This window comes from Amborella trichopoda, chromosome 12 (assembly GCF_054954075.1).
Source record: "Amborella trichopoda isolate Santa Cruz 75 chromosome 12, AtrichopodaSantaCruz75HAP2 v2.0, whole genome shotgun sequence".
Lineage (NCBI taxonomy): Eukaryota > Viridiplantae > Streptophyta > Magnoliopsida > Amborellales > Amborellaceae > Amborella > Amborella trichopoda.
In genome coordinates this window covers 747,081-891,259 of record NC_142347.1, presented here as the reverse complement: position 1 = coordinate 891,259, position 144,179 = coordinate 747,081, and the positions used below count along the sequence as shown (strand labels likewise).

Here is a 144,179-nt window from a genome sequence, read left to right as displayed (position 1 = left end):
ATTTGAGTAGTAATGGTAGAGGAAGGTATCGTATTTTGTCTATAATTTACATCTTACAATAAGTAAAATTCGGTTTTTGAAAAATTGAAAATTAAAAAAATTATGTTATTTAAAAATAGAAAATGAGCAGTTTCATCTTTTTTTTTAAAAAAAGTATTATGAAGGTGAAAAAATGGACATCTGAGTAATAACAAAAAGTTTCAAATATTTTTATAATAATATGAAATATAACAGATATTTACGTAATTTTTCCTATAGAAAACAAGCCTTCAAAATAAACACTCAAAGAAGAAAAAAATAAATAAAAGCCTCCAAAATATTGAAAGAAGATACTTTTAAGTGCGGAGGTATTATGGTTTCGGTATGGCTCTTATCTTATTAGTAATTACCATAGGGAACCATCGAATCACCATAGAAACAATGTTCCAAAAGTCAAAATCCTTTGAATGACAAATTTCCAAAAAGTAATCGAATACAATATGACAAAAATGTTCTATTCACCACGGAAACAAATCTTCCAAAAAGTAAAAATCCTTTAATGTTAAATGTTTTAAAAGTAATTGCATTCAATAAATACAAAATGTTCCTAATCACCAAAAAGAAAAAAACTTTTAATGTGAAATGTTCCAAAAGTAATTGAATTCAATAAAATCAAATGTTTCTAATTACCATGGAAACAAACATTCCAACAACAACAAACAATCAACTAATGACAAAAAATTCAAAAGCTTTCACATTCAATAATGACAAATGTTAATTAAATTCCTTAAAGAGAAATGTCAATGGGCTGAATAAATGCGTTGGCCTAAGATGGCTAACGCATAAGATAGCTGAATAAATGAGCAGCTTTGTAGGATGATTTTTATTGTGCAAATTCTTTTATTTCAAAAAGTAAGTATGTGATGATCTGGTTGCTATAAAATTTTAAATTTATTTTTAAAAATGTGGGTAGACATTTTATTTAATGTTTCAAGAAAAAGATGTGGGTAGATTTCTTATGGAAGAAGCTTACATAAGTATGAGGCTCTAAACAATCAAAAATAGGACACACCACAAAAATTTCACTAGAAGGGGTTGTTTTGATGCTCAAATATTCTCAAATTGATCATCTAGATCTCAAGATGCATGGACATGAGAAAAAAAATAGATTTCAAATTTTGGAAATAATGCATCTTGTAATGTATTTTTGGACTGTCAATTTTCATGATTTTCAAGTTTTCATAGATCTGCTCAATCTGCACTATTTCTGAAGCTTTAAATATTATAATTAGAGATGAAAATATATTTTTATGGCTATCACAAAGATTTTCAGTATTCAAACCACATTTCTCGCAATTTCGAGCAAATGACTCCCCATTTGGTAATCGACCCTTCAAAAAAGTATTTGTAAGTATTTTGCTCAAAAAAAATTTAAAAAAATTAAAAAGCAATTTGAGAATGGCATTCTCAAACTGAGGGGCAACATGAAAAAGAAACTAAAAAGACCATGGGGACCATTGCTTCACGTAATTTTAGTTAAATTAGACCTATTTTATAGTATAAATATTTTTTATCCATACATAAATTTCCCAAGTCTAAAGTTGCGGATAAGTTTAAGATGTCCTTGGATGGATGGTTTTCAACCACCCAAATGATGACCGTAGTAGCGGTCCAGACCAAGGCAAATAATCAAGAAGTTGGGGTGGGAATCACCCAATCAGAGTTCTAATAGCATAGTATAAGCGATACGAGGATGGGGACCTTGAACCGTTCTTTGCACTATCCTAAACCTTATGGTGTAATTCTACTATAAAATAAAATTGAAAAAAAAATAAAAAGCAGTCCGTGAATGATATTTTCAGACCGACCGTATAAGTTTTAACTAAATTAGACTATTTTATATAGAGTGTGGTTTATATAGAGCCTAGGCTCTAAACAATCAAATTAGAGCCTACCTTCAAATAGTGTTGAGAAATGTGATTTCGATATTGGAAATCTTTATAATATATTTTTATATTTATTTATAAAATTTAAAGCTTCAAAAATAGTGTAGATCGATAGATCTATAAAAACATGAAAATCTTAAAGATTGGCAGCCTAAAAATGAGTTACAAAATATATTATTTTCAAAACTTGAAATCTATTTTTTTCCCATGTCCATGCATCTTGATGTCAAGATGATCGATTTGAAGATATTTGAGCATCAAAACAACCTCTTCTAATGAAATTTTTGAGGTAAGCTCAATTTTGATTGTTTAGCGTTTCGGCTCTATATAAATTTTTTCCTTCTATATAAGATTATTTATAAAAAGACTATTTATCTTTTTTATATGAAGGTCGCGGTATTCCATTGAAGCCCACCCATAGAGAGAAGTTGAATAATGATGTACCCTTTGGCTAAATAGGACAGAACGTAGGAAACATGCAAAATGATGCAAAGGCAACGACAAATTGCATTATTCCCAGGAGTAGAAGCTATTTATTTGTAGGAGCAGTGGTCGCCACGTATATTAGGGCTAACAATTGGGGTGGGAAATAGGTCGATGGACCACCCTGTGGTAATTGATTGTCATATATCCTTTTGTCAGCTTTTTATTATGGAAAATTGTTTCATGCGGGCTGGACCGCATTACTACATATGTGGTTCATAAAAGGTAAAGTATCTATCTTAAAAATGGATGCAAGTAGGTGTTCCATCTAAAAACAATGGAAACTATTTTTAGTTTTTAAAACTTATTTATTTTTTGATATTCATGATCACCATGTTAGAGATTACATGTCTTTAAAAATTAAGTCTTAACATCCATCTCAAACATAGATTTATTAGAAAGCCCACATTTCTGCATACGCAGACTCAGCCGCATAGAAACCGGGTCCTTTTATTATTGTTTGTATTTCAAAATAACTTGAGCAAGTATCTATACTCTTTCGGCTTTTTAGGGAGTATAGTTTATTATTAGGGCTACCAACAGGCTTGGCCCGAAGCCCATGAAGGTTAAAAAATGTTGGACCGTCTCAAAAATTGTCTATAAAACACCCGGCACTGCCTGGCCTAGGAATGTAATACGGAAAGCCCAACCTGGCCAGACTATATTGGGTTGGGCTTGGCCTAGGCTGGCCCATTAAGAAGCATCTTTTCTTTTCTTGTTTTTAATTTTTCTCTCTCTCTCTATCTCTTCAAACTTAGTTTATATAGAGCCGAGGCTCTAAATAATCAAATTAGAGCCCACCACAAAATTTTCATTAGAAGATGGTGTTTTGATGCCCAAATATCCTCAAATTGATCATCTCGGCCTCAAGATGCATGGACATGAGAAAATAAATGGATTTCAAGTTGTAGAAATGATGCAACTTGTAATGCATTTTTGGACTGTCAATTTTCAAGTTTTCATAGATCTACTCAATCTAAACTATTTTTAAAGCTGTAAATGTTATAATTAGATATGAAAATATATTTTACAGCTATCACAAAAATTTCCAATATTGAAACCACATTTCTCAATACTATTTGAAGTTGTATTTTACTTTGATTGTTTAGAGTCTCGGCCTTATACAAACCGCAACCATTATTTATTTCTTTATTTACAAAATGATTTTATTTTTTTACATTCACAAAACATGATCCAAGTCCCTCACAATTGGCGTGCAACCTTTTTATAAAGGGTTCTCTTTCCAATCCTCCTAAAAATATATACTCCCCCTTTTATAGTATACTACAACTCTATCCCCGCCTATATCCCTTACCAAAATATAGATCTCCTAATGTTAAAAAGATAAACTCCTCCTATATGTAAATCTCAAAAGATCTTTTTCCTAAAAGGGAATGTCTGTTCCTCTATTTCCTATTACCATTCCGCAACCCTAATAAAAGATAGAATTTCCTATGATAAACAAAAGATAAATTCCTAGAACGTGTTTATCATTTATTCAGCAAGTGTTGACTTGGCTGATTGGTGTGTTGTGGCAATAAGTGATAATGGATCATGCATGGTTGTTAGTATAATTTAAAACAATGGATTGGTGGGGCGGATAATCTACCTTTGTTCTCGATTCGGATCGGTTGCATTGGTGATCCAAATCGTTTGGATCGGTGATCCAAAAAAAAAAGTAAAATTAAAATTAAAATAGAGGTTTGTGGGATAGGGATTTAGAAAGAGAATATCTGAGTGACCGAGAAAGGAGAGAGACTGTGAGACCGAAAAAACAGATAATGAGACTGTGACATCGAGAAAACAGAGACAGACCAAGAAACAGAGTGAGACCGAGAGAAAACAGAAAATGAGAGAGAACCTCAAGGTTATTGCAGAGTTTTAACGCTGAGACGGGAGGTTGAGGTCGTAGCCAATGTAGCTATCATCATCGAATGGGCGAGATGAAGCCCTAGGATCCTCCCCATCAGGGCTGAAAATGTCGAATCCTAACATGTTTCAAGAGAGAGAGACACGATAACATAGTGGAGAAAGGCTCTAAACGAGAGATAGAGAAAGGGTAAATCAGAGGAACTTCAAGAGAGAGATAATGAATTAGAGTGAAAGGAAGAGAGAATGGTGAATCATGAATCAGGTTGATTTTAGAGAGAGAAAGAGAAATGATTAAATGAGTTGCGTTATAGAAAGAAAGAGATAGATCAAAGTGCAAGGGAAGCTATGGATCAAGGAGCTGGTCTTGAAATGGGAGAGATGTGGTGGAAAGGGATTGTCACACCTCAAGTTTACTAACATTCCTGAAGTACAACATACTATTATTATACTATCTATATATAGAACAAATTTAAAATTTCTACTAGTATATTTGCACCAAAACAGATTTTTAACATGAAGGGCTATATAAATATATATCTTTTGATAGAACAAAAATTACAATGGTGCATTTGATCAAAAGTTACAAGGGGAATGTCAATCATGCCTACAAATTCTTCAAAGATGGTCCTATTGCATTCGAACTATGAGACTGCAATTACCCTGAAAAATATTTACCATAGTTTGGTGAGTTTGGCTACTTAGTAAGTGATCATCATGGTCCTAAAAATAATTATGGTTGGAAGATATAAACATTTTCAAAAAGGGATATCTGTTAAAAACAATACGAGTAAAAGCATTTATGGATAATATTTTCTCTTTAAAATTTCACAATTGAAATGCATATAAACATTTTAACAGAGATGCATAATTCAAAGGATTTCACAAAATACCCTACTGGCGTCCCAAGTAGGTCACCTATATACCCCACTAGTATCTTGATGGGTCCAAACAATCTCTGTAAGTCCAAACATACCTCAACGACATACTGGATGAGTCCAAATAGCCCCTACCGGCTGCAGGTCCAAACATACCTCACTGGCGTCTCGGATGAGTCCAAATAGTCTCTATCGACATAACCGGATAGGTCCTAACAATCCCTGCAGGTCCGATCATACCTCATTGGCATCCCGGATGAGTCCAAATAGTCCCTACCTGCATAACCGAATAGATCCTAACGATCCCTGCAGGTCCACTTATACTCAAATTATCTCTAAACTCTTTAAACATCAGAAATCAACAATATCATATATGCAAAGTATCATTGAAATCATTAATATGAATTCACTTAAAGCAATTTAATAACAATCACTTCCATTGAAATATCTCTAAGTAGCCATTTAAACGTTTTGTACAATAATTTCTAAAAGGTAGTTGTTTTGAAGGACATTCTTGAAATCTAACATGATAACAGTCTAGTATCAATAGACGAACTTTTATGAAAATCCAAAATTAAATACGAAATTATCAGAATTTTTGGAACTGCCAATTTGTAAATAATCATTTCATAGGCAATAGTACAATCAAGTGCAAAAATGTCAGTTTTTCAAATAATGAGGCAGACATTTGCATATGAATTTTACAATGTCTAAATATTCAAAAACAGTAGAAGGAAATCACATAATTTTACTAAAAGCGGAAATATCACATTTATTTCTAATAATTTACAGTATTTAAAATTTCTAATAATGGATAAAAATATCACTATTTTATTGAAAATTGACTATTTTTCAGAAGAATACGATTATTTACTTATGTGTCACTTTGAGATGAGGAATTGTGGAGACCATTTTCATTTTTAGAGTCTTTGCTCCATTTCTTAAACCATAAGTAAGAGTTTGCGGCCCCTTGGCAATACAGGGACTAGACACAGTGCATAACCAGGAAGAAGACGAGATGATAGATTTGCTATTAATGGAACCGTAAGAAATGATACCTTCACTCTTAAAGCTACTCTGACTATCCAATAAAAAATCTTCTTGAAATCTTGAAAAGAAGAGCAAAATTGTTCTCATGGCTGAAACCCAATGGCAGCCACGAGTAGTGTATTCAAAGGCTAGCTTCATTATTATCTGTGATCCAACTATTTGCAGGGTTTTCACTCCAAACCAGGAAGGCCATGAAGCATAATGCTATGAAAGAAAAAAGGCAGGGCAGGGCAGGGATTGTGAGAGGTCTAGAGAGAGACAAAGCGTGAGGTGCCGCAGTGCAAGCAAGAGTGTGATGAGAGGTATAAGAGAGATTTTCTAAAGTTAAAATACCTTTTTATGAGAGGGAGAGAGAGTATAGCATGAGAGAAAGAGCTTTTAAAATGTTAACAACTTTTATAAAAGGTGTCTTAACTACATGAACGTGGTTTGTTGGGTTGCCACGAAAAGTGGTAAACATCTCTTTTAAAGTAAAAGATACTGCAAAGGAAGTGTAGACCATAAGGTCTACACTATAAAAGTAGACTAGTACCAATTTAAACAAAAATAATACTAATTGGTTAGAAATATTTTGTTAAAGCACAACACTACCGGAGCTTGTAATCTAAGTTCGCCAGTAAGCATTTTGTTTTATTTTATTTTATTTATTTATTTATTTTTATTTTTGTTTATTTCTATCGACACTATTAATATTATGTTTTAATTCCACAAATTTTAGGGTCGTTACAGGGATGATACCCACAGGGAGAGAGAAAGCTAGAGGCAGACTGAAAAAAGAGATTTGTAGAGAGAGAAAGAGACTTCAGGCTTTTTAAGAGAGAAAGAGAAAGATGCAGACAAAATTTTCGGAACGAATATGAGCCAACAACAGAGCAAACAGTCTTGAAATTTCCCCACCTCAAATCTGAGGTTGGCAAGCTCAGATCTGAGCAGAGGAATCTATGGCTCTGATATCATGTGAGAAACTCAAAATACTGCAGGAACTCTCTGTATATTAAATTCATAAAGAAAATACAAGACCCCATATAAATATACGGCTAGTAACACTGAATAGATACCAACAGTTATTGATAATTACTAATTAATACTATCATAATCAAGAGATGCTAGACACCTAATATTATCAGGAGATATAAACCCAAGAGATATATACCCATACACCCATACAAATATGTATCTGTATGGACACTGATATATATCAGTAATGATGTATATCAATACACTAACACCGCCAAGGCCCAGCCTATTTTCAAAAAAAAATTCTTTTTGATAAGGCTTAGATGATGATGATGATTTAAATTTATTCTTTTCAAGTTTCATTTGAAGAATTTGACGTACTTGGCCAAGGAATGTAGATCATATAACTAAATATGCTAGGGTCTGGTTGGACGGATCACATCTGGCAACTCTCGCCACCATCCTAATTCATTTGAACCCGAAAAGGTTGAGAGTTAAGCCCTCCCTACTCTTTTCTTTTGGGTGAATCAGTGGGGAGAGGGCCACTATCCTTTGTAGAAATTGGGCCTCGGACAGAGTGTTGCAAATCGTCAAGAGCTAATTAATTATGCCCAGGCTCTTTTCCTAAGCCTTCCCTGCTGAATAAAAGTATTGTGCTTTCATAAATGCACTTACAATAAAATTTATTGCTATTGATGATGCCCTTAAATTTTTAAAAATATTTATCTTCGTTAATTGAATATACAATTCATCAGGGGCCGAATTTTAGAAGCCTGGGAGCACGCCCTAAATAAGGTGGATTATACATTCAGATTGTGAGGAATGCCCCATAGACCTTGAATCTTTCCTGCATTTGTTGTGTATAATTTAAAAACTTGTAGAATCGGATTAAGATCCGCCAGTCCTGCTTGCGGTCACCACCTAATCAGAGTCTTATCACGAAAGCCAAGATATCATATGTTTGGACAAGGTTTCTATGAGTTTGCTGACTCATCTATTCATGTGAGTCCTCCATCCGAAATCCATCTTAGATATGGATTTTGGATTAAAAAATGTTAGGGTTTGATTATCTGTAAGATGATAATCATTAATATAAAAATTAAAAATAATAGTTTTCTTATGTGTTCTTTTAAACTGTTTATTTATAGATTTTGGTGGGACCGACAACTTCTTACGCCCATCTTTAAGATGGATGCTAGTTGTGTCACGAGATGCACATGTAGAAGCACGTTCCCTCACAGGCACTAATCTTTTCCTATATGTTTTGGACCTGGTTTCTATGTTGCCAAGCCCACATATGTAGAAATGCATGCCTCTCAATAAATTTATTTTTGAGATGGATTTTAAGACTTAATTTTTAATGTAATCTCTAACATAGAGATCATGAATATGAAAAAAAAAAAAAAAGTTTTGAAAACTAAATTTAACATTTCTAGTAAGAAAACATTTGGACCGTTGGTTTCTATTGGTTTTAGATAGAACACTTACTTGCAATTGGGTTTATATGGTCTTTAAATGCCTTATGAGAGCTTGTATAAGCCTAAACTTTGTGGGAGTGTGGTCATCTTGTAGATCATACTAGGCAAATGTTATTTGCTGATACTCAGACTGGGCTCAACGTGCTAGGCTAGCTGAGTTTGGAAAAACCCAAGGTAACTGAGCGTAAGAATCTACCGAGAAGAGTTTAGTAGGTTAGCCCTTGATGAGGCCGGAGTATGCCCAGATGAGAGCCAATGGACTGTGTGGCCCTTACATGTGATGAATAGCCTTTAGAGACGGAGCTAAAACCTCATCGTTATATCATCACATGGCATGTACATAGATAGTTGTTTTAATATTTGCCAATGAGGGTAAAATGTGTACATGTTCGAGATATTACCTCTATGCACTATGGAGTCATAGTTGCATCAAGATCTGAAAGACCGTAATTTTTTGTCTCTAAGGGAGAACCTGAAATTTATATACTGGGATTGCGTCTCGTAGTTTATTGGCTGACTTTGATGATCCAATCATGCGCCCCTGCAGTCGACTGTGGGTCATGGGAACTGTTGGGTCAGTTTGAGAAAGCTAGGTAGATCGTGATTCGCAGTTGAAGGTGGAGTGTTCCCATGTATTGATAATTCCTATATCCAACGAATCTAATTCCCATCAAAATTAATTAGTTTTAATTAATTTTATGATATATGATTTTTAGAATATTTATTTGATTTTTTGTAAATCTTATAATATTTTATTTTTGTCATTTGGATTTATAAATTAAGAGAAAATAATTTTTCAATGTTTTAAATAAAATATGAGATATAAAAATTATAAATACGAAATAAAATAGTTTTAAAAAATATATGGGACCTCTATAAAATATGGGCCCAAAATTTAAAAAGATTAGGTGGGGCCTCACGTGGCCACCAAAAGGGTGGCACACCCCACCCAGTCACGTATTCTTCTTGGCAAGAATGTTTATCCCGTGTTTGTTGGCTTATCTTTTGGGAGATAGCCAACTTACATGATAAAGTTGAATATTTGAAATATTTAGTAAATTTTTTAATATTGGTTGATCTATTAGATAATAAGATATATATTTTCTTTATTTAAACATTTGATGAGAATAAATCTAAGAAAGGGAGGATAAGACTCCAGCTCATCTATTTGAATGTTGATGGTAGATTAAATAGATGGATGGCTAAAATCTCTCACCCACAAGTCTCCTTAGATCGACGGTCAAGATTTAACCCTACGAATTGAAGCAAACCCCCAAGAAATAGAAAATCTATAAAAAGATGTCACCCCTTCATAAAATTACGTACGTGTTCTCTCGTCTCTCTTTAAGAATTCTCTCTCTCTCCTTACGTATTCTCTTGTCTCTCGTTAAAAATTATCTCTCTCCTTACCTAAATTTAGTTATCTCTCTGGAATACCACCTAAATTTAGTTCTCTCTTTGGATTACCACCAAAGGGGAGGCATGCCTCGTCTCTCTTTAAAAATTCTCTCTCTCTCCTTGCCTAAATTCAGTTCTCTTTCTGGATTACCACCAAAGGGGAGGCACGCCCCAAGTTTTATCATCCATCTCTCCCAAGTTTTTTTGGAGGGGGCATGCTTAAGCTAAGGTTAGCTTGTGATGGTTTGATTTTTGGGTAGCAAAAAGGATGATCCCTTTGCTCGTAAATCTCTCCATCTTTCTTTGATCTATTTCTCATCTCTCAAAAGATCAAGCCAAAGGGGCTTAAGCAAGAATAGGACATTGAGGCCTTAGGTAGTTGGTTTTAGATCGAGATCCATATGTCATTCAGAGGGTTTTACTATATGTAGGAGAATCAAGAGACCGATCATAGATCCAAACACCATCAAAGACTAAGATATTGAGACCTTGGGTAGTTGGGTTTATATCGAGATCCATATGCCACTGAGAGGGTTTTACCATATATACGAGAATTAAGAGACCGATCATAAATCCCAAGCACCATCAGAAGGAGGAGACTCGGTGTAGGGTGTATTGAGCCCAGTTGAGGTAATCTCCAGCATTCTTTTTTTGTTTCTTGCCATATTTAATTATATTATTTTTATATTCTCAAGCAATAGGATTGTGGATATTTTCTTTGTTGAAATAAAATTGGTTTAATGGCATCAAGGTTTTAAGATTAGTTTTATTTTTTTTGAAGCAAAAGTTATTGTAATAAGACTGTTCCAAAAAAAAAGAAAAGGGGTGAAAAGAAAAAAAATATATTCTCCGACAAGATCACATTAGTGTTTCTTTTACATGCATCCATCTTAAGATGGATGCTTTACACTTTCTGGACTGTATATGTAGAAATACGGTCCAGCCTGCATGAAACAATTTTCCATGTCTTCCCCTATTATTGTATAGACTTCATTCAGTACATTTCAGGCCCAAGAAAGACTCCAAACTATTTCTGAGTTCCAAGTCGGGTCAGCGGTTTTAAACCATGTGAGTTGAATGAAACTCAGTAAGCTAGCTTGTCATGACAATCGACTTGTTAATGAACCCCAGGCCCATCTAGAGATGGAACAGGGCCCGAGGGCTAGGGATATACATGCTCCAACACCAGTATACCCAACATTCACTGCCTCATGCAAAACAGAAAACTTCGAAGAAGTCCTAAAGTTTTATGTTTTTGGGATCGACCGATCCGCTAGGATATGCTGCTGGGACCTCCTCAGCCTAGTGGCCAACCACAAAAACAGAAAACTTACTTTCATAGTGCACTCGTGCTTCGAAATACTAATATCTTAAGATTAAGGAGTGACCATTCATTTAAAAAGTCATATTTTTGTGTTAAGGAAATTCAAATCTAATTTCCTTTTTTCTTTTCAAATTGTTGAGATTTAGGCATGAAGGATCTGGAAATCCAATTTCTTTTCTCTTTTTCAAGTACTCACTGAACGATTGTTAATTGGATCCCAAAAGTTAAGGAACAGCTTTACATACGTCGGCAGAGACAATTAGATTTGCATCCCCCAAGTCATCAAGCATCAATTTTTAAGATGGATGTAGAGTGGTGGTCACTCAAAAAAAGCTAAAAATCAATAGTCTAAAATTTTTTCTCAAATTATTATTTCTAGTTTTTGAAATTTTTCTTTTTTTACATATTAATTATCTCCATGGTAGAGATTATATATAAAAGAATTAAGACAAAATTATTCTACAAAATGTATACTATGAGAACATTTATCTTTGTTACAAAGAGATGACAATTGCTACAAGCCATTAAATATAAAATTGGATGGCTTGGAGTGTGTCGCAAAATTCAAGCTTTTTAAAAAAAAATTGAGTACAGACACAACTACCCGATTTGAAATCTGATATATAACGTGATTGTAACCCATCTTACAAGTACAAGAAAGATACGTATACCCCTTCTCTAAAAACCCATCATAAATAATCCCCAGGTCCTATGAAAAAACCTATGGAACCCTCAAGTTAGAAAAAAAAAAAAAATTAATCCCCTCCTTACATTTTGTATTGTCCAAATTATAGCATTTGCCTCTTCTTTTTCTTTTTTTTTTTAATAACCTCAGCATCATGTAAATGGAGTTTGCAATGTCTCTTTTAACTGGTGAGGCTTGCGAGAGGAGAGAGAAGTATTTAGGAAAGTTTCCTAGAGAGAGGGAGGAATAGATTAACGGGTGAGGAAGAGAGAGAAAGAGAGGGAGAGCTTTTCTATGGTTTAAATAATGAGGTGCTCAAAAATAAAAAAATAAAGGTAAATATTGTAATTTAGAAATGGAAAAGGTTAGACCAGAAAGGGTTAAACGTTTTATAGAAGCAAGGGGTGATTTGGGACATTATTTTAGACGTGGTGTACGTGTCTTTTTTCCTAAAAGTAAATGTCCTCTTTGTATACTTTTTATTTAAATTAGAGAATGTACTTTGAAGTAGGTCTTTTGACTAATTCGTGTGCTCCGTTAGAAGCATGCTATGCAGTTGTGGAGTGAAATTTCGATAGCTACTTGGATGAGGTGATAGAATCTCATTTTGGCATCATGAATAGCTTGGGGACTGCCTCATAAAGTGATTGGGTTAAGGTCACAATTTAGTATCCTATGCTTTCCCAAGGTGGGTCTACGATTTGGAAAATTGCTAAAGGTCTGATCATTTGGGACGTAAGGAAGGAACGAAATAGGCGGACTTTTGAAGGTGTAGGTTTACCAGTAGACAAGCTTATTCACCTTATCAAGTTATCAATCTGATCTTCTTTATCGGTGGCTAAGGATGGGTGGGGTATCTCTAAAATTGATGTCATGGTTAATCTGCAAAATCTTTTTTCTTTGGGTTTTAAACCAAGCAGACCCAAATGTTTGTAGTATGTCCCACCTTTTTTAAGCTTTAAGTTAAATTTTGATGCCAGCTCTATGGGAAACCCGGGACCTGCAGGTATTGGAAGAGTAATTAGAGATTGCTAAGGAAATGTTGTGTTTTCTTATGTAGGTCTTATTGGTGTTGCTACCGCTAATTGTGCGGAACTCACCCCTTTGTTAAGGGGTGTCCAAACTTTCATTGGAAAGAATTTAGGTCGTAATTTTTTAATTGAAGGGGACTCCCTAAATGTTATTCGGTGGTGTAAAAGGGAGCAGATGGTTCCATGGGAATTGTGTTCGCTTTGGTTGCAAAGTTTGGATGTGGTGGATTGTCTTGCTATCTCTTTCACCCACGTCTACTGCGAAGCTAATGATATCATTGATGCATTGGCAAAAAGGGTGTTTCTCTCTCTTCTTTTACTGTTTCTAATGATGTAATCTCCCTTTAAGATTTAATAAAGTTGTTGGACTTTGGTCAAAAAAAAAAAAATGGATTGGGGACATACCTTTAAATGTGCGCTTTTTAGAATTGTTTGATAGATGTTCAAATCATTTGATAAAAGTTACTGAAGGTGGGGATTGTAGGGGTAATAGTTGTGTATGGAATTTACAATGCCCTTATAATAGAATGCCGGATGTTGTTATTTCTTAAATTATTGAATCATTGTAAGAACTTGAGATAATATCCATGTTTTCCAAATGCAGAAGATGAGGTAGTATGGGAGGTCGAAAGTGATGGAATCTTTTTAGTGAGATCTACGTATCGATCGCTATTACAAGATTGTTTAAGATCCCAATGGTAAATGAAGTGTGAAATGGCCAATAGCACATAAAGTGCAGGCTTTTGTATGGATTGATATTATGGGGAAGACATTAGTAGTGGATAATTTGAAAAAAGAGGGAGGTGGTCAATATATGTATCGTGTGCAAAGGGGATGAAGAGCTACGTGATCATTTATTCCTTCATTGTCCTTTTGCCACACAAATTTGGGAATGGGCTTTTTTTAAAGATTTTTTTAAAGATGAGTTGCTCTTTGATGTTGCCAAGAAGTCATATGGATATTTTTGAACATTCGAACACGCTAGAACTGCCTGAGGTTGGGAAAGTAATTTGGAAGATATTTTTATGAGCCACTAAGTGCCAGATATGGAGAGAAAGAAATACAAGAACCTATGTAAGAGACATTGCAAGCATTAAGACTAGAATTCAGCATAGTTTGATGAGGACTTGGTTTTCTATGACTGAGGAAGGATGGGGGTACTGCCGAGACTGATGTTGCTTTGAATATGGAAAATCTGGTGAAACAACGTATAGTAAAAGCTAGATCAATTTGTAGCTTAAACCCCCCTTCTTGAAGATTATTATAGATTGAATTTTGACGAAAATTCAATTGGAAATCCAGGTCCAGCAGGTTTTGAGGAGTTGGAGTGGACAGATTATGTTATGCGTTTTGGGACCATTCGGTGTAATAACAACGAATCAAGCGGAGATTTGTGCCCAGGTCTTTGGTTCTTCAAGGAGAAACAACTTGGAGGGCATTGTTTTGTGGAAAGTGATTCTATTAACGTTCTTAGATGGGTAATAAGCAGCAGAGAATTCTCACCTGTAATTCTATATATCCATTAGCTCCAACGAAAATTTGGGTTGCTGAGGATGTATCTAACATCCTGTAATTCTACTGTGATGTCTTGACATTAATAAAAGCTCTAATTATATATATATATATATATATATATATATATATATATATATATATATATATATATATATATATATATATATATATATATATATATGGAAAAATTTATATAAAGTTGCAACCTTATAATGTAGAGCTACAGATGCATCTCAAAAATCCATCGAAAAAGGTAGTTTTAATATTGAAAAACCCTTTGATTGATCATCTCGATATCGAGATGTATGACCATGAAAAATAAAACGATTTTAAGTCTCATAAATAGTGCATATTACAACGTATTATCTACACCGTTCATTTTCAAGATTTTCATATGTTTATAGATCTACTTGATTTTAACAATTTTAGAAATTTAAAATTTTATAATTAGATATAAAAATTGATTTTGAGATAATCCTAAGTACATTTTACATCAAAATTATATACCATGATGAAATTTGAAGGCGCACCTTACCTCTACAGCTACGGATGCATCCATATGCCATTGCACCCATATATATATATATATATATATATATATATATATATATATATATATATATATATAGGAAAATGGTGGCATAGGCCTACTAGCCTGCAACTATATATGTGCCAAATGGCCAAAATTCAATATTGGCCGATTTTACAAACATGACCTCATTTCTTATTTTAATTTTAATTTTTTTCTACAAATCCAAATCACGTAAAATTGTAGATGTCTATTTTTCTCATCAAAGTGCTAATAAAATATTAAAAAAATAATTCGTAAAATATAAATTGATCAAAATACTCTTGAAAAGATTCAAGGGCATTTTGTTCAATTTATTTTTCAATAAAAAAAAATTTGATTCATTTATTTTTAAAGAACACGCGTCCAAAATTTCAAGTGATTTGGATATATAAAAAAAAAATTAAAATTCAAATACGAAATGCAATTGTGATCATTGGATTGGATCAGCCCAGATTGAATCTGAGACATTGGACTCATATAAAGTTATAGACTAGTGAGCTACACGAGTATATATATATATATATATATATATATATATATATATATATATATATATATATATATATATATATATATATATATGTATATATATATATATATATATATATATATAAGTAATGACACTATGAGACCCTACCACACCCATGTGAGTAAGATCCCAAATGATCACTATTAAATTTTGACATAGATCTCTAAAATAGTTATGACATAGGTGTGGGACTTAGGTAAATGGGTTTATTGATAACTTTTCTAGAGATCTGTGTCAAAATTTAATGGTGATTATTTAGGATCCTACTCACATGGGTGTGGGAGGGTCTCATAGTATCATTACTAGATATATATATATATAAAGGGAAAAGATCGGTACGCCCATGTTACAGCTACAGTAAATGCCAATGGCCCAGATTCAATCTAGGTTATTCTATGGTTGATCTGACGATAACGAATGTTCGGTAGTATTTGAATTTTAATTTTTTTTCTACTAATCTAAATCACTTGAAATTTTAGATGTGCGTTCTTAAATAATAGGCGAATCTATAAAAAATATCAATAAATAAATAAATTGAGCAAAATACCCCCGAAAAGTTTCGGGGGTATTTTGATCAAATTTTTTCGAATTATTTGTTTATATTTTTATTAAGTGCGCTTTGATAAGAAGAATACACAACTAAAATTTCAAGTGATTTGGATTTGTAAAAAAAAAATGAAAATTCAAACATTAAATGAGGTCGTGACCGTCAAATCGGTCACAGAATGGCCCAGATTCAATCTAAGTCATTTGCGTATATTGTAGCAGTCACGTATGGGCATATCTATATATATATATATATATATATATATATATATATATATATATATATATATATATATATATATATATATATATATATATATATATATATATGGCAGTGATTTCATGCAACGGTCGTATTATATTATGATGCAACAACCTTTTAAAGCCATATTAAGGCTATTTGTTTGATCCAAATTTTGAAATATATACTCTTTTCATTCTAATGAATAATCGTAAATAAGAAAATTTTGAAAATGCAACTTAAAAAGTATTTTTTTAGTCCAATTAATATAGGCCATCCATTTTGGTGAGATGCTTAGATCTAGGCCTTAGAAGGATTGTTTCTTTTCTAGTTTTTTTAGATGGCTTTATTATCATTAGATAAACAATGTTAAAAAAAAAACAAATGATTTTGGTTTTGTAAAGGCTAAGATCTTAAAATTCACTACCCATATATATATATATATATATATATATATATATATAATTGTATACTGTGAAACCATTTACCTTTAATATAAGGAAGTCACAATCTGAAGTGAAATTGGATACCTTGGGTGTGTTACAAAATTCGAGAAAATCTCTTTTGAAGTTTGAGCTTGCTCAATGGAATAAATACAATCATCCAATTTCACATTCAATAGTCAAGAATAATTGTAACCAAAAGGTGAATGGTATATACACATCTTGATTGCCGGGTTCTAGAGATCACATATCTTCAAAAGGTGAATGGCATATATCAGTGTTTAAAAAAACGCCGAGTCGAACCGGACTCGCCCGGTTCGACTCGGGAATCACCATGGACGGATCGAATAGGCGAAAAAACGAGAATCGTTCAGTTCTAGAGAGAACCGGACGATTCTGCACAGTGACTCACCGATTCACTCTACGGAATCGGCGAGTCCCATACGGTTTTTTTTTTTTTTTTGGAATCCATGATAGATTTTTTTGTAATACTTGATCGATTTTTTTGTAATCCATGATTGAATTGTTTTTTTTTTTTTTTTTGTAATTCATGATCGAATTTTTTGTTTTTTTTTTTTTTTGTAACCCATGATAGAATTTTTTGTAATCCATGATCGAATTTTTTGTAATCCAAGATCGAAATTTTTGTTTTTTTTCTTGTAATCCATGATCGAATTTTTTGTTTTTTGTTTTTTTTTGTAACCCATGATAGAATTTTTTGTAATCCATGATCGAATGTTTTGTAATCCATGATCGAAATGTTTTTTTTTTTTTTGTAATCCATGATCGAAATGTTTTTTTTTTTTTTTGTAATCCATGATCGAATTTTTTGTTTTTTGTTTTTTTTGTAACCCATGATAGAGTTTTTTGTAATCCATGATTGAATTTTTTGTAATCCATGATCGAATTGTTTTTTTTATTTTTTTGTAATCCACGATCGAATTTTTTGTTTTTTTTTGTTTGTTTTTTTTTGTAATCCATGATCGAATCTTATGTAATCCATGATCGAATTTTTTGTAATCCATGATTGAATATTTTGAAAATTTGCAATTTTTTTTTTTTAATCCTTGATTGAATTTTTTTTTGTAATCCATGATAGAATTTTTTGAAAATTTGTGATTTTTTTTTTTTAATCCATGATCGAATTTTTTTTTGTAATCCATGATAGAATTTTTTGAAAATTTGTGATTTTTTTTTTTTAATCCATGATCGATTTTTTTGAAAATTTGTTATTTTTTTTTCTTAATCCATATTATTCGAAGAGAAAATGAGAGAGATGATGATTCTGAGGCCACCCTATCCCAGCCATATTATTCACGTATCGAGTCCCAACAGCAACAGTGTAGGGATGAGCACGACAGTGCAGGTGAGCATGTAGGATGGACAAGCTTCGGGGATTTTAGATTGGGAACACAACAAAACACTAACACTCAGGGATTTGGGAATAGTCAGACGCCTGCTAATATCGATGATTCGTTTTTAGATCGAATCAATGAATTGTTAAACGAATTCAATCAATGGCACCAACGTGACCAAGAAGAACAATAATGTCGTCTATCATTTTATTTTTAGATCATATGTTACTAATTTTATGCTTTATTGTAGTCCATGTATGTTGATATACTTATTCCATGATAATTCTATGTTTATCCTTTTATGTGATGTAAATTAAATGCTGAATGGCAGTTCATGCAGGGAAAGAACATATCAATATTCGCATATTCATTCAAAAACATGAAAATTCTTAATGGAGTACACTCATTTCTTATTGAATTCCTAAAAAACAATATTTATAATGAATTTTAATAATTTTTTCGAATTTTATTGAAGCTTTATTCTGACCGATTCACCCGATTCCCGATCCGGATGGCCGATTCGTCGATCCGAATCGGTTTTTTGGGAGCCCGATCCGGGTCACCGATCCGTTTTTTAAACCATTGGTATATATACATCTTAGATCCCAAATTTTGTTGATGTGATCTCTAGAACCCGGCAATCAACCTCAAAAAAGAGAAGTTAAATAAACAAATAAAATAACCATCACTATGTGCCTAAAAAAAATCATCCCAAGATAAGATTACAGCCAAACCATTCAATTTTTAGAGGGAATGATCAAGATGTTCAAAACTCAAAATTAAATTCTTTATCTTAAATAATCATCCAGATATAATTAGATGAATACCAAAATTTCAACAACAAAAAAAAAACTCTCCCAAGTGTTTTGCCCTAGGGAGCATAATATACTCTGTGTTTTTTTATTTACTAGCACGATGGACAACCAGCCTTCCTTGACAAGATAATGGCACCCTTGAAGATATCTCGCAACCACCATTTTCATAATGCTGAGAGATTAAGGCAGCATTTATATAAGCAACTGCCATATTCCATGAAACTTTGGCTGATTTTGTGGCTAAGTGTTGAAGAGAATCGTTATTCCATGGAACTTTGGCTGATTTTGTGCCAAGTGTTCAAGAGAATAGTCAGTCCTTGTGAACTGAATATAAGACCTCACCTGATCATCCAATTTTTCTTCTGAAATAAGCAGCCTTTTCTTAAAATTCTTTGAATTAGACTCTGTCATACCTGATCCATATCTACAAATTACTTTTCCAGTCATGAAATCAACAAGGAAAATAGTGGTTTTCCTTGACCCAAGAGTAACCCCACCATCTTCAGATATATGAGGAGTTATGTTGACAAACTGTGCTGGAGAAAAAGGGAGTTTCTGCAACAAAACAATATATCAATAACATGGTTTATAAATATCAAGCACACAAATATAATTATGCACATATAGATGTATTCAGTATGCACAAACACCATGAAAATAGAACCCCAAATGTTTACATAATACAATAATTCAATTTCCTTGTCGAAGATGGTCTACAAACATCACATACACATACAATTATGCAAATATGCACATATTGATGTATTTATGTGTGCACACGCACCATGAAAATACAACCATGTGTTCCATTTCCTTGATCTGGTTGTGCAGATATACAAATACATCATAAGCGCAAAGTTTGCAAAGTTTGCAGGAGTACACTTTCGCCAAGCCGCTTTCTGTGCACGTATAGAGTCGAATCATATCCAGCATATAGGAATTCCCCATTATCCAGATATCGAGGATCTTAATATGAAGACGAAAGAAGAGAACCAAATGAGAAGGACCATTGAATTTGTCCAGATATCTCATCCACTAACGATATCGTTCCGTCCATGGATGCAACAAGTATTGAGCCATCACTGATCCCAATGAAAAAGAAAAAAAAGCATTCAGATCTACAAAATTTTCAAACCCCACATTAGCTTCTTCGTCCAACGAATGCTAATTCATGAATGAAGAACTAGGGGCCTTTAGATATCAAGTAAGATAAAAGCATAAAGTATTCTTGCATCTTGTTAATGGCAGGTATATTGTTGAATAGCACTAGAACAGAAAACAGAAGAGTAAGAGTGGAACTTGACGCACATTATGCAACTTGAAATAAATCGGTTGAGAAATTTGAAGAGAGAAAGAAACACAGAGAACCAACCAAAGTAGCATACCCAAGTCCATTCCCCTCCCCTACAAACTCGCATGCGATAAATGAATCAGCCACGCTAAAACCAGTAGGGCTGAGAATTTTCCAGATAGGGTTTGGATCCACTCAGATCCAGATCCAGATCCAATTGGATCCAGAATGTTTGGATTTGGATTCCATATCTGAAAACTATCCATAGGATCAAAATCCGGATCCGGATCAGTTCCACAATTCAATCCAATCCAGAATGGGGATTAGGCCTTTAATAGTTATATATATATATATATATATATATATATATATATATATATATATATAACTAATAGTTATATATATATATATTTATATATATATATATATTATTTAACTAAGGAATAAATTTATATAAGGTTGCAATCTTAAAATGTAGAATCACATATGCACCTCCAAAATCCATCGGAATAGGTTGCTGTAATATTGAAAAAACCTCTAATTGATCATCTCGACATAGGGATGTATGAATATGAAAAATAATAATAATTTGAGTCCCAAAAATAATGCATCTTGCAATACATTATCTAGACCGTCTATTTTCAAGATTTTCATAAGTTCATAGATCTACTTGATTTTAAACATTTTTGGAGTTTAAAAATTTATAATTAGATATGAAAAGAGATTTTGAGATAATCCTAAAAATGTTTTTCACCAAAATTACGTGTTATGATAAAATTTGGAGGTGCCGTTGAATTGTTTAAGGTTGTAACCTTATAGAAACCGTACCCTTTAACTAATGGGGTCAAATCTGGATTAGATCCACCTGTAACTGGATTTGATCTGAATAGTAATTCGGATCTAAATTTTAGATCCAGATCCGAATTTCATATCCAAATCTCGAATTCATACCTAGATCCAAATAGGATCCGAAATTCAAGTTTTGGATCCAAACCAGGTAAATTGTCGGCCCTAAAGACTAGTATTTCTATGTGTGTGCATATATGTATCCGCATGAATACATATATGTACTTTCAAAAAAATGTGAAACACAAATAGGTAAGAACCAACACATATCCCTAAGTATTCATGTGCCCAAATAAGCATCTATATGTCTACTATCTTCATCTTCATTATCCGAACCTTATCTCAACTATTTGGGATCATCCGTATCTCAACTAATTGGGGGTTGGCTATTTGTACGTTAGTTATCCTGAAGCTAAATCAAAGTGAAAAGCATAGGTCGCACTCACTAGTTTCATCTCAGTGCCATTCTACACTAAGACTCGCACTCCTAATTCATATTTTTACAGTCTTTTACAATTCATGTTCTTTGATGATGATGGTGTTAGCAGTGCAACATCTAACATAAAGCTTCACTTATTAACTAGCACAATCCAATGAGCTATGTGTTTTGTGAAACTCATGCTCTTAAATGCGGATTTTATCTCTGCATGCAAAACAAAGTCATCAGATGAATTAGCATTGTCCAATGAACTATGGTTTGTTATATTTCTCTTTCTCTCATCACAATGAGACATAACTTGCAGCTCCAAGTATTCTCTACCACAATTTAATCGACAGTACATAGTTCACAAACTTGGCCGGCCCGACTCGGAATTCGGCACTGGCCAATCTGATTTTGGCAATCTAACCAGATATTTAAAAACAAATCCCAAAAAATAAGGGCTTTATTTGTAATGTGTTTTTGAATTTTTTTTATCATTTTGGTAAAGATTGGAAAGTGTTTTGGCAATGAATACTTATTTTACATTTTCTCATCTTTTTTAAAAAAATTAAAAATAGGGAACAAATCGGTTTTTAAAAATCCATTTTTTCCACTACTTTTTAACTTGCATGTGCTTTGTTTAAACATGTTTTAAATATACTTTTATATTTTTTTGGATTTATTTTGTTTTTTTTTTTTTAACACTTTTTGACCTGCTGAGACCTGCCCTGTTAAGCCAGTTGAACCAACCAATTTGTTGGATTACATTATCATATATTGGATTTCACGATGTATCACAAAGTCCAAAATAAAATTTCTCGAATATTGTATTGCATTATTTGGATTTCACATCCAATGGCTAAAAGTAATTGTGACATCTTTGTACAAAAAAAATAGAGGGTGGTTTTGCATAAGGTTGCAGCCTTAAACTATCTGATTAAGACGCACCACTAAACTTTATCATAAACTCAATTCTGATGTCAAATATTTTAGGATGGCTTGAGAATCTATTTTCATCCCAAATAATAAAATTATAAACTCTAAACATGATTCAAATCAAGTACATCTATAAACACATGAAAATCTTGGAAATGGACATTCCATATAATATGTTGCAAGATGTACTGTTTTTTAGACTCATAGATCTTTTTTCTTTTCATATACATCTCGATGCTGAGATGATCAATTAGAGAGTTTTCCAACATCAAAATAACCTTTTATGATGGATTTTTAAAGTGCACTTTAATTCAACATTCTAAAGTTGTAACCTTATATAAAAAAAATTAAAAAAATAATAATCTCATAGTAGACAATCCCAATAAACATACACCTTTAATCTCATGATATAAGTGAGAAAGAGTTTTTACTCATATTGGGATTTTTATGAGTCATATGTGGACCCCACTTAAATTTATCTTAAAAATAGATTTTTAATCCAAAATTTTTGAGGAATCGTGATCATCATGAACATGAAAAAAAATAAAGTTGTTACTATTTAAAATGTGACTTTTTTAAAGAAAAACTCCTACACCCGTCTAGATTCATTTTAGCCCCATAGTTTTTTATAATGCCTATATTAGATTTTGGATCCAAAATTTTGGGATTTGTTAATCTCAACTATTTGATTATAAATTTTGGGATAAAGAGTAGAGAATTTTTATCTGCTTTTGATCAGGTGAGGTTTAAAGAGAGAAAGGCGAAATTGTTGCTTTGTGGTCTGGGAACATTTAATTTCTCCCAAGAGAGAGATAATGTGGGGAGGTTTGCTATAAAATGAAGGTCTGAAAACATTTAATTTCTCCTAAGAAAGAGATAATGTGGGGAGGTTTGCTATCAAATGTATCTAGTTTTTAATTTAGCTAGTTGAATTAGAACATTTTTAGTTCCATATTGTGAAGTATTGTTTTAAGAAGCAAAAGTAGTTTCATTTTGGTTGTAAATGGACGGCAAGAAAGGGAAATTATTTGGAAAAATTATGTATTTTTTAGTATTACATGATGATTCAATTTTTTTTTTTTTTTCACTTTTCTATTTTACTCTTATCTTTTGGTTTCTACTTAGGAAAATTGTTCCATGCATCAGGGACGCATTTCTACATTTGCACCTCCCGAGGTATGATGCAAATGGGTGGTCCATTTAAAAGTAGTTGAAATTGCCGGTCTAAAAGTTTTCTTTATAGAATTACTATTTGAAATTTTATTTATTTTTTCATATTCATGATCTCCATGTTAGAGACAACATGTCTTAAAAAATTGGGTCAAAAAATCTATCTCAAAAATATAATTTTAAGAAGGGATTCATTTTTACATGAACTCATAGAAACCATATCTTTATTTTAATTGTTTTTATATAGGTGATGGTCTGTTTGAGTAAGATGGTCCTTGGGGACCATCATTATTTTCAAAAGTTTTTGCCTTTGCCTTTGCCTTTACTTTTGCTGTTGCCTGCTTTTGCCTCCTGCTGCTTGCAGCTGGCCACATCCTTTAGTGGACGTGGTTTTCGTATGTTAAAAGCAGACGCTTAACGCGACACTTCAAGTATGAGGTAGAGCGTAATAAATATTATAATAATACATTCTAAGAATTTAAATAGGGGAGGTGAGCACTCTTACCCTAGAAAATTTTGAGATCTCTCTCTCTAGCCGAATTTTATCGAAGTTCTCTTTCAAATATTTGTGGGTAAGTGACATCGTCTTCCTGAAAAATAGTCTATTTCTAATAAATAGTGATATTTTGGTCTAGGATCTTTATTTTATCAGTTTTATGTATAAGTGACCTCATTGTCTAGAAAAATAATTCAATCTTTTTAAAAATAAAATGAAATAATTATTTCTGCTTATTATCATGAATTTTAAGCGCGATAAATTTTATGCGCACGTGACCTCATTATCTTGAAAAATAATCTTTTTGATAAAAATTGTGATATTTTATCTATGTTAGAAATTTTGAATGCTGTAAATTAGAAAAATAAATTTATTTATTTTTCTTGTTTATTGTTAGAAATAAATGTGATATTTCTGCTTTTAGTAAAATTGTGATATTTCTTTCTACTATTTTGAATATTTAGACATTGTAAAATTCATGTGCAAATGACTGCCTTATTATTTAAAAAAATTGACATTTTTGCAATTGATTATAGTATTGTTGTGAAATGTTTATTTGTGGATTGATATCCCATAAATTATGATAATTCCGTATTCTTGAATTTTTATAAGAGTTTTTCTATACATATTAAATTGGCAATTATGCTAGAATGCCTTTACAAACTGCTACCTTTCTAAATTTGAGCCCAAAATATTTGATTGGTTATTTTTGAAATGTTATATAGAGTGATTGTTATTAATGGTTTAAGTGAAATTCATATTAATGATTTTAGTGATATGTTGAGTACATGATATTGCTGCTTTCGAATGTTTAAAGAGATTTAGAAATAATTTAAGTATGCAAGTGGACTCATCCGGTTCGCCGGTGAGGTATAAGTGGACCTATCTGGGACGCCGGTAGGGATTAAGTGGACTCATCCGGTACGCCGGTGAGGTATAAGTGGACCTACAGGGATTAAGTGGACCTATCTGGGACGCCAATAGGGATTAAGTGGACTCATCAGGACGCTGATGGGGTATATAGGTGACCTACTTGGGACGCCAGTAGGGTATTTTGTGAAATCCTTTGAATTATGTACTGCCGTTAAAAGTGTTATAAGCATTTCAATTACTCGGATTATACTTAATTATGCAATTATTGAAAGTGAAACTGTTGATGCATTTTTATTAATAGATCTCATTTTGGAAAATATTGATATTTTTCAATCATGATTATTTTTAGGATTATGATGATCACTTACTGAGTAGCCAAACTCATCAAACTATGGTAAACATTTTTTCAGGATAACTACGGATTCATTTTGAGTGCTAGTCAAGATCAACCTTGGAAGATACTGTTGTTGTGTTAGCTTTCTTTATTTACTATGTAAGACCTCGCCACTGTAAATTTGTCCTATCAATAGATGTATATATGTTTTGTCTATCACATCTCAGGAATAACAGTACTGTAAATTCTTGGGGTGTGACAATTATGGTATCAGAGCAATAGGTTTAAGATCCTTAGGAAATTTAAAAAGATTGTACTTAAAATCACATTTATTGTGTGTACAGACCGGGATAAAGTCAAGATCCAGAATAGCTGAAGCCAATATGGAAGGAATTCACAAAGCCTTGGAAAATATGGTTGCTCTAATGCAACATCAGATGGAAAACAACAATCCACCCAGGCAGTCAGTTACAGGAAATGGTGGGAGTAATATCGAACAATTTAAGAAATTAAACCCACCTTCTTTTAAGGGTGCTGTAAATCCACTGGAAGCCGAGGGATAGATTATGCAATTGGAAAAAATATTCGAGGTTATGGAATGTCCCGATGATAGGAAGGTGGCCTTGGCAGTTTTTATGTTAGAAGGTGAGGCACAACACTGGTGGCGAATGGCAAAAGGAATATTGGTCAAAGAAAATAAAACCTTGACTTGGGAAGTATTTCTATAGGCATTTAATGAAAAATATTTCCCAGATTTTATTCGAGACCAAAAAGAAATGGAATTTCTAGAATTAATCCAAGGAAATAGAACAGTAGCACAGTACGAGGCTAAATTTACTGAATTGGCCAGGTTTGCACCACATATGATTAACAATGAGGCAAGAAAGGTGAAGAAATTTGAAAGGGGTCCCAAGCCAGCTATTAGAAGCAGAATATCGGTCTTGAAATTAAGAACTTATGCTGAAATAGTGGACCGTGCCCAAATTGTCGAAAAAGATTTTGAAGATTACCAAAAGACCAAAAATCAGAACAGTCATGTTAGACCTACATCATCTAATCGATAACAGTTTGAAAGGCCAAACAAGAAGCCAAGGCCCTCGCCATTTCAAAACCCAATAGAACCATGTAGAAAATGTGGGAAAAATCATGGATCAAGCCGTTGTTATTGGAATACCGGAGCCTGTTTTAAGTGTGGAAAATTGGGACACCAGATTAAACAATGTCCTAGCTTACAGACACAACAGCTTCCAAAGCAGGGAGAGATAGCTCCAAAGCCTCAGATGAAGGGAAGAGTATTTGCGATTACCGAGCAAGACGCTCAGGCCTCAAAATCAGTGATCCAAGGTACTCTTACTATCTTCCAAAAAGTAGCTCATGTTTTGATTGATCCTGGATCTACTCATTCATTTGTGTCACAACACTTTGCATGCCACTTAAAGGTAGAACCAGAACAATTAGAATACATTCTAGAGGTAGCCACACCAATGGGAGATTCAATTAACACCAATATAATGTACAAATCATGTGTAATAACGATAGAAGAAAATGAACTGTTGGTTGATTTAATACTCCTGGAAATTCAAGATTTTGATGTAATCTTAGGCATGGATTGACTCTCTGCATACCATGCAAGTATTGATTGTTATAAGAAAATTGTTACCTTTAGTATTCCGAATCAACCAGTATTTTACTTCAATGGTGTCAAAGAAGACTCCCCATCATATTTAATCTCTTATATTCGAGCTAATCGCCTCCTTCGAAAAGAGTGTCAAGGCTTTCTTGCCTATATCAAAGAAGATAGGAAGGAAGAAATAAATTTGGATACCACTCCGGTTATCCGAGAATTTCCCGACGTTTTTCCTGAAGAATTGCTAGGATTACCGCCTGACAGGGAAATTGAATTCTCCATTGAATTATTGCCAGGTGTAGCACCAATTTCTAAGGCACCTTACAGAATGGCTCATGCAGAACTTAAAGAACTGAAACAACAATTGGAAGAATTATTAAATAAAGGTTTTATCAGGCCCAGTGTGTCACCTTGGGGTGCTCCAGTACTGTTTGTCAAAAAGAGAGATGGAACTATGAAATTGTGTATTGATTATAGACAGTTGAACCAAGTGACAGTGAAAAATAAGTATCCATTACCTAGAATTGATGATTTATTTGATCAATTACAAGGATCACAAGTGTTTTCAAAAATTGATCTTAGATCTGGATACCATCAGCTTAAGATTAAAAGTGAAGATGTACTCAAGACAGCTTTCAAAACAAGGTATGGCCATTATGAATTTTTAGTCATGCCTTTTGGATTAACCAATGCACCAGCTGCATTTATGGATTTGATGAATCGGATCTTTAAGCCCTTTTTGGATAAATTTATTGTGGTATTCATCGATGATATTTTAATTTATTCCAAGAATCAGAAGGAACATGAGCAGCATGTAAGAATGGTATTGCAAATACTAAGAGAGAAGAAATTGTATGCCAAACTTAGTAAATGTGAATTTTGGCTTGAACAAGTGACATTTTTATGACATGTCATATCAAAAGAAGGTCTATCAGTTGATCCTTCAAAGGTTGAAGCCATTGTTAATTAGAAATAACCAAGTAATGTGACTGAAGTTCGAAGCTTTTTGGGATTGGCAGGATATTACAGAAAATTTGTAGAAGGATTTTCTCGAATCGCAATCCCATTGACTCGATTGATACAGAAAAATGTCAAATTTGAGTGGACAAGTGAATGTGAGGAGAATTTTCAAGAACTAAAAGTTCGATTAACTTCAGCACCTATTTTAACTATTCTTGAGGGGAGTGGGGGATTTGTGATTTATAGTGATGCTTCACATAAAGGTTTGGGCTGTGTATTAATGCATTATGGGAAAGTAGTGGCACGGTTGAAAGAATATGAAAAAAAATATCCAATTCATGATTTGGAGCTAGCTGCAATAGTATTCGCTTTGAAAATATGGAGGCATTATCTATATGGTGAGCAATTCGTAATATACACGGATCATAAGAGTTTGAAATACCTTTTCTCTCAGAAGGATTTAAATATGCGGCAGATAAGATGGATGGATTTCTTAAAAGATTATGATTGTACAATCCATTATCATTCAGGAAAAGCTAACGTTGTGGCCGACGCTCTAAGTAGAAAATCTACAAGAGTCTTAGCTCATCTAATGATCCAAGAAATACGATTGTTAGAGGAAATAGTGGATTGGCATCCAACTCCGTCCATTAATGGTGTGGTAAGTATGATTGCCAACATTAAGGCGGAACCCCAATTAATCCAACAGATTCGATTGGCACAAAAGAAAGACCATCAGCTTATAACAATTATAGAAGAGGTGAAGCAAGGAAAGAAAGATGAATTCTCTATATGTAGTGAGGATTTGCTAAGATTCAAAGGTCGGGTTTGTGTCCTGAATGATGAGAGTGCAAAGAAAGCTATCTTAGAATAAGCACATCATTCTCGTTATACAATACATCCCGGAAGTATTAAAATGTATCAGGACCTGAAGAAAACCTTTTGGTGGAATAATATGAAAAAAGAGGTAGCACTATTTGTGTCTAAATGCCTAACATGCCAGCAAGTAAAAGCTGAACATCAAAGGCCTGCTGGGTTGTTGCAGCCTTTACCCGTGCCAGAATGGAAGTGGGAGCACATCTCTATGGATTTTGTCTCTGGCTTGCCTAGAACAAATTCAAGACATGATAGCATTTGGGTCATTGTGGACATGTTGACCAAAGCTGCCCACTTTCTACCGATTCGCACGACGTACACTTTGGATCGACTGGCTCAGTTGTACATTAAGGAAATAGTGCGATTGCATGGAGTTCTTGTCAGTATTGTATCGGACAGGGATACTCGGTTTACTTCTAAATTTTGGGCTAGACTACGGTCAGCCATGGGGACGAGACTCACCTTTAGTACTACCTTTCACCCCCAAACTGATGGACAATCGGAGAGGACTATCCAAACCTTGGAAGATATGCTGAGGGCCTGTGTTATTGACCTTACAGGAAGCTGGGATGACCATTTACCCCTGATTGAGTTTGCTTATAATAATAGCTTCCAAGCCAGTATTCAGATGGCACCATATGAAGCCCTGTATGGAAGAAAATGCAGGTCACCCATATGTTGGGACGAGGTTGGTGAAAGAAAGCTTTTGGGGCCAGAAATTGTCCAGATAACCACAGATAAAATAGCATTAATTCGTGAAAGGCTCAGGACAGCTCAGTGTCGGCAAAAGAGTTATGCCGATAACCGAAGAAGAGATCTTGAATTTGAGGAAGGTGATCGAGTTTTCCTAAAATCTCACCAATAAAAGGCATTATGAGATTCGGCAAGGAAGGAAAGTTGAGCCCACGTTACATCGGACCATTGAAATCCTGGAAAGAATCGGAGGTGTCGCTTATAGACTTGCCTTACCACCTGAATTGGCAAATGTCCATAATGTCTTTCATGTATCTTCACTACGAAAATATCAGCCCGACCCGTCCCATATCTTAAAATATGAGCCTTTACCGATCAGCAAGGACATATCCTTCATTGAGCAGCCAATTTTGATACTGGATAGAAGGGTGCAAGTGTTGCGTAACAAGGAGATTCCTTTAGTCCGTGTATTATGGCAGTACCATTCAAGAGAAGAGTTGACTTGGGAACGAGAAGACAAAATCAGAGAAAAATACCCCTATCTTTTTCAGTAATCAAGTACACAAATTTAGAGGACTAAATTTCTTTAAGGGGGGAAGAATGTAACAATCATAAAATATCAAAAAAAAAAAAAAAACAGGAGAAAAGATGCTTTTAAATAGGTGATGGTCTGTTTGAGTATGATGGTCCTTGGGGACCATCACTATTTTCAAAAGTTTTTGCCTTTGCCTTTGCCTTTACTTTTGCTTTTGCCTGCTTTTGCCTCCTGCTGCTTGCAGCTGGCCACGTCCTTTAGTGGACGCGGTTTTCGTATGTTAAAAGCAGACGCTTAACGCGACACCTCAGGTATGAGGTAGAGCGTAATAAATATTATAATAATACGTTCTAAGAATTTAAATAGGCGAGGTGAGCACTCCTACCCTAGAAAATTTTGAGATATCTCTCTCTAGCCGAATTTTATCGAAGTTCCCTCTCAAATATTTGTGGGTAAGTGACATCGTCTTCCTGAAAAATAGTTTATTTCTAATAAATAGTGATATTTTCGTCTAGGATCTTTATTTTATCAGTTTTATGTGTAAGTGACCTCATTATCTCGAAAAATAATTCATTCTTTTTAAAAATAAAATGAAATAATTATTTCTGCTTATTATCATGAATTTTAGGCGCGTTATGCGCACGTGACCTCATTATCTTGAAAAATAATCTTTTTGATAAAAATTGTGATATTTTATCTATGTTAGAAATTTTGAATGCTGTAAATTAGAAAAATAAATTTATTTATTTTTCTTGTTTATTGTTAGAAATAAATGTGATATTTCTGCTTTTAGTAAAATTGTGATATTTCTTTCTACTGTTTTGAATATTTAGACATTGTAAAATTCATGTGCAAATGGCTGCCTTATTATTTAAAAAAATTGACGTTTTTGCAATTGATTAAAGTATTGTTGTGAAATGTTTATTTGTGGATTGATATCCCATAAATTGTGATAATTCCGTATTCTTGAATTTTTATAAGAGTTTTTCTATACATATTAAATTGGCAATTATGCTAGAATGCCTTTACAAACTGCTACCTTTCTAAATTTGAGCCCAAAATATTTGATTGGTTATTTTTGAAATGTTATATAGAGTGATTGTTATTAATGGTTTAAGTAAAATTCATATTAATGATTTTAGTGATATGTTGAGTACATGATATTGCTGCTTTCGAATGTTTAAAGAGATTTAGAAATAATTTAAGTATGCAAGTGGACTCATCCGGTTCGCCAGTGAGGTATAAGTGGACCTATCTGGGACGCCGGTAGAGATTAAGTGGGCTCATCCGGTACGTCTGTGAGGTATAAGTAGACCTGCAGGGATTAAGTGGACCTATTTGGGACGCTGATAGGGATTCAGTTGACCCATCAGGACGCTGATGGGGTATATAGGTGACCTACTTGGGACGCCAGTAGGGTATTTTGTGAAATCCTTTGAATTATGTACTGCCGTTAAAAGTGTTATAAGCATTTCAATTACTTGGATTATACTTAATTATGCAATTATTGAAAGTGAAACTGTTGATGCATTTCTATTAATAGATCTCATTTTGGAAAATATTGATATCTTTCAATCATGATTATTTTTAGGATTATGATGATCACTTACTGAGTAGCCAAACTCATCAAACTATGGTAAACATTTTTTCAGGATAACTACGGATTCATTTTGAGTGCTAGTCAAGATCAACCTTGGACGATACTGTTGTTGTGCTAGCTTTCTTTATTTACTATGTAAGACCTCGCCACTGTAAATTTGTCCTATCAATAGATGTATATATGTTTTGTCTGTCACATCTCAGGAATAACAGTACTGTAAATTCTTGGGGTGTGACATACCCAGACTCGAATATTGTTCGGGTCCAAAATTTGGACTGGATCCAACCCATCGGATCCAATATTTAGACCCATACCTGAACCCAGTTCAGATCTACCCATCCGGTCCCGAGTCCATTGCCACCCCTATTCACTGCCTCTTACAAAACCCTGTCTAGGAGTATTTTTAGGACCTCAAATTTTTAGGATGCAAGAAGAAGAACACTGACCTTCGTAGTTTCACCTTGAAAAGAATAACATCTTATGGTTAAGGAGAGACCATTCAGTTTTTAAAAGTCAGATTTCAGTTTTTAAAAAGTCAAATTTATATGTTAAAGACTTCCAAATCTAAGTTCCTTCTTTTTCTTTCTACAGCGTAATCTAAGTTCCTTTAAGGCGTGTTTGATATCAGGATGTTAGAAGAGGAAGAAGGAACTTTACCTATAACTCATGTTTTGCGTTTGATAAAAAGTGGAAGATAATTTGAGAACTCGTCTTTATTGTTGAAGTTCCCACTTTTTAAGCTCGAGTAAAGTTCTATGGTAAACCACGGAAATTGAAAAGGGAAGTTTTTATTTTGTTCATGATATATATATATATATAGGGAAATGACCTTGTGAGACCCTCCTACACCCATATGTGTAGGATCTCAAAGGATCACCATTAAATTTGACACAAATCTCTAAAAAGTCAAGTCCCACATCCATATGATAACTTTTTTAGAGATCTGTGCCAAATTTAATGGTGATACTTTGATGTCCTACACACATGGGTGGAGGGTCTCATAGGATCATTACTCATATATATATATATATATATATATATATATATATATATATATATATATATATATATATATATATATATATATATATATATATATATATATTATACATAATAAATATATTATATTATATCATATTATATTAATATTATATATAATATATTATATTATAATATATTATACATAATAAAAATATTATATTATATCATATTATATTAATATTATATATAATATTATATTATAATAATATATATAATATAATAATATTATATACGAAAAAGCTTGGGGGAGCCCACTAGCTCACATAATAGTATAAGCACAATGACCTAGATTGAATATTGGCGGATTTGATGGTCGAGAGTGTTTGAATTTTAATGTTTTTTCTACAAATCCAAATCACTTGAAATTTTAGATGAATGTTCTTCTCATCAAACTGCACCTAATAAAAATTTTAAAAAATAATCTGTAAATTATAAATAACCACAATACCCTCAAAAATTTACAGGGGTATTTTGGTTATTTGTTTTCATGTAAAAAAAAATTAAAATATTTTTCGAACATTCACCTATTTTTTATCAACACACGTTTAAAATTTCAAGTGATTTGGATTTATAGAAAAAAAAAAGTAAAATTTAAATACTATCGGGCATATGTGATCATTAGATCGGCCAAGATTCAATTTGAACCATTGGGCTCATTTTTTCCTGTGAGCTAATGGGCTCAACCTAGCATCTTCTTATTATATATTATTATTATATATAATATATTATTATATGTAATATAAGATACTTTTATATATATATATATATATTAAAAATAAATATAAAATGCAGTATATCATATATTATAGTATGTTATAAATATTATATATTTCTATTTAAATTATTATCTATGTAAATATAAATATAAGATATTTACCATATATCTCAGGAGTTGTCAAACACATAAACTATGAACTTCTTAACTTCCCATGGAGGTTATCAAACACAGAAAATATTAACTTCTTAAGTAACTTCTAATTTACAGCTCTTCAGTAACTTCCAATTTTCAGTTCATGTTTTTGCTTCCTGTTATCATACACGCCCTTATTCTTTTCAAAATATTGAGATTCGTTCTTTATTAAAGACCTAAAAATCCAATTTATTTTCTCTTTTTAAAATACTGGCAATTCTAAATTGGATCCCAAAATTTAAAATAGAGAACGTGCTTTGTAGGGATTGCAACCGGACCCGGACCCGACCCAAAAATTAAAATGTTTATATCTTTAACTATATTTAAATATATTTTATACATGAAAAAAGTTTATATAGAGCCAAAGTTCTAAACAAACAAATTAGAGCTCGCCTCAAAAATTTGACTAGAAGAGGTTGTTTTGATGCCTAAATATCTTCAAATTGATCATCTCGATATCAATATACATGAAAATGAGAAAAAGTGGATTTCAAGTTTTGAAAATAGTACATCTTGTAATGTATTTTTGGACCGTCAATTTTCAATATATTCAAGTTTTCATTGATCTGTTCAATCTATACCATTTTTTGAAACTTTAAATTTTATAATTAAAGATGAAAATATATTTTAAGACTATCACAGAGATTTATAGTATTGAAACCACATTTCTTGATACTATTTGAAGGTGTGTTTTCCTTTGAATGCCTATAGCCTCGGCTCTATACAAACCGCACCTTTTATATATTAGGACCCGATAAATATTATTGAACCCTCATCCGGACCTTACTGGACCCAATCGGACCTAGAACTAAGATTTGGACCCGACTGACCGGGTCCAATTTTTGGACCCATACCAAGACCCGGATCAGGTCTACCCCTCGGATCCCAGGTCCATTACTACCCCTAGACTGCTTTGAAAAGGTCTCCTAACTGAGGGAGTAAGCACATCGAGCGTATGCTATTGAGTAGGACATGATCACCAACCAAATGGTTGCCGGTACAATCCAACGGCTCACGAGAACCACGTCACAGAACTGCGATAGGGAGGGGGTAGGCATTCCTTACACGCGTGAACATGGAACACTTTATTCTTTTGATTTTGATTTTGATTGTGATTTTGCTTTTGCTTTTGCTTGTTGGGATCCGAGTCTAGCTCTCCACTACACTATGGCTCGGCTTTGGCCAGACCTGCAAGGGGGTATTACAGTAATTATGATTTTCCCCTTCACAAATGATTAAGTTATCCCCATAGGGGAGGCAATGGACTAGGACCCCACCCACTCCCTTAAATATTGAATACAGCGGGGCGGGTTTGGGTTTAAATTTTGAACCCAAATACTATTCGGGTATGGATTTTACATTATATTTTTTGGTTTGAATTTATGAAAGATATTTGATATATCTAAATATATAGATATTTTGATTTTTGGATTGAGTCTAAGTCCCACATTATAATTTTTTATCCGGGTATGATGACTTTGGGTCTGGTTGGGTTCGGGTGGCCGGGCCAAAACGCAACCCGAACTATTGCCAGCCCCACCCCATAATTCGAGCAAGCATTCTTGTTTGTTCTACCATTCCAAACCTCGATGAAGAGATTTTAAAAAATGTGCTTTCCATGCTTTTGGAACTTAAATCAAGCAAGGCTAATTTGTTATTCGACTTGGATAATTTAAGTCTTTAAGTAAAAATTATTAAAACCCAAGTCTTGAATGTGCGTTTAATTTTTCACTTACAGAGAGATTCATTTAGAGAGAGATGAGAGTTTGATTTAGATTTTAGAGGCGCAGGCAGCAGCTGCTCAAGTGAGCCGGCGTGTGGAGCTGCAAAAGTCTTTTGTTATAACAAACAAATGTATGCACACGCCTTCCTTTTTATCCTTTTACTCCTCTCTCTCTCTCTCTCTCTCTCTCTAAACATACCACTTCGCCTACGCTCTTTCCCTCTCTAACCATATCCAGATTGATCCTCAATCCCATGTGGTGGAATCATGCATTTCCAAATCCCGATAAATTTCGACAGAGAGATAGGCTATATATATATATATATGTATTAATTGTTCTGTACACTCATAGACTGGTAGAAAGAGAGAGAAGGGTCCTGTGGTAGAGAGAGAGTGAGGTTTCTCCATGGCAATATAGAGATGGCGATTTAGAAAGAATAGAGTGAGAGAGAAAGAGAAGATGGGTAGTGAGAGAAAGGGGGATAGAAACAATTACCTGATTATCCGACCAGAAAATGCAGGAATTGGTGATATTTACAGGTTTCTGAGGGCAAGAGAAGGGGTAAGGAGCACTCCTTTCCTTGAGACTTCATTATCAGATGGAGGAGAAGAAGAAGAAATGATGGGCAAGGACAACCGTTGGATCATAATCGTCTCCGTTATAGTCCGCAAGATTATAGGGTTTTTTGGGAAGCCCATGGAGTGGACTGGTTTAGTGGTGGAGTTTTTCTTGAATCTATTGTCTCAAAATGGGGATTTGCTCGGCCTCATCACTAATATCTTCACAGGTAATGTCTCTCTCTCTCTCTCTCTGTCAATTTTGACACCCCAACTATCATGCATTTTCTGGTCAGCAACAGGCCCGGTTCGGCCCGCTTTAGCTCTAGCGCCGGCCTCACCGGGCCTATCCATGGAGGCCAGAATCATTATCCCTCATTATATCATCAAATTGGTGAATGATTGTGAACTCTACATACAAAATATAAATAATCTTACCGGACCCACCATGGCCCAAACTTACCCTCATGATTGCTCAGGCCTTGGCTTGGCTTTCGGCCCAGCCCATTATCATTTTCCAAAGATGATGATGATGTCCCTTTGCTTTAAAGGGATATGTTGGCCTCATGCCTACACTCTATTACCTAATGTCTCTCTCTTTAATACCTTTCTCTCTCTACATTTTCCCTTGATTTTTTCTTATTTAATAATACTACTTTTTTTTTTTCAATTCTCAAGAAATGCTAATATCTAGAAATCACATACCAATGTCAAAATATGTTGTTGAATGGACGGTCCAGATCTGCAAAGATAACCATTTTGTCTTGATGAAACCCATTAAATCAGATAACATTGCGAAAATTACTAAATGCCTCAGGGTTTAGTGTTTTTCCCATAATGCATGCGCCTTTGAAAAATCTCTCGCACCTTTTACCCCAAAATAATCTCCTGTTGCTTTTCAGCTTAATTTGCGACGACAATGAACTTATTAATGACTTCTGTAGAAGACAAAAAAATAGTCATATCTATCTCTCTCCTTTTTCTCTTTCTAAGCCATCTCTTTTTCATTTTCTCTCTTTAAACCACCCTCCAATTCATATTCATCTCTGGTTTTATTTTCTCTCTTTAAACCACCCTCCAATTCATATTCATCTCTGGTTTCTCTCTCTAGAGAGGTATTCAGATAAAGAAAATAATCTCTACATTTGGGGCTCGTTTCCTGTTAACGGGGTGATGAAGAATCTCTCTCTACATGGAAGGAGCCCCAAATGTAGAGATTTATACAATTATATTTTTTAGAGGGAGAGTGAGAGTGAGAGATACGAATATGAATGGGAAGGTTAGGGTGAAGATATATATAATAAAAATAAAAAAAGAGAGGGAAATATATATGTTTATTTTAATTTTTGTAAAAATCATTGATAATGATTTTTTTCATCATAAATTAAGCTAAAAAAGTACCTTGAGGGTCAGTTAAAAAAATTATTTTGGGGTATATGGATGCGAGAGGCTTTTCGATGGAAGTTGTTACGGGGACAACATTAAACATAGGGGATTTAGTAATTTTGCAATAACATATAATACTTGAACTTTGGTATAGAGAAGTCATAATCACGATCATCTATACGTAGGATGTAAATTTGATAGCTTGAGATGTGTAACAAAGTCTAAAAAATATTTAGGCTTTGAGTCCATGGTATACATAACCACCCGATTTTTCGTAAAGTTGATTGTAACTTCCTTGTACTGAAATTTGGGTCAAACTAAGACGTTAGTGAAATTTGCAAGTGGTGGAACACTAGAGAGAGAGAGAGAGAGGAGGGGAGGATCATAATGAATAGGGGTGGCAATGGACCCGGACCCGACCCAGGATTGGACGGGTAGACCCAATCCAAGTCTAGGTATGGGTTCAAAGATTGGACCTTAGATGTCAGGTCTGGTTCCAAATTTTGGACCTAATACTATTTGGGTCAAGATCTGGGTATGGGTACGGGTTTGGGTCTAATAATATTTTTCGGGTCCCAATATACAAAATACATATAAATAATGACATTTTAATTTTTGGGTCGGGTCTGGTCGAGTCCGGGTCTCACACTATATTTTTAGGTCCAGGTCCGGGTCCAGCCCATTGCCACCCATATAATAATAATGAAATATTTTAGGTGGCTGCTTCCAATTTCTAACAAGAAGGCAACTGTAACGTAAAACATTGTAGAAGAGACAGATACATGGTGTTTTTCACACTGTTCTCTTCTGTCTGCTCATGAAATCTGAATACCTCTCTTTCTCTCTCTAGAATTAACAATGGGTTCATGCAGGGAAGTTGGTGATTCCACTAATGGACTCAGACACATATATCAGTACAATCGGGCATTTGGATGGACGAGTGGACCTCGACAAACGAGCACTACAAGAGTATTTTAATTATGAGGGAGATGATAATAATCATAAAGGTAGTTCTCCTGAAATTCACATGGAATTTGAGAGCAAAGCCATGGCTGATCTCTGTATGATGGCTGCCAAATTGGCCTATGAAAACCAGTATGTTGTGAGAAACATAGTCACCCACCACTGGAAGGTAAAAGCAAAACTCCACACTACTCCCTCTCTTGTGTGTGTGTGGATTGTCAGAAAAGGTAAAACAAGGCTGCCTCGTGACAAAAAGTAAAATCAAATCTTAAGTCTCACTGAAAATGCAGCTCCGGCGTCGGTATAACTTCAAATCAATTGTCTCAACCTTGACCATCATGAATGTGAAAAAAATCAAGGAGTTCAACCCCAAAAATGGGTGTATATAAGACAATATCTATATCATCGCCTTTCAAGGGTTCATGGACCCCCAAGATCTGTACGTCTTTTTGAGCTACAAATTTTAATATTGGTGAGGAAACAAATTCTAGATCCATCTTAGGGCTTCCCATACTATTAAATGCTTTCTGGATGAGATTTTGAGGTGAGACTTTGACCTTTTTTCATCAGGCCTAGGCCTTTTAGAAACTGTGACCTATGCATATATGGTTGGCAAACAATGTATGTTACGGTAAGCTGCAAATAGGTTGTGTCTAGACTCCAACCCTACCTGGTCCAGGTTGACCAACCTAGATCCGATCTGCTTGTTTAGGTCTGAAACATACAAGTGTGTGGATTCTGGTTCGCATTAACACCAACTTGGAGACAACCCAACCTGGATAGGTCCCAAGCCGACCCCCACACAACCTGCTAGGTCCACTTAGGCCGGAACAGACCCGGTTCAGGCTGCTAGGCCTACCCAACCGATTTGCCAGGCCGCTGGTCTACCCAACCTATTTTTAGCATGTATTTAACTGTTGATGATGTCTTTTGTTTTTTATGCAGATGCATTTTGTGGATTTCTACAACTGCTGGAATGGTATGGACTATGAAACCCATGTTGATTATATCTATTTATATATGTTCATGAATGGCCCTATAATTAATTGGATATTCATGCATGTTGGACATGATTAGAAGTAGACCTTTCCATGAGAGTGATTTGAATTGCCCATCTGGTCAGAAGGTATGAGAGAGAGAGAGAGACCCTGTTTCTGGCCATGTTCTTTTGAACTATGAACTCAGAGAGAGAGAGAGAGAGAGAGAAGAATGCTAGCAGCTTACAATTTGGCAAAACCATTGACTGCAGACTTTCAAAAGGATAAATCAACCCAAGTGTTCATTCTCTGCGACAAACCACATGACGCCAACCTGATCATGGTGAGCTTCAGGGGCACTGAGCCTTTCGACGCAGACGATTGGAGCACTGATTTCGACTACTCGTGGTACGAAATCCCAAACTTGGGCAAGGTCCATATGGGCTTCTTAGAAGCCTTAGGCTTAGGAAACAGGGTGAAGACAAGCACCTTTCAGTACCATCTTCAAGCCACAAACCTCCCACTAAATGGTGCACACCACCCTACAAATGGTAAATTAGAGGACACCCAATATCCAGTAGAGGCCAAATATGAAGGCAATGGCAGAGAGGGAAGAGAGAGTGGTTTAGATGAGAAGGAAGGGACCAAAGAGGAGGGAGACATTGATTTTTATGATGGGGACCAGCCCATAGCATACTACACAGTGAGAGAGAGGCTTAAGGAGCTTCTTACTGAGCATAACAAGGCCAAGTTTGTGGTCACAGGCCACAGTTTAGGGGGTGCCTTGGCCATACTATTCCCTGTTGTTCTTGAGTTGCATAAGCAAGAAGAATTGATGGAGAGGCTTTTGGGGATCTATACTTTTGGCCAGCCAAGAGTGGGGGATTGGCAGCTTGGTAAGTTCATGCAGGCAAGATTGGAGAGCCCTGTTACAAAGTACTTTAGGGTGGTTTATTGCAATGATCTTGTGCCTAGACTTCCCTATGATGATAAAACTTTCTTGTATAAGCACTTTGGGGTGTGCCTCTACTACAACAGCTTTTATGAAGAGAAGGTAAGGAATTTAACACTCTTTTTTTTTTAACATTAAGGAATTTAACTCTCTCTGTCGCTTTGGTGACCCTTAATGAATTGTAATGGTTTTTCTTCTCCTGTTGAAGAGTGTAGATGAGGAACCAAACAGGAACTACTTTGGGATCTGGTACTTGATACCAGAGTACCTGAATGCATGGTGGGAACTGTTTCATACCTTGACCATAGGTTACACAAGAGGTCCAGAGTATAAAGAGGGCTGGCTTTCAATTTTGCTTAGAGTTGTGGGACTGGCATTCCCAGGAATCTCAGCACATAGCCCAACAAACTATGTCAACTCCATAAGGTTGGGGAGACCTCCCATTTAAATGAGCTCTTTTTGAAGGTTATACTGGTCTGCGTCCTCTTTCCGAATCGAAGATGGTGAATCAAGGTGTGTTTCCTTTAAGTGTTTGTGTGTATAAATCCAGAGTTTTGGTTTTGGGTTCTAAAACCGACTCAAGGATATGATTGAGAACTCTTGTGAGAAAAAGTTGTTAATAAGTCTTTGATTCTTTTTCAGTTAATGGAGATTTTCTCCTCGGTTAGTGTGAGTTCTGTTGTTACTATGAAAATTTTGACTTTGATCTGCTTGTTTTCTGAACTGTCATCTCCATGGTTCTGTCTCAATTCACAGGTGAAAGGGTCCCTCTCATCCCTTCCACAGACAAGCAGTTTTGGTTCAACCGCCAATGAAACAAATATAAAAATTTATCACATAAAATTAAAGTATAAGTATTTGGTGAGTCAGTGGGGCCATGCGTCCACCCTGGTTTTTGAAGGATTTTGGACCCAAAACACGTCACTAATTGATCCATTTCTGCCTCAAACCCACGAACATGGAGCTCCAAAAATAGTGCAGGTCTGATGATTTCTTAAGAATTAAAATGAACAATCAGGAAAAAAGCACATGGACCATATAGGGCTCAATACTCATTTTCATCATTTCAAATTTATTATAACGGTGAGATGATAGGCATGCAAATTTTTGAGTAAAAAATCGGTGGACTCACTGTAATAGTTGCATTCTTGGGCAAACCTATATCCTACCCAACGTAAAATTCCCTGATACAGTACATAATTGGCAAACTGGACCATACACCAGGCGTCTATTTTGCATGGTAAACCACAAGAGGCACCCACCATCCATTTCAGATAACAGTCATCATTCAATATGTGGTTGAGCTTCAAAAGCCAATGTAGTTAATGGATGGTGGATGCCCCAACGGCCTCCCAAACACCACTACACCAGTGACGAATCAACACTACACCAATGCTATATGGTACTACATTAATAATCGGGATTGTCTATAAAGAGACCATTTACTTTCGGTACGAGGAGGTCACAATCATTTTTGTTTTTTAGATATCAAAATAAATGGTTGTAAGAATGTCATTGATTAGATACAAAAGAGGTCACAATCATTTTTTGCTTAAATTTCAAAATGGGTGGTGGTAAGAATGTCATTGATTAGAGACAAAGTTCTAAAAAAAAAATTCTCAAACTTCATGACTTACCTCAAGCCATCCAAGTTGACATCTAATAAGTGAAAATAGTTGTGACCTCCTTGTACAAAAGATAAATGGTCTCTTTGTAGGCAATCTCTTAACAATTAGCTAAAAGAGGAAAAAGTAAGATATCACATCATAAAATTGCCGGAAGAAGCATGTTGTTCTCATGTTTTATATCTTACAATATAATCAGATTCTCTTTTTGTGTCAAAAAAACATGACCTTTGTATACAGGCTTAACTTTTTCCTTTATTCGTTTCACATGCTCTTATTTCATACAGCAACACTACCAAGTGCACCACTGTGCCAAAACTGAAATACAATGGAATTCCAAAACTGAATACAATAACCATAGAAGTCTCAATTAGAAAAAAAATAAAAGGCGGGTTTGATACCTGAGTTTGAAGGCCCTATCTCACTAAAGCTCTCCTTCAAACTGAAAGGGTCTTAACACAAAGAATTGGTCAGATCAACCCCAAATTCATTAGAATGAATTCCCATATCATGCATGACCATGCTGCAATAATGAACTTTGCCATGATCACCACAATGGCTTTTTTCTTTTCCTTATTGTAATGATTCATCTTTTTTTCAGCTAAAATGTTATATAAGCTCGAGATTTTAGACCGTATAAGCCCCTTGAATTGTGCTTATATCCAAATTTTTCAGCCGGATCACGGATTCAACATGCCCCTTGAGAATATGCGACTCTCTCAACCTGCAATCAGAAAAATGAGCTCCTCATTCATAGAACTTGTGTCCGCCTTTAGAAAACAGAAAAATCAGTTTCTAATGCATAGAACATGTATCCACCTTGAGATAACAGAAAAGTCACTTACTTCCAATCCAAGAGAAATACACATGAATGAAATTTCCCAAAAGTAACCCTGATTGCCATTACTTATGACACAACAATAGGAGCTTTCTTCTAAGAAGAGAACAAGCCTCACATAACCTGGGCTTGCCTTTTTTTTTTTTGCAGGACATTTTGAAGATCCTTCTGTAGGAAAATAACTAAGAAACCCGATCCTTTGGCAGTAATGATAGTTACCTTGAATTCTGTGAATATGATGGCCACTTTACAAGAGAACCCCAAAAAGGGTGTCACAGTTTTCAACCATGTATATGTGGGATTCACTTTAATTTTAAGATTTCTGGTGTACTCATTTTCCTCTTTTGATATCAAAAATGGATTTATACCAAAACTTCAAAGAAAACTGAACTGCAGTATTATCACTTTTAGAAGTTTTGAGTAACACCACATCTTTGTCCAACACCTTGTAAACATATTGAAAATCACAAGAAAGAGTGGTGCTGGTATTTATGCATGTAGTAAAATCGGGACATACTAGGCCTTAACATAAAAATGTCAATGATATTTTCTAATTTGATGGAAATACAAGTTCAGAGACCAACTATTTAAGAAAAGTGGCCCAAGGAAGAAACCTCTTACCTTGCGATTTCAGCACGCCGCCTCGTCTGCTCAGCAATCATTGAAGAGTGCCTACCATTATTCTCTATATCAGTGGGAAGTAGCCCCTCTAGACTTCTTTGAGCAATAGCCCATTTAGCTTCCCTGTCCTCCTTCCCGTAATCTTTCTTGTAGGTGAATGCAGTCTAGAAACATAAAAAAAATCAGGAACACAACAAAATATAAACATAAATTATCATGAATCTAGGAATTATATATGATACAGACAAACTATCACATAAGGAACAGTACAATGTAAGAGCATATTATACAATAGCATTTCACTGACCTTTCTCTCAAACAAGAGATTCCAAGCTTCTCCACTTAGGCTATACCGAACAACGAATTTGATTATATCTAGAGGGACATAGAAGACTACACTATAAATCCATATCACCCCAGCCCAGCCCCATCCAATGCTGCTGAATGAAGCAAAGCTGATATTTGCATAGACTGCTATCAAGGTAGCAACCTGGGATCAAATAAAGGATCTGGGTCAAATTGAGGAACAGTGGGATAGGAATATGCATTTTAGTAACAGCCAAAGGGATGGGGGTTGCATTGTCATGTCAGTATAAATCCTCAAATAGTATACTGTGGAAGTTAGCCAATAACTGAAATCATAGATATAATAATCTCTCTCTCTCTCTCTCTCTCTCTCTCTCTCTCTCTGCTTTCAGTGCTCACCAGTTGAGCCACAATGAATGCGCAAATCAAGAGAGTTCCTGGACGCTCCAGAAATGACCAACCTCGGCTACGGGTAACAAAGATGAGAGCCTGGCTGACTATGCTCACTTGCAAGTAAATGGCAGCTGAGATCTCCTCACTGTTGCTTAGTGACCTCACGTGAAAATGGGTCTAAGGCCAATATGGGAGAGAACTAAATTAACAAATATGAAATATCAAAGAAAGACGCCATGTATCATGAAACCGTCTTGAGATTTAATGAAGTGACTCAATAATCACATAGAGAGAGCGGGAGTACCTCAAAGAATGTAGTGTCTGCAATAACCCAGTAAAATAGCACAGTACACAGTGCAAGATAAGTCCCTATCACAATGCCTGTTGCAAAGATCTCGTTCAATTTCCAACAGTCGGGTGTTGGTGATGGTTTGACTCGATCTTTAGAAATAGTCATGATTGTCCCTAGTGAGACAAGAAGGAATAAATGTGAAAATCGTCAAGAATGGACTCTTATGGTATCCTTTTATGTTTTACTGAAAATTTACTTTAAAAATCATTTTAGTTTACTGAACTACAATAGGAAAACACAATTTGATATAGAAATCTTACCATCATTCAGAATTGCAATGACTAGGACCATGAAAGGGGGAAAGTCATATTCCCAGATCAAAGCGAGGAGCATAAAACCAAGCTGTGACAAGAATCCTAATTAAAAATATACAAATCACCATAACCCTGAGAAAATCTACAAATATATTCCTTTGCGTAAAATTAGATGAAAGTATATTTAACTTACCACAATTCGTATGGTTATAGATACCGCATAGATCTGCAAATTTCATGGAGCACATCAATCTAAGCATGATGAAGCATGTATCAAATAAAGAGGCCATTTTGGCAAATTACACCAGAGTCCACCGGATTTTGTTAATAAGAACTGAAGCTATATCCACTGTTCATCCATACCAATGGGCGGTTGGAAATTAAATGCACCCAGGTCAATGTCCCATACGACCCTTCTCTAGTTAACCTCCAACCATCAGTCAGTGGGAATGGACAGTCGATGTAGTCTTTGAGTAGTCGTGTAACACTCCAGCAGAATATGGTATACTCTTGTTTTTGCATAAGCAAGAAGTTAATTGATACTCACCGTGTAATTTTTCATCCTCTGAAATATTGCTCGGCTAGTTAAAACAGCACTTACAATGACACTTAAACCAGGCTCTGTCAAGACAATATCAGCAGCGCCCCTAGCAGCGTCAGTAGCATCATCTACCGCTATTCCAATATCTGCCTTCTTCAAAGCAGGGGCATCATTAACACCATCCCCAGTCATCCCACAAATGTGTTTCTTCTCTTGAAGAATTTTTACAATCTCATATTTGTGCTCTGATAAACATGGCAGTCACAACTAGCTAAATCAATCCATCCATCAATGAAATGAAATAAGAAAGATGGTCAAAACAATGAAATTTGGAGCACTTGACAGGGAATTAGGTAATGTAAAATTCTAGGAGTCTCTAAATTGAAACTGAGCAATGGGAAAGCATGTCATAGTCCAATGAACAGTTGGAGATTAACTGTGGCAGGGCCAGCGTTGACAATTACCTAGGCACAATTTATTTCGAAATATCAGATAGGTTGAAATAAAGTGGAATGCAGAATATCATACTCCACAGTCCATATGATTGTGGTATACTTCTCCTTGCTCCTATGGTTTTATTAGCATCAAGATAATGTGGACAACCAATAGACAGCTGCATTTAGGCGATGCAAAGTCTCAAGGTTTAATTGCAATTAAATCCAGAATTCAGTTTCTAATCTTAATCGGCATACATGCTTAACTTAATCAAAAAGTGCTTGGAACTTCAAAGATCCAGTACACTATCACAACCCCAAAAAAATTGGATGATTTCATTTCCAATTCTACACTTCTGAACATTGCTATCAAAACTCAGCTTTCGCCACAACTATCAAAGCGAGGCTAAATTTTAAAAAAAAAATTTAGAAAAGGGTATGTTCTAATACCAGGGAATACTCCAGCAAACCCATCAGCTTTCTCAATGAGCTCATCCATTGGGAGGATTTCATGTTCATCTTTTTCACGTCCCAGCAAAGAAGAAGCAGGGTACATGTTTGTACCCATGCCAAGACGTCGCCCAGTCTCTTTCGCGATAGCCAACTGATCACCTACAGAAGAGCAAGATGTTTTTGAACATTCATTCCAAGCACTCAAAAGTGCCATAAATTAATTCCTAATAGCAGATATATTAAAATCTCACAAATCCTGTAAAAAGGAGATCTTTGGAATATTATATGCAAATATCATAATCGTGAACCCAAATATACTCACTTTACTTGGAACCCAAGAATTTGGTTCCCAAGCTTGATGGAGGCTACATATTAAAGGGTATTAATGTAATATACAAAAGATCAGCCTCTCTCCCCCTTCCCTCCCTTGCAATTACAGATTATGATGACCACATGTTGTCATTCTTACGAGTACAGGAATTCAATGATCACTGGTAGGAATCTAAATCTGTTACTAGAGAAATCACTTTAGCTATGGGACTCAAAAACATTCTTAGATCCTATATCTACAAAAATTGGTAAAAGAACTCAATCAATCCTTTTCATTAGATCATAGCAAGTTAATCACATTTAGTCATGTGCAGGATAAGGGCCCTTTCTTTAATCAGTTTAGTTAAGAAGATGATAACCCAGTTTTGCCCATTAAATAGTGATGTACAACTGCACAAATTAGATATTGGGTTGTTGGGAAAGAATAAATCCATATATACCTACTGCAGCACCAATGAATCAGAAAACCTGCTATGGCTCAAAATGAATATCAATTATACCTGTAATCATCTTCACACAGACACCAAGGCTCAGTGCTCTGCGTATGGTCTCAGCACTATCGTGTCTAGGTGGATCAAATAATGGTAATAACCCACAAAACATCCAGGGACCACCAGGACTATCTTTTGATTTCTCTGGTACCATCTGCAGTTTACACATCAGGAATTCCACGACGTAAATTATTATCCTTGGCAAGCCAAAACCAGGTAGTCGATCTCAATAAAAAGAGAGAACTAAGTTTAAAACGGTATTTCATTATCTCAATAAAATAGAGAATAAATTTGAAAGTGTATTTCATTAGTATGCAGCAGGTATTTATTGTATATAATTATCTAGTAAATAATAGAGAAATTTTACAATCATCCGATAATTTAAATCTCATTACCAACTGATTAAAAACCTTTTATGCTTTCACTTATTTGGCAATTAAATATGATGCAATTATGCCCATTGCACTACCAATTTTTAGAATAAAAACTATGCCCATCCATACCTGATAAGCCACCCCAAGGGATCGCAACCCCCGCTCAGCGAATTTGTCAATAATTGCATGCACCTTTCCAGCAATCTCATGTTTTTCTTGGCAGAGACTTAGAATCTGCAACAGTACAGTTATTAGAATCTGCCATAATAATCAGTAATTAATAGATTACAAAAGAAATCCCAAACTTATCAAACACAGAATAAAAATGGAGCAATTTCAAAAGAAACAGAGATAACTAAGACACCAAAGTTCAAGCCCAAAAGTTATCAACTGCTTAAAATCTTATCTAAATATCAGCAACAGCAGATCAAAAACTTGGAATTTGAAAAGGAAAGTAAAACAACTCAAGATATGGATGCATCTAGGATTATGTATTAATAAATTACAGAACGCTTGTTAAGGGATAATACTTGCCAGAAAAATGGATTGTCATGCATATGATTCAAGAGATTTGAAGATTTAACTGCCCATTCTGCACTGACCTGCTCTGGTGCTCCTTTACTGGCTCGATACCAGCAGCCATCAGAATCAATGTATGTAATTGCAGTTCGTTTATCAACAGGATTGAAAGGAAGGAAATGAACTTCTGTAAGGTTTGCACGTGCCTGCAACAAAGTAACGCATGCCCACTTCTCCATAAGAACACCTAAAATTCTCATTTTCTCTTTTAGGAATATGTACTACAATCAATGTACTGGGAAAAAACAAGCCAATTGGGTTAACTATGGATTGTCTTCAGTGGACAGTGATGATCAAATGGAATATGGTTTTCTCATAGACCATTGAATTAGAGAATACTGTTCCTTTTCGGAATAATTAACAGAGCAAATGCTCATATATGAAGTATATCATCCTTTGGGTGGATGGTTTTTTTTACCTCTTTTGGATCAGCAAGCATGTTGATAATGGCTGTATCAATTGCATCTTGGTTCTCAAGTCTTGCTGCCCTTGCAGCCAGTAAGATCACAGTCTCTTTATCCATGCCTTTGTGAAAAACCTGAAACAGGGGTTCTTTGATGTTACATTGTAAAGGCTAATCAAATGGACAAGTGGAAAATCTAAGTATTTAGAATGGACTTTGTCATCATTCATGTGTTGCCTTTATAGAAGAGTGATGTATGAATGTTTGGTTCTCTAGAAGAACAATGTGAAATATGCGTAACCTAGTTCTATGATATTCTGAGAAGAAAAGGAAAAGGAAACAAGATTACCTACAATTACCTGGCTCTTGCCATTTTGGCCAAAAGGAGATTTGGTATTTGGAGAAACAATAGCCGCAATTACTTTCTCACAATCCAATCCATAATTGGCCCTCTCCTAGGATGGAACTGTCGTGTAACCTTTTCTTTATGATGGATAGTCAAGACTCGAGTATCTAAGTTCAACTGCCTTCAGCCATGATCTAAGCAATAAATCCAATTTTCGAACTTCGACAGATTCATCAATCTCTATTAGACTACGGAATGTTGAAAGTTGTGTAAAATATCTCCCCAGATGGACAGTTGACTCATAGTTGCTAGGATCTTCCAACCTAGGTGGTGGTCCCACTCCAGAATCATATATTCTTGTGTTTCAATAAAGATATCTTCAAAGAATCTCGATTTTTAAATTCCGGATATTGACCCCCCCTTGTTAGGGATCTCAATCCTACCTTAAAGACCAAGATAACGATCAAAATGATGATTTTCGAGCCAATTAGCAATTCTACTAAACTTTTAATATAGTTACAATGTTTTTTGGCTATAAATAAAGAGATCCCTACTTTAAAGAGTATGCATAGTCCTAGACTTTCCTACTCAAACAACTGATTGAGAATTTAGGGTGAAGGGAAAAGACCTCCACATGGTTTTTATTGATCTAGACAAAGTTTATGATAGAGTATCTCAAGATTTAATTTGGTGGGTGTTGGAAAGAAAGGAGTTTCTTAATACTATATCGACTTGGCGAGATATATATACGAGGGAGAGCTAACTAGTGTGTAAACAACTAGTGGAGAGACGTGTGAGTTTTCAGTGACAATAAGTCTACATCAAGGGTCAGCGTTGGGCCCATACCTCTGTCTTAGTTATAGACAACTTAACTAGGCACCTACAAGATGAGGAATTGTAGTGTATGTTATTCGTGAACGACATAGTTTTGATCGATTAAACCCAAAGCAGCAACGATACAAAGTTTGAACGTTAGAGGGGATGCTCTAGAATCTAAAGGTCTTAAATTAGCTAGACTAAGACAAAGAATATGAAATGCAAGTTTAGTAATAATAGGCGTACAGACAAAAAAGTAGTTAAAATCAGCGACCAAGAATTACCAAAAAGACCACACTTTGGTATCTTAGGTCGATAATATGGAAAAATGGAGAGACAAGGAAGATATTATACGTAGAATTAGAGCTGGATGGACGAAGTGGAGATATACAATCGAAAATTTACGTGATCGCAGCATACTAATGAAGCTGAAGGGGAAGTTGACAATTGTTAGACCAGCTTTGCTTTATGAGCAGAATGTTGGGCGATCAAGAAACAACATACCTATAGGATGAGTGTAACTGAAATGAAGATGTTGAGATGGATGAGTAGCAAGATAAAAAGGGATCGAATTCAAGATGAAAACATTCAGAAGAACATAGGTGTGGTTCCAATAGGCGAAAATATGGAAGAAAGTAGACTTAGCTGGGTTGGTCATGTGCAGCATAGATCCAATACAACACCTATTAGGAGGTGCAAGTTGGTTCAAGAAGAAGGCTCAAAAAGGATAAGGCATAAACCCAAAAGGATATGGTTAGAAGTAACGAGAAAAGATATGGAGACTTATAGCTTCACTGAGGGTACAGCCCTTGATAGAGCAAAATGGCAGACCAAGACTCGTGTAGCCGACCCCAAACAATTGGAAAAAGACTCTGATGATTATGATGATTTATAGTCCTAGACTATATATGAACAAGATCCCCAATAGGTTGCGATCAAGATCCCAAAAGCTCAGGATTCAGATCCCTAGCATTCAAGGATATTGATCTTTAATATATGTGTTGTATGGACAATGCTCCTAATCATAGGGATCTTCCAGCCTTTTACGATCCCCCCACTCCTCCCGCTCCTGCTCCTCTCCAATCCCAACAAATATGAGTTAAATTAGGCTGAAGTCTAGGTTATTTGTGTTTAATTATTAAAAGCCAACATTTTTTGCAGCAATGCAAAAAGATTTACCTCAATGAGATTTTTGTCCACAGTGAGGCGATTCAATGTAAGCGTGCCGGTTTTATCACTACAAAGAACATCCATGCCAGCCATTTCTTCAATTGCAGTCATCCTCTTGGTGATTGCACCCTATAACACAAGGAAGCTGGATCAACAAGGAGTATAAACTTCTAAACATGATACCTTCTGATGATTAGATCCCACAAATAGCAAAATGAAAACATATAATATTATCCAATGAACTGTTTTACAGCCCCTTGGGGTCATCCCATTCCAGGAAATAGCCATTGATGAGTGGGTGGGACCCACAATAACAGGAAAGGACTGGAATGGTGAGCCACTCTCTCTCTCTCTTCATCATGATCCAACATTTTATTGGATGGTGATGACCTAATGGAATAGGGTTTACCATATTCCATTGGATTATAGTACATGTTCCCACGGAACAATTCCAATATAAGACTCAAAATTACCTGTTGAGAAAGACGGTGAGAACCAATTGCAAGTGTTACAGATAATACAGTGGGCATGGCAATCGGTATTCCTCCAATCAAGAGAACAAGAAGGTTATCGATTCCACTTCTATAAGATCGATGTTGGATGGGATACATGACAATAATTTCAAGAATCATTCCAACAGCAATAGAACAGATACAGAAGTTCCCAATGGCTGTAAGAACCTGCAGGATGAAGATGCATGTCATGCTTATGTCAAGAAATTATTGCATTGGGTCACAGGAAAGTGTGAAGGCCAGGAATTCTATATTGAGTTCACAAGAGAAAGCAAAGTCTATACGACCAATCAATGATATAATTACTTAGGTTTATGCCTAGTTATACAAGAGTGTTATATGAAATGACCGATCAATAAGATCAGTGTTACACAAAAAACTGTGCTATTAAAATCATAAACTGCCATTTTAATTAGTTAATATGTATTGGTGAAAAGAAAAACGAAAAGAAAGAAACGTAGGCAAGGAAATCATTCAGAAATTGTTGTCCACATTTCTGCTGGTACAAAAGAGAGAGAGAGAGAGAGAAAGAGAAATGGGTTTTCCCTATATCACAAATGAAGGATCCTTCAGTTAGCACTCAAAAGCATCTCCATCAATAGATTGGGATCAAAGGTTTGTGTTGGTTGACCTTAAAAATCTGACTACTTTCACTCATTTTTGTATATCAGACTTGGTCACTTTGTAGTTGTAAAGGTACTTCATGGGCAATAACACAAAAAAGATAGAACTTCAGAAACAAACTAGATTCTGTCTGTAAAAGTTGGCAGTGCATAGATATGACTGCCACTATATATAAAAGCCAGAAAAAGGTTCATCTAATTACCTTCTGAAAGTGCCCAATGACTTCAGTAGAATCAACCAAATGTGCAGCTTTCCCAAAAAAAGAATGAACGCCCGTAGCAATTACAACAGCTTCTTTCTCTCCATGCTTACATGTTGAACCAGAATAGACTTCATCCCCCGTTCTCTTTGTGACTGGAAGTGATTCTCCAGTTAGGGCTGACTGCAATCGAAGAAGCAAAGGTGGAATTAGGTAAACTGACATATAGTTACACCTCCAAAATTTTGTGTCTCAAAAGTGATAATGCATCATTGTGAACCTCGAGATAATTCAATAACATGGTTAGTCATAGTTCAAAGAGTTCACTATTGCTTTAATAATGTTAGCAGATAGGAGGAAAGGCACCATACAATCAATCTATCTAAATAGACACTTGTAATTTCGAAAAGGCCATGGGACTACAAAAGAAGCAACTGAATCACCTGGTCAATTTTCAAAGGATCTCCTTCAAGCAGACGAGCATCTGCTGGGATGATATCACCAAGCTTGATGCTAATCATATCACCCGGTACTAGAATAGAAGCATCTTTTTCTTGCCATTGTCCATCTCTAAGGACCTGAATAATAAGTTAAAATAGGTCTTAAATATCAAGAATTGGTTATTCAATTGAAAGATCATGGATGAAGAAAAGGTTAGCATATTTTTTAAATCAGCAAAGGAACACCAAAAGGGAAAAAAAGAGATATCAAAAGAAAAAGAACAAGAAGAAGAAGTCAGAGGGCCCAGGGCTTATTGATAAAAAAATCCTATTCAAGGGCAAACACACTAGATATTATCACATAAAGTGCAAACGTTGCAAGTAGCAACTAATGGTCACTCGGTATCATATAGCTAGTATTTTGGTGCCACTTAATGAAATCGAGAGTTTCAAGGCCGGAACTTGGTGGTGCAAACTTTGACTTGGGTCACACCTATATTAACATGCTAATAAATATGTATTGTTTATGGAAAAAATAAACAAAAGAATAGACTTCCAAAGTGGCTGTTTAGGTCATAAACTGGAAAATTACAAATCCTAAACATCTAAAACAGTTAACTGCCAAAAATAAGGGTCGCAGTATGAGAAAATAACAACCATTTGGCCATATTTTATGTTTTAAAACTATCTCATCATTGTGGAAGTCTTCGAGACATTCTTGTCACTTGCTGAAACCTTAGGGTTGACGTTGGAATGACTGAAAGTCCATCGTACCCAATATCATCATTTGTTCTATTGTAATGGTATTCAACATAATCATAGAATGCGAAAAATTTAAACCTTAGTTTTTGGAGCTAGACGGGCCATTAGTGCTGCCGCAGCATTACCAGCATTATTCTCCTCCACGAAACTGATTGTAGAATTTAAGATCAACAAACATATGATTCCCACAAAGTCTTGCCAATCAGGATCTTTGCCCTGAAACAGTGAGTGGACTTGTAATTGACCAAACAAATAATAAACACTAATGGCATAAAGAAACATGCACACATGCATAAACACCTATACATGAATGCACAGAGGCAAACATGCAGTATACACATGCACAGATTTTGAACTCCTGTGAGATTTCCATAAGTAGGGAATGATCCTCATGAAGCTTGGAATAGAGTTACTGAAAAACTTAGCCATTGCAAATGAGTATTTCAAATAGGCATATGTAAGGCCACTGAAAGAAAAACCAGAAGACCTCTTGCCAACAAGGAAATAAATCAAGCCAACTGACCACAAGAACACACAAAGTTCAGGGGAGAAAACTTACTCCACCGTTTGCAAGGACAATTGCCATCACTGCAGCTGCTTCCATAACCCAAGACAAGGGATTCCACATGAAACTAAGAAACTTCAAAAACTTGTTCTCCTGTAACCGTAGGACATTTGGAGCATTGTGAGCAGCCAACCCAAGAAGCAGATGCAGCAATTTCATGTGTAAACTTCAGATAGACTATAATATCACAAAAGACCCCTAGAATCATGAAACCATAATCACATGTGATCAGATTGATTATATTGGGAATCAAGGTGCTTTAAGATTAATATTACCGGCTTCTCCTCAAGCTTGTTGGGCCCAAAGATCGTCAAGCGAATTTCACCATCTGCCGATGTAAGTCCTGCTCTTGATGTTTTCAGTTCCGCGAAGACTTCGTCCAAAGGTAATCGTTCCTGTGAATCATGAATTAACTCTTCACTACATGCTTTTATAATAGGTACATGTTTTGACCATTAATTTTTTTAGTTGTACATGCTTTGGGACTATTACAGCAGAAAAGTATGCTACAATTGGTAGAAGTGCCCTTCACAATTCATGTTATTTTATTTTCCTTACCAAATCAATGGCATCTCGGTTGAAGTTCTCAGGGTCGAGCAGGGGTTTGTTAAGATCTTCTTCCATGGCCATAACTTCCCAAAATAGGAAGCTAAATCAGTTTAAAAGTCAAATACTTGTTGTTAAAATCATCCACGTGAACCCATAAGACCTACATTGCAGTCCAAGGCATCATCATTCAGGTCTTAACATTAACAAAAAAGAAGCGAAATACGTAACGGTGTTAAACTATAAGGTACATTAGGTTTGTCAGAAAACTATTGTGTAAACACAGTTTTCTCAGAAAATAGACCTTTTCCACAATTGGTTCGTGGGAAAAGGTAGGCGCCCATTTCTCTGAGAAATTAATTTCTCAAAGATAAGGCCATTTTATGAGAAAACAGCTTCTGACCCTAGACAGCCTGAAGCCACTTGCTTGGAATTTTTTCTGGTGTAACTTAAGAGAAGAAGTCACATACACAATTTTACTTGTATCCACCTGACTTTGCTATTTAATGGCTTCAGTCTAACTTTACATAGCAATAGGACATTGAAAAACAAACTGTTAAAAGAAGTAAGAAAGAGCACTAGATTTAAAATGAAGTTGATAGTTGGTAATATATTTCTTTTACTTTTTATTTCTTTTAGTTGGTTGGGTTGGCATTTTAGCAGTTAGGCAAACATAGGACTTAAACCTAGAGCCTACGGATTGAGATGAAGAGCTCACAAAGAGCTACAAATCTCTAAGAATTCAAACCCCAGAAATTGGTGATCTTGAATTCTCGGGCATTAAAAGCATACTGATTGAAATGCAAGGCTTTTCACTAAAGGACATATCTTTTGCCTATAAATTCATAAAAGTCTTGCCCAATACTTAACGCGAAATTATAACTTCTACTCAATGCCAAAGATGATTCTTCTCCCAACTTTAGCGAACCCCAGTTCCTCTAAGTAACAACCGATGCACAAACTTTCATCATCATCATCCAAGCATTATCCCAATTATTTGGGGCATATAACATAGGTTCAAGATTCATGATATTTTACGCTGACTGCCTACTTAAAGCAACCTACCTCCTTTGAGGTAATTTTCATATAAAGATTTGAATTTGCAAACTTAATCTGGACCAGTTACTCTAATGTAGCACCTCTCTAACCAAAAAGGATCCTTGACAGTTAAAAACCAGATTAAAACGTAAAGGAGCAAAATATGACAGCTTTAGCCAACATAATAATCCACGATTCAAACCTAAATCTTACACAATAAAACCCTAAAAAGGGAGAGCCGTTTTAACTCTAAATTCAATCAGATAATAAGCTGGGCAGAATCAACTTCTATCAGTGAATCTCTGACAGTTGAAAACCGAAATTCACTTTCAACATTTGTGAAACACTCCAAAACCCACCATCCAACATCACAAACCAATCCAATCAAACCAAAACTAACTCCATTTTAGCCCTAATTCCAATAAAACCGAAGTGCAAAAAGAGCATTTCATCTACCTCTGAAAGCTCCAAGAGTGAGGAAGGGCCTTTTCAGGTATCTTATCCCACCATTTGGGCTTTATACGTACAGTTACAGAGGGAAGTGCCATTACAAAGGGGAAAACTTGACTGTTTGTTGAGAATCCCAATTCCATGGATGAGCTAACACGAGAAGGAGGAGAGTGTGTAGAGAGAGAGAGTGGACTCAATAATCCAACGATCTTTCAAACTTAACCTTCTCACCAAACCGTCTCCCTCCAGTTTTTAGAGAGAGAAAGAGTGAGGGGGGGTTGGTAATGTCTAACGGTAACAACGCGGTGGACCTCCGCGGGCCAGGACTCCAAACGTTAGCAACTGGTGGGCCTGGGCCGGTCCAGGAGGTGCAACATCAGGGCGGGGCAGGGACAGTCCAAAACTAAATAAAAAAATTAAAGAAAAATAAGGTTGGGCCAGCCTGGCTATCCTTAGCCCGCCACGGTTGTGGCCCACGCTGTATTTATTGTAGTCCGGGCCGACCTTCCCGGCCCATTGCCATGTGCCAATCGTAGTCTATTTTAAAATAACAGAATCGCCCCTTTCCAGATTTTCAAGATCCAAAATTGGCATTAAGAAACAAAAATTGAACTTTTCGATTTCTCGATATATGAAAATTATTTTCAGATTTGCAAAACCCCTTCTAAAACTTTTAGATGTTAACATCCGAAAAAGTTCATTTTAGAGTCCCCAGCATTTTCGAAATTTGAAAATCCAAAATTTGTTTGAAAATAAAATTTTTGGGTTTTGAAAATTACTATTTTCAGAATTTTCAAAATCTAAAATTGTAATATTCATATTTTCAAAATCCAAAAATTGCAAAATCCAATAACTACAATTTTCATATTTTCAAAAATCCAATAATTGTAAAAAGAATGCAATTTTTGGATTTTTAAAATCTGAAATTTACTTTAAGTTGAAATTTTCGGATTTTCAGAATTGGAAAATTGCATTGAAGGACTGAGCCCCGTTTGTTTTTGTTGTTTTTTTTTTATATATACTGTAGATCTTGAAAATCCAAAATAAAAAAAATTCCAAAAAAAATTTGGGGCTCGTAAGAACGGGAATACATATAATATATAAAAATAATAATAAGTGAAATGTTTTGGTGATATTATAATAATTGTAAAAATTAATGGGTATATGCATAATTTTTTCTATTTTTTTAATTGCATAGAAAATGCAATTAGGGAATCTTTTTATTGAGGTTAGTGTTTGAGTAGTAGACAAGGTTACATCCCAAAATTTTGGGTCCCAAAATCACTCCTAGATTGGGTTTTATCCGTAAATGGACAATGTACTCTCGCAGGCACAAATAAATTGTAGGCTTCAAATAAATATCGAACCGCCGAATTCTGATATGTGTCACGGATCTGGATGTGAACGAGACCCAACCGGTTTGGGAATAGTATAGGTCCTGCCAGGTTTCCCCATAATACCCCCTTTCCATTTTTTTTTCTCTATTCTTTAGGTTTATCTAATGTTTTTTGTGGTCCCTGCTAAATTCTCACTTCATAAATCTCTATTTTAATTTTTACTAAATTTATTTTATTTTTAAATTTTTCTTTTAGATCACCAATCCAAATGATTCAAGAGCGATCCGTCGATCCAACCGATCTGAAACGAGATTGAAGGTGGATGATCCGTCCCACCAATCCGTTTTTTAAATATTGGTTAATATTATTTTCTTCAAATATTTAAAATGTCTTCAAATGTTTAAATTTTCGGTGGATTTTTTTTTTTTTGCTTATTTTTTCCCCTAAAGTACGTCTTAGTTTGGTACTCTTAGTTATGAACTGCGTTGAAGTTGGTTTTTGCAAAAAATATTATTTGGTATGGAGAATATCAAACACATTCATGCCTTCAATAAAAAAAATTTAGTACTAAAAAAAATTATTCTTTTAAATATTATGTTCAATGCTCAATTGCTTTCTGATATAAAAAATAAAAATGCTAGTGTTTGTTGCGCTTAATACCGAATATAAGAGAAAAACAATACTAGTCACAAATTTAACAATATAAGAAAATTAAATTGTTTGGTACTCTTTATACCAAGGCATGAATATGTTCCATATTCTCACTACCAAACAACATTTTTTGCAAAAAACCAATTTCACAATAGTTTGAAATTGAGAGTAGAAAGTTTATGAGGTGTCAATAGAATACTATACAAGTAAGGTGCACCATATAAACTTTCTAGTAAAGATTGTTTTAATCCTAAAAACCATCTAATTCATTATTTCGACCTCCGAATCGACCTCCGAATGTATAGATATAAAGCAAAAAAGGGATCTAAGTCATGAAAATTATGCAAATTTGTAATATCTTATCTTGTATTACCTAGACAGTCCAATTTCAAGTATTTATAGATATGCTCAATTTGTGTTTTTGAATTTTTAAATTTCATAATTAAGGACAAAAGTAAATTTTCAGGCTATATCAGAAGTATCTAACACTAAAATATATCTTTCGACACGGTTTGGAGGTACGCATTACTTTCATTGGTTAATATTGACCTTTTACGTAAACTAGAGCCATTTTTTAAAGGGTGGGGCTTGTATAAAGGTCAACCTTAAACAATCAAAGTTCCGTAAACCTCTAAACCACACTGAAATATATAATATACAATTAAAAATCTATTTGCACATCTAATTATGATATCTAAAGCTTTAAAGTTGGAGCAGATTGAGTAGATTTGTAAAAATTTATTTTTATTTTTTTAAAATGAATAGTGTAATGTCTTGCTATATGCACCATTGTTTTCATGACTTTAAATTTTTTTTTTTTAATATCTATGCATCTCAAGGTCAAGGCAAACAATCGAGTTTATAAGCGTAGGACAGCCTTTTTGGGCAGAATTTTAAAACTCACCTTACTTCAATAATATAAGATTGAGACCTTATAAACTTTCTAGTCTTTTAAATTTCTCAAAAAAAGATAATTATATTATTTCCCCCCAAAACAAATAGGAAGTAGAGGGGTAGCCATCTCTCTCTCTCTCTAAAAATAGTGGGAGAGTGAAAGCACAAATTCAATGTATCCTAAACGCGCCTATTCTCTCTCTCTTATTGACTAATTAGAACGTGTTTGTTTGGAAGAAGTTCTGGCTTTGGAAGCCGAAATCTCCTGGACCCATGGGTCTACAAAGGAGCAGCTCTTTAACCACTGCTGGGTTCATCGGCACCTGACACACTGCTGGGTTCAATTGGGTCGGGCTAGTTCAACTTCAAACCCGAGCAATCAACTCCTTAATCACTGGTTTCAAAACTGGGGGTGTTAACAGGCTTACCCCGCCTGCATACTAGGCCGGGGTGGGTGGACTGGGCTCAATTCAGACCAGGCTTGAGTAGGCCCGATTTATTTTCAAGCCCGGTCTAGCACAACCTGGCATGGGCCTGTAGCCCAAAATGTTTCATGAACTTTTAGAAAGAATTTTTTCCTGCATTTATAAAAGGCCAGGCCTAATCGAGCCCAGCCCCATTTTTTGTGTTCGGCCAGGCCTCGTATGCATGATTTCAGGACAGGTCTGAAATTTAGTTTCTTGGGCCCAGGCCGGCAGGGCCTACGTGATATGATCTCGGGCTTAACCAGGCCAGGCCCATTAACTACCCGAATTAATAGGGAAAGTTTTCTTTGCAAGTACCCTCTATCTCTCACACACACACAGTCAAAAGGATACTAATCTTGTCTCGGCTTATGTTCCTTCTTGATACTTAGGAGATCATTGGAGAAACCATCAATTGTTCTTTTCTTTTTTTTCTTGCATTTTATACTTTCATATTTGACTTATTAATGGGTTTTATAATGACTAAAATGTTTGCATTGTCCTACTATACTTGGCTTTTATTCGCATTGTTCTTTCTAACACATTCACATAATTTTTTTTTATTTAAGCTATTTCTTTTTCATTTAGGTAAGGGTGGCAATGGACTCAGACACAACCCAGGACCCAAGGGGTAGACCTTATCGAAATCCAGGTATGGGTCCAAAAATTGAACCTGACAGCTTGGGTCCGGGTTCAAATATTGGACCTGAACACTATTTGGGTCCAGATAAGAGTCCGGGTCCCGGTTCGGTAATATTTTTCAGGTCTAAATATATAAAATATATTTAAATATAGTTAAATATATAAAAATTTTAATTTTTGGGTTGGGTCCGATCGGATACCGGTCCGAGTCCCACACTATATTTTCGTTCGGGTCCTATATCATTTTTTGGGTCCAAGTCTGGGCTCAGTCGGACAAGGACCAGACCTGACCCATTGCCACCCCTATTCTTTCTTAGTGTTTGGGTTTACCTCATCTTGTAAGAGATTCCTCAACCTGTTTGACAATCTTAGAACAATTTCAATTCCAATTCTCTCTTTGTCAATGTTCCTCCTAAGCATTCAAGGAATCTTGGGCTTTTCTTTCTCTAAACACTCAACAACTGCACATAAGCCCTCATATAATGCTACTCAACCTCTCATCAACACCAACCATTAAGAAACCTCTGTTGAGGGACATTTTTTATATATTTATAAAACGGGTGAAAATGGGGTTTCGTGTTTTGTGTGGATCCTTTCTTGTGGTAATGGCATGTTTGGGTGCATTGTCAAGTGTAGAAGGCATAGGGTGCAATTGGGGGTTAAGGGCCACTCACCCTTTACCCCCCAACATAGTGGTGAGGCTTCTAAAGGACAATGGGTTCAAGAAAGTGAAGCTATTTGAGGCAGATGCAGGGGCCCTTAAGGCCCTTGGTAGGTCTGGTATAGAGGTCATGGTGGGGATACCAAACGACATGTTGGCGTCTCTGGCGTCGAGCGTACGGGTGGCTGAAGATTGGGTCACACAAAATGTGTCGTATCACATTTCGAAGAATGCAGTCGATATACGGTAAAACAAACACACATGCACATACACACATATTTATGCACAAATGCCAACACGTATGTCTCATGCTTATGATCACCTACACACATATAGAGAGAGAGAGAGATAGAGAGAGAGATGATCAAACTTTTGATTAGTGTAGTTGCTTAGGTAGAGAATCCAAATTACTATGGTAAATCTTATGTGAAACTTTTGATAGGAAAAGAATTTAACTATAGGATATAGGTTTCTTATTCTAGTGTGGATGCATTGAAAAATATGGTATTTTATCCAAAATGTGGGGTTTCACATGAAATATGGCTAATTATTGGTTTATGTTTTTATTGCTATTTGAGTATTAAAAAAGAACCCAAGCCCGATCATTATGGAAAAGTATACAATGAGACCATCTATCTTAGTTCAATGGGGTCGCAATTATACGTAAAAAGTGGAATAGAAGAGTTATTTACCTTAAAATAAAGACACCATTGGTATAAGAAGGTATGGATCACCCTTTTGACAAGACTTGTTAATGAGTGAACTCGTGCAGCAAAAAGCCAAGCAAGTGGTTTGACGTGCGGCTTTTTAGTTTCTAGGCTGGTTGTCGAGTTTCAAGGCTTCTGCGATATAGAGTGCTTCACAACAACAAAAAGTTCACTACATAGTCATCATATGTGAAATCGGGAGGGTAGGGGTATGTCATTGACCGAGCTCAAATTTTAGATCAGTTTTTTGAACATCTAACTTCCTAATTTTACATCTGACGACTAGGGTGATTGTGATTGTGATTTTTTTGTGCGAAAGGCAAGCGATCGTATAGTATAAAATCCCTTTGGAATAAAAAGCTCTTTGAACATTTGCATAAACTTTTGCCTGGTTCTGATAAACCTACCCCCAAATTACTTCACATTTGCAGGTATGTAGCAGTTGGCAATGAGCCATTTCTAAAGACCTACAATGGTACCTTCACTCAGTCCACCTTATTGGCCCTCCAGAACATCCAAGCTGCTCTGATAAAGGCAGGTCTTGGCCGCCAAGTAAAAGCCACTGTTCCCTTGAATGCCGATGTATATCAGTCATCGAATGGCCTCCCCTCCGGTGGAGATTTTCGATCCGATATCCATAGTCTCATGATATCCATAGTAAAGTTCCTAAACAACAATGGTGCCCCAGTCACCATCAATATCTACCCCTTCCTTAGCCTCTATATGGATCCCAACTTTCCTGTGGATTTTGCCTTCTTCCAAGGAGGTTCCACCTCTCCAGTGGTCGATGGCTCAATCACATACGCTAATGTATTTGATGCTAATCTCGACACCCTCATCGTCACCCTTGAAAAGAATGGCTTCAAGGACATGCCCGTCATCATTGGAGAAATTGGATGGCCAACCGATGGTGATAAGAATGCAAACATAGCCAATGCCATGAAATTTAATCAAGGTCTCATGGATCGTATAGCTAGCGGTCAGGGCACCCCAAGGAAGCCTGGTCCTTTGGATGTCTATCTCTTCAGTTTGATCGATGAGGATGTAAAATCCATATTGCCAGGAAATTTCGAGAGGCACTGGGGAATTTTCTTCTATGATGGAACAGTGAAATACCCATTGAATTTAGGAACTGGAAACAGAGCCTTAGTCCCTGCAAAGGGTGTCAAGTATCTGTCTAAACAATGGTGTGTGCTCTCACCTAGTGCTAGCGAATTAGACACGAATTTGCCCGGAAGTGTACAGTTTGCTTGTGAGCGTGCGGATTGCACGAGCCTTGGTTATGGCTCATCATGTGGTGGCTTAGATGCAAGGGGCAGCGCATCCTACGCATTCAATATGTACTATCAGACATATAATCAACTAAGGGATGCATGTTCCTTCTCGAATTCGTCTGTGATCACACAGGTAGATCCCTCGCAAGATGGTTGCCACTTTGAGATCATGATCGAACTCGGAAAATCCGGCGCTAACCAGATAGCAAGTGGTGGATCTGTGCCAAGTAGTGGATCAGTGCCTCTTTTAGGCCAAGGATTGAGCATGGTGGTAACTCTTGTGATGGTGCTCTTGGTCACCTTGTTATGAATTTTGAGAGCAAATCTCATCTTCCTTCCTCTTTCCCTAACTTGTTTGCTTGGAACCCAAAGCTTAGTTTTAAGAATTTCAAGATTGGAGCATTGTTCAATGCTCATACCCTTCAAGAAGGCATAAAGGCTAAAGCAGGAGAACATTGCTTCTATTTATAGGTTTCCTTAGTGAGGCTCATTTACACTTTTTTTATTGTGATGATGTATCAAAGTACCTTCTGTTCTTTTTCTTCTTTTTTTGGAATGTATAATGTATCAACTGGTTTTAAGGATTTCTTTATGTCTATTCATTTTCAGATACTAATTGAAATTCAATGGGCCCTCTAACCACTATTTTAATTGAAATGACGAAACAATAAGCGCACGGTACAAATCACAAAAAAATAAGGAATACTACTTGTCGAAGCTACTCTAAGGCCCTGATCGGAGGTCTGAAATTCGGTAATAATGCCCTGTTTTTCCCTCCCCCCATTTAGGAGTGAAAAAACGTCCATGGGTAGGTAGGCTCCTATATTCATGGGTCATGGGAGTTTTAGAAAGAAAGAAAGAATAGAAAAGAAAAGCATTGTTTTTCCTTACCTTTGATAGACTTGTTGGAGCATTTAAATGGGGCTGAAGGGCGAGCTTGGATGGACCGAGTCGGTGCATTCTGCTCTAGCATTAGTACCGGATGAAATAAAAAATGTAGTCAGGGTGGTTCGATTTCGAGTCAAAAATCGACATAGACAAACATGCATAGTTCCAATACTAGTGCGCAAAATAACAGCAATAGTGGCGTCCATCCAAACTGGACGTAAGATAGAGAATATGAGTTGACTCTACTGATCTACTAGCCGTTGGATGATATCCTTTAATGTCTAAATTTGGTGGGAACTGCTCATCTCAATAACAATGTAATTAATTGGTTTCGAGGGCCATATCATTGCTCAACAAGATATACAACAGAATTGCAAGGAGAAAACAATAGGAATTAATGAAGAATGACGTCTCGTTGGCCTAATTATATGTTGTAATCAAGGTTATAAAGATAGATGGTCCAGATCGAGAATCATTGAAGTTGATCTAGATCCCTTGAAGGGGTTAGATATCTAACAAAACCGGCAGATTCTATCATTGGCCAAATCTATCAAGCCAAAACCGGTTTGATGAGAAAACTTGGGTAAATGTATTTTTTAATTATTTTTTTTACAAATGCACTTCTTTTTTTTTTTTTTTTGGTAAGACGCCGTATTTTTTTTCTCAAAAAGTGTCATCACCTTCACATGAGTTATACGATAAGTGTGCAGACACTCAATAGCTCACACATAATATGTGAGACTTTTTATAGATGTTTTTTATTTATTCAATCTTTGATGTGAGATAAATTAATCTCATTTTTCACCACTACACGAACCAAACTTTAGTGCCAAATTTTTCATATGGAAACTTTGCCCCTCTCTCTCTCTACTAACAACTTTTTTCTCTATAAACGATCAATTCCACTTAAATTCTCTCTCTCATACACACTCTCCCTACTAACAATCTATTATACTAAATTTGTTCTATATAGCTTCTTTAAAAAATCAAAACTCTTAAATTAATACAAAAATAAAAAAATTATATTGCATTAAAGTGATTCATTTTATTATCATGTTGCATTTTAAACTTTATTTTGACGACTGAGAAAATATTAAAAGGAAAAAAAGCTAAAATAAGGTTTATCATATGGGGATTTCGAAAGAATTAAAAAATATTAAATAAGCTTAAAAGAGAAGAAAAAAATTATGCAAGGGGGGTTTTAAGGAGAACAGACGTGGACCGATACCTTTCCAAATCTTGTTTGATTCCCAGTCTGCATTGATGATTGTTAATCTAGACTGTTGGGTTTTAAATACTGCTTGAAATAATGTTGATAATGTTTTTCTAAAAAAAATACAAAATGAAAGAATAAAATAAACTATTATGCCTTTTATTAAGGTTTAAAATTTGGGATTGAATGTGCTTTCAAGGGACAAAACCAAAAACTTTCAAAAACTTTCATGCACAGTAGGTGCAATTTCCAGTTATATAATTGGAAGGGACACATCATATGGTTGATGGGTGTCCCCTTTTCAGTCTATCTTAAAGATGAATTTTAGATCTAAACTTTTATAGATTTTCAGTATGGGTCATGATGATCTTGATATTTTTAGTATGGGTCATGATGATCTTGATATATGTATACGGATTTATGCCACCTGTAGGGGACCCATCCCCACTCAATCATCCAACACAATATTAACAATGGTACTAATAATAATAACGAAACAATGGTATTAATAATAATAATGATATGGTTTTTATGAGTTCATGTAGAAATGAGTCCGACTTTTAAAAATCTATTTTTGAGATGGATTTTCGGACCCAATTTTTAAAGACATATAATCTCTAATATGGATTTATGAATATAAAAAATTAATAAATTTTAAAAAATAAAAATAATAATTTTATGAAGAAAATATTTAGACGGTCAGTTTCAAATGTTTTTATGTGGACCACCTATTCGCATCCATCTTTAAGATAGATGTTGTATACCTTGGAACCGCATGTCGCAAAACTGCTGTCCAACCCGTATGAAATAATTTTCCTAATAATAATAAATTAATTATCCTCAAATATTAAGTAAAATTTACATAAATATTTATATTTTTGAAATTTAAAAAAGAGTGTCTCTAATAGTTTATATTTAGGAAACAATTTATATAAGGATGCAACCTTATAATGTAGAACTATGGATGCATATTAAAAATCCATCAGAAAAGATAGTTTTCATGTTGAAAAACCCTTTGATTGATCATCTCAACATCGAGATATATGAAAAATAAAAAGATTTTAAGTCTAAAAAATAATGCATTTTAGAACATATTATCTACACCGTCTATTTTCAAGATTTTCATATGCTTATGGATCTACTTGATTTTAACCATTTTTTAAATTTAAAATTTTATAATTAGATATAAAAATAGATTTTGAGATAATCCTGAGAATAATTTACATCAAATTTATATATCATGATAAAATTTGAAGGAGCACCTTCCCTCTACAGCTAAGGATGCATCTTCATGCCAACTGCACCCTTCTATTTATGTCATGTCTCAATTCTTAAGAGGACATTTAGTTTGTTAATTTTATATTTTTTTCTTATATATCATGTTGAACACAAAATTTGTGACATACTTCACCATCATGCATATATAAAAAAATATAAAACTTTAATAAAATAAAATAAAATAATAAAAAATATATATACAAATTGGTCATATTAGACATTTTTTATTTAAAATTATTATCTTTATATTTTTTTCAGGTAGAATATGGTGAGAACTGAGAAGTACAGACACTCAAAATCTAGGCTTGATCCAATTCATAAAAAATTAAAACTACCACGGATACTCTGAAAAGGTCGAATATGAACGTAAAACATGTGAGGATTATTTTGATTAAATTTTATTATCTTTTTTTATATTTTAAAAATATTTTTAAACAGCAAATTTGATTGGGTGGTAGAGAATATGCCATCCTTTCTCCATTACGAGGGCATGAAAGAAGGGGACAAAACGCCTTCCTCATATACATTTTCCAACTCTATTCATCTTCTTCACGGTCTTGCAATAATAGTAATTTATTATTTTCTTTACAACCAATTTTTAAATGAGTATATATAAAAAAAATGAAGTTAAAAAGCTGCAGAGTTCGAAGGGTGAGAGTGGAGGCTAACTTCATCGCCTTCTTATCTCTTTCTGAGCTCTAGCAGAGCAAAGCTTCTGAATTTTCTGGTTCAATTAAAGGTGGGTTTTGTAATTCTCACTCCGGAGTAATACTACGTAATTTTCTTCTGAATTTAATTTCGAATTTCTGTTTATAAAGCCTTTGTTTTTGTTTTTTCTTTTTTTGAAATCTTTGTTTTTGTTTCTTTTCCCCCTTGTTTCTTTGGTAAATTTTGATGATTTGCAACACAAGAAGAGATTTTTTATGTTTACTGAAATGGGTTGGTTAATAAGTATTAGCCGTTATTGAAATTCGACTCATTGGGTGAAGTGAATAATTGGTTGATAGCTTCTTCTTCTTCTTTTTTATTCTTTTTCTGTTTCAGTTTTTGAATTGGTTTTTCTTATTTTTGGCTTATATGGGTCTGCAATTTTTCGTCCTTTTTTTTTGGGTGTTTTGAATGCTAGGAGTGTGTATGCATGCACATAACCAGGAAATTTCGTAATTATTTTCTTTTCTGGGGTTTAAGCTAGACATAACCTCTGCTAATTTGTGTTTCAATTTTCACTGCTTCAAAAGAAAATTCTCTCTCTCTCTCTCTCTCTCTCTCTCTCTCTCTCTCCTGCGTGCGCCGAATTGAGTTCATAATATTCAAATTATTATGCAGGAATTGGTGCTTCTTTAGCTTGTTGTATCTGGGCATGTTTGCTTTTTTGTTTCTGTTTTATTCTTCTTTTGTGGACATTGGACATTATTTGGAAAGTATATCGCAAAGGATGGTTTAGCTAGAGCTATTTGCTGTTTCTCTTTCTAGTTTTTTAAATAAAATTTTCAGTGTGGAGGTCGTGACCACCGGATTTTTTACTTGTTTTGCTCTCTTATGATGTTGCAGATGTTCCCTATGAAAAGGTTACAAAATGATTTGGCATGCACTTTCTAATCTTTTTTATTATTAATAAAATTTTCTGGCAGAGGCCCTAATCCCTTCTGATTTACCCAAGAAATATATATATTTTCAGTTAGTTATCTTTTTCCTGGTGACGGTACTTGAAAATGCATATAACTATAGGAATTTTGACCAAAATGTTACTCGCGTGCAGGCATGTGTGTGTTGCATTTCTCCAACTGAGCTAGTCAGCCCTTTCTTTTTGCTCAATGGTTAACCCGAATATCTCTTTGTTATAGGGGGGCTTGTTTGTGCTTCTTTTGATGAGGAGCAGGAGCAATTCTTGTAATAAACCCTTGACGGCTTCACTCATGAGAGGTTTTTCAAAATGAGAACTTTTCTCTAGGCTGATCACTCCTGAAGATAGCTCAATATGGCATTAAATTCATACACCATGCAGCATAAGTCTTTGAGCATAGAATCTAGACGCAACCATCTTTTGGCGTTCAAATGTAGCGAACAGATGGGCCATTGCTTGAGACGCTCAGCCTCATTCTCCACAAGAAGTCCAAGAAGGCAAAAACATTTCCCCTTGAAGGTGTTGTATGCTAGACTAGTTTATGATTGCTTACAGTTTTTAATATTTATTGTGGTGTTGTTATTTGTTGAATGTGGATGAGATACCCTTCATAGGATTCACTCCAAATTGTATTTAGAGTCTAACCTTTTATCCCATTGATCTCATCTATAACATACAAATTCTTGAAGTGGGTACTCTATCAGTTTGTTTATGCTCAGATAATATCTCTTAAGTTATAAAAAATGGATTCTATGAGTGCATATAAAGCTAGATATTCTATAAAAAGAATGTTTAGCAATGAAATTTATTTTAGAAATATTTTCGATCAATGAACAACAAAGAAATTGACTTTCGGGAATTTTCTTTCAGGTTGTTTGTATTGATTATCCAAGACCTGATATTGAGAATACTGTTAATTTCTTAGAAGCGGCATACTTATCCTCAACATTTCGTGCTACTCCACGCCCGAGTAAACCATTGCAGGTTGTTATAGCAGGAGCTGGTAAGTTAAAAGACATCATCCTGGTCACCTGGAAGCCAATGGGTGTCTTTTTTGCAAAAATTTATATTGGCAACATTACTTGTTAATATTACTTTCTGATATTCGATACTAAGATTTATACTCTCATTTGCAATCAGGATAATATACTATAATCTAATGGTGCCTGGAAAACCATAGCTTGTTGGTCTCATCACCATCAAATAATATGATGGAAGAATACTTTCCCAATAATTTTTCTACCTCAAGCAGTTCAATGAATATATAGGGATAATTTCAGAAATAAGAACTTCACTGATATTTTCATCAGTGTAAAGAGTTGGAATCCATGGGACTCTACCACACCATTGACCTTGAATTTCTTTCTCTTGGATCTTTTTGAGACTTACAGGATTCAAAGTTCGAGATAATTGTAACAAAATGGAAGCATGACATACACTACTCATGTGCGGTTTACTATAGTGTTACCACTACATGTATCCCCATTTTTGTCCATACCTCGTGGTCAAGTCACCAGACTTCCAGCATAATCCCTCTGTGGACCCATACCATCTCTACTGCCAACAATGTAGTATTTCTTCCTAGGAAGCTTTTCAAGATCTTTTCTTAAAATGCACCCTCGGAGCCTTTTGATATTATTATGGGGGATTCTTATGTAGTTTATTTGTGTTTTTGCTTTAAATAATATGTTGCAACTTAATATATTGACACAAATTTTGCCAAGTGAGATTGTCTAAGCCTTCTGAATATTCAGATGTCTATGAAATTTTGGAATGCTACTATTTGTAGGTCACCTAGATTTAGCTTCTACTAAATCTAGTGGTAATAAAGGTGGCCATGGGCTGGGTAGCCCAGCCTGGGCCACAAAATGAGGCCTGATGCCGGGCCACCAGCGCCCAAGGGTCTGGCTGGCCCTGGCTAGGTCTAGGGCAGGCCCGGTTTGGCTAGGCCCAACCCTCATTTTTATTTACTTATATTTTTTTAAAAAAATTTCTACCCCGACTAGGCCCGGCTCAACCTTGATAGGGCTAGGGCCGTACAATGCCCAGGGCCCGCCCGGCCCAGCCTTGGCCCGTTGCTAGTACTAGGTGATAAGAAGAAAAACTATGAGATTTAAGAGCTACATTCATCGAACTAGAGGGATAATCATAAGGCAATGAATGCTACATTGTCGCACTTATTCTCAAAGTCAAGAGGGCAGAAGAGCTTAAAGATTTCAGGACAATCAGTTTGATCAATTCCTCTTATAAGATCCTCTCTAAGGTCCTTGCCTCTAGGCTGAGATAGGTCCTCAAACGGGTCATTTCCCCGATCCAAGGGGCATTTGTCAAGGACTGCTAGATCCTTGATGGAGTGTTAGTGGCTCACGAGTGCTTTCACTCTAGACACGTTGCCAATTGGGAGAAAGCCTACAACCATGTCAAATGGGCTATCCTCGACAAGACCCTTCGAAGGATTTTGGGCACCGCTAGGAAGCTTCGATCCGCGGATGCATGTCCAATACTTTCTTCTCTATACTCATCAATGGTTTCCCAAAAGGAATCTCCCCCTCTTTTAGAGGTCTTAAGCAGGGTGACCTCATCTAGCCGTTCCTATTTGCAATAATTGCCGAGGTCTTTAGCAAATCCATCTCTAAGACGCACCAAAACGGTCTCCTTAAAGGCTTCAAAATTGGGAACCATGGCCCTGAAATCTCGCACCTCTAATACGCTGATGACACCCTCCTCTTCTATGATGCTATCGCCCAACATTTTGACCCCCTGCTCCTATTCCTCCAATGTTTGGAAATGTCCTCTGGTTTCAGAGTGAATATGGCAAAAACCTGCCATCGTCCTAGTTGGGCTTGCCCTTTTGCATTGGTAAGCCTAAAGAGAGGCAATGGAGCCACATAATCGACAAGTTTGAAAGGAGGCTCGTGGGATGGAAGGTGATGTTCCTCTTGTCCGTGGGTCGAATAATCCTCATCAAGGCAACCCTCACCAAATCCCCATTTTCCAGATGTCGCTCTTCCACATGCCTTCCTTGATAGCTGCTTGCCTTGAACAACTTGTGAGAAATTTTCTGTGGTTGGGAGAGGGAGGGAGAAAATACCACTTAACCTCTTAGGCCAAAGTCTGTTTGCCTAAGTCCCAAGGGGGATTCGGTATCCGCAACCTTAAATCTTACAACCTGGCCCTCCTCGACAAACGGTGATGGTGCTTTGCCACCCAATAGAACCACCTATGGCAAGAGGTCCTTAGAAACAGGTACCGCTGTGAGGAATCAACGTGGCTTCCTAGTGGTAGGTCCAACAACAACTCTTCCAAACTGTAGAGTTCTCTACTCCGCAGCTATAACCCTTTCAAAGCCAAGATACGCTTCTAGCCTCGGGCTGGAAACATAGTCCTTTTCTGGTCTAAACTTTGGATAGGTCATTCTCTGCCGAGAAATCAGTTCCATAATTTGTTCCTTCTTGCTATGTTTTAAAAAACGGTCTGCCCGGTGCCTAGGCACCCAAGGCACCACTGGCCGCATGCCTAGACCTGGGCGCCCCATTTTGGGTGGCTGTACTTGGGCGAGCGCCCAGGGACATGTGCCTTTTTTCGATTTTTAAAGATGCCCAAAAGGGAAAAGGAGGTAATTTTGACCCCCAAAAAGGCTTAAATAGGTTATGGGGATTATTTTCAACCCCCAAAGTAAAAAAAAACACTTCCATAAGCCATCAATCTCTTAGCTACACCTATTTCTGAGAATCAAAAGTATTTTTTGAGGTTTGAAGAAGCTTCCTAAATTTTTCTTTTCTCATTGGAATTGTTTTCTCATATGGAGGGTTGGAGACTATTACTAATGTATAGCCTATTAAACTTTTAATGTTGATATACTTATTCCATGATAATTCAATGTTTATCCTTTTGTGTGATGTAAATTAAATGCTGAATAGTAGTTCATGCAGGGAAAGAACATATCAATATTCGCATATTCATGCAAAAACATGAAAATTCTTAATGGAGTACCCTCATTTCTTATTGAATTCCTAAAAAACAATATTTATAATGAATTTTAATAATTTTTTCGGATTTTTTTGAAGCTTTTTTCTGACCGATTCACCCGATTCCCTATCCGGATAGCCGATTCGCTGATCCGGATCGGTTTTTGAGGTGCCCGATCCGGGTCACCGATCCGCTTTTTAAACCATTGTTTAAAAGCATGGATAGCATCTAAAATGACCCCCTAGTCTGCATCATGGACCTCTAGATGTGTTACTGACCTTGATTGACCTTTTATGATACTCTCCGGTGAATTTACACCCATTACAAGACCCTCCGGTGAATCTGCCTCCTATATCAATATGCTTCAGTCGATACTTGATTGACCTTTTATGATACTCTCCGTTGAATTTACACCCATTACAAGACTCTCTGGTGAATCTGCCTCCTATATCAATATGCTTCAGTAGATACTCAAAACAAACCTTTTTACTTTAGATATTTGTCCTTACATACTCTGGTGCATAGAAAATATAACAATCCTTTTTACTCATCTCGAGATTCGTCTCAACAAAAATACCGCTTCCTTTATTCTTTATTCTCTAAACCATGAACACGCTCGGAATGAAAACAACTTCATACTTGCCGGAAAGGTAAAGCATAAATATTAGCCCTTTCCCACATGTCACTCCTGATAGGAACATTGTATCCTTATAGAATGATGTGCCAGATAAGGTATGGCGCATCACATGTTCAAAATGTTGTAGACATACAACAATCATGTAGGGCCATGTGTTGCCACAAAAACCAGACACGATGACCGCTACGCTCACTACACTGCAACTGCCGGACAAGATCAAAAGCTATTAAATGTAAGTGTTCAATGGTTATAAATACCTACAAGCAAAGAACAACCAAGATGCATTGAGAGAGATATACATGCAGACAAAAAAGTGCATTGTATGCTCAGTACTTAGAGAAACAGAAGACCCTTTGATGTAAAGGATGCTTCTTCAAGTGAGTTCATCTGTGATCAATTAGCAGAGGTTTTTTGCTTCTCCATTGTATGAGACAATGAATGTAATTAACAAGGCGTCCACAAATACTTGGAACTGCTTGATCCAGATATAAATGAAAAGCTCTGTACATGGATATACTTTATCTGAGTGATGGTTTGAAGTCTCCTTGTGCTGTTTTGTGTTTATTCTCACATACAGCTTAAGATTACCCCAAAAAATCATCTGCCCCTCCAGGGGTTTTCTCGCTATCCTCCTTGACCCGCATATTTCAATTGCTTCCAACTGTCCCTCCAAAGTCCAAGTTTTCAGTTGGATAGCAATATTCGAAAGAGCCCTTACAGTTGATCAACTCCAGAGAAGGGGAGTTCAGATTCCAAATAGATGCACCATGTGTACCGAAGGTGAAGAAACTAGTGCCCCTATTTTTATTCAATGCGATCTCACAAGAACCCTTTGGGGCGACCTGATGCAACTCTTCAACTGTCGTGGGTGACTCTGCCTTTGAAACCTCACTTCTTTTGCTCCTTCCACTCTCCACCATGGTCGAAGTCGGGTATCCTTCTGTGGCAGGCAGCCGTGGCAGCCATGTTGTGGGTCATCTGGATGGAGAGAAACAATTGGACCTTTTGCGGTGAGAAGACGATCACAGTGGCCTTGAAAGATAGGGTCAAAACACTGGTCATCTTTTGGGCAAAAACAGCAAACACTTCAAGCACTTCTCCTATTAGGATTTTCATCAAGAGTGGCTAGTGATGATGTACCTAAGGCCTAGCCATATCTCTCGTGCCTCTCGCTGGAGACCACTGGAACCAAGCCAAACCAAGCTCAATTTTGATAGTTGCTCCTTGGGCAACCCGGGCCCAGAAGACATTGGGGGTATATTCAGAGACAAGGACGGCTGTACCATCCTTTCCGACTCCTGTTTTGTCGGGCACACCGACTCCAGTACTGTGGAAGCTTTGTCTCTCCTCGAAGGCCTTCGGAACTTCAATCCCGATTGGATCCCAATTTTGGTTATCGAGGGGGGCTGTGAAAACGTTTTGCCATGGGCTTCAAGATCCTCATCTTGCCCTTGGAGGTTGGATCATATTTTTGACGAGATCTCCCAAATTTGCAAGCTTATTCACCTCTTTTGGAGGCATACCTGGAGGGAGGGCAATGCAGTGGCCGATTCCCTCGCTAAAGAGGGAGCTACACAGGATGACCGACATAGGGGACCTTTTGAACAACTTTTTAAGCATCCCCATCGTGTTACCTTTTTCTGCTCTTTATACTGGTTGTATAGCATTTCTTGGAGCCCTTAGGGGTCACAACCATTTTTTTAGCCCTTGGTGTTTTTTGTACAGGGCACTCGGTCTATGGGTTGCCTAAACTCTTGTAACTTTCTTCTTGTGATTTTCTACTACTTAATACAACAGTTAACATGTTCATGCAGATTAGGAAGTGTGTGCTATATTCATTTAAGTTTGCCAGTTTATTTGATATGATATTTCTTGCATATTTTTGCTTTTCTTGTTTGATGTCAAAGTATCAAACTAAAAACCAAATTTACTGCTAGGTTTGGCTGGCTTGTCGACAGCAAAATATCTTGCTGATGCTGGTCATGTACCCATATTATTGGAGGCAAGAGATGTCCTGGGTGGCAAGGTTATGAGCTGCAACACTTTTAATTCTGCATGCCATCTGCTCTTCTTCCACTGTATTAGAATCCGCCACTGTAATGAAAAGAGTTTTATTCCTGTATCTTTGTTTTCCTTTTTTTCCCTTGACATGTTCTCATATTTGCAGGGCCTTTTGTCAGCTGCTTATAACTAATTTTCATTGCATTTAGATCCAATATGATTTTATGGTATTTTATGTATCATGTACTAGTTATATCATGTACTAGTTATCATATAATCAACTTTTTCCTTTCATTTTCTCTCATAAAATGCTCTTGGTGCATGTGATATTCAAGATATAGTAGCTTTATTCCCCTGCATTTAATTTAGTTTAAACTCATGAAGGGTACGGCCTGAATTTTTTATGTTTTAGTGGACCCTGATAGTAAACCCATTCACTTGATATTAACATAACTGAAATGATAGATCATGGAATACACCTATAGAATAATTGGGATAAGGCTTCGATGATGATGATGATGATGGTATGCACCTATAGAACATGAATTTTTCAAGGTCTATGGATATCAACTGAGTTATTTTGATAGGGAAACAAGGCAGTTCGTTTAACCATCTGATTCAACTTAAGAGCTTTCCATCTAAGGATAGTCACAGTAGAATTGGATTCTCCTGAATATTGCTCAAGTGAAGGTGCCCACATCTAGTCGGCACATGGCTCTTTGATTGGCAGACCTATTCAGTCTGTCAAATGCATGAAAGAGATCCCTTAACCTTGCATGTTTGAAATGGAAACTCCAAAGCAATTTAGCTTTATACACCTAAAACCACAGGCTAACCTTTCCCAGCCTTTCCTGTCCTAAAACACAAAAAATTATCTGGACATTCTTGTTAGTTTTATTTAGTGGTACCTATGACATCATTGCTTAATTTCTGAAGTGAAATGCCATTGTGGGATTTCACTATTCATTGAGAATGAATATACGATTTAGTCAAATATTCATTGAGTCCTTAGAATACTTGGGAATGAATATACGATTTGGTCAAATATTCATAGAGTCCTTGGAATACTTTGCAACACATGGTCACTTCAGACATTGAAACATAGTTGGCTATGCTTTAATCATTTCTGTTTCACCTTTCCTACCTACCCGATAACACCCCTCCCCCCCCCCCCCCCAAATTGAAATTATGTCCCCAAAAGTTTCCAAAACACCCTTATTGTAAATAATTTTAGATGGTCATCTTTGCCTACCTGTCAATTCATGTCTTCTAGGATGACTAAATGTCTTTAATCACCTGTAGCATTCAGTATTGCATTAATTTAAAGTTCAGATGTATCACTCATTGCTTGAAACTGCACACGTTTTTACACCTACAGACCACTTGCTTACCATGGTGTCTGAAGGCACATAAAATTTACCTGGGCATCAGTTCCAGAATAGTGCCACAAACATTTGTTAAGTACCATAGTGAACCTTCAACATGGATGAGCGCATTGATCATAAAGGGGCTTAAGAAATTGCTTTTAAGAAGACTCTAACCCCTCCCACTGAAGCTAGAGGCTCCACTTACCATGAATGCGCAACCTATTGCGGGCTCTAGAACATAAAACATAGGAGTGTCTTCCGTAGAGGCTATTCCTTATGTTGGCAACTACCAATGGGAGAAACAATCATGCAGTAGGAGGCACTCTAATTGTAGCTTTTTTACCTGATGTGTCAATTTGGTTTTGTGATAGCTGTTTGTGATTTTTCTGAAAGATCAGACAAGCGTGAGATGTGATATACTGAAAGGAGAAGTTTGCCCTCTTGATTGATGGCTCTGAAACTTAATTTAATTGTCTAATCCTTTGTTAACCAAGAGTGGCTGGAGTAGGGATTTATCAGCTGAGTTCAACCAAGGTGTTCACGAGACGAGTATTTTTAGAGTTGGAGCTTGTGGCTCTTCTCAATTGGCTCAGATTCTTAATGGTTTCCTTTTCTCTCCTTTCTTATCGATTTTAACTCCTTAATGCAAGCCTAGAAGGTCATCTTCCACTCCATGGAAACAGGTGGATATTGTTGAAGTGATTTACAGTTCGTTAGTTGTTGGAATGTATATTTTCTGCACAATGTTGAAGAGCTAATAAGGATGTATATTTATTCGTGCTATGGAGGTCACTGGATTTCACTTGTGTGTTTGGTACACACTTTGCAATTTATTCTTGTAATGTGTGTTTTACTCCTTTGTTTAACAGTAGGATTTATTCTTAAAAGAAGAAAGCTTTTCAAATTGATATGAATCATTGCCTATCCTAATTTTTATTACTGCCATGATTTGGGCCCAAAGCCCTTTGCCATCCCTAGCTTCTCTAATTCGTGCATTGGTAAAATGAGATGAAATTAAATTGTAAATGACTTCAGGAGTTTAAGCTATAGTGTCCACATACAAAGTAACTAACATACAAGTTTAGGATTGAATGCCATCGCCAATTACATAAATGCTCCTCATCATCCAGGCATTATCCCAGTGATTTGGGGTCGGCTACATAAATGCTCCTCGTACATACACAAAATACTAAGGTTGTGGTTTCTATAAGGCCGAGGCTCTAAACCATCAAAGTAGGGCGCGCCTTCAAATAGTGTCGGAAGATGTTGTTTCAATACTAGAAATCTTTGTGATGGCCTGAAAATTTATTTTCATATCTAATTATAAAATTTAAAGTTTAAAGAATAGAGTAGATCGAGCAGATCTATGAACACTTGAAAATCTTGAAAATTGATGGTCAAAAATACGTTACAAGATTCACTATTTCCAAGACTTGAAATCCACTTTTTTGTCGTGTCCGTACATCTTGAGGTTGAGATGATCAATTTGAGCAATTTTGAGCATTGAAACAACCTTTTCTAATGAATTTTTGAGTTGCGCCCTAATTTGATTGGTACCTATATTTTGCTAATGACAATCCATTATTTCAATCATCTTAGATTTATCAGCATTCTCCTATGAAATATTTTTGTGAAGGTAATTGATACGTACAGCATGTGTAACTAAAATTTAACGTTTGATATCATAGGTCGCAGCATGGAAGGATGAGGATGGAGACTGGTACGAGACGGGATTGCATATATTCTGTAAGATTGATTCCCTTGCCCAAAATGAGAGAGAGACAAAAAAATGATAATAATAATTAAGTTTCTATGGGAGCTAGAGTTTCTTGCATGTATGTTCTTGCTCGCTGTAGATCTAGAGTGAGGCATGGTCTTTTTCCTTATAGCATTTCTTATAAGATGACTTACTTGCCTTTGGTGATATGTTTTTGTGTGATCCATCACTGCTATTCTCTTATTAATTATCTCAAACTCTTACTAGAAAGAAGTTGTCAATGTTGCTTCTTGATATTGACTTTGTTGATGGTGTAGACATTCTAGGATATTGAGAAAGAGGAAAAATACATGATATATTGTTGCATTTGAGGTATAAGCCTCTGATATGATGTTTAAAAACCTATAAGAAAAAAAAGACAAAATACACAAAATGTCCTTAATAACAAGAAGGATAACAAGGAAACTGAAATAAATGGTATCGAGGACACAATTACCCTTCTTATAAATGCTGGTAATCTGGACGTATTTATTTCAATACACTTGAAACTGGTTTGAATCTAGCTTGCCGCTCTTTAAGGGTACTTCCTAGCGTTATCGGAACCAGATCAGACCAGCTGGTCTGATTTCTTGGACCACCAACCAGACCTCAGACCCATTTGGTCCACTTAAAAGCTAGATCTCTAAAAAACATGCACATATCTAAGTTATTTAAATATAATTTAGTGTTTTTACAGTTTTCAACTGTCTCATCGATTGACTGCCTGTCGAACTGCTAATAGAATTGGACTGAATACTTCTATGCTCAACTGTCCTTGTCTGGTTCTGGTTAACACCGATTCTTCCAACTTGTCCTTTCCTAGACAAGTCGTAAACAATCATACTGGTTGATTAATTTTCACTGGTGATTGCTGAGGACTATAATGATCTCAAGTAGATAACAATTGATAGATAGTTTATTTATTGAAAAAACATCATCATCATCATTGTCATCATCCGAGCTTTATCCCAACTATTTGGGGTTTTGGCTACATGAATCATGTTCGTTTATTCTATTCTATCAAGGACCATACCCTCAGTTAGACCATAAGTCACCATATCTCTTCTCACTACTTTTGGGCCTTTCCCTTGCCCTTTTAGAGCATTCTACTTGAACCAAATCACATCTTCTAACTGGTGTGTAGGTCGATGCTACATGTGTCGAGACCACGTAAGTCTACTTTCCCTCATCTTATTACCTATTGGAGATACCCTTAAGTTCCTTCAAATATATTCATTCAGAATTCTATCATTTTTTGTCTTATCACTCGTCCATCTCAACATGCTAATCTCAGTGATGTTCATTTTATGGATATGTTGTTTCTTGACCGCCCAACATTCTGTCTCATAAAGCACGACTGGTCTTACAGTTGTCCTATAGAACTTCCCCTTCAATTTCATTGGTATGCGCTGATCACATAAGACTCCAGAGGCACATCTTTACTCCGTCTAATTTTATACCTGTCATCTTCCTCAATCTCTCCATCCTCATGGATTATTGATCAGAGATATCGACAATAATATATTTTAGTTACTTCTTGGCCATCAATCTTAGTTAATTCTTCATTTCTACTCTTATTATTACTAAACTTACATTCCATACTTTGTATTAGTCTATAGCTAATTTTAAAACCTTTAGATTTTAAAGCATCCCTCGAAAGTAGCTAACTTTGCATTGACGTCATCTCCAGTCTCATAAATCAAAGCTATGTGATCTACAAAAACATGCACCAAGGCACCTCATCCTATAGATACCTAGTTCACCTATAACCAAAGCAAAAAGATATGGGACTCAATGTCTACCCATGATATAGGCCTGCTGTCAATGAAAACTCACTTATCTCTCTACTAGTTGTCCTCACACTAGTTAGCGCTCACTTGTACATATCCCTCACCATGTCAGTATATCCTCTTGCGACTCTTTTCTTTTCCAACATCCACCAAATTGACTCTCTAGGTACCCTATCGTATCGAAAATAACATAAATACATAATTTAATGTGAATCTTCCTGACAAAAGAAGTCTCCCTAACTTGTGGGCATCAAATGGAAGCTCTCAGATGTGATATCGTATCATCAAAATCTACTTGCTATCAATCATTTACCTCAAAGATCTGCCTGCGTTTTACTTGTGGCTGTAAAAATTCTCAAAAAATTGACCATTAAATACTGTTTTATGCCATCTGTATGCCATAGATATGGATTTTTATGTAAGTTAGTATTTTGACCTCTTAGGTCTTGAACAATCTTCCAGATGTGCTTGATGATTTTACTAGTATATACCACACATCCATGAATGTCTCATATTAATTATCCTGAATGTGGAGGCCCATGTGGATTTTGGTATCATGTAGTCAGTGCTCCACCTAAAGTAGTATGTTTGTGTGTTGGTTGAAAACTGGTATTTTCAATTTCTTCCAACTTACAAAGTGGCGGTGTTTTATGGGTGGATGGACCCCTAAACGGGGTATAGAACCCAAAACAGCTCCAACCCATTTTTCTTTGTGGCATCCAGATGAGGTATCCATATCAAGATTTATCTTGTCCTCGTTACATAAATCTTATTAAGATAAAGCATGTTTCTTGTGCTTTGTTAATATTCATAGTTGGAGCTTATCCGAATATACAAAACTTGTTTGGGGAGCTTGGTATCAATGATCGGCTGCAGTGGAAGGAGCATTCCATGATTTTTGCGATGCCGAACAAACCAGGAGAATTCAGCAGTTTTGATTTCCCAGAAGTTCTACCGGCACCATTGAATGGTATGCTGCTGTGTGTTCCTTGGCCTTCTTATCTTTGGCTAATTCATCTGTTGCTTTCTTTTTTCCTTTTTCAGTTGGTGCATTTGATGGCATAAGATGTTTTGATTGTTTTATGGAATTCCCTTATAGTTTACGAAAATTCATACTAGTACTCAGCATGTATGCTATTTGTCTTGGTAATGCCCTAACATAGTTTTTATCTTGCCACATATTCAATTCAGCATTTCGTTACATCTAAATAGTTATATAATTTGCAGGAATTTGGGCCATATTAAAGAATAATGAGATGTTGACTTGGCCAGAAAAAGTGCGCTTTGCACTGGGACTTTTGCCAGCTATGGTGGGAGGGCAATCCTATGTTGAAGCTCAGGATAGTTTGACCGTCAAAGAATGGATGAGAAGACAGGCATGTTACCTTTCTTTTCTACTCTGACGTGATATTTATTTTCTTGTTGATACTAGGCCATGGATTTCTAAGATTAGGAATGTGGAATTTTTGGGTAGTATATCGTAGTAGTTTTGTCAACAACCAGACTTAAGCCCAAAGTGCCTTATGTTTATTTTAAGTTGCAACTTAAGTATTATTGGGAAATGTTTAAAGGCTGTGAACTTCAAGCGTGACGAAGTTAGCCATATTAAGTATTGGAATTGAAATTAAAGAATGAAGAGTTCGTTTGGTAACTAGTAGGTTTGGAGACTTTTTGGTCCATTTCGAAGACAAATGGTGTTGCATTTCGAATACCTCTTCCAGTTCTGAGCAATATGAATTATGATTTTATTTGTTTGTGAAATTTATTGCTGACTTCTTAATCTCTCATGGATGTGCTGTTTCTTCTCGATACTCACCTCAGTTTGAAAGATTGTTGCTGTAAAATAGATGGACTGGGTTTTGGTGTCCATCGATAACTAACCATTTTTTGTGAAATATTTGATTTCGTAAAGTATTATCTTTCTGCTCATAAATAAAACGCGTTGCTGATAAAAGAAAGGTAACCATGGTGCATTCTTGTAGAATTTTTTCTCCTTAGATATTTTATGAACATTTCTTGTTTCTTGTGTTATTCTGATGTGTGATCTGATATCACAGGGTATCCCTGATCGTGTCAATGAAGAGGTTTTCATTGCCATGTCAAAGGCTTTAAATTTCATAAACCCTGATGAGCTTTCAATGCAGTGTATACTGATTGCTTTAAATCGCTTTCTCCAGGTTTGTTTTCTTTAATTCTGATCTTATTGGCCAAACTTCAAAACATGCAATCAAGATGAGTCTAGAGAATTTATAGAATAAATGAATGATGAAAATAGGCACGAAATTCTTGCCCATAAACTGCTGATTTACTTAGTCCTACAAATATATGCAATGTAAGGACAGGAGACTACGCCATACACGCTCGACAGTGAAAACGATTCTCCATTGGAGTCATCACCATTAAATGTAATGGATGGTGATGGAGAGATTCGCCATTTTCCTGTTCTGGCAGGTCCCTCTCTTTCCATCACTTTCCGTCGTTTTATTCGACTCTGAGGACCTCAATCAACTAAGGCTTTGCATACTTCTGTGGATTATAGCATTGTCTCTGTAAAAAAAAACTTGTACAAAAATGACAGGTATTTGCATGTTAGTAACTGTTCCAAAATGTGAAATTTGTGCCACAAAATTGTGTTGAGATTGGAATCTTTCATATGTGACATCTGATGCATTCCTAATTCACAAGTCATTTCTAACAGGAAAAGCATGGCTCCAAGATGGCTTTCTTGGATGGTAACCCTCCAGAGAGACTATGCATTCCAATAGTTGACCACATCCAATCATTGGGTGGTAAAGTTCAAACTAATTCACGAATACAAAAAATTGAGCTGAACCATGATGGTACCGTGAAATGTTTTGTACTCGGAAATGGAAATGTTGTTGAAGGAGATGTCTATGTGTTTGCTACACCAGGTACTATCATTTTTCGCATCCAGCCTCTACTTTGAATTTAAAATATGCAGTTTAGAAACTTGGATGCAATTTCCCTAGAGAGATTATAAATTAGCATTTATAGATAGGTGGTAGATTCATTACTACAGCTTTTACAGTGTTTTCTCCCTTTTGTTTGAATCAGTCGATATTTTGAAGCTACTTTTGCCGCAAGATTGGAAAGAGATATCTTATTTCAAGAAATTGGAGAAATTGGTGGGTGTTCCAGTCATCAATGTTCATATCTGGTCAGTTAACTATCATTTTGAATTTCTCCATTTGGTTGTTTTTAGTTTAACCTGTGCTTTCACATTGTTTGAGGCTGATTGCTCCTCACACTATCTTGACCCATAATTCTTGATTAGGTCTTTTATTTAAGTACTTGCGGCTAGAAATTATTTCCTTGTCTCTATTGGGTGTTTTATTGTTCTATTGGGTGTTTTTTTGTTCTTGTTTCTTTGTCAGGTTTGACAGAAAGCTGAAGAACACTTCTGATCATCTACTTTTTAGCAGGTCTGCTTTTATGTTCTCTTTGTTTCTTAGATTACAATACAGTATAAATCATGGGGTTTCATTTTTGCTTCCTCAATTTATCTGTTTACCCTTTCTTTATCTTTAGAGTGATAAGATGAAATTGCACTTATTTTAGAAGACCGACAAAGTTGAATTTGCTTCTCATTTTCTGTCTGAAGTCCCTAAAGGAATTGCTTTGTTGATAAATTTCCCATAAATGATATGTTCTTTTCATATAAATTTAAATCTTGCTTAAGACTTTGGATCACTTCAAAAAGACGTGAGTAGTCTGTTTTCACATTCTGAACCCATCTATGCCTGAATTGTATATAACCAAGAGGAAGTTGTATGCATTATGATCTGATGAGACTCATTTTACTTCAGTCTAAAATTTGGTTTCATCTTGTAGCAGAAACTGATATTAGTATAATGGCCTCCATCATGTAAGCATTGTGCCTCGGATATATGGCAAATTCAGAAAAGTGACTTTTTAAAAATTTTGGGTTTCCTACAAGTACTTCCATTGATACTCGAAAAATATGAGTATCTTTTTTATTTTATTTAAGGGCACATTTAATCCAAAAATTACTGTTTCTCATCTCCTTATTGAATTAAGAAGTTGATTTCTCTTGCAGAAGTCCCCTCTTGAGTGTCTACGCGGACATGTCTGTCACTTGTAAGGTGAATGTCTACTGATCAATACAAGAAACTGGGGGCAGCACTTTCATTATCAACTTTTAGCCCAAAATATGAAATGTTTTCTTCAGAAATGGAGTTTATAAGATGTTCTCCTAGCTTGCAATTGAGATACTTTGTTTTTGTTAGATTTGTTGTGAAAAGTATTTTGACTAGTGATTAATTTGTTAAAGGACATGAAAATCTTCATTTCTTTCATTTTTGAAAGATATATTCATTTTCGTTTTTGTTCTTCACTGTAGACAATTGTTTAACTTTTTTTTCCCCAATTTCTCTTGCCTTTGCTTTTTAAACAAGATTTTTGAACCCCAATCTGGTGTTTGAACTTTTTTTTTTTTTACGTTTTTTGAAGTAACAAATCAGGTGTTTGAGTTTACATTAAATTTTTTATGAAACAAAGATTATTATCATTTAATTTGACCATTGCTTCTTTCTCATGCAGGAATATTATGATCCTAATAGGTCCATGCTTGAGTTAGTTTTTGCACCAGCAGAAGAGTGGATAGGGAGAAGTGATGAAGAAATAATTGAAGCTACAATGATGGAGCTATCAAAACTATTTCCTGATGAAATAGCAGCCGATCAGAGCAAAGCAAAAATGCTCAAATACTATGTTGTCAAAACACCTCGGTGAGCCTTTTAGATCTGAATTTGGCTATCCCATGAAGTGGATGCGAGGTTTAAATTGTTAAAATTAACAATTTAATGTCAATGTAGACACCATTTTTCTCAAGCTTGACTCGGGCCTCGGACTAGGCCAAGTCTGATTGGACGTGGCCAAGTCATGTACAGGATGAAAGCACCATAAAAATTTCAAAAAAATGTGAAAAATTGTTAAAAATAGAAAAATCTAAAATGACCAATAGAAATCATTAGAAGTCTATAAAAGTTCAAAAATGTATATAAAATACCGACTATTGAAAATATTGATTTATATCTTGAAATATTCAGGAAAACAAAATGGCGCATATAATAAGATAAGTTGCCATATCATCTCAAACGATGTAAATCATATATTAATGCATTTTTTTTTATTATTTTCAGATTGTAATAAAAATCGTGGCTTTTAATTAATTTGTAACAGGGGAGAATTGCCCCTGGAACTCGCCTTGGCCATAGGCCGAGGCCAAGTTCCTCGGCCTAGTCTTGAAACATTGGCTAGCACCTTAATGGTTTCACCGCTACCAGTTGAACCTCCACTTTTTGTCTCTCTTTTTCATTTTAGGATGGTATTTTATTTGATCAAATGGTATGTCTTTGATGAAATAACTTTGGGCAGATCGGTCTATAAAACTGTGCCGAATTGTGAACCATGCCGCCCTCTGCAAAGATCACCTATCCGAGGATTTTATTTAGCAGGAGACTACACGAAACAAAAGTATTTAGCATCAATGGAGGGAGCTGTCCTATCTGGGAAGCTTTGTGCCCAGTCTATTGTGCAGGTATGGCTTCAAACAGCCTATGTTTTAAGTTATTCTTTAAAATAAGAAAGGAATTTGTGGACATGGATTTTGTTTTACTTAAAACCACATAATAAGACTTTCTTCTTTGACTTAGCTTAATATAGTGGAGAGAGTATACCATACACCACCTCCAAATGGTGTACGATACACCATGGAGCATTCACGATCAGTTACCATTGGATATCAACCCTGATTCCCTTTGACAAACATTTAACTTGGTGTGGTTAATCACCACCATAAATCATTGGGAACAGACAGTGGATGCTACTGTGTTATATATGAGGGGAAAGGTTTCTATACCTCCTCTATAGAAGATATATATTCGCCCCCCCCCCCATCCAGCCATCCAATCAAGTGAGCCATTGACCGTTTAATCTAGATCCGACGTCTCAGAGTATTTTTTTTTTATTTTTTTCTACAAATTGTATGAAAATCAAATTTGGTATGTGCCATCTTCTAAATGGGGTGCACCTAATAAAAATATTACGAATAATTTTTCGATACAATATAATGACAAAAACACCCCTTGAATTTTTCAGGGGTATTTTGGTCTCTCTTTTTTTGTGGAATATTTTTTTATATTTTTTACAAGTACGAGTTTAAGAGAGGAGTGGACGTCCAAAATTTGGTGTCAAAATAATTTGGAGAAAAAAAATTAAAAATAAAATAGTGTAGAGACATGACATTGTTATGGGCCATCTCAGCCACCCATTCAGAATGGATGGTTGGATAGAGCAATGTATATAAGTTTTATGCAGTAGGGGAAGCATATAAAGCTTGCCCATATATATGTACCATGCACCGGTAGTGCGTAGTAGCTCTACCTTTCAACTATTGGGGAACTATTTGCTACAATGTGAAGAGAGTTCTCACTCGCGTAATTTGTTTCCCAAATGAATTTTTCTTGGTTCCAGTTATACTCATTCATCCTTGTGTATTTTGTTTGGATGAAAGGCTGCCCCTTATGACAGCCAACTGACCACCATTGTTCAAAATGCATAACATGCATAAAAGTGGTGAACTGTAATATTTCTACTCAGTATGCTACATGTAACATCTGTAATCACAATCAACAAGAATGGCCGATATAATGAATCTATGATATAATTAAGTGTGGGGCCCTCAATAGGATCACAGTGTGCATGGAATGCACTTGCACTTTAGGTCATAGGGTTACAAGCTTTTGAGGAAGTTCAGTGGTAGGAATTGAACTTGAGATGTATTGCTAAAGTCAACTGCTAACACTCGAGTCGTCGTCCAATTCCTGAAAGAGTAAGGTCAGCTTTGTTTAGGTACCTTAATGATATGTCCACCACTAGACCAGAGCTTTAGTGTGAGATTGTAGCCTTTTCAATTGACAAAGCATTTATGGGCCCTATCTTGTTCTCTCTTAATTAGCTTGGCAAGTAACCAAGTCTTGAGCACATTTCAGATGGTTCATATGACAAATTACATACAGGGGCACCCCCTGGTCTGGCCAGACTTAGACCCTGGCGATTCTAGAGGGAGAAGCCCAAAAAACTGTCGAGTCTCCCGCTCCCAAGGTTTCCTTTGTTATTTTTGTTTGCTCAGCTAATTTTGTTAGCTCGGGCTCGGGACCTTGGCGATGCGGAGCCAGAATCCCACCTTTTTTTTTACACTGATAATGACATTTGATTGGTCTAAAGGCAGCAGTAGTAACGACTTCACACTTGCAGGACTATGAAGTACTAGCCACCAATACTGGAGCAAGCAAGACTGCTGAGGCAACAGTTGCTTAGCACAAGACACCCCCTTTGTAAAAAATTTTGGACATCGCCCTGGTTAATCATTGTGGAAGCCATTCTCGTAATTTTCTTAAAAAAGAAGCCATTGTTATGCGTGTGGAAATTTTTTTTTTTTTTTCCACGATTACATTGTAAGCTTTTTCATCCTAGCAGTTATAAAAAGAACAATTGTTCTCCTACTATTGTTGTGAGCTTTTTCATCATAGCAATTATTAAAATAACTTCTCAACAGTTCTTGTGAACAATGTAAACAATTTCTTGTATGACCTTTTTCTTTTTATGATTGGGAGAAGTGAAGCTGAACCAATTAATTGGGAAAGGGCTCTGACGATGATAATGATGATGATTAGGAGAAGCGACGTGTGAAGAGTTGTCAACATCACACATGATGTTTTAGAATCCAAAATTTCATATTTGCAATTACCATCTCCCACCCCAGAGAGAGAGAGAGAGAGAGAGAGAGAGATGGCAAGTGTGCACACACGTACACATGTTTTATGTAAACTAAGAACCTCTGAAAATACTAAAGTTATGGGTTAAATGGATTGTGATTTATTTTGGATATGATAAGACTATTAACTTTTGGTATTAGGGGACTGCAATTATTCTATACCTTTAAATGTAAAATTGTATGCTTAAAGGTGTGATGTTAATTAGGTTCAAAGTTCAAAAGAGTTTTATCAAACGTTGTGATACACCTTAAGCTATCTTATTTGATACCCAATAGCTAGAGGAGATTGTGAAGTCCTTATTCCAAAAATAAATAGCCTTTATAATATACGATAGCTTTTATTTTTAAACATTTTAGTGAAAAAATATTTCTCATTAATCAAGTGTATTTGAAAATCTTGTCAAAAAATACAATGGTATTTGTTGTTGTAGGAAAATTATTTATAATTTGTACGAGTACAGTTATTAATAATTACAAATGCACCCTTAATACCCAAGCTATGCATAAAAAGCGAACTTTAAGTAAAACGAATCACATACTTGTCAAATCATATCTTATTGGAAAGGTAACCTTTTTAAGATTGTTAAAGTTGGACCATTTGAGAGCGTGTGTGGAAATTCACGTTGAGATTCCATTTATTATCGGATTGTAACGATAGTTCCATTGTATACTTTATGGCCAAAATCTTACTTAGTGTATATTATATTTTACTTTATATATCAAATTAAGCTCATATTTATGGCATCCATAATTCTCCCTTACACACTTGTAATAAATACAAACAGCAAATTGAATGAAAAATTTAACCAAAGAACTTCTGAAAATTGGAAGGCATGTTTTTTATTTTATTTTATTGAATTTTTACTCGTTTTTAAAGGTATATAACGGTGAAAAGTATGAAAACTTAAAATTTGAGATTACTGCAATGAATAGAAAAAAATCAAATTAGAATAAAATATTCGCTCTTAAAAGTGGTTTGAGTCACGTCAACCATGATCTAGTTATCCCAATTTGATCCGAACTTAGTTGAGTCTAGGTCTATTGGATTTGGACCCGACCAATGGAGTCGGGTTGCATGTCCAGATCCTAACCCAAGTCGGGTTCACACGACGGGTTTCAAAGCTTGGTTTGGAAGCATTGGACTTGGAGAATCTAAAGCTCTTGTTTAAGAGTGCTTTGCATATTTGTCGACCGGATTAATATGCAAACGGAACCTCATTTGCAACTTGCTATTGGAATTCAAATGGAATTAATCTGACCTAACTAGCATGGAAACAATCCCTCGTGTACGCATTTAAACGTATTTCTCTAGCAAGAAAACCTATTTAATAACTACAATTTCATTCATCATCATCCGAGCTTTATCCCAATTATTTGGGGACAGGTACATGCATCATGCTCCGCTATTTTGCTGTATCCAAGATCATACCTTTAGTCAAACCATAAATCACCATATGACAACTATAATTTCACTTCCGTTTGTGAATAATGAGGATCGAGCTCATGTGTACATAGCTTAAACTGGAAAGAAGCATATTTAATGGCAAGTAATAAATTCATGACATAGAAGGTAAATACCTACCAGATCAGGAAAAGTTAAAAGGAAATAACTGTTTCCAAAACAGATGGTATATCACATATAAAAATTAGTTATTCAATAGGTAAGATAGTTATTTCTTAAAAAATAAGGTTCCAAAATAGATGGGAGCTTCAGCTACTTGTTGTTTTGGGTAAAAAGTTTCAGGTACTAATAAGAAGGTAACTGTGATTTTCATATATGAGACAAAAGCAATGTGTTTCAAAGACGTGCTACATCTAGATTCTGAGTTGATGCCCTAATTATAGTGCAATGCTCGACAATGAGTAAAACTACAAAAGAGTTAGGTCCCAATCAGGTCCATGTCCAGGTCAGTCAGACCCAGTCCAAAAATATTTTGGTCGGGTTGAGGCCGGGTCGAATATATTACATTGTGTACTTATTGTACTTATTTATATAGGGAAATGATCCAATGCAACGGTTGTATAGTAACATAATGCAACAACACATTTAGAAAACCATATTTTTAACATTTGTATGATCCCAAATTTTGCACGCACATTCTCTTCATCCTCATAATTAATCTTACGAAATAAAAAATTCAATTTATGCTCTAGATATGGTAAAAATTAATACCTATCCAACAATGAATCTCAACCATCCATTTGGTAAATTTCAAGATCTAGGCCTTAACAAATTCAAAATCACTTTTTCTTTTTTAGCATTATTAATCTAATGATGATAACGTTATATAAAAACTTTAGAAATAAAAAAATGCTTTTGAAGCCTATATCTAACCATCTCAATAAAATGGACTGGACAGTTTATATTAATTGGGCTAGAATGACGACTTTCTAAAGCATTTTTTCAAAAAAAAAAAAAAATTGTGTTTGTTTTTCATAATGAAATGAATGTACATTTAAAAATTCGTGTAAAACAAATATCTCTAACATAGTTTTTGAAGATGGTTGCATTATGCTACTGCATGAAATCATTCCCCATTTATATCTGTATATATCTTGCACTCTTATTGCATCAACACGCTTAAGGTTCGGAGAGTTTCGAACGGATTTAATGGAAAAAAAGCTTATATTCATCAATAGCACCAAGCCCATTGTTGAGTTTCATGTTAGTGCACATATACTAAAGGCCCAGAGGCATATATTCTGAATTCACAGTAGAAGTGCAAATCTACATGTGGGCTCTCATATTGTTAAGCGTGCAAAATGGGGTGGTGGCATTGCCTCGTGGGTGCCCGTTGTTCACAGAGGTGACAGGTACTAAGAAAAACAAAGGGAACTCAGCATGGTCTTGATGAACTCAATATCCACCATGTTGAAAAGGAATTTTTTGTGAATTATAAAAAAAAAAAGAATTTATTATCATCGACAAAGCTTTTTTCCAACTAATTGTTTCCAACTAATTGAGGTCCGTTATTGTAAGTTTTTGACAAAATTTTGGCTTGCCTATCTATCACAACTTACTCCTTTTACCTAGGCTCAAGATGGATTAACGAAAAGTTTAAGAATCCTCTCCCTTAGACCAATAAAAAGAAAATAACTACACTCCTAAAAAGAAAATGCTTTCATCCCAGTAGAAAATTGTGAAGCACTCGGAACTCCAAGAAACCATTCTGTGGCCCTTCACCATCACTGAGAAAAATGGATGCTCATGGTGAGCTTAAATACAGAGAAGAGATACTGAAGGCATCAGCATCATTTGCAGTTGTTATCAAGCTATACACGAGTGAGCAAATGTAACTATATACATCACAATATTACACACCCTCCTCCCCGTCAGAATTAGCTTTCTTGCTGTGGCATTGTTCCCTGGTCTCTAAAAGCTCAGTTGCCACCAAAAAGAAACAAAAAACCACCAAATGACACTTCCGCACAACTACGATGGTGCTTCGGCAGATGGTGATGGTGCTTCAGCCCCACGAGGAGGGTGCTTCTCTGGAAAATATTTCTTGTTAAAAGATGCTGCCTCTTCTGGGTACTTTTCCCTAATAAAGTTTTCTATGCATTTCTTATACGAAAAGTCCTTGCAATCACCATTCACTGAAACGATGTGGAAGCACCTACTGCCGGGATGCAGTGAATGCTGATCAATCTGTTTAGTTTTCAATAACTAAATGCATCAGTTAAAGAAAAAGGTTATATATACTGTAACTCTTGACATATCATAAGTTTAGTTACCAAAAACTAAAAGCGAACGTGGAATTAAGATCTGTGGACCTTAACAGACCAATCAAGGTTGTAGAGAGTGCTGTTAATTTACAAACTACAAATCAAACTTCCCACTCATAAATCATTGGAACAGTCTAGAGCAAATTAAGATTTATATCACAAAAAGAAGGGCTTCTAGCATATCAAATTTCTGAAAATGATGCATTGCATCAGCTTCTAGCTATAGTCCACATCCCTAAGTTGGTCCTTACATTAGTGGAGGCATGTGGGCAGACGATTACTACTGGAATTCAATATAGGAAAGGAAAATGACGGCTAGGATACAACCAATATTCATGTTACAACCTAAAGAAAATACCAACTTCAGTTATGAAATTTGATTCTGCAAGAATATTTAGCAAACTTATATGAAGTATAAATTAATGGTACATTCCCTCAGATCTTTTGAAGGCATTTATGAGCATTGAGCAAATTGCTATTATTTACACTCAATTATGATTATGCATTACATGACAAGACAGTATTAGACTTGCCAATTTAGCTAAATACAGTTAACTCCATGAAAGAACTTCCAAATAAGACATGCACAGGCACATTAAATGTTGTAAACCAATTACCTTAACAAAGTCCACGCTATCACCCATTTTCTGTGCCTTGTCCGGATGGTAATGAAATATGTTTTCCAATATATATGATTCATCTTCTTGCGAAAGCCGATCACCATCTTTGTACCTGTGGAGATGATTAGAATGTTACACCCTTAACCAAAAGATTAGCCAGAAAAAATTGCTTCACAGTTAAGATACGAGTAACTAGATTATTAGGTCCATTGTATCTTATGAAAAATCCAATTTGCTTAAACAAACCACACCCCCCTTCCCCCCCCTCTCCCCAAACAAAAAAAAGAAAGGCCCACAACAAAAAGAGAAATAGTAACAGAGCTTAAGTCCCCGGATGAGTCCGAAACGGAGTCTCTCCATTCAGTGGTCTCACGAGTAATGTTGAAGGCATTGACAATGCCCAAAGGGACATTCACAAGGTACTCAAGATGATTGTGTATGATGTACCGCAGTCAGACCTAAGCAAGTTCCACAAAACAGATACCTAAACAAGATCCAAACTAAGTGATAAGGGAAAGCGGGAACCCTCCAATCTCTCTATTGGGTGAACTGTAATAAAGAATCCAGAGTAGTTTCCTCCTCTACTACTTCTGGTTTAGCCCCCTAGGCCAGCCACCCTCCCAGATTCTCCCCAAGGTGTCTAATCTCGGCAAACCACTCTTCCTCATGAAACTTCTTTTGTGAAACTCTGGGGGCTAGAACCCAATACGAGTAGCACCCTCAGGCTCTCAGCTGCAAGTACCAACCTGCAGTACTTGCTAATGATACGGCAGCTTTTTGGGGTGACAGACCCTGCTGATGGGAGCCCCTGGCTGACCAGGGAGCCTATAGAGGTAAATGGATCACCTGTGACCCCACATTCCACAGCCTCAACCAACCACATGCCACCATGTTCTCTGTTTCCACGATCTTCAATCGAATTTCTAACAAATTAGCCTGAATAATCTCCACTGTGTACGAACCAATTTCCTCTGCCCTTAGCAACCTTTTGTCAGAGGAACTTGATCACATTGCTTCCATATGTCCTGCCACTTGGTGTGCGGGTGGTGACTTTAACATCACAAGATGGCCTTTCGAAAGAAACACGAACTCCAGGGCCACCAATTGCATGCTCGATTTCTCATACTTCATTCACGGTCGCAATGGCATCCCTCACAAGGTGCCGATTTCACCTGGTCACACCACTCCACCAAACCCTCCCTCTCTAAACTAGATAGGTTCCTCATTAGCATGGATTTCGGATGCTATTTTTCTGGGCTCCCATTCTATCTCTCTCGCCAACCCCACATCTGACCACAGGCCATTTCTCTAACACACCCTGAGAGCTTAAGGGACCTAACTTCCTTAACCTTGCATCCCAATGGTGGGAATCTTTCTCAGGCAAGCTCCAAGGTTGAGCTTGTTGCCGATTACAAAGAAAATTACTGCTTCTCCAACTGTCTCTAAAAGCTTCAAGAAAGCACTGTCGGGGAATTTCCAAATTTCTAAGAAATCTCTCCTCTAAAGACTATTAAAATCTTGGAAACAATTGAAGAGACCGGAAACATAAACTGGGAGGAAGGAGACCAAAGAACCCAAGCGAAGAACTAGTACCAAAAGGTCCTCAGGAAAGAAGAGATCTTTTGGTTCCAGAGGTCTGCAATCAAATGGCTGAAATCAGAGGGCTCGAATACCAGCTTCTTCCACAAAATTAAGAGGCGCGACAACACTATTACCCAAATCTGAGTGCGGTCGTGCCTGTAAGACCAGCCACTAGTTTTTGAACGCATTTTTTGGCACACATGGCAAGCCCATAGCTAAAGGCCCTTTTGAAACTAGCGGACATCTATTCAGGCATCAAGTCATCCCAAAAATCCTTAAAAGTTAATGGTGGTGGTGGTTTTCAGCAAAAAGACAGCTCGCAGAAGGCAAATGTATGTGGCTGTCAACCCCAACAGGAACCTGGTATCAAATACACTGCTGAAAACATGGAAAATGGCAGAAGGCCTCCAAAAGTATGCAATCGGGCCCCAAACTCCAGGGTTCTTCATTTTAAATGATAGAGGACCTCCCAAATAAAAACCACGGGTTTCAGAGTGAGTTACAACCCTGACCTACTGTGAAGCGCACAATAAAAGACCATGATGAAATCAGTCAAAACGAATGCAAATGGGCATGAAATTGAGCCCAAATTTAATCCAAGATACCCCCAAGATGCTCCCAAAAAATCGGCCTAAAATGATGTAGGATAAAGAAGATATGGCAAAAACCATTTCTGGACTGTAGACCACAGGCGTAATACATAAAAAAGGGTAAACTTAAAAAGGACGCCTGGAAATTAGAGCTTGACAGACCAAAAGACTCAAACAGATGATACTAAATAACTAAAAAACCTTAACATCAAAATTGTGTCTTTTTTACACTGTTTGACCATTTTTACTGAATATTTGGTGATGTGGCATACTACTGAAAAATGGACTTATGTCATCAAAGAAATTGGGTCAAAAAAATCCTGCAACATTGCACATTTTTCGGTGAACTTGTCACAATGATTTCTCCCAAACCCTATAGAATCTCGAGCTGAAATTCGACTATGTTGTTCTCCTCTACACGGTACTTCCGCCAATATTTTCCATGTTCAAAATTGCAGTCCATATGACCTCCGAACAGTTTTTCATTGATATCTCCCAGTCCCGGGGGAGTTTTCTGGCCAAATTTGATAAATTAAGATTGCGAAGCGATAAGCTTTCCAAAGGCATACGGAAAACCACGATCAAGGCACCGTTAGGGGGTCAATTTGAAAGCGAAATGTACCTGATTTTGGGATAGTGCTGATTTTCATGGATCCAGAAGGCGATACCTTGCCTGACTGATAGGATTTTTTGACAGTCTACTATGCAAAACAACTGTGGTGGCAAAGCCTTCAATCTTGGGGCATCGAATAAAGAAATCCGGCAAGATTCCGGCAGGATAAGGCAAGGAAGGTATATGGAAAGTGCATAAATTTGAAATTCACAAAAACCCTTGAAACTCCACCATAACTCAAGAGTGTTAGAGCCAAATTGGACGCAAATCGATCATCTCGTTGTGATCTACAATTTGGCACCAATGGATCAACTGTTTTGGCACCAGAAGTCGAAAATGAAGGCCCCATACCATTAGTATGAGTTGAGGGAAGCTTTGTGAGGGACTAAAGTGGAATTTCAAGAAATCTTGTCCTATTTTCCATACCCATTTGGGTTTGGATGGATGAAAAGCTGATTATCCACCATCCTTTCCCTGTCAAAATTGATCATCCACCCATCATGTACCAAAACCCAACTAAAGAAGAGTTTAACATTTTGGAAAAGGAAGGGGAGTTCCTTTTTTAAAGGGGAGAATTCATTTGTGTCGTTCAGGGTGTACAGAAATTCTGCAGAGAGAAAGATACCCCTTGTAAGGAAAGACCCTAGGAAAATTCAAGGTTTCGTCCTTCTATACAAAGTTGCAGTTTAGCTACCAACCTTTCCCCTCTCTCTCTCCTCACTCATTTCCCAAGTTTGGGTCTCTTCCATTCCTCCAAAGACTCAACTTCAGCAGGATTCCCTTCATCCAAACGAGCCCTCACTGTAGATCAGCTACGATATAGGGGTACTGTCAATCCCAAACAGGTACGTATGTGCAAATCAAAGAAAAAATCCAACAAGCACCTAATCCTGTACTGTTATGCAGTCTGGCGCTTGCGGGGATTCTTGCTACAGCTATTCATCTGGATGTTGGTGACTCCCAAATCTGATCATATCTCTTCCTGTACTTCAAACATCCACCATGTCTGAGGTTGGGGGTGGAAATGAGTCGGGACTTGGACCCTACCAGACCTGGACCCGAAAAATATAATGTGGAACCCAAACCCGGAACGGGACCCAATTGGACCCAACCAAAAAATCAAATTACCAATATATTTCATAAATATGTAAAATATATGCATGCATTAATTAAAGGTGTGGTTTCCATAAGGTTGCAACCTTAAACAATCCAAATAAGACGCACCTCCAAATTTTATTATAACATGTAATTTTGGTGTAAAATTTTTTAGGATCAACTGAAAATCTATTTTCATATCTAATTATAAAATTTAAAAATCCAAAAATGGTTAAAATCAAGTAGATCTATAAACGTATGAAAATCTTGAAAATGGGCAGTCTAGATAATGTGTTGCAAGATGCACTATTTCTGGAACTAAGAATCCTTTTTTTTTTTTTTTTTCCCCATATTCATACATATCGATGTTCAAATGATCGATTAGAGGGTTTTTTCAACATTGAAACAACATCCTCCAATGGATTTTTGAGGTGCAATATTATAACTAAAAATACATAATTATATTTATTCAAATATTATTTATGAAATATTATATAAATATCAACACTATTCGCAACCTTAAACAATCCAAATAAGACGCACCTCCATATTTTATTATAACATGTAATTTTGGTGTAAATTTTTTAGGATTAACTGAAAATCTCTTTTCATATCTAATTATAAAATTTAAAAATCCAAAAATGGTTAAAATCAAGTAGATCTATAAACGTATGAAAATCTTGAAAATGGACGGTCTAGATAATGTGTTGCAAGATGCACTATTTCTGGAACTAAGAATCCTTTTTTTTTTTTTTTCCCCATATTCATACACATCGATGTTGAAATGATCGATTAGAGGGTTTTTCAACATTGAAACAACATTCTCCAATGGATTTTTGAGGTGCGATATTATAACTAAAAATACATAATTATATTTATTCAAATATTATTTATGAAATATTATATAAATATCAACACTATTCGAGGTCATGTCCGGGTTGGGTCTATATAGACCCGGACCTGAATAGCATTCAGGTCCAAATCTTGGACCCGAACCCAACCTGCTGGCTCCAATCCATTGCCACCCCTATTCGAGGTCAGGCATCTTTCTTTGCCACCCCTATTCAAGGTCAGGCATCTTTCTTTGCCACCCCTATTCGATTGCATGGAAACAGAATTAGAGAAGAAAATAGAACTGAATTATATAGGGATGAAGTGCGCAAGAACAAATTTAATTTTTCAAAGAAAGTTACCTGGTATTGTGTAAAATGCGTCTCCCTGACAACATTAGCGGTTCAACTTCAGATAGAATTTTTTCCTCCTCAGTTGTATATATATCCATACGCTTACGAAATGGTCTTGGAGGTGGAGGGCCATCCCTTTTAAATTTTCCAACAGGGGCATTATCGGGAGATCCAAAGTTAAACCCTGGGGGATAGGGCATTTCTTTTGCTTTGTTATCATTCTGCTTTTTACCACCCCATCTTCCTAGAACACTAGGGCCAGCAAAAGCATTACTGCCCTCTTTGTTTTTCTCACCACCCCAACCACTTGAAACACTGGATCCCACGAAAGCATCAGTGTCTTTCTTTTGCTTTTCAGTGCCCCAGTTCTCCAAACCACTTGATATAGGAGGTGATTTGCTGAAATCATTGCTCCTAGCTTCCCAATCATTTTGCTTGGCCAGGGCAAATGCAGTTTCATCCTCCTCAGCTTGCTTTGGAGCAACTGAGCCACCCCATCCATTTGAATTGCTCGTGGGCAAATCATGTTTATCATCATTTTCTTTTGCACTACCCCAGCCCCAACCATCTGACTTACGGGGTGATTCTCCAGCAGCTTCCCAGCCTGACTTACTGAAACTCTTCTCAGCTGATTTATTATCAAATGAGCTTCCCCATCCATGTGAATTGTTAGAGGGCAATGCTTCTTTATCATGATTTTGTTTTTCACTGTCCCACCTCCAACCATCTGAATTAGGGGTTGATATTGTCGCTCCTTCCCCACCTGACTTGCTGAAACTCTCCTTAGCTGGTTCTTTTGCAAATGAGCTTTCCCATCCCCTTGAATTATTGGAGGGCAAACCTTCTTTATCATCATTTTGTTTTTCGCCCCAGCTCAAACCATCTGACTTGGGTGATTTTGCGACTCCTTCCCAGCCTGACTTACTGAAACCCTCCTCAGCTGGTTTTTTTGTGGCCGAAGTTCCCCATCCATTTGAATTGTCAGTGGGCAAAGCTTCATGATCATCATTTTGTTTTTCACTGCCCCAGTTCCAGCCCTCCGACTTAGGGGGTGATTTCGGAGCTCCTTCCCAGCCAGACGTACTGAAACTCTCATTGCGTGGTGTTTTTGCAACTGACCATCCATTTGAGTTGTTTGTGGGCAACAAATCTTTACCATCATTTTCTTTTTCACTTCCCCAGAGCCTACCATCAGACTTAGGGGGTGAATTTGCTGCTCCTTCCCAGCCACACTTAGTAGAAGTGTCTCCCCCATCTTCCCAGCCATTAGACTTGACAGTAGAAAACTCAACTTTCTCCTTATCTGACTTCCCTTTTCCCCAGCCCCCCCATCCATTTGGATTATCAGTAGCAGCTTGATGATCCTCACTTTTCTCTTCAACACCCCAGCCTCCCCAACCCCCACTTGGCCTAGCTGGTGACTTGGCAACATCCCAGCTTGACTTACCAAACTTACCATTACCATGAGGCCAATCATCATCTAAGTCAATTACCTCAGGACTGCCATCGAAGGTTGGTTTGTCCATCGCTGAGAGAGGCTCAGGGGACATTGCATGAAATTTATCTTCATTCATGTTGTCCACATCCATGCCCAGACATGAATTGTCAATTTCATTTGCACCTGGAGTGCTAACCAAGTGGAGAAAGTCATAGACATCTGTACTGTATTCATGAGGCACTTCAACCTACAAGACGAAATAATAGGACACAAATCAATAATATAATAAAAACCAGCAATTTAATAAAAGACAGCTTGATCCAATTATTTTATGCAGCTTAAATACAGACGAGTATTTTTAGAGGAACTAAGGAAGCTCAGATAACATATCCATAGATATCGAATAAAAGAAACCACCAGAGAGAACAACAATCAACCAACAAAAAGGTCCAAGGATATGGGCTAACCTGCTTGTTGTTCCATGTGACCTCAAAACGTGTTCCTGTACCAACTGCCACAAGTTTACCCCAGGAACAAGAAGCAACTATGCCAGACAGGGAATCCTTATTACGACCTTCAGCAGCTTTCTCAAAACATTTCATTGGTGTCTATGAATAATTACTTGGCAAGTCAGCTCAGGCATAATCACACCAAGAGCATGGAATAGAGAAGTAATAATAGCCTTTCATCCTTAACACATCAAAAATGTAAGAATAAAATAAATTCTGGAAAAGAGAACGCTTACATATAGAGTGGCCTCTGTAAATGGCAGAGGAACCTTCAAAGAACGAAACAATGCCTTATAGCCAGAAGTATTAAAACCAACAAGTTTTCCAGTCAAGGCCATGTTATCAGCCACCAACAACAGGTGCTCTCTGAGTATACCTTTTGCAACTTTACTCAAGGATTTTGAGAGTCGCTGCATTGAGGAAGCCATGGTCAGAAACACATTCACCAAACACCCTAGAAGTACTTAAAGTTTGGCCAAGAGCACTAAAGAAGCTCAACGCAAGTCTAATATCTTAGTAAATATAAGGGGTCTGGAAGCCCCATAACTTCCCTTCCAAGTTGAACCATAACAAAGGAATGATCTTGGACACAGTCAAACCATCATCAAGCCAACATTTTGTCATCCATCTTTCAGTAGTTGTTGCAAACAATGCTTCTAATCATATGCTAACATGCAAATGTGGCATTCAATAAAATTTTCTGGTTTCAAATTCCTAATAAATCAATTATCATGAGGAATATCAATAAAAACTGTAGATTTCCCAATCTTTTATTTATTGTTCATAGTTTATTGTTTTGTGTCTTGCTTATGTTCCCCTTGTACTTAGGAAGCCCAGTATTATCTGCACTGAACAATTGAACCGGACCTGACCACACAGAACACACTCAAATTGGATGGTTACTTCACCCTTATAAACATCGTTCAAAATTATTACAAAGAAAAATTGCTTAACGTATAAAATGAAGGGTATCATTTCTCTTTCTTTTTTATTTTCATTGTCGATTTTTACTTATATTCAGGCTGCCAAGTCATGCATGATGGTTTATACATTCCAAAGCCACATTTCAAATTTGATCATCAATTTGTTGAAGATTACTGAAAAGGTATCCACCATTCAAAGGCTCTTCAGCAACTCAAAAACTATTGGTGGTTCTCAAACTGCACTCATTATGCTTAAAAGTAAACTCCCTTGGATGATTAGAAACCTCATCCCTAGTAGATTTGCAACAAAGGGAAAAACTCAGCCTTCAAAAACTATTTACCCTCAAAGATTGAAAATAATTAGAAATTCTGGAAACATGTAGACTTCAACGCACACAAAATCTAACTAATAAAAGCCTTGAAAGTCTATTTAATATCTTGCAATAGGGAGCAACTCATACTTGATCATTACTGCTTTTCTTTTCCATAAACCCCCTAATTAATGTAACTTGTGGCTAGCCAATGACTGACTCATGCTTCATAGTGTAAGTCTCATGGTTCATGTGAACTGAAAGATATTGTGATATAAAAAGGACATTTACCAAGTAAGGTCGACATTTTCTCTAGCAATATTCACTGAACCTCAGCCACCATTCAGGTTACCAATGCTCACACAGGTTATTATGAAAGTTTCAAGTTCGATCTTCACCAAAAGGTAAAAAAGCACAGTAGCTCTGGTTTCGGAATTTGACACACTGCTTTGTTACAGTGTTTCTTGCAACTTGTAAAGCATAAATTTTTACAATTAAAGTAAATCTTGACGCCTCAGATATTGACTTTGAAGGATTAACGTCCACAAGATGCTGCATATGTGCATGCCATCTTTTGAGACCATAAAACTGTCTAACATTTCCTCTTGAGTGAAGATACGTCTAGGCAAACAAATAGTAACAAATAGAGCTGTTCAGTAGGGAGGAAGGAGCTTTCTAAATCCAAAGAAGTAATTGCTAAGTCTACGAAAATGCAAACAGAGATTATGCAGCAAATGCAACTCTAGGTTAAACATAAATGGAACACTGCATTACAACTCAGAGAACATCCAATACATGTTAATATCAAAAGGGAATATTCTTAGACGCTATATCAAATCAGGAGTCAGTACTTCAACTAATTCAGTCCTGACAAAAGTACAATAGAGGCAATACCTGAAATGTCAAATCGAAAGCAGACGAGATGCCAAGATATTCTTCAATCTGTTTAATACCATAGGGAATGGAGCGCTTGATATCTATCAAGTTCATAACAGGCAAGCAAGAATCCAGAAATGTTCTCCAAGCATCCCCTCTTTGCTTGACAACATTTTTATCAATCACAACTTCTAAAGCTATCTCACCCCGCTCTTTCTTGCAAGGTTTTCTGACCCAAGATGGTGCATCTGGATCAATCCATATAATGTTCACCATATTTACGCGAGAATCCCCTGTACATTAAAGATGACGTGAAGTCAGGTAACAATCATGAACCATAAACCTCTAAATATCTAGAGAAGAAAAATATAATATTCTAAATGAAACAAACAGGTGAACTTCACCAACTATAAAGTAGATAAATATTCACTGGTCCCATTTTCTTGTCGAGGTTAATCAATAAAGAAAAATATAGCCAAGCCATGAAGTGTGGCAAGAAAGTAAATAAAAATGCCTAAAAAGAAATGCTTCAGATGCAATTGACCACATTTCAAGGGAGAGAGGAGATAGGATCAAGGTAAATGTTTCTTCATCCATGTATACCTTGAACAATCATTTCCAACAATCTTGGGTAGATTGTGTTCACAAAAAGATGCAAAACTTTTCCAGTATCATCCCCACATAAAACTCTATCATGATATTTAAATTGTAAACATGGCACTGATGACCAGTTCCCATCAGATGCCTGGCCAACTCTGCATTCCTCACTGAAACACCAAAAGATAAAAGGGATAGATAAATAAACATTCAACTGAAAATAATGTCTTCTTCCTAAAGGAAATGGAACATAAGTAACAATGAGCAAAGAGCACCTCAAAAATAAAGAATTCATAGATGACAATTCAATTACCCACAAAGCAAAAAAGTGGTATGGGAGAGTGAGAATGAATTCTTATCATGTTACTTTCTCAATACTCTGTTGAAGGACCATCCTATTTTTCCCAGTTAAACCAAAATGTATTTGTCCACTATAAAGCCATCCAATTCAAACTATAGAAGCTCTAGAATTGAAGACCCTGGGGTTTTAAGTAAACAACACTTTTAAGTGCACGGAGAGCGTGTACCAGGCATGCGTTCTCAGGAGCAACAGGAACACTAGGGTCCACACACTATTCCAATAAAATATATATGAGGAATAATTACATGATTACCCCTGGGATATTTTACTATTTGCTTGTACTAGTGCACAGAATAGAAAAAGGAACAATAATGAAAAACAAGAAAAACAAATTGTGCTGGAATGCGTTTTCACTAGGGGCACCTTTCACAGCCTTTAAACAGGATGATGGATTGTTTCTCAAGCATATTCTGACTCTAAAATTCAACCAACAAACTTCCTCACTTCCAAAATGTGAGCATCTAATACTAGTATAACATTGCATCCCTCTAGCAAATTACTTACATCTGTATGAATTCTAACTCTACCCAGAAATGATTATATAAATGTTTACTGATGTGCACCTAGAAAACCAAGAGATGGTAGTGGATCTAGGGAATCTCCAATCTTAAACATTGAAGAACAAAAAAAGAGTAAAACGGAAAAGAAACAGAAAAAAGAAAAAGAAGAACAAAAAACAAAAAAACACAACTCAATCTCGTAAAAAAGAAAATGCTCAAAGATAGTGAAAAATCAGTATATATGGCATCCTTATTACTCACATTCTAGAGAATTCTCTCAACATTCCTACGTCTCTCAAGTAGAAGTTTGCCTTAAGAAAAAAATATTAGGGCCCATTTGCAAGAGCGGCATGGGACCTCCCAATCCCACAATTCCATAATGAGTGGCTACAGAATTGTGGAAAGGGAATTGGGGAAGAGTTAATTTCAACACACACACACACACAAAAAAAAAAAACTTGCGAGCAGATCATTGATATAAAAGGGCGCCAAAGCCCAAAGAAGCAGAGCATCGACCACATGTGGAAACCGCAATATAACAGCGTTATGATCATATCCTTCATTAACAATGATGAGCGCCAACCAAGTCATTCACAATAATATGACCTCTCATAAAACCAAGTCAATTATTTATGATCTACATCATAAATAGCCATGATCTAAGAAGGGTGAGGACCTAAAACTTTCCATTAACCGGGTAAAGGAGTGGGTTGTGTGAGGTAGGCAGCCAACATAAAACTTTGCCAAGACTTTCCACAAATCCTGAATATACGCCCAGTATAGCACCTGTTAGGAGGTGCTAGTTGGTTCAAGTGGAAGGCTAAAAAATGGCAAGGGGTAAACCTGTTAGGACATGGTTTGACATAGAAAAGAAATGGAGATTATGGCCTCACTGAGGGTATGGCTTTTGATAGAGCAGAATGACAGACCGAGATTCATGTAGCCCACCCTTACTGGTAAAAAAGCTTTGATGAAGATGATGATGATCATAACTAGCCATAGATACAAAAGAAAACAAAAGAATGATATTGATATCAGCATGAACCTACACTTAAAATGAGATGATCTGCAAATGATAATTACCTAGAACTGAACCTCAACTTCTTAGAATGTCCACGAAAAGGCGAATTCTTTTTCCTAATGTCATTTGTGACTTTTAATAAAATGTCTTGTACAGTAACGTTCAACCCACTCAACTGCATCTGTCCAAAAGGAAAATATGATAAGCACTGAATAAATTGGGGGTACATCAAGTAGTAAAAAACTGTGCAAAACCAAGGAAGTAAACTACTTATCCGAAGTTGAGGAAAATGGCCGACTCTGTGCCATTGTCTATCATCATAATCACCTTATCCAGATGAATGTGTCCAACAAGGTTTGCTTCGATTTGTCTGATTTCAGACGTAGTAGGAATTTGGTTATCATATCTGCAAGAGCAAAAAAGAGTCTTTAAGCAGAAGAAAGCCGAAGCTATAACAAAATAGCGAGGAATTTATAATTCCCAGAGCATTGAAATGGAAAGTTGCAGTAAAGAGAAATTCATGACACCAGAAATTACTCTTCAACAAGAAACAACATTACATGGAAAAAAGTGTGTTGGTTTCTATCTATTATTTTCAACATGGCAATCAAAGAATTGATACATGGAATATTTGAAAATTACATGCACACATGCATATATGCACTATGTATGCATATCTACGTACATGATTTTGTATATAACTTTGCATATACATATACTTTATGGAAAGGATTTGCTTTACATCTGAGAGTAGATTTGTCTTAAATGTTAGTACACCCAGTGTGTGCATGCATGTGTGTGGATCAAAGTATTTCCGCTTTGTAAAGTTTAGGAAGGAAATTACTGTTGACATTTGTCATAATCATTAACTAAGCCGATTTCTATCTGAAGACCATTAGTTCAAAGAAATATCATTTTAAGAAATTTCGCAGTCGAAGAAATCCAGATGAAGAAACAATAGATGCAACGCTTTTATATAAAAGAAAAAGGGAAAATGACCTCTACCCCCTTTCCCCAAAATTTCCATCCCTATTAACCCCTTGGGTTCACCAAAATCCCTTGTACCCCCCTCAAGTTTAAATTTTTGGGACCGTTAGCCCCCCAATTATATTTTTCTTTGATCTTTTTATAAATTTGATCTTTTTCTTCTTTTTTTAACAAAATGCCAAACCCATACATTAGTTATCTTTTTTCTTTTTTTGTGACTTGATACATCTCTTATAGGTATTTTCATAAAAAAAATTAACAATTGATTAATCATTTTTCAAGTTCAAAAGATATTGATGCAGTTCTAAAGTAGGTCATAATATTAAAAAATTCATTTTATTTTCAAGTCTAAATTTATAGAGTGGGGTGCACAGAGGCAAGATTGGCTCTGGGCAACTGAAGAGAAAGGGAATGGCGTTGACTAATGTATGAGTATGGCATTTTTTTTTAAAAAAAAAGAGCAAATTTGTAAAAAGAACAAAGAAGAACATAATTGGGGGGCTAACGGCCCCAAACTTTAAACCTTAAGGCGGTATAAGGGATTTTAGTGAACCCAAAGGCCTAATAGGGATGGAATTTCGGGGAGGGGGGTCGAGGTCATTTTCCCAACGAAAAACAACACTAGGAAACAAAAAAAGTAAAAACTTGGAGAAAACAATGTCATTTATGTCAAAAGTGTACAAAGAGACAACAATACCACAAATAAAACAATTGCTATAAAATAAATAAATACCACAAATAATAAATAAATAAAGTAATATTAATCTAATAAATAAAGTAATATTAATCTAATAAATAAAGTAATATTAACCGAAGTTTCATTCTTTTCAAGTAGCATGGGTATTCTTTCCAGAATCACCCAAGTCATAAATTTCAGAGGTTCTGTCCTGAAACCATCAATTCCTAGCAAGCAGTAATTTATTGGATAGTTTATGTGTAGGAATGGAAAGAGTGACGAAACAAATTGTGCCAGAAAGAAATATTAGCATAGAGAGCATTATATGCACCGACACCGTGCAGACCAAACAAGTATCTCCTAGTCAATAGAGTATTTAGAAATACACTAAGCAGGGCTTATTGAAGAGACGAGCAAATAAAGAACCAAGAATGCAGTTTAACTATCAGATCTACCCAATAGCTCGATCAATTTATAAGAAATGCAAGAAATTCAACTTATGTGGTTAAATGTAAAGAGTCAACCAAACCAAGAAGACAATTTTAACTTGTTATATCTGAAACCAGTCGGCATGAAGAAGTTCATTAAGGATGGCTTACACAACAAAGAATTCTGCAGTAAAGTCCTTCAAAGGAACCCCCTTCAAGTGCCGCTGAACCATACAAGCCATGTTCTCCTTGCAATACTTCTTACCACAATGGCAGTCTTGCAAGTAAACAACAACCCGCCTATCATCGAGTTCTTCTGAAGAATTCTGTTTGCAAAACAGGATTTCCTGTTTGCCAGTGAAAAAGAAACGGATTTCCTTGAGCCATCAGAAAATGGAAGCATGTGAAGGATACAAAACCAGAAACAGATCTGAACGACTTTTTATGGGAAAACTGCAAAGAAATACCTTCATCAGGTTCCAAGAAGAAGTATTGCTCTGTGAAGAACTGAGAACAGCTGCATAAGCAGGGTTTGATACGGCAGTTGCTGCCAAAATACCAACAGGTTCACCGGCTGAGGCAGAGACATCAACAGTTTTACGGTTCCCTCCATACTCAAACTGAACGAGAAGATTGCTGCAAACATTTCTAACTGTCCCATCATAACAAATCACAACATCTCGTAGAACAGCCATCAAATGCTTAAAAAGGATTCCTGGTTCTGATAATCCCTTTGATGAGCGCACAGATCCTTCACGTACAGAAACGGAATACACCAATTCCTCATATGGGTTCAATCCATGAAAAAGACAAGATTTAATCAACCCAAAGGACTCAGTCGGGTAATCAAACCCCTTTGCCACATGTTTACTTTGAATGAATGAGATCAGATCATCAACCAAATCCTTTGTGTAGTACTTCCCCCTAGAGAAAAGCTGAAGTCCCAAAAAACCAATCTGTTCAACAACCTTGTTAACCGCCTGGGAACTCGAAGAATCAATCAAACCACCTAAAGAGGAAGATTTCAAAATAAATTTCACGATCGGAAGCTTAGCATCATCCAGGGATTTTGCCACTTGAGATTCTATTAGCTCATTATCAGTTGATCTCATATGTTTCAACAATGGTGAAATGCTTTTTATTTTACTTTTTATGTGATCCATTATTGGTTTGGGAACATTAAAATCTCCCAACCCAATACTGTATCCTTCCATAAACAATATCTCCATGAATAGAGGCTGCAAAGAATTGAAGACCTTAAGAGCCTCTTTCGGACCCTTCATTAGGACAATGGAGTTCAATATTTCAGTTAGTAAGGGTGGCAACTGATCTCTAGTGGGCTGCATCTCCAATATTTCACTGTGAGAAATAAGGTATCTCGGCCCAGAACAGTCAAAAGAGGATGGCAAACCAGACTGAAGAAGTTGCAAAACAGTCCAAAGAGGGCCATCCCTAGCTTTTACGATTGCAGGTTCAATAAAAGACGGCAAAGTCCACATTGATAACTGCTGCACAGTCGCTCTATTCACAAAATAAGTCTTAAAAACAAGTTTTGCAGAGAGCAGAGAATCATGCATGAATTTTACGTTTAAAGACCCACTATGGGAACTTAGTAGTTGCTGCTCAACACTGAAAAGCTCAATCGCCTCCGCCCTTGCTGCAAGAGACTGTGGATAGAAAATGTGAATACAGTCGCCATCAAAATCAGCACCAAATGGTTCACAGATAAGCGGGTTGATCTTTATGGTACTGTCTTCATGGACATACACTGAAAAGGCTTGTATAGAATGCTTGTGTGTACTAGGAGGCCTGTTTATAAAAACAATATCACCATCTACAATTCTTCTATTTATGACATTACCAATCTTTAGAGATTTTGATCCTTTTGAACTATCTCTAAGAACATAAGTTGTCTGGCCATCCTTGAAAGTAAGGCATAACCCCCTATCCAAGAGACTCTGCAAGCGATCTTTGTTCATTGATGTGACCTTCTCTTCAAAAGTTATTTTTCTTGCAATCTCCAAGGGTAGTCCTATTTGATTGATTCCCATATAGGCATCACCAGTAATAACACTGCGGGATGAAAACCCTGAACCTTTGCTAATAAAAAACGTTCTCATTTTCTCAAGCCATAGTCTTGCAGAAGATTCATTTACCACTTTGGGAACTCCAACTTTCCTCAAGAAATTTCCAGATTCCTAAAAATAAAAAAAGGAATGCAAATGGAAGTAGAACTAGTGATAATCAAAGAACAAAACCCTGAAGAGAATAACCTCATACACATAATAATCAAATCTCCGATATCTTTGGGTGTGTAAATACATCTGCACCCATGTGTATACAAATGGCATATGCCAATGTGTGTGTGTGCATGGCAAGCGAGTGAGAGAGAGTGAGAGAGAGAGAGAGGGAAAGAGAGAGAGAGAGAGAGAGAGAGAGAGAGAGAGAGGGGGGGGGGGGGGGGGGGGGAGAGCAGGCTATCATCTCTACCTTAGCAGAACTTCTTGACAGAAAATACCGAGAACAAGTTGACTGCAAATCATTAGCTTCAATTTCATGAGACTCAAAATTTGCAATACCTGACCTAGATTTTGTAATAATATCGGCCTTGACGAGTAATTTTTTCAGACTAGCAATAGCAGGACTCTGAAATTTAAAAGCAGAACAAATTTCAGGGTCACAATAGTAAAAATCCAACATGAAGTGCTTTAAACCAATGAGGTTATTGTGACAAGAGAAACCTACAGATGAGAAACTACTTTTCCCCTGAGGGAAGTCTGGGATACACAAGCAATTCGGAGGAACTGCAACACGGTCTATAATAAGACCAGACTGTGGAAAGCTGCCCTTTTCAGCAAGCCATCTTACTGTTCTCTCTGGCAAATTCTTTAAAATTTGGCGAGCCTGGTAAAATATCAAAGGAAGTCCCACATAAGACAGCAATAAATAAAACTACGCAAATAGCTCTCAGGCCATAGAACAATAAAACAGTAAAAGAACAAAATCATATTCCAAGAACTAACTGGCATACAGAAAAGAAGCACTGACTTGATTCAGATAGATATATTAATGATGGCCATACATAATGTTGCAACTATACAAGTTACTCCCATGGAACAAGTAACATGGGAAAGATGCATGCTTTGGCATTGTGGTTTTATTATGTCTACCAATAGACTGCATTTTCTACCAGCAGAACGAAGTTTCAATAACAAATGAAAATAAATACATATATCAAATATAAGGTGGTTAGATACATAAATACAAGGGCTAGGGCAATACAGAGGAACAATCAAAAGAAGATTTACAGGAGGACAATGTCAACATTCCCTGACCCCTAACCCCACACTGCATATTCCCCTCCTATTTAACCCAACTTTACCGACAACTAGTCCATACCCTCGAAATTTCCAGGATAGCAAAAATAACAACCACCATCAGTTGACTTGCCGTGCCAGCTCAGGACTATACCAAGTCAACATGACTCAATGGCCAACAGAGTCATTCCCCAGAATTTGCTTGGGCGCATCAATAACTCAAGCAACTCAATAGGATCACCTGAGTTGGGTAAGTCCGGTGTCTTTTTGTTATGAGCAGATCCAAGAATCATATCTCAGTTTCCATTCATTCCAAAGAACTTTAAGGGCGTAAAGGTGGACAATAAGGATCATTTTTTGCTATATATATATATATATATATATATATATATATATATATATATATATATATATATATATATATATCTTTGTATTGACAACATCAGCTTGTACAGATTGCTATGAAGAAAGAAAACACGACATTGATACATTATTGACAGTTGTTTGATACAAAATTTAATCACAATAAATGGTTACCAAGTGAATTGGGCTGCATACAAAATGCACAATGACAGTGATTGATGTGGGATGACAGAGCAGATTGAGTCACCCCTCCTCTCGCTAAGCAATCACCAATTGAATTTGCTTATCACCAGATGTGTCTGAAGGACACTCAGAGGTCATGTCGCAATTGGAAAAATTACTCGAAGAGGTTCTCCATCCTAACTGGGCAGGAGAGAATATATTTGGTCTGGAAAATTTTGATTAGGCTTTCACCAGATTGTGGGGTGACACGAGTCATTTCCAATTTTATTGCCAAACTCTAACCCATATGTCCTACATCCGTTTCATTCATTCAAAATAACTCTTAAGGTGCGTAGGGACACAATAAAGATCATACCCAAGTTCATCCTTAACTCTAACCTATATGTGCCATGCCCAAAGTGAAATTGTTTTCCCAAATGAAACAAAACACAATGACCAAAGAAACATTTAAACCAAAGCCCACAATGAATGCCAAACCCAGCTCTTGACCAGTTCGTCCATGACATCATTATTACCTAGAGGAATACAAATTGATCCAGGGAGAATGTCCTAATAGTTTTTATTAAATAATAGAGCAGCAGGCAGTCAACGTTCTTCTTGGCCTCTAGACATTAGATATATGCTTGGGAAACATAACCCTATATGTTGGAGGTGGTCTTCTCAATCGATAGCTTGATTTCCATGACGTTTGAGCATCCATGTGTTTCTATTACTACAGCCTTCATAATCTTGCATTGCAGAGTCAATCAATTCAGTAACTCCAAAAACAAACACTAATTTAGCCAAAACAAAAGCCATTATAAATCAGGAAAAAAACTTTGCAAGGAAATTCAAATTGTTAAATTCACATTGCTAGTACAGTATTACTTTTTTCCCGTACTTCCTATCTCTTATGTATTCCAGAAACACAATAATTCAATTTAACAGCACTCATCGGAAGCGACTCCTATTCGTGGGAGTTTCATACCTTCACTCTGTTGAATCTATGATGAATGGTTACAGCTGTGGACACAGCTAAGGCACCAATTGTTGGTTCTTTCCACATGTTACTGAAGCACAAAAAATGGGAACAGTATCAGTTTTCGAGTACAAGTCCATCATAGCCCATAATGATGGCCCCAGGCATTCTGACTTCCACCACAGATATGTACCCCATCATGATTCAGACTGGCCTATGAGATGACTCCCTTCTAACTATTTCAATTAAGTTCATATATTTAATGACTTATCCTAGAACTCTCTTATTACTTCTCCCTTCCCATGCTCTGCAGATGGTGGCCAAAAAATTCAACCTACAAATTCTGTCCTTCTTCCAAGTTGTGCCTCCCAAAATGTGCAACGGACCAAATGAACTGAATCAGGAAGTATCAGTGCCAACTCAAATAGATGACTCATCAAGTAATTTCTAGCCCTGAGTTCACATACTGTGTTATTAGCCATGCGGAAAGATGCACTGCAATATTTGACGATGACCAATTCCTGCAATTTTTCCTTAATGGCTTTCTGAATGTTACCAGTTTGACCATAATCAACACCACTCCAATGCACTGCTCTGGAACATACAAGAGTGTTTCATGAATAAGCATACCACAAGAACTCTTTCCCCCAAACCAATGGAAGATGCATAAACTCCTTTCCAACTATACAATCCTCATCCCCAACAATGTGGGTTAACTCAAATATCACTAGATGGAACAACCGAACAAGTTCTGCAACAGTCCACAACAATACATGCAGATCATATGCTCACTGAGAATTCATCCAGATGACATACGATAGAACATTCTGGGCCACTCATCACCACAGCATCTGTACAGAGACCCTTTCCAACGTCATCTCTTCAATTCTCCATCCCACTGTCCCAACACAAACATACGAGCATACCAACTGCAGCCAACCATCAGCACTACTTCAATGCAAACTTAGTGCGTGATTCCACATCTGATTTCATCAAGCCTTGAGTTTTCCCCTAGTCCAAGGAATCCTGCTCAAATAACTGTCCATTACCTTGTTTTAGAGTACTAAGATCCGCACTCATGCTAGACCCCTAGGGCCACAGGTCCATTGCTATTTAATCATATATAAAGAAAGTGATGGCTGTTTGCTGAGAAATAGAGTTAGAAAGAACCAGCGAAGCCTGAAAGTTGCACTTACATAGTGTAATACACAGTGGCAGCAATCACATATGCATTAATAGCTCCCTTTGGAAATAGTTTCGAGCTGAAATTTTGCATACATCAACTAGACTCAAGGTCATTCCAATTTTCTGATTTTGACAGCAGACCAATGTAACAACATCAAGAACCAGCTCCCTTAATTTCCCTGTCAAAGCAACTCGCAAAATAGTATCAGGGAAGCCAGCTCAAGTTAGATGGAGAAGCCCAGCACCATGTGCTGTTGGACAGTCCCATTGAGCTCAAGTTTGACGGAAAAGCCCAGCACCATGTGCCATTGGACAGTCCCATTATCTTTCTAGAGTCTCAAGCCCATACCAAGGGAGGTTCAAGGCAAAGTCCAACTGGACTTAAGGTCAATACTCCCTCTTCATTAGATGATCAAACAAGTATGATGAACAAGAGTTCCCAGAGCAGACCACAAGATACAAAGCCTACTTGGCCTGAATCTCTTAAGCTCATAAAGTGAGATCACCACATCACTATATAACTTTTAGGAGGCCTCCTATTTGGTAAAGCTACCCTGGTCACCTATTCAGTGAACTAAACTGAACCTTGCATACTTCAGCCTACCAGACTGGTATAGACAGTTTATGCACCCTTACCTTCTAGAGGGTATACAGTTTTACTCGTTTATCAGAATAACTGCGATGAACACTTGTTGGAAACTTCTCTCAGAGCTCAACAGCGTCTAAACTCGTTCAGCCGGTTTCACCTATCACTTTAGTTAAAAGATCACCTAAATCCCCACATCGACCTCTGAATTTTTCAGTGCAATCAGGGATCAATAAATCTGAAGTCTCTCAAGTAGATTATCTACCGTTATGGGTTCTAAGTTGGTCGCGGACTGAACTCTTCATGATTGCTTGTGACACCAATTCGAGGGAAAACTGCATCTTACACAAGGAAAACAGGTGTGGTTTTTATGGTTCTCAAGTCTCAATCAACAAGACTTTCAACAAATGCTTGCAAGTATCTTTTTTCAGCCAAGTCATCTTGAGGGCTTACCAAAGGCCCCTATCAAACTGCACCTTACAGTTAAGGCCAAAAGACCATCCTCCCCTTGGGTAAAGGTGGCTGCCTTTCCAAGTTTAAAGAAATGAGGATTATAGGTTCTTTCCCCAGCCCAAGCAAGTCATTAAGGACATAATGTCCATCCTCCTATTCCTGGCTAGACATTGGTTTTATGGAGCCACCGGGTATGCATAAGCCCTGACTAAGGTAGTCCAGTCCTGTGTGGGCCAGAATATTGCTTGGAATTTACCAACAATGACTCTTAAAACTGACTAAAACATCACATGGAATCATATAATCATCTCTTTTTCAAAGAAATTTAATCTAAAATGGCAAACATGATGAACAGTTATACTAAGGAATAAATAAATAGTAAATTATAAAATGAACAAGAAAAGAGAATTTTAAGGATAAGATTAAGTTGATTAGCAATCCCTTTGAGGTAGATGCAACTAATAAATGGTAATAAAAATAATAATATAAAAATTTGCCAACTCAAACGACTCAAAATAATCAACACATCCATGCAGTCCAACAAGTATGAAAGGAACCACTTAAGATGAGGAAAGCAACTAGTTTGATAGGTGGCCCAAAATTACACACATAATCTGAACTTACATAAAGTTCAAAAGATCCAGAGAATGTTAAGCAATCCTACCTCATATGCAAGCAAAGGACGACAGAGGGAGGAATCGCCATAATGATAACCATATTTATCCAGGAACTTCCAAAAGCCCGGTGGAATCTCTCTTCTTGATGGCAATTTCAGTTCGAGAGAATACGCACCATCTGTCTTCTTAATTTCCTTTACAGATATTGGCGGATATACCTGCAGGAAATATCAACCACCAAGAAGGAACCATAAACAAACAAACCTTGAACTACTAACTTTTGTTGCAACATGCAAGCTAGGTCATCACCATGTCTTAAAGTATCATCATAAATAGAAGTATGGTTTGGACATATAATAAATAAATAAGTATTCTCTTCCATCTGACTTTGAAAAATATGCCACAAGGGTCAATAAAGATAAAAATATTAAGAAGCTGTGACCATGTCCTATTGAATAGCAATCATAATTAATATTTGCAATGTTATTTGTCTGAAACATGCAGTGCCGCTTACATGAAAAGAGCAATTTGATCTAAAACCACAAAAAATAGCACATCCCATAGGTTTGCCCACTGTCAATGCTCTCAAGAACTCCAGCAATCAAAACATCATTAGAGTTTTAAATAACACCGCAATCTCACAAGCAAAACACAAGAGAACTACAAATCCCGGGATGAAACCCCGACAAAATATTGCCTAAAGGTAAAAGTTGATAAAAAAAATTTAATATCACCATTGCATAACCATGCTTACTCCTGTTAAAAGAAAAAATAAATATGCCTAATAGATGGACCTCTATGTTTCAAAGCAAGGAGCAGGTCAAGATTCACTAGGGTCCCAAGCCAGAGTGAGGCAACTCAACTTATGCAGAGTCCTAAAAATGATTAAATTAAAATCATGAAACCAGCCCATGGTTTCAATTCCGGACTCGGCAGCCTTCCGAGTCCAATAAAACTCAAGTGAGACCGAGTTGGACTCGCCAAATTTGCGAATATGGGCTGACCTCTATCATAATATTAGAATTTGCAATTTATGCAAATGACAGTGAATCCATGACCTACAATATAAAAGGAACCAATCAAAGATGTGAATATATAGTATCTACTTTGGCTGAGAAAGACTAGGGAAACCATCCATGAGTATGGACTACCTAGTTTTAGCATAAAGTGTATTCAAAAGTAAATCTGGTACAAAAAATATTTTAATTATTACTAAAATTATCAAGGAAATATATATAGGGCACCCAACAGTCCCTCCCATTCCATTTGTCAACGTCCAGAGAAACTGCCTAATGGTTGATGAACCACCCCCACCTCAACCACCGCCCGCCCCAAAAAAAAAGAAAAGAAAAGGACAAAATTTGATGATGCACATTGGGTTGCAACCAGGTAGCGTGCCCCATTTTCATAAGATATGAGAAGACAGTCCTGGCACATCACAATAGGCTCCTCTTAATTACTAAACCAAGTGAATTGCACCTCCAAGAGGAAGATTGATAAGCTCATAACATCCAGTGAAGTTACAAAAATACTACCAAGGTTTAGGCTGGTCCGCCACTTAGCATCACCAATGTATAGGTGCAGCATTACATTTTGGCTCTATACAGTAGACGCAAGAGGGGTCAGGAGTCCTTCCAAATCAACTGTGAAACATGGACAAAAAGCAATGCATTGAATATCTGCTAGATAGGTTCAGTCATAGTAAAACCATACCCGACTGACCACCATAGGATCCTAACACAGTAACACTTGCACCTTAATGTATAATAACAGTCTATTATCGCCCTTCAAATCAAACCAGAGAGAAAATAGCAAATAACATCATCATGTAGTGGCCAATGGGCATTACCAATAACATACCAGTTTGTCAAAAGGAACTTTATGTTAAGATGCAGATCGTACTCTTGTATTTAGCCTGTGTCATTTGTTAATTAGTTGGACTCAAACCTCTCTAATACCATGTTAGAAACAGCAAAAGTTGGACAGAATTCTCATTGACTAGAATTTGAGATTAGTCCCATGAATATAAAATGGCAGGGTTCTACAAAGTACATAAAGACCTTATACAACTATATGACAAAACAACCCTCAAACTAATTAACAAATTACATAGACTAAAATGAAAAATCAATATACATCTTGAGTCTTAACATAGATCTTCCTGTGATTCCTCACTTAATCCCATGAAAATTAGATTTTTTTTTTGTTTTCAACTATCCTACTATACTATAGATCTTCCTGTTATTCCTCACTTAATCCAAATTTGATTGAAAACCACCTTATACTTTAAGCCATTGCCAAAGTGAACAAAAAAAAGTGATTGCCAAATTATTTCCACTCCTAGCGTAACACAGTTGAAGCAATTGCCAGAGCAACCAAAATATAATTGCCAAATTAGTTCCACTTCCAGCAATTTTTCATCCTATACAGCTATAATAAAACAGATTTGACCCCACACCAAAAGTGTCATCCTCCCACATCTCCCCTTTTCAACAAGGACTTTACCAGCTCGATTCCAACATGCTCTAACTTCATTTCATGAAACATCAACAAATTCATTCCATGCTTAAATCATTGACCACCAACTTCTACTCAGGCCTTCCAAGGGCCCACCAAATTGCACGACAGTATTTTCATTGAAATGAGCTTAAGAGTCCTTTCCCTTCACATTCATGGATGCCACAATCCGTACAAGTATACCTTTCCTGCAGTTATTCAAAGAAATAAGGTTCTTCAATTCGCCAACCCTAGGATCGATCCAACACTGCATTCTCTTCTTTCTATCCTGAAGAGATTTCCATTTCCTGCAAGACACATCAAAGTAAGCTCTAACAGTATATTCCCAACTCTACCCAGTTTCTCCTCCACCCTCTTGGATGCTATTCAATTTCTAAATGTTCTAAATCCCTCTCTATTTCCCGAAGTTATGTGGACTTACTATAACACTCCTCACCTGCTAGGGCCACCCTTCAAACTGACTGGATATAGTTGTTCTACTGCATATTGTGAGTCTTTCTTCCCGTTTAACAAAACAAGAAGCTCCATCTGGGACCACCCACCCATGGGATGCATGATGGGCTCATGCTCTCAAGTCCGCACAAGCATGCTATTCATTCCCTGACTGAATCCACAAACCCCCCCTCATTCCCACCACCACATGTTCTATTGATGCCTCGTGTTCTGGTCTTTCAATTACTCACATAGGCCCCGGTATTGCATTAGCATTGGACATTTCAACAAGTCTTCTTTGACAAAACAGCTTTCTGGTTTCCTAGATATCAGAGCCCAACCATAAATGAACCTCAATCCCACTAGATGAGACCATGGCATCTAGTTCTTCTAAGAGTCCAAATCATAGGCTATTAACCCATCTCTAATCTGGATTCTACCAAAAACCTTGCCCAATTACCACACCTTGACACATTCCCTCTAGACCCAAACACACTCGCAACATTGAGGGATTTAACCCTATCAGCAAGTCCAAAAGCCCCCAAAGCTTCCGCCTATGTACATTAACCCCCCACTCCTTACTATCTGATCCAAAATCCCATTTGTCTACATTCTACATGCAGTTATCTCCACGCGCCACACATGATAATGCTTCCAAATGGTAACACCTCCTCTCCTATTTCAATGTCTTTCTTTAATAAGATTCTTCTTACCAGGGAAATTCTGTTACCCCCATTTCCCATCTCCATCAGAGACCTTCCCTCTTTTCCCCTGCTTATTTTACTTCACTTTTTTATTAGCAGAACGAACCTTATTTCCACTTATTCCTGAATTATTTCCTAGGAAAACCAATCTCATCACAGTCTCAGAAAAGTTATATTGTTATAAATTCTCGAAACAAGCTCAACACAATAGATTGAACCAATAAAAGTAATGCAGAAACATGCAAGCAAAAAAAAGAAGCAGAAACATGAAAATCAAAGGGCAATTGATGACTTTTAGTTAAGTTTCTCTGAAGAAAAATGGAAACTTCTAAACTTCAAGAAGCCTTGTCATTATATATAAATTTATATTCTATATTGCATTTTACCATTTTATTTCAAACTTCAGAACTTCCATAAAGCCTCATTTTAGGGAAGTTGTTCAAATAAGAAATTTGAAATGGCTAAAGCTCTAATCCTGCTACAAAGTCTAAAATTTAAACTGCAAATCCAAAATGCATCCTCAACCACTTTAAATATGTGTTCCCACATACAGCTTACATACATGGAGCTCTTCAAACAACCTTTGAGCTGCAAAACCTCACATATAAATTAACATTCCATGCTTCTCAAAGGCTTGTTTGCTCCTTAAATATGCCATCCTTTATACAAAATCATCTTTTATACAGTTTATATGATTGGCCTCCATTATGGCATAGGAAATTTTTCCACAATATACATAGAAGGAAAAAAAAAAATTTGAAGTTCTTGAAGAATACCTGCTCCAAGATTGCTAGCACAACTAAATAGACTATATTCCAAAGCACATATAGGAGTGCCTTCTTAAAATGTATCCACATTTAAGACTATAGCACAATTCAAAAAATATCATTCGCAACACAATAACAATTTGAAGGCTGCAAACCAAGACGCATTCAAGATCTCAATGATCAAAGAATGGAAGAAAAGAAAGAACTCTTCACAGAGAAACACAAAAGCGCCAATTAACGCATACCTCGCAATATAAACATGATTTTTTTGAGGCATCAAGAAACTTAGATGACTCCATATCAAGGTTGAACTTGGCCTAGAAAGCAACAAAATGGCCACTGAGAAAGCAGGATTTATGGAAGCTATAAAAGAAACAAGTAACCAACAAAAAGAAATGTATATAACAGGTTAGAACTTCAGAAGATGCTATCATGCCACATAAATAAAAAATTATATCATAATATAGTTGAATGAGGATAGGATGCCTCGTACTTTCCAACTTCTTCAATTATATTTCAGAGATGAATTATTACGATATTTATAGTATTTATGTTATGGTTTTAGGATTTTAGGGTTGCTGGATTTATGTGGACTTTCAGGGCCTTGACACCCATGTAGCTCATAGCCATATACTGTGTTGTTGACTCCAGTGAGAGATCTTGCCCCCGAAAGGTGACAGATAAGTGGCACGCCTGCCCGTTGTGACTATCCAAGCCTAGGCGATCTAGGGCCCTAGGAACGAGCCTGCCTTGGTTGGAGGTTGTTAAGAAAGCAATTAGGTTCAGAAGCAAATGGGGGGTTGAAACCCCCCCGCAGATGTCCAGCACCACCCACATGAAAGGGGGATAAGAGGAATTTCGACCTCAACCTCCACCTCCCCTGAAAGTGGCAGTAACCCGTTTTACGGGATACCCCAACTTCTAATGCAGATTTCACTGTAGAAGGATGCACTAGTAAAAGCAGGACTCCTACAGTGAATAACAAGCTTCAGCTTGTGGTGCCAAAGCATCTTGTTGCCAAACACCCCCTAAATATCATGAAAACAACCATATTATCAAAGTGGACATGTAGCCAAGGTACTCATAGGGGTTTTGTGGCTTGAAATAGCAAGGACAAAGTATTTCAGGGAAGGTACTGATATTGGGTTTTGTGGCCATTTAAAGGCTGTTAACTCCTAGCTGTTTATGTACGCTCCTTTTTAGTAATTGCATTACACTATTCCCTGTTTTAATGGTAGTATTGGTTCTATGAGTTTTAGAGAGGTTTATGACATTCAAGGCAAGCGGGCTCTTCGGAGCGCACTCGGTCATTAACTCTATGAGATATAGAGCAGTTGGCAAAGTGTGTTAGTGCACTTTAGGACTCCACACATGGTTTTGCAGCCTAGGGCCAAGAATAGTAGAGTTCGATCCGCATCAGAGGACTACCTTTTCCCTTATTTATCAACTATAGTAACACTTACCATACATATAAATGATGTCATGTACATTTCCCAAAGCTATAACATCCGTCTAAATAAGTTGAAAAAACTTACATTAGAATATTGCTAACTGTTTACAAGAACACCTTCCCCTTTTAGTAGAATTGTTTGCTTACATTTTGATATTTTATTACATCATCCCAACGTCACTTAGGAGATGTCCTTTTCTTCTTTTCTTTTTCTTTTTTTTTTGAATGTCAAGTTTACTTCATTAATTCAAAAAGATCAATTTACAAGTACATTAACCATATGAAATTCAGTCAAAGAATAGGATTGTATGCTATAAGACCATTTATCTTTGATACAAGGAGGTCACAATTGTTAATAGCCATTAGATGTAAACTTGGACGGCTTGGGATGTGATACAAAGTTCAAGAAATTTCTTTTTGAAGTTTGGGTTTAGTCAATGACACACTCACAACCACCCGATTTGAAATCTGACAAACAAGGGTGATTGTGACCTCCTTGTATTAAAAGTAAATCGTCCCTTTATATAGTTTCCCCAAAGAATAACTCTATACTTCAAATTGTTCAAATAGTCGATGTCCTTGCCATTAATTAACATAAATGTTATTGTACTTTATAAGAAATTTCCAATGTATCCTTATGTTGGAGAGATACCATAAACATCTTTCATAAATGATAGTGCCCCATGTTCCTAATGACATTGTACCTCAGTGAAGTTTTTAATTGCTATCCTATGCTATTAGATGATTTTTTTCTACAAGAGATAAAATGTGTTTAATGGTCTTCGAAACAAAGAAAAGTATGTGAAATTATAAATTTGAGTCACTTGAAAAACCAAAATTACATATCTCATGACTATTAGCATCATGGAAAACTGCAATCCAAAAATTCATGCAATAGTCACACTTCATATTTCAAAAATATGTTCTTCTAAGTATGTTAAATATATGGAAACCACTATAAACAACGAGAAGCATGGCCATGTTATGGGAAAACCGACCACAAAAAACTCACTCAAACATTACTTAATCTCCTTTGTACATCAGAATCATGTTTAACATCAGAATCATGTTTAACAGCAGAAGAACAGCCAAATGAATTATCTACAAGGACAATGCACAAGATAAAAGTACTTCCAGCATCATGTTTCACATACCTTCTTCTTCCTTGGCTTTAAACAGTTCAGACACACAAGGCTTAAAATGCGTCGAACTTCAGAGATATGGGACGGATGATATATTGGTTGGGGCAATTGAATATAGCCAAAGTGGCCTGCATTGAAGTATGGTGACTATTATCATGGAAAGTAGGAAACTATTGAAAAAGAGATCTCTCTCACAGTTAACCAAAAGACTAAAATAAATTAGAGCTAAAGGTCTGAGATGAATAAAATAAATCTGTAAACCTCAGCATACCTTCACATTCACCAATGTCGCTACTTCCACAAGAATCACATCTACCAGATTCTACTGGAAGCCCCAAAAAAGGATTTAATAACTGACTTGAGTGACTAATGGGGCATTCATTTACAGACGATGTGCGCTACAATAAAAACAGAAAACAAGAGTCACCTCTTTAGGTTTTCATGAATGTTACATATTAAACAAAATATTTGAAGTGTGCTCAAATAGATAAATAGATCTCTCGAATAATGTGCAAGCCTATGTCATTAATAAGAAAATGTACCAAACCAAAATATGACTTCAAGGATTCTGGCAGTGGAATGAATTACAATATTAAACGTGACAAACAAAACATAGTAGAAGAAATTTACAACCATCACCCCAGAAAAAGTCAATTGCCACACAATGTGCAAAAAAAATCTTCCGAACAATAATCAGAGAATTATGCAAATGCTCAATAGCTATAAGAGGGCAGAAAGACAAAAATAGAGCCTCATGGGATCACTACAACAAAAAAAAAAAAAACACAATATTCATGAACACCACATGGAGTTCTCAATTTATCCAGAGGTGTTGCCATCCCATCATCAGGTTGGTTCTCCTCCCTAAGATTACAATCAGCACAAGAAGTATCGGAACATTGACTTGTCAAAGTAAATAAATGAAAGAATACTAGTACACCAATGATTTTAAAAACTAATTGAGCAACACCGTACAACTACGATTTTAAAAACCGATTGACAACACATGTAAAAGTCAAATTGCCCTTATAGCCATATAAAAGTACATCCCCATATATTCCCGAAGAACTGAAGAAAGAATGCACAACCTGAAAAATTGATCTGTAAGAGTCACCAACAAAACACCACAAGGCGAAAAAAATCAACCAAAATCCACTGGATAGGTGTCGTATTTAGTCCAAACCTTGGAGCCCAGTAGCTTGACCCAAAATCTTGGAGCTCATCCAACCCACAGACAAAATTATACCACAGATATTAAATCTTGAAGCAGGATTAGACTATAAAGTTTAGCAGCTTTACAGTGCTCACGAAAGCACTGAATCATAATTTTCAAAAAAAGAAGGTAATGGAATCATCAGAAGGGACAAAGAAAGGTCTACAATCTCAAGTTTATAAGTGCAAGTGTAAAGCATCAAGACGAAGTAAAAGCAAAGAATCAAGAACATCTTCATAATGAAAAAGACCAGAGACACCCAACCACAATTGCCCAACAAATCAAACACACACATAGGTACGAGTACGCACATATGCGCAAGCACAAACACATGCACATTTGACAAACCAGAGAGATGCATGAAGTTCAACCAGCCAGTAGACATCTTCCTTAGAAACCATGCCCTCAACTACTCAGAATACGAATAGACTTTGTGCAGAATGTATTCTTTATTCAGGGACTCACAGACTGAGCACATTCTCGAGAAAGAAACAAATAAAATTTTGAAGACAATCAAATATTGAACAACCTAATGTTTGTCAACCATAATCAGTCTTATTAATATATGCAGGAGTTACACATGAATCAAAAAGTAGGAGGAACAATTTCAATGCCAAAACAGGTGAAAACAAAGCACCCTTACAATTTCATTAGAGGATGCCAAACAAAATGTAATGCCAACCAATTTAGCATCTGCAAAAGAGGATTGCAAGACATTGTCTTCCATTTCTTTCAAGTGTCAAACTTCCTTCTGCACCACATTTCAAACAAAAACCTCAACATTACTCGCGAGACAATTCAAAGCAAAAGAACTACTAAAAGATAATATAGGAAAAAGGAGAAAAGTGAAGTGCAAAAGAGTAAAACAAAAGCTTTGTCATACTATGGTATGCATCAATTTCAAAGACATTATGATAGGCACTAAATTGCAAAGACATTATTTTCTTGTCAATTTTGTTCAGTATGGATGTATTCTTTCATCCTGCAAATCTCCCGTGCCCCTTTTAGTACTTTCAACACACATTTGTATAGCTATAAGATTTTGTGTACCATTTGACCTAATGCACTTGCATACAAGCCCCTCAGACTTCATCATTTATTTCATTATAGTCATCCCTTATCCTCTATCTCAAGTTTCACAAGGTATCAAAGCAAAACAAGCCTAACTCCTGACTACCGTAAGTTGACACTTTTTTTAGATTTATTAAGAAACTTGCCAAATCCAATCCTTTAAAGTCTCAAATCAAATATGCCATTCAATTTCCAAATTCCAAACTCGTGATTGGCATCAGACCAGTCGTTAACCTTAGGACTTTTGGTCGTGGACTAGAAGCTATTCAGTCATTCGAAGCTTATTCCACCTTTTTGGACATTCATCAAAATTAAAAATCTCCAGTTTCAAACAAATTGGTCGTCATTAATGTTACTATGGGGTCAAAAGAACAGAGTCAAGCCCTCAACTCCAATGCATCCAAAGGTTGAAACAACATATTGCTTTGAGGAAGTGATGCCACCTAAGAAGGCACATGAGAACCATGCTGACATCAAGCACTGAACAAGTGAGGCGAGGACTCTTTGCAAACAAGAGAAACATAATTCCAACCAGACTACAGTCATCTAGCTTATTTATATCAATCCGTAACCTAATATTATTATATGAGAAAGAATCAACAGGCATATTCATCACCTCAGATGTTGCAACAAATTCAATATCCTTCCAAACAAGCTACAGATCAAAAGCAAGATCCCCACTTTCGACAGAAAACATGGCATATTACAAATAGAGTCTGCATAGTAGCGGTATGGTCAGACGAATACCACCGTCCCAATGGGTTGGACAGCAATGCTGTAAGAGTGGTCTACACCCTTGAATCCATGGAAAATTGGGTAGGACCCACACTCCAACCATCGCCATTCCAATCAATGATGTGATGGCGATGGCCCCTTATGGTACTATTTCCTAGCCATGTAGAACAGTATGTATTTTAATACATTATGTGATGAAAACCAGATAAAGATACAACAGAGAGTGAGATGGCTCTTAACAGAATTCCAGAACTGCTTATTCAAAAAAAAAAAACAGAAATCTAGAATTGAAGCCATTTTTAAGAGCTCTTTACACAGAAACTTATAACTGAGATAAAATGATAAATTCAAGGCATCTCTTTTTCCTGTAAAAAGAAATGAAGCCAACAAAATGGAAATATGAAATAAACAAGTAAAATGCCCCATTTTAGAAAAACGAACTCCATAACTGCAACAAAAAAAATTTCGAACAAGTTTTAGAGTCATCTTTTAGGGATATTGTGAGGTAAAAAAAGAAAAAATGAATTCATCAACCTTCAGTAACAGATAAAACAGGCCAAGCCGCTGGCTAAACTTGGCAAAAAACAGAGAAAACTAGAAGGGAAATGACCAAGATCGACAAAGAAACATGCATGCAACAACCAGAAAGTTACAGAGACCCGCTTATTAAAATCATAAAAAAGTAAACGAAAGACACAAAAAAAACAGTAGCTCATTTGAAAAATTTCTCACTTCTTCATTCCCCATTTTCACATCAAAAACCTTCTCCATTTTCACTTTTTTCTCTAAAACCGTTAAGCTATATATATATATATAAACGATTTCATCAATTTCTTAGACAGGCAAAATAATGTAGATACCCTTTTTACGTTGACAAAGACAATGAGAATTTCAGAAACTTCCCTTAAAGCTTGAAAACAAAGAAACTAAAACCACTAACCACTATGCAGAGAGCTTAAAGAAAACAGCTTCAGGCTAATGAGAATGCATGCTAGGGCAAATAACATAGTAAGGTCAAACCTCAACTTACGAGCTCAAATTTCAGAGCTCAGGCTTCATTTCTCATGCACAGTGACTATTTTCAGAGCTCAAGGCCAAGAAACACACTGGAAAGCACAAACAAGCGAAATGTACCATGAAAATTTTAAACGGGCATAGAAAAACTCCATGAAAAGGGGACTCGGAAGAACATAGGGTTCAGATCAAACCTTCTCTCTCATAAATACTGGAAACTAAAGCGAGTGCCCTGAAATTTTCAGATGAATATGGAGTAATTTCTCTCGAGAGGAAAAAAAATGGAAATGAAGCTTTCAGAAGGCGTCCATTGAAGCTTTGAAACGCTTTTTTTTTTTAACGTCGCAGAGAGAGAGAGAGAGAGAGAGAGAGAGGAGAGCGAGAGTCCACAAATGCAGTGTGTATTGCCCTTCTTTTGGGGAAATGTATCTTTTTACTGTGCGGCTTCACAAACATGCATATTATATTCGGGAGAGAGATAGTTTTAGAGAGAGAATTGGTAGAGAGAGAAATCACACAATTTCTATTCTGGTTGAGGGGATGACGTTTTCCTTTCCAATTTTGTGAGCTGGCTTTATTATCACAATCTTAAAAAAGAAAAATATAATTTTGAGATTGTAAAAGCTGACCTCTTTAAATTCCCTAACTGGATGGTGATTTGTTGTTGGAGGGGATTTATTTTAATTATATCTAAGATTCAAATTTAATTCTTTTTTTTATTGATTATTGAGATGAAGAGAGTGTACGTAAAATTTTGAGTTATACAAATGGATGTAATTGGTATACAGATGCATTCATAGCTATAGAGGTAAGGTACACCTTCAAATTTCATCATAGTATATAATTTTGATGTAAAATGTTATAAGGATTATCTAAAAATCTATTTTTTATATCTAATTATAACATTTTAAATTTCAAAAATGGTTAAAATCAAGTAGATCTATAAACATATGAAAATCTTGAAAATGAACAGTGTAGATAATATGTTGTAAAATGCACTATTTTTTAGATTTCAAATCTTTTTATTTTTCATAGTCATGCATCTCGATATCGAGATGATTAATCAAAGGATTTTTCAACATTAAAACTACTTTTTTCGATGGATTTTTTAGGTGCATCCGTAGTTCTATATTATAAGATTTCGTCCTTATATAAACTTTTTCCTATACAAATACTACAAACATGGTTTTCTAAAAGTATGGTTGCATCATATTATAATACAACCGTTGCATTAGATAAGTGCCTTACAAGTATAAATCTCAATATCTTTTCAAACAACTTTCAACCGGTCTTTTTGGCTCTACCCTTCGTCCTTTTTAATCTTTCTATTTGAACTGATTCACACATGCTGTATTGGGTGTGTGCCACACATAATCAGTCCACTTAAATCTATTTTATCTCATCTTATAGCCTATTGATACTACACTTAACACTTAAATTTTTTTTAATAAAATCATTTTGAATTTTATTCCATACTCTATTGTCACTCATCTATCTGAATGACTCTATAGTTTATGTACACCATAAAAGGCTTCACATCATCTTTACCATACGATTTCAAAACGAACGTCCGAGATAAAAGAGTACTTCGATGGAAAAAACCTCTAGAGAAAGAGATGGCTTACTAAGGCCGTTAGGTCTCACAATGGACGACCCATGGCTATGTATAGTATACTGTTGTGAACCAACGGTGCACCACGTTCCCAAAGCAGTGAAGTGAGAGATAGTACAAGTGCATGCACATGTTTTTTTTGGTAGTTGTGTCACACGTGCGAGGGAGTTATGGAGCGTGCTACTTTTTGTTTTATTTTGATGGGGCAGGTTTGGAATTAGGAGTTAATATTCGCACGAGCACCCACACATGCCTATGTTCTACATAGCCATATACTACCTTATTTTTCATGCTCTAATTGCTAATATAACCCTTCCAAGAGATAATATTGTACCTATATTATTTGATTTAATTTTAAAATGCTCTTAAAATTGCAATAGTGCCAAAAGCGTAAAATATTAAATAAAATATTAAATAGTGCATCCCATAAGAATTTTGATAAATTTATCAAAAAATTTTGATGAATGGCTCTCCAGATTTTTAAGCTTCCAAGTTCGAACACAAACTCCGAGACTTCTTTAATATAGGCAATCAAACACAGTATTTGCCAGCTTTAAAACTCGTAGGTTTTAGCTTCCAAGGAGACAAATCTTCCACTTCCTAGAGAGGTCCCAACTTCCTTCTATCAAACCATCTTTAGGATGTGATTGATTACTAAAACCCCCAACTTCTATAATTGTAGAATTTATTGTATTTGTTAAACAAAAAATGTTGCAGCTGCAACAAAGTAGCATAAAAAAAAATATTGATTTAAAAAAGCCGCAACTTCCATGCTATCCCACAAAAGTCAAGGCATCTTTATATTGGAGGACGGGCGCCTCTTCCACCAACTAAACAAACCCTTAAATTTACCCAATGATACATAGTTGAATTAAATTAATCCCAAAAATATGTTTGTGCTTTTATTTTTATTTATTGAAAGTTAACTTTTCCACGAGTCTTGGTGCTTGTGAACTAGAATTATTGCAATGAAATGAGTGATAATGAACCAATAACAATGTCACCGATAAACACTAGCTTGTAAGGTTAGTATACATGTAATAGATAAATATTATTTTTTACTCATTGCTAATCATCCGGTCTAGAACTATCACCAGTCGACTTAGACACGTAAATTGTATGTATGCTTGAACCATATAAACATTTTCATGTGTTCCTCACACAAACATAATTTGTACCTATCAGGAACCGCCGATATGAGTAAAAGATAATATTGCAATAAACAACCAATTATGTTTATGAAATCATAATTACTAAGTGATAGTTTATATTATTATTAGCTTACTCCCGACTATCGCATTAATTTTAAACAGGTATAATACCCCCATCGACAATCAATGCCTCGAACCACAAAATTTATCGCAGAGCCATGTGAAGGCCTCACCATTAATTAATTGAGCTATATGTTTGGGAACTAAAAACAAATGAGTCTAATAACAAAAGGGACCACAACTTAAAGGATTTGTGTTATTGTTATGTGAACGCCTTATTAGGTATTCTAAAAGGCGGTTATGTGTACCGTTTCTTGAAAACATGGATAATGGAGATGAATATCTGCGTAGACACTCTTGGACGGGCCCATCTACTAGTCCGCTCATTAATATCATATATTTTTTGAAATGGGTGGTGGATGCATTGCCAGTTATATACCAAGTACCATGTATCTCCAAAGAGAAAAATAATAGATAGCTCTGAAATAGACTCAAAGCTAGATAATTATAACATTGAGGCATCACAACATCGTGATATATTGAGTTTCATTTTTACTGTAAGTAAAGTAGCTCTCATCTTTGAAGTGCCTACAAAACCATGAGGCCTCCTTGATGGAGGGAGAGTGGTTTTATAAACACCTAAAAAGATGGTTTGGAAGTTTGGGGACATGCGTTCTCGAAACATGTAATCTATTGAGGAGTCAATATTACCATTTTTCTCCCCCTAACATGTTGGGAAGGAAGAGGGCACATGGCAATCAAGCGAGAGAGTGGTCAACATGTGTCAAATATCTCAACAAAGTGGTGTACGAAAGAGAGAGGGAGAGTAGGTAGGAGAAAGAAAATGTGTGATAGAGAAGGTAAAAGCTTATTCAAGGTTCCAATTTTAAAGGTGCATTTCAAAAATGGCAAGCTTTTTATGCTTTCTCTAGAAGTTCTATTCTCCCCCGTATCCAACCGTCCATTATGAGAGGAGGGCTAAGATTGTTTCAATCACAATATCATGTATCAGCATTATTTTATTTTTAAATTTTTTTCTATAAACTATTTTGACACCAAATTTTGGATGTCCATTCCTCTATTCAACTCGCACTAGAAAAAATATAAAAAAAAATATTTTCAATCAAATATAATGACCAAAATATCTCTGCAAATTTCAAGGGATATTTTAGTCATTATATTTTATCAAAAAATTATTTTTAATATTTTTTATAGGTGCACCCCAATGAGAAGACGGCATGTACCAAATTTCATATTCATACAATTTGTATAAAAAGACTAAAAATAAAATACTTTGAGACATTGGATCTAAGATCAAACGGTGAATGACTCTCTTGAACAAAATTGAAAAGCTGGATGGTAGGGGGAGGATAGAACTTCTATGTTGTAGCGGAAGCCTAGAAACCTTTCCTTTTAAAAAATTCATCGAAAAAGGTTGTTTTGATATTGAAAAAACCTCTAATGATTATCTCAATAATGTGATGTAAAGAAATAAAATAAAATAAAAAATTTGAGACCTGAAAATAATGCATCTTGTAATATATTATCTAGACCGTTCATTTTTAATATTTTATGTATTTATAGATCCACTCGATTTGGTTATTTTTCGAGTTTAAAATTGATAATTCAAGATGAAAATAAATTCTCAAGTTATCTTAAGAATTTTTTATACTTAAATTACATTGTATGATAAAATTTGAAGGTACAACTTTTTTTGATTGTTTACGGTTGCAACCTTGCATGAACTAGAGTGGCAATTGGGACCCCTGGACCCAAGACTTGATGGGTACACCTAACCCCGCATCAGGGTATGGAACCAATAGGTGGGGTCTAGATCCAATAGCTTGACCCTATTCAAGTCCATGTCTAGGTCTGGAGCCAAGTAGTCCTTCTAGGTCCAAGTTTGGGTTTGAGTCTAGATCTGGGTCTAGGTCCAAGTCAAGATCTAGTTTTGAGAACTTTGGACCCAATCGGGCCTCAGTCTGGGTCCCATACCTAACCCGACATGTTGCCACCCCTAGCACAAACCCTAGGTGAGCGAGCAAAGAAATTCCACGCAAATAGAGAAAGAAGAATCGTGCTACATAGAGTCGTAGGTCTCTAATGAACAATGATGGCCTCTTTCTCTCTTTCTAATGAGACCATTAATTAATGGGATTGTATACAATGAGAACATTTATTTTTTGTAGAGAGAAGTCACAAATACTTATAACTATCCGATGTGAAATCTGAAAGCTTAGGAGTGTCACAAAGTTTGAGAAAATTTCATTTAAACTGTAAACTTGGTTAATGAAATAAATGTAGCCACCCAATTTCATATCTAATGTTCAAGATTAATTATGATCTCTATGTATAAAAGACAAATGTTCTCATTATATACTTTCCCTTAATTAATTATACCCCATTCCCCTAAAGGAGTTTTTAGGAAGTTTTTAGGATTAATCATGTCTGAAGCTCTCCATGACACTTTTTACGAGTGTGAAATAATCATATTTCCCCTTAGAGAGAGAAAGGGAGATAGTTTATGATTGGGTTTGAGTGAGGATGGAGAGGGCACATGCCAATCAAGAGAGAGAGTGGTCAGCAACATGTGTCAACTACCTCAACAAAGTGGGTGTACGAAAGAGAGAGGGGGCGTAAAAATCTATGCAAGGTTGAAATTTTAAGAAAGTGCACTACACAAATCTTATAATAAAAAAAAAAAGAAAAAAGAAAAAGAAGAAAGAGGCTGTTTTGATATTGGAAAGCCCTTTAATTGATTACCTTTAAATCAAGATACATAGAAATAAAAAGAAAAAAATTTTGAGATAAAAAATAATGCATCTTGCAATATATTATCTAGATCGTTTATTTTTAATATTTTAATGTGTCTTATAAATCTATTTGGTTTGAATCGTTTTTAGAATTTAAAATTTTATAATCAAAGATGAGAATAAATTCTCATGCTCCCCTAATTTTTTTTACATCTAAATCACATCTTATGGTAAAATTTGGAGGTGCGCCTTATTTTCCTGGTTTAAAGTTTCAATCTTGTGCAAACCACACCCAATAGAGAGAGAGGATTCAAAGAAATGACTAGGGGTGGAAGTTCGGACCCATAGACCCAACAGCCGAAGGGTAAACCCAAAACCCGGGTCCAAGTACGGGTCTTGGATGGACCCAACGGGTTGAGTATGGGTCCAATAGCCTGGCTCGATTCAGGTCCATGTCCAGTCCAAGTTGTCCATCCTGGTTTGGGTCCTAATAGTCCCTCTCTTTATTTCTTGAGTTAACTATACATTTTTATTAATGTAAAAATTAATTTTCAGATCGGGTCTAGGTCAAGTCCAAATCCCCCATAATCAATTTGAGTCTGGGTCTAGGGGCTCTGGTCTCGATCACATCTAGGTCCGGGCCCAGGGACTATGGACTCGATCGAGTCTGGATCTAAGTCCCATAATATAGTTTTGGACACGGGCATGGGTCCACGTCCGTATCCGCATCTGCGTCCGAATTCGACCCGACCCATTGCCCCCACAAGAAATGCCACGCGGATACCGCACTCTATATATTCTAGAGTTGTAGGTTTCTAATGAACAATGATGCTCCTCTTGAGGCCATTAATTAATTATACCCCATCCCCTTAAAAGGAGTTTTTAGGATAAATCACTTTTGAAGCTCTCTTTCTCGAACTTTTTAACACAAGAGTGAAATAATCGTATTCCCTTTAGAGAGAGATGATCATATTCCCCTTAAAGAGAGAAAGAGAGGGAAATTGTGGAATGATTATTGCTCAAAAGAAGCGCCCAAATCAAGCCCACCGAGATTATACATGCAAAATAATCAAGTAATTTTTTTAATCTCCAACCGACGGTCCAGATTTCCTTAAAAGATATGTAACAGACGAAACCTGAGCCACTGATTCTATGGTTAAGAAGACCAGGCCGGCCACTAAACTTGGGTTATGAAACAAAATCTGAACAGTTCGATTATATGCATAAAGTGAGAATCTATTCTGTCCTTTTTCTCGTGTCAAGTCCGTACTCGGATAGTAACAAACCAGGGGACCCCACAGAAAAGGCCGGGTTGGGATTTTCCATATGTATTTTAAGTGCCATTTATATTCCATCTTGTTAGGGGTGACAAACGACCCGACCAGACACACGACCCGACAAGTAGACCCGACATTGGGATCCAGGTATGGATTCAAATTTTGGATTCGTTTCCATAGTTAGAAGGTACATGATAGCAATAATGTGTCTTTAGATGCATGTTAGGTGTTTATATTGTCACAACATTAGTAACATTTACAATATTATTGGAAAGGGAAAAGTTTATGTAGAGCCGAGGCTCTAAGCAATCAAATTTGAACATATCTCAAAATTTTCACTAGCAAAGGTTGTTTTGATGTTCAAATATATTCAAATTGATCATCTCAACATCAAGAAGAATGGACATGAGAAAAAACTAGATTTCAAGATTTAGAAATAGTGTATTTTGTAACACATTTTTGGATTGTCAATTTTCAAGCTTTTCAAGTTTTTATAGATCTGTCAATCTACACTATTTTTTAAACTTTAAACTTTATAAATAAATATAAAAAGATATTTTAAAGCTATCACAAAGATTTCCAATATTGAAAGCACATTTCTCAATACTATTTGAAGGTAGGCTCTAATTTGATTGTTTAGAGCCAAGGCTCCATACAAACTGTACCGTATTGGAAAAAAAGAAGATGCTCATAGTCATATGATATATGATGGTAAAAAAAAAAAAGGGGAAAAAAAAAGAAGGTTTCTAGTCATATGGTGGCAGTGGATTCGACCAAACCCCAATGGGTAGACCCGAGACCCAATGGGTCTGGGTATGGCTCCAGATTTTGGACCCGAATGCTATTCGGGTTTGGATCCTGTAGCCACCCCTATATCTGCTCGATCTGAGCTGTACATTTACTACAAAAGTTTCCAAGTAACCGGTTTATGATGTTTGTTTATGGCAAACGAATATTTCTCTAACATAGTTTTTCCTTTGGGGAAATTGCATACCCCCCCCCAAAATCACCTATTCATTCAACTTACCCCCCACCTTAGCTTTCCTAACAACTTTTTTATCCAAAACTATGTTTCCTAGCAAATACCCCCCAATACAAAAAGTGATCTTTTTTTTGACGAAGATACCATTCCCGTAATTTAAAAACTCATTTTCGGGTCCAACAAAAAGAAATGCCGGACCGAGGATACGAATGTCATATCACCCTCTCATAATTCCATAATTACTTGATCGCATTTGTAAAATGCTAGAGCACCAGTCAATAGCAAAAATCCCCAGACTGCCATATAAAAAGACCGGACTAACCTCTCTAACTGCCGGATCGCCCCTCAGAACGCCAGACCGGGGCAGTTCTAGTGACACTGAACGCTGGACTGCCCCTTCAAAATACCGGACTGACCTCTCAAACTGTCGAACTGCCCCTCAAAACGCATGACCGGGGGCAGTTCCAGTGACACAACGCTGGACTAGCCCATGAAAACATCGGACTGCCCTTCCTCATTGCCAGACTTCCCTCATAATGCCGGATAGGGGCAGTTCCAGTGACACTAAACGTTGAACTGCCCCTCCCAAACACCAGACTGCCCCTCAGAACATCGGACCGGGACAGTTCCAGTGACACTAAACGCCGGACTACCCCTTGAAAACACCGAACTGACCTTCCTTATTGCCGAACTGCACATCATAACCCCAGACCGGGGGCAGTTCCAGTGACACTAAACACCAGACTGCCCTTCCAAACTGCCCGGCTGCGTTTCCAAGCTGTTGGACTACCCTCAAATGCCGGACGGGCAGTTCCTGACATTGAACGCCAGACTGCCCCTTCCAAACGCTGGACTGCCATATATAATTGCTAGATTGCCCCTCAGAATGCCGAACTGGGGAATTTCCAGTGACCTTAAATGCCGGACTGCCCCTTTAAAATGCCGGACCGCCCTCCAAAACCTCCAGACTGCCCCCCAAAACTGCCGAACTACCCCCCAAAGTCGCCGAACTTCTCCTCAAAATCGCCTGACCGCCCCCCAAAATTGCAGGACTGCCCCCCAAAATCATCGGACCACTCCCCAAATTCGCCGGACTGTCCCCCCCAAAACCACCGGACCACCCCAAAACTATGTTTCCTAGTTAATGGAACATGTTTCATGTTTTAGTTAATAAAGCACAACATGTACTTGATGTTTGCAAACCGGTATTAGCATTGTACCCATACATCAATCTAAGTATACACAGCCACAACTACAACATCATCATCAAGAATATTATTTAATGTCAAAATAAAAAGAAAAATGAAAAATCACAAGTTCACATAAATGTAATCCACATCCATTCCTAAAGTCTCAAGGTGCCCCTTGAATAGTATCATCCAAGAGAAATAGAAAAAATTTTAAGAACAAAAGTAACCTAGGGAAAGTGTCTCAGCTACCCAACTAGTATTCAACAATTCCAAGAGTAAGAAGAAGACAAGCCACTTCAAAGTTAAAAAATCTATTAGAGTGGGACATGTCATTAGTTGACTGCTATGATAGAGTACCTTCAATTGTACAAAAAGAATGGATATTTCACTCTTAGAAACTCAAAAATACATATCAATTGAAAAATACAACTCAAAATAAGGTTCATAGCCTTTGCAACTTGCATTAGTCACTTTTCAAATTACATATTCAAGTATCATCTAAAGAAAAAACATATCAGTCACTTTCTTCGCTTCAGCCATTCTTTTGGCCAGCTTGCAATACCCTGTCCCTTTACATCGGGTTCCTCCCTAGGCCTTTTCACCTGGACATCTCCCTCTCTTCGTGATTGCAAATTCCGCCTTGATTCTTCATGCAAGGCCAACACAACTTGAATCTGGTTGCTTTTATTGTTGTCATTTTTGCTCTTCGTTCTCCTCTCATTTTCGTCATCGGTCTCGCTCTCTCTTTCCTCATCTCCACCATCTCCCTCCTCAATCTCACTTTCCTCATCTCTACTATCTGCCTCCCCGTTCTCGCTTTCGTCATCTCCACCATCACTCTCCTCACTTTCACTTTTGTCATCTCCACCATCTCTCTCTCCTTGCTCTCGCTTCCTCCATCTCCCTCCACCCTCTCCTCGACATTTTGTCTCCATAAGAGTGTTTTGTAATAGCATACTATGGGTCACCTGTACATAATGTCTTGATTCCCTTGCTAATATTTCACCCCAAAATGCAGCTTGTAGCATCCCTATACAGGTTAATCGCTGCAAGTAGACAATGAAAAACAAAATAGAAAATTACTTTGAATGCATATTAAGTCAATAAAAACAAACTCAATTCCACCCAGTAGAGAATAAATTTACAATAAAAAAAAAAAGAAAAATCACATGTTCACATATCCAAAAATCAAATGAAAATTACTTTGAACGCATAATTTTATTTTTTAATGATAATATGATGGATTATTCAAAGTTAACAGCAAACAAACTCAATTCCAGCAAGTAGAGAATAAAATTACTATAGGAAATACATGTTTTGATCTTTTCATTTTTCTATCTTATTTGTAAAAAGGGCAACTCTATAATCCCGACCTTCTCTCTCTGTAGTTAATTTTTTGTACAGCTAACCTCACAATGAGTCCCGTCTTTGCTAAGATGTCACATTCAAGCCCTAAATATACCACATTCAATTTTTTATACAAAAGTAAACAATTTTAAAAAAATATTTACTAGTACCAATAACATTCAAGCCCTAAATATATTACATTCAAACCAATATCTATTCTTTTAGATAATTTTAGCAAAGTGGATAATCAAGATTGAGAAACAGATGCATATGGATTCAATTTATTCTCTCTGATCAATTTATCTCTGATTTAAATCTTCAATACATGCACGAAGAATTTATCTAGCCACGAAAGGAATGTCACATAATATAAATCATAAACAATTTACCTAATAAAATCTACAAAAGTTAACTTACATGTGGGATCAAAGAGAAAACTATCTAGAAACCACTAGCTCGATTTATTTTTTATTTTTACAGAGAGAACAATAATTTATTTTTTATTTTTACAATAGTAAACTCTCTTTCGTACCTGTGGGCTGATTTAGGGCTAAAATCGAGCTCGGTTGCTTCAACCTGGTTTGAGGGGTAAATTGTGAAGAGAGACAGAGCACCACAACCTGGTGTTTTACTACTTATGATGGGTAAATCGTGAGAGAGAGAGCGCCAGTGAAGAATGGGTAAATTGAGAGAGAGAGAGAGAGAGAAGCGCTAGGTAAATCGTGAGAGAGAGAGCGTTGGGTAAATCGTGAGAGAGAGCACTGGTGAAGACAGTGAAGAGAGCGGTGAATACATTGAAGAGAGAGAAAGAGAGTGAGAGTGAAAGTACAAAAAGTAAAGTAAAGGAGGGGTAGTATGGTCCTTAGTTTTATTAGGAAAGATGGGTTTTCAAAAAAGATAGCGAAGAAAGTATAGGTGGGGGGTAAGTGAATAGAATAACTGTTTTTGGGGGGGTTTTGTAATTTTCCCTTTCTTTTTAACCTATTGTTATACTATTCATTTAATTTTTATTAGTGGGTTTGTCTAGAGTAAACAAAACCTTTTTTTTTTTTGGATAACTTAGTGGGGCACCCATTTTTTCACAGGGAGTTGGTTTTTTTGAAGGTGTCAATGGGTCGTGTCTTCATGATTGGAAACCACAACATGATAGCTAGGTATGAGAGTAAACAAACTCTCAAAATACAAAAATTAATATTAGAATGGCTTATAATAGGTATATTTATCATAAAATTATTACTTTTTGTAAAAAAATATTTTAATGGGTAATTTAATCATTAAATAATTACAAGTTTCAAATTTTTATAAAAATATAATGATATTTTGGCAGTTAATATGCTGAAATTTTATCTATAGAATGCCCTTAATTTTTAGTAATTTTTTTTAACTTTACCCATTATGAAGATGACCAGAATATAATTTGTATGTTAGAGACATTTACATATCTACCTTTATTTGATGAACAATATTCACAATTCACTATAGCATTAACCTTTGCATGTGGAAGGGTTGTAAATTGTATAGTATTACTTTATCATTATTTAAAGGACACAGTTAGCATGCGCCCAAGCCCGCACATGTAGAAATGCAGGCTTGGCAACAAATATATTATTTAAATATAATTTGATCTTAATTTTTTTAGAATACATAATCTTTAACATGAAGATCATAAATATGGAGCTTTTTTTATTTAAAAATTAAAAATAATAATAGTATTAAGAAAACATTTAGACTGCATAATGTAGAAATGTGGTCCAGCCCGTACGAAACAATTTTTTTTTTTTTTGGAAAGGTCCCCCATGAAACAATTGTTCTTACTTAAAAAAGTGGCTTCTACAAAATCGCAGGTAAACCATTACAATCAATTTTCTAACATAGTTTAAGCTATAAACTTTTAAAGAAAAGGAATCAGTCCCCCGACTCATGCACTCGGTGATCCAAGCGGCCCACCGTACAGGCTTTGCGAATCAATTCGAAAATTATTTAAAAACTTGAAGAGCCGTTTGGCTGCCACCCCATCATGCGTGAGCTGTTGACAAGCTTTTTAAGGAAAATTTTGGAAAATCTAATTTTAACCCAATACACAAAAGTAGCTTTTCTATGAAGTTCAAAATGAAAGTGGACCCAAATATGTGATCTAAACTCATTTGTCATAGATGATTTGAATAATATGACCCTTTTCGTTAAGGGCTTTTCAAAATATATTTTGTATTTTGTATTTTGTATTTTTATTTATTTTTAACATTAACATAAAACTTTCATTAAGAAATCATCAATACCGGTAGTACAAACAGTACTCACTAGAAGTAGGTGATCACCAACCATGGTTGGTGGGACACCTCCTCCCTTGGCGAGAGAGTCGGCTTATGCATTAGCCTGCCGGTGGCAATCCGGAATGTAAGCATTTAGAGTATTTAGAATGTCCCAAATGTCATGAAACATAGTAATCAGCCTTTGAGGTATATTAGCTTTACTTTTACTCCATACCATAATATTTACAGAAACACCTTCTATGATCTTACCTCTCTCAAATCTTACTAGAAGCTTAATACCTTCCGAAAGACCTCTAACTTCTGCTTCATTTACTGTAGTGATATCACATGGGCCTGAGCATGAACAAACAATATGCCCGTTATAGTGTCTTATCAATCCACCAAAGCCAATTTGTGTGCCATATGATAGTTCTTAACAGAGAACCTTGTGATTCTTCAAAAACACGAAGAGCAATATCGATAAAGAGGAAAAACATGAAAAAGAGGAAGTGGAATATTGAAAAAAAGGGTTAAGGATATTAATTTACGCATTTCCAGGAATAGATTATGTGAATGACTATTTTGGTTACTTTCCTCTCTTAATCTCCTCATCCGTTTTTCCCGTTGTAGAACTTATATTTTTCCTTTAAAAAAAATCGAAGTGTTTATGATGTCGTGCACACTGTTGAGGGAGTAGGGCTGGAGCGTAGTGGTCTGGCCCAGACTTGAAACAGTAGAGTCTAGGCCATGGCCCGGCCTAGCCTTGAAAAACTAGAGCTAGGATCATGAAATGTGACCGAAGGGCCAGGCCAAACTCAGACAGGCCCTATGGGCTAGGGCCGGCCCAGCCATTATTGGTCCTAACAAAGAGTATACCACTTACACCGTAAATTGTGCATGCTCATGCCAATATATAAACCTTTAGAATATGGTCCTACGGGAGACTATGATTTCCACCATTTGATGCCCTATCAAACCCTGATTAGTAGGGAAAGGCCCTACATGATACGTATAAAACCCGATTCCCACCATTGGATCCCTGTCATGGACAGTGGGGATGATGATGATGATATGTAGCTCTGCAAAACTTCCTATCGTTTTGTCACATGGGGTTAAAAATGATCTCCACCATCCATTGCACAGATCCATTGGCCGGGATTTGGATCTTGTAATAATCCACTCGGTCCATGCACGATTATCAGATTCACTTCAGACTGCTGCTTCATTTTGGCTAGGAAATAGAAGCATTTCAGCAGCCTTTGTGTGTGTATATTGGCTTCTATTTTACTCCCCGATGGGGGTCTTTTCACCTTTGCTAAGTGTACTACTTCGCTATCAGTCACCTAGGAATATTTAGCTTTACATTGGTATCACTTTTGCTAAGTGTACTACTTCGCTATCTGTCACCTAGGAATATTTAGCATTACATTGGTACTACTAGGTCCTTGAAGATAAACATTGTGTATATAGCATATGGTACATAGGTCATCCACCATCAGTCAACAGCGGACGGTGGAGATGAGTGTGTCCTTCATTGGTAAAATAAGACCTTGAAGAGGAACATGGCTCGTCTTGGGCTGTTCAGGATGGTGGATGACATGTCTACATAACACACATTATAGATGCAATTTGTAGAATGTATCTTCCCATTCATATAATTATGTTAAGGTGGTCCTAAATAACAAAATCAGCACAGTTTATGTGAATAAAATGCAAGAGTGCCGTTGTCGTAAGGCCCATGCTTTATATGCAGTCCCTATGAAATTCTTCGCCCATGATTATAAAATTTGAAGATATAAAAATGTTGCAGATATGGCTGATATGAAACCACTTGAACAATGGACACTCTAGATAACATGTTACAAGCAACAATATTTTTAGGGTTTGAAACCTCTTTTTCTTTTACTATTTTATTTCGTATCCTAAATTCAAGGTTGAGATGATCAATTTTAAGGTTTTCTAAAACGTGTAATTTTACTTTTTTATTGTTTTATAAAAATCTTCTCCTAAAGTGAATGATAATAACTAAGAACTAATTTACAGAGACTAATCTCATTGAACAAAGTAGAGCATACACATCCTGTGCATGACATATAACAGGTGATGGACATGATTTGTAGTGAACAACAGGCAGATGTAACAGAATCATATATGATTGATTGGGAGAAAATAGGAAGGTGCAAATGCATTTTTCGATAAAACAAATTAATTGAAAATCATAAAACATTGACATTTATGGATCCTTCATTTGTTGAAATTCAAACCAGACCCAGTTTGCATATAAATTCGCTTCGTCGTCAAAAGGAACCGATGATTCTGTTTGGGTCGTTTCCAATTTGCGTGTCATTGAAAAAGGAAGCTTTGCTCTATACTTCTTGGCCATCCCTTCGGCCTCTGAAAATACTCTCTGAGGAAAATGTAGAGAGAGAGAGAAGAAAATAGATCAAAACCACTGATCAGAAGTTTTATATATGCAACTTAGACTAAACTAGCCAATGGCACCTTTTCAACTATTTTTAAGAGTTGTCCTATTTATAACACTACGATATGACAAATATGAATATTCTTTGGTTTAAAAATAGTTAATGCCAATTTAAGAGATCTGAAATTTTAAGAAATGAGTCCTCATAGATACAAACATTTTATATTTTTAAATTATTTTTATTTTTTAACTAATTTATGCCAAGAATCCAAGATAAAGAAATTTGATTATTCAAATATGCCTAAAAAATTCCTATTTAAATATCTATTTACATCAAAATTCTAACACTTCAAATTATGAAGATTCTTTTAATAACCAATGCCAATTTGAAATACGATTTTCGGAATTACGGGAAAGATGTGAAATACAAGTCCTACTTTCGCTACACTTTAAGAGAGTCTAGGAATTAGTTGGAATTAAAGATAGAAATAAATTCATTTAATGTACTCAAAGAATCGAATTGGATAGAAAAAGGAGTCATGGAGAAAAATTCAAAATTTAACCTCTTATTATTCTCCTTTGTATAGAGGATGGTAAATACAATAAGCGAATTAGGGAAAAGGGAGAAAGGCATACCTCTTTGTTTGAAAGGAATAACCCAGGCTCACTTTCAAGGTCTGCAATGCTATAACATAGGGAGATAAAAGAGTAAGAACAAAAAGGTGCAAAAACTATATCCACCATCACCAATCTACGGTAGAAAGAGCACAGAGTCCATAGCATGACAAAGCAAGTTTATTCCTTTGGTCAAACACTCTCTTGTTTTAACATGGGGCAGAGTAGACTCGATTTCTCTTTGTTAATAAGAAAATAATTAGTCATGGTTTGGGAACATGGAGGACATTTAAACTGCCAAATAAAAGATTATACACATCAATCAGGAGTATTCATCCAATGAGATCCCATATTATGATGGAACCAACCAAACATATCATGTGGTGATACTTCAAAGAAACCTGAACAGTTTTCTTTCATTTTTCTGGACAAGGTAATCAATGAATTTTTCCCTCTTCCATAAAGTTGCACACCAAGCGAACCCTGTTTTTCTTTTATATAATTAACAACAGGAACAGAAAGAGGAAAGAACCAAATAACAAACACTATATATGCACAGTGACCTACCTGAGAGATATATTTCCAGGAAACATCGACTTCACCACTAAAATTTTCACTTTCTCATCCACAGCCAATAAGTCATCGACTGAAGGAACTCGAGCACGGCTTATGTTTGAAATGTGAAGCAATCCGCTGCAAAGAGCAGTGAAATTTTTGCATAAGAAGATAGGGAAAAAATTATACAAGAAATTCAGTTCAAATTTGTCAACCAAGCCTTTTGGCTTATGGGAGAAATACCTTGTTTGCAACAAGAGAGGTATCTTGCACGTGAGCCTCTCCCCTGCAAACCAAGATGACCAAAGCCAAAAAAGAAAATGTTTCCTTATTTGAAATAAAAGTTTTTTCTTTATGAAATTTATTCTTTTAAATGGTAAAGACAATACAGTAAACAATTGTTTGCAGTGACTACAAGAGGAAGGAGAAAACTCTAAGTCAAGAGTTTAGGTGGGTTTGTGACAATACTTTCCTATACTTCTACATTTTTATACACCTCAGAGAAATTTTTAACACCATTAAGTATCGATCAAGAAAGAAAGAAAGACAGTCTTCACAAGTAGGTGAGATTTGAAATTTGGCGTTTGGTAAATGGTACACCATATGGCCATCCATAAGGCGGTTATACCCTGGAGGTCAACAGTAGTGAGATCCATTGGGAAAATGGCCTAGGTACAAGTTAATGAACCACTAGAACAAATATATGCAGCACCTCTCATAGTTAGGAAATAACCTCCAAAAAACTTTGAGAGACATCAGTATGCCATCAGTTTTCTGGATATGCACTGGTACCGTCTCAATTTTATATATAAAAAAAAATCCTTAGGAAATGGGAAACCCAAAAAAAAGAAAAAAAAGGGAAGATGATGGGTCTTTGATGGGAAAGATTTGAAATTTTCCATGGAAAAGATTTAAAATTATGATTCAGCTTATTCAACTATGTATAGGCTCAGTAGGGAGAGCTGGTTTGATAAAATAAATTACTCACTCAGTTGGCTTACTAAATCAGAAAGCTAGATATATTATCTCTATTCTCTTGGAAGGACAATAAAGATTCTGTAATATATACACCTTCTATTTGACTCCCCAAGCCTGATTTGTGCTCCATATGAGAAAATTTTGCGGACAGTCCCATCCAACAGTTTTCCTTCTTGAAGATACATCATATCCTGCATGAGATAAATGGGCCACTAGTATTTAAGGGGGAGATACCAGCTAGACATCTAATTCACATCTAAAATAGACCAGAGATCACAATAACTAAAACAAATGCAACTACACCGAATTTGGAGTAGGTCTCTAACATGCACACAAGCACATGAAACATAGAACAGCACTAATGAATAAGGCCCTTTTTGGACAGTCCTGATGGCCATATGCAAGCCTAATCTTTACCTGCTTTTATGGCAATCAGCAATCTTGAAAACAGGCACTCAACAATTGGTCATAACCACTTGGAATGGTATTCAAGTCTTTGCCGATAATGGTAAAATAATTTTTCTTTTTCCTTTCTTTTAATGGTATTGGCAAAACCCGCTATTGGCAGTGTTTCTTTTTCCTTCTTCCCCACCATTGGCAGTGTTATGCTAATAGGTGGAGTTCCACCCCTAAACTTGCCCCCCTGAATAGAGGCGTGCAAGGCAGGCACGCCAGATATAAGGAAGTTTTATTCCTACGGCTAAGAAAGTGGACATCCAAATAGATAAACTGGTATTCTGGCCCAGGCAAGGGAGGCACTGGCATAACAGAGGAACTTAGAAGGGAGGAAGAGAGTAATCATTTGCTGGCATTCCTACTGTGACAAACCAGCACAATAAAGACACCAGAAACACCAGAAAAGGCAACCCAAACATCCACCCACCCTCCCCCCCCCACCTCACACACACACACACACACCACAAACAACAACAACAACAACAAAGAAAAAAACACTATGTAAGACCTGTGCATGTGCATCTGTGTGTGTGACAGAGGGGGGGGAGGAGGGGGGGGGGGGGGGGGGTTGGGGGGAATTAGACTTCTCCTGGTGTTTCTACTGTGTATGGTATGTTGGTTTCTTCCTTTTAGAGTGACAGCAAATAACTGCTCTCACTCTGAGGATTATGTCTTTCTCTGGCCAGTGGTCAAAAGCATGAACAGGAGCCACGGACATGCAAAAAATAATGACAGAAAACATATCAATCAAGAGAAGTAGCAAATGCACCTTTATTTGGTGAAGAATATATTGAATACTACAAACTAAATATCAAGAACTAACCCAAGCTTCCCTTTCACTGATTATCAAGTCATTATTGTCTTCATCAATCCTACTTATGATAACAGATATTCGGCGTCCAACCTGCAAAAGAAATTCACAAATAATAAAAAATTATACTATTGGAGCAAACTAAAATGAACACTAGAAAACTTGCAAAGTTCACATTTATTCTGGAAGAAGAAAAGCATAAAATATAGAAAATAGAGAAATAAAGGAAACAAAATATATCTGAACCATATAAACATTTTGGATAGACTTAGAAATCAGTTGGGCCTACGTTTTCTTTCAAATCCACAAAATTATGAGCCTTCTTGATCAACTCAGCCTTAGGAAGGAATGCCCGTAAACCCTGCAATATCCATGAATCACAACAAATTGTAATTCTTGTGCATGAACTTTTTAAAAGACTAGTAGGCAAAGATCAAGCAATCAACAGGCAACAAACAAATAAAGTAAATAGATGCAGCAGCAAACCTCAATTCTAGAAAGAAGACCTCCAGTGTTCCACTCTGAGATTCGGACTTCAATAGGCTCATTCATTCGTTTTACCTGAAGTACGCAAGTAGTATAAGACCTCTAAATCATAATATGAAATGCTTCTATTGTTCAAAAAATAAATCCTAATATGGAATATAAACATTATCATTTAAAAAACAAAATGAAACACTGGGATGAGCAATTAAAATTCTTCAAGGTTCTTATGAAATCAACAATTGGTAAATCTCTAGAAAAATATAGCCCACGGAGAGGAAACTGTGCACAACTTAGTACATGGATATCCGATAAAAAGAATGCATTACAATGTCCAGTTTCTTTTGTGCTTAAAATGACTTATGGCAAGAAAGTGCTAGTGTCACCCAGACAGAAAAAGTTTAAGACATTGGCTAGAGAATAATTCCCAAGATTGTAAACAAACCATATAAACAAATGAAAGCAAAGCATAAGAAATGACAGAAGCTCATTGCTACAAAGTACAAAACCACCATGAAATTTACAGATCAAAGAAAACATATGTAATTTAGAAGCTAAACTATTATGGAAGTTATCAGTTGAACTAGTTTAAGGATATTCAAGTGAGATATGAACGAGCACATTGACAGTGTCTGTGTTTGGTATTCACCCAAGAATGTAGAGAACAGTATAGCAATAACTGCAACATTCCATTCTGAATATTCTAGTCTATCATTTTCTTTTATTTTCTGAATTTGTTCTTTTCATTTTGTCGTTTCTTTACTTCTTAAGAAAAATAAGTTTGGGGTGTGAGACACATAAATGAACCACAGGTGGTTATGGATTACCAGGAGGAAAAATCAAAGAAAACGGGTGGTTATGGATTACCATTAATCCGAGTATCGTAATAGAAGAACCCCAAAATAAAAAACACATCAAATCATGAATGATGTTTAAAGGCACAGAAAACCCAATTAAAAACTTCACTCAACAACACTTAGGAATGATTCATTTGAAACAAAGTACAAGGAAAATTAAAAAATAAGCGTTGATACACCCATTATCTTGTATATTAACAGGCAAATCAACAACAACTTGAGAAATCCGTTGATTCAAAATGGTCTTCTACAAATTCCCTGCTAGCAGAGAGCATATTCGATCAGAAAAAAACAAAGAATAAACGAGAACAAGAAGACATATTCATTAGTTAAAAGAAAAAACAAAAAAAGAAATGAAGATTTAGTTTCCGGGTCTATCAGTATGCAGATTGATAGCTAGGCATGATAGTGCATAGTAAAATGATAATGGAACTAAAATGTGAATCCGAAGCTAAGAGAGAACATATCAAACTCGAGGAAATATTGAACCATATTCAAGCAAGATGAAAGAGAAAGATTGGAAAATCCTTTATGTCATTTATCCAAGCAAAAGAGAAGAGAAAGATTGCATCTTTCCTTTTATCCAGTAGTCAAGAGAATGAGAAAGACTCAATTTCTCTCTCTCTCTTTTGGTTTTAATCCTTGAAGCAAGAGAGAAGAGAACCTGCCTCACTCGATGCCAAGCAATCCTTCGAGCAAGTCGCCTGGTTGAGAGCAGAGGCCTCCCACTCAAAGTCCTCCCCAAAACCTCTGCAAAAATCACAGTTCCAGGCTCAACCACTGGCCTCCCCTCTCTCTTCTCCACCTCTCTAATTGCCTCCTCTTCTCTGATAATTCCAATTTTACCAGGACCCAAGACCTCTTTCCCCTTTTTTTCACTCAAATCACACAGGAGATGGGCCATTTCATCATCATAAAAAGGAAGAATCTCCTTAGTTAACAT

General features: G+C 36.2%; 6 protein-coding genes across 28 annotated transcripts in view; 3 read left to right on the top strand and 3 right to left on the bottom strand.

The window, feature by feature from the left end:
- The first annotated feature begins 35,767 nt into the window (after positions 1 to 35,767).
- LOC18427459 (alpha/beta-Hydrolases superfamily protein) lies at positions 35,768 to 40,969 on the top strand. The gene is made up of 5 exons (XM_006836508.4): positions 35,768 to 36,213; positions 38,242 to 38,501; positions 39,278 to 39,311; positions 39,582 to 40,363; positions 40,470 to 40,969. Exons 1-5 carry the CDS (start codon positions 35,886 to 35,888, stop codon positions 40,707 to 40,709), a joined length of 1,644 nt encoding a protein of 547 aa, XP_006836571.1. The 5' UTR covers positions 35,768 to 35,885; the 3' UTR covers positions 40,710 to 40,969.
- A 1,122-nt stretch (positions 40,970 to 42,091) lies between these two features.
- Positions 42,092 to 55,764, bottom strand: LOC18427458 (ATPase 10, plasma membrane-type). 11 transcript variants are annotated; one of them, XR_016046518.1, is made up of 22 exons: positions 55,487 to 55,764; positions 54,248 to 54,398; positions 53,965 to 54,084; positions 53,684 to 53,782; positions 53,203 to 53,340; positions 52,366 to 52,500; positions 51,926 to 52,105; positions 51,061 to 51,267; positions 50,597 to 50,716; positions 48,271 to 48,390; positions 47,876 to 47,998; positions 47,403 to 47,507; positions 46,909 to 47,053; positions 46,076 to 46,237; positions 45,198 to 45,436; positions 44,844 to 44,876; positions 44,657 to 44,752; positions 44,349 to 44,509; positions 44,051 to 44,221; positions 43,653 to 43,835; positions 43,346 to 43,509; positions 42,092 to 42,610 (listed from the first exon to the last, which is right to left on the bottom strand). XR_016046518.1 is itself a non-coding variant. In XM_006836507.4 (22 exons), the coding sequence occupies exons 2-22, from the start codon at positions 54,317 to 54,319 to the stop codon at positions 42,514 to 42,516; spliced, it is 2,856 nt and encodes a 951-aa protein (XP_006836570.1). In that variant the 5' UTR covers positions 54,320 to 54,398; positions 55,487 to 55,764; the 3' UTR covers positions 42,092 to 42,513. The 11 variants fall into 11 exon arrangements, 4 of the variants coding, with proteins under 4 accessions (XP_006836570.1, XP_020518799.1, XP_088710738.1 ...); XR_016046520.1 differs by having other exon boundaries at positions 44,113 to 44,221; XR_016046515.1 differs by having other exon boundaries at positions 44,113 to 44,221; positions 44,657 to 44,738.
- Positions 55,765 to 60,137: 4,373 nt separating this feature from the next.
- On the top strand, positions 60,138 to 62,949 carry LOC18427457 (glucan endo-1,3-beta-glucosidase 5). Of its 2 annotated transcripts, none has more exons than XM_020663143.2 (2): positions 60,138 to 60,618; positions 61,511 to 62,949. In XM_020663143.2, the coding sequence occupies exons 1-2, from the start codon at positions 60,194 to 60,196 to the stop codon at positions 62,661 to 62,663; spliced, it is 1,578 nt and encodes a 525-aa protein (XP_020518802.2). In that variant the 5' UTR covers positions 60,138 to 60,193; the 3' UTR covers positions 62,664 to 62,949. The 2 variants fall into 2 exon arrangements, with proteins under 2 accessions (XP_020518802.2, XP_088710739.1); XM_088854613.1 differs by lacking the exon at positions 60,138 to 60,618 and adding an exon at positions 61,145 to 61,288.
- Positions 62,950 to 66,376: 3,427 nt separating this feature from the next.
- On the top strand, positions 66,377 to 86,475 carry PDS3 (phytoene desaturase 3). Of its 2 annotated transcripts, none has more exons than XM_011622560.3 (15): positions 66,377 to 66,471; positions 67,577 to 67,875; positions 68,227 to 68,359; positions 73,900 to 73,988; positions 77,019 to 77,076; positions 79,691 to 79,846; positions 80,104 to 80,252; positions 80,934 to 81,053; positions 81,575 to 81,788; positions 81,952 to 82,054; positions 82,272 to 82,319; positions 82,955 to 83,000; positions 83,458 to 83,645; positions 84,295 to 84,457; positions 86,176 to 86,475. In XM_011622560.3, the coding sequence occupies exons 2-15, from the start codon at positions 67,711 to 67,713 to the stop codon at positions 86,236 to 86,238; spliced, it is 1,695 nt and encodes a 564-aa protein (XP_011620862.1). In that variant the 5' UTR covers positions 66,377 to 66,471; positions 67,577 to 67,710; the 3' UTR covers positions 86,239 to 86,475. The 2 variants fall into 2 exon arrangements, with proteins under 2 accessions (XP_011620862.1, XP_088710737.1); XM_088854611.1 differs by having other exon boundaries at positions 67,492 to 67,875.
- Positions 86,476 to 89,851: 3,376 nt separating this feature from the next.
- On the bottom strand, positions 89,852 to 123,876 carry NRPD1B (nuclear RNA polymerase D1B). Of its 7 annotated transcripts, none has more exons than XM_020663136.2 (20): positions 123,633 to 123,876; positions 123,445 to 123,530; positions 121,262 to 121,369; positions 119,677 to 119,803; positions 119,418 to 119,533; positions 117,059 to 117,130; positions 112,441 to 112,611; positions 107,477 to 107,635; positions 107,222 to 107,377; positions 105,199 to 106,929; positions 104,903 to 105,078; positions 102,968 to 103,046; positions 102,703 to 102,821; positions 100,765 to 100,928; positions 100,180 to 100,454; positions 98,288 to 98,461; positions 98,010 to 98,150; positions 96,114 to 97,789; positions 91,039 to 91,153; positions 89,852 to 90,344 (listed from the first exon to the last, which is right to left on the bottom strand). In XM_020663136.2, the coding sequence occupies exons 3-20, from the start codon at positions 121,343 to 121,345 to the stop codon at positions 90,129 to 90,131; spliced, it is 5,751 nt and encodes a 1,916-aa protein (XP_020518795.1). In that variant the 5' UTR covers positions 121,346 to 121,369; positions 123,445 to 123,530; positions 123,633 to 123,876; the 3' UTR covers positions 89,852 to 90,128. The 7 variants fall into 7 exon arrangements, with proteins under 7 accessions (XP_020518795.1, XP_020518798.1, XP_020518796.1 ...); XM_020663139.2 differs by having other exon boundaries at positions 102,703 to 102,815; XM_020663137.2 differs by having other exon boundaries at positions 123,455 to 123,530; positions 123,633 to 123,869.
- A 14,320-nt stretch (positions 123,877 to 138,196) lies between these two features.
- PDE338 (Nucleic acid-binding proteins superfamily) overlaps positions 138,197 to 144,179 on the bottom strand; it is a 6,736-nt gene continuing 753 nt past the window's right edge. For 2 of the 5 annotated variants that reach the window (XR_016046513.1, XR_016046514.1), the window contains exons 1-9: positions 143,905 to 144,179; positions 142,383 to 142,457; positions 142,186 to 142,257; positions 141,909 to 141,989; positions 140,723 to 140,820; positions 139,895 to 139,937; positions 139,664 to 139,789; positions 139,118 to 139,166; positions 138,197 to 138,466 (exon numbers count right to left, since the gene is read on the bottom strand). The exon at positions 143,905 to 144,179 is cut by the window's right edge. Coding sequence is in view for 2 of the 5 variants with exons in the window: in XM_006836502.4 (XP_006836565.3) it covers positions 138,293 to 138,466; positions 139,118 to 139,166; positions 139,664 to 139,789; positions 140,723 to 140,820; positions 141,909 to 141,989; positions 142,186 to 142,257; positions 142,383 to 142,457; positions 143,901 to 144,179 (954 nt within the window). In the remaining 3 variants the exon portion in view is untranslated. Of the gene's footprint in view, positions 138,467 to 139,117; positions 139,167 to 139,663; positions 139,790 to 139,894; positions 139,938 to 140,722; positions 140,821 to 141,908; positions 141,990 to 142,185; positions 142,258 to 142,382; positions 142,458 to 143,900 lie in introns of all 5 variants that reach the window. The other 3 variants (XR_016046512.1, XM_006836502.4, XM_088854606.1) reach the window with 3 other exon arrangements.

Excerpts from the sequence above, each read along its gene's own strand:
- NRPD1B (XM_020663136.2), bottom strand. The coding sequence starts at position 121,345 with ATGGAAGACAATGTCTTGCAATCCTCTTTTGCAGATGCTAAATTGGTT. Across the intron at positions 103,047-104,902 it reads ACTGCAGAATTCTTTGTTGT|ATATGATAACCAAATTCCTA; the intron begins GTAAGCCATCCT and ends TTGCTCTTGCAG. Across the intron at positions 98,462-100,179 it reads CTTTCGATTTGACATTTCAG|CGACTCTCAAAATCCTTGAG; the intron begins GTATTGCCTCTA and ends TCCTCAATGCAG.
- LOC18427459 (XM_006836508.4), top strand. The coding sequence starts at position 35,886 with ATGGGTAGTGAGAGAAAGGGGGATAGAAACAATTACCTGATTATCCGA. Across the intron at positions 36,214-38,241 it reads CATCACTAATATCTTCACAG|GGAAGTTGGTGATTCCACTA; the intron begins GTAATGTCTCTC and ends GGGTTCATGCAG. Across the intron at positions 39,312-39,581 it reads TTTCTACAACTGCTGGAATG|ACTTTCAAAAGGATAAATCA; the intron begins GTATGGACTATG and ends CATTGACTGCAG.
- LOC18427457 (XM_020663143.2), top strand. The coding sequence starts at position 60,194 with ATGCTACTCAACCTCTCATCAACACCAACCATTAAGAAACCTCTGTTG. Across the intron at positions 60,619-61,510 it reads AAGAATGCAGTCGATATACG|GTATGTAGCAGTTGGCAATG; the intron begins GTAAAACAAACA and ends TCACATTTGCAG.
- LOC18427458 (XM_006836507.4), bottom strand. The coding sequence starts at position 54,319 with ATGGCCATGGAAGAAGATCTTAACAAACCCCTGCTCGACCCTGAGAAC. Across the intron at positions 44,510-44,656 it reads CATTGCAATTCTGAATGATG|GGACAATCATGACTATTTCT; the intron begins GTAAGATTTCTA and ends TTGTCTCACTAG. Across the intron at positions 43,510-43,652 it reads ATCTCTTGTTTGAGAGAAAG|ACTGCATTCACCTACAAGAA; the intron begins GTCAGTGAAATG and ends TTATGTTTCTAG.
- PDS3 (XM_011622560.3), top strand. The coding sequence starts at position 67,711 with ATGGCATTAAATTCATACACCATGCAGCATAAGTCTTTGAGCATAGAA. Across the intron at positions 80,253-80,933 it reads AAGAATGGATGAGAAGACAG|GGTATCCCTGATCGTGTCAA; the intron begins GCATGTTACCTT and ends CTGATATCACAG. Across the intron at positions 81,054-81,574 it reads CTTTAAATCGCTTTCTCCAG|GAAAAGCATGGCTCCAAGAT; the intron begins GTTTGTTTTCTT and ends CATTTCTAACAG.